General features: G+C 38.7%; 2 protein-coding genes across 2 annotated transcripts in view; both read right to left on the bottom strand.

Annotated features, from left to right (window-relative positions):
- Window positions 1–16,255, bottom strand: part of vopp1 (VOPP1 WW domain binding protein) — a 539,003-nt gene extending 522,748 nt beyond the window's left edge. The window contains exon 1 of the mRNA XM_039753501.1: window positions 15,744–16,255. Coding sequence (XP_039609435.1) covers window positions 15,744–15,794 — 51 coding nt within the window. The 5' untranslated portion in view covers window positions 15,795–16,255. The remainder of the gene's footprint in view (window positions 1–15,743) is intronic.
- Window positions 16,256–82,540: 66,285 nt separating this feature from the next.
- blvra (biliverdin reductase A) lies at window positions 82,541–143,301 on the bottom strand. The gene is given in 8 exon segments (XM_039753498.1): window positions 82,541–84,504; window positions 84,506–84,542; window positions 84,771–84,939; window positions 86,206–86,313; window positions 91,232–91,329; window positions 108,917–109,036; window positions 114,582–114,721; window positions 143,155–143,301. Coding segments are annotated over 8 exon segments (1,041 nt in total). The 5' UTR covers window positions 143,287–143,301; the 3' UTR covers window positions 82,541–84,267.
- Window positions 143,302–144,179: the final 878 nt, after the last annotated feature.

Below are 144,179 nucleotides of genomic sequence, written 5' to 3'. Positions count from 1 at the left end.
CACCTCATCTGTTAAACATAATGGTGGGGGTGTTATGGCTTAGACATGTATGGCTGCCACAGGTACTGGCACACTTCTCTTCATTGATGATGGGACTGCTGACGACAGTTTCACAATGAATTCTGCGGTATATAGATTCTACCTGCTCAAGTGCCAGTAAATCCCTCCAATTCATTGGATGGTGGTTCATCCAACAAGAAGATAATGATCTCAAATATACTGCTAAAGTAACACAGGCGTTTTACAAAGCTAGGAAATGAAACACTCTTGAATGGCCAAGCCAGTCACCTGATTTAAATCCAGTTGAGCATGTCTTCCATATGCTAAAGAGAAAAATTAAGTGGATAAGCCCTCAAAACAAACAGAAGCTGAAGATGGCTGAACATCACCAGAAAAGATTCTCAACATTTTCTGATGTCTATGAATCACAGATTTCAAGCAGTCATTGCAGCAAAGGATGTGCAACAAAGTACTAAATACAGTATGACTGCTTTAATATACAGTACCTGCCATTGCTATATCCCAAACATTATAGTGCCCTAAAATTGGAAAAACTAACATCAAAAATTCTTCTGCACCAGTGCTAAAATTTGAAATACAGTGTCTTGCAAAAGTATTCAGCCCCCTTGAACTTTTCCACATTTTGTCACATTACAGCCACAAACATGAATCAATTTTATTGGAATTCCACGTGAAAGACCAATACAAAGTGGTGTACACGTGAGAAGTGGAACGAAAATCATACATGATTACAAACATTTTTTACAAAAAAATAACTGAAAAGTGGGGTGTGCGTAATTATTCAGCCCCCTGAGTCAATACTTTGTAGAACCACCTTTTGCTGCAATTACAGCTGCCAGTCTTTTAGGGTATGTCTCTTCTACCAGCTTTGCACATCTAGAGACTGAAATCCTTGCCCATTCTTCTTTGCAAAACAGCTCCAGCTCAGTCAGATTAGATGGACAGCGTTTGTGAACAGCATTTTTCAGATCTTGCCACAGATTCTCGATTGGATTTAGATCTGGACTTTGACTTGGGCCATTCTAACACATGGATATATTTTGCTTTAAACCATTCCATTGTTGCCCTGGCTTTATGTTTAGGGTCGTTGTCCTGCTGGAAGGTGAACCTCTGCCCCAGTCTCAAGTTTTCTTCCAAGATTGCCCTTTATTTGGCTCCATCCATCTTCCCATCAACTCGGACCAGCTTCCCTGTCCCTGCTGAAGAGAAGCACCCCCAGAGCATGATGCTGCCACCACCATATTTGACAGTGGGGATGGTGTGTTCAGAGTGATGTGCAGTGTTAGTTTTCCGCCACACATAGCGTTTTGCATTTTGGCCAAAAAGTGGTCTCATCTGACCAGAGCACCTTCTTCCACATGTTTGCTGTGTCCCCCACATGGCTTGTGGCAAATTACAAACGGGACTTCTTATGGTTTTCTGTTAACAATGGCTTTCTTCTTGCCACTCTTCCATAAAGGTCAACTTTGTGCAGTGCACGACTAATAGTTGTCCTATGGACAGATTCCCCCACCTGAGCTGTAGATCTCTGGAGCTCGTCCAGAGTCACCATGGGCCTCTTGGCTGCATTTCTGATCAGCGCTCTCCTTGTTCGGCCTGTGAGTTTAGGTGGACGGCCTTGTCTTGCTAGGGTTTACAGTTGTGCCATACTCCTTCCATTTCTGAATGATCGCTTGAACAGTGCTCCGTGGGATGTTCAAGGCTTTGGAAATCTTTTTGTAGCCTAAGCCTGCTTTAAATGTCTCAATAACTTTATCCCTGACCTGTCTGGTGTGTTCTTTGGACTTCATGGTGTTGATGCTCCCAGTATTCTCTTAGACAACCTCTGAGGCCGTCACAGAGCAGCTGTATTTGTACTGACATTAGATTACACACAGGTGCACTCTATTTAGTCATTAGCACTCATCAGGCAATGTCTATGGGCAGCTGACTGCACTCAGACCAAAGGGGGCTGAATAATTACGCACACCCCACTTTGCAGTTATTTATTTATAAAAAATGTTTGGAATCATGTATGATTTTCGTTCCACTTCTCAAGTGTACACCACTTTGTATTGGTCTTTCATGTGGAATTCCAATGAAATTGATTCATGTTTGTGGCTATAATGTGACAAAATGTGGAAAAGTGTAAGGGGGCCGAATACTTTTGCAAGCCACTGTAGACAGAATTAAATGTAAATTAGCAATATTTATGCCATATTTATGCAAGTATCTTATACTGATTAGACTTCTAAAATTATAGCACAGGTAATTCTAATTGACCTGTATGGTAGACACCAGCAGCAGTTTTCAAATTTTGTAATTTACATACTGGGACTACAAATTAGGTCTATTTTTTTGTTTGTTACTGACATTTACATGGAAGGTACAATTAAGTTATTTTCAAATAAGTGAAAGCATATTAGCTGTTTACATTGGAATAATAAGCAGTTCCTTCATAAATGGGAAATTAGTTACTTTTGTTACTGAACTTTGCACTTTAAAGCTATGAATGGACAGGACAACCATAAGCATCCTTTGAGAATCAAACACAACTCCTCTAAGTCTGACTACTTAGCCTTCACATTTTAATCTTGATTCATGAGTTTCTTATAGTGTACACATTCCCTTCAGGATTTGCTCTGCAATGTGGACAGAGGGACCTCAACATTCCCAGTGCAAGGCATGAGCAAATGTTAGATGGGGCTTCAAGCTATCACAGAGCAAATTCATGCTGATGCACACATACACACACTCAAACTGGCTCACACTTGGGCAGCACAAAGTCAGGAATTAATCTTACATACACATCTTTGAAAGAAGGAAGATAAACCAGAGTACTCCGATTCAACACCAGGACTCTGGAGCTATGAGGAAACAATGCTTATTACTCCAGTATGAGTATGCCCATCATGTAATAATAAAGAGATTGCATTTGAAGATTGAAGATTTTTAATTTTCTATTTAGATGACACAACTTTAAAATACCTGTCTTGAATTTACAGAAAACCAATTCATATGAATTTGACAAATTTCAGTAGCCACTACCCAGTGCCCACTCTTATTCAATAATACATACTCTGTATACTTATGATTATTATGCACTCATTTATAAAGATGTACATCAGCATGAACCTGTACTTGAGGAAAAGTAATGATGATTATTGAGGCTTTCAATACACCCTTAGCTGAAGTTTTTGTAAAAATGTCAATTTGCAACATGTCAAATTTCAATTACTGCATGTCTGCTAGATTACCATAGTACAAAAAAATATTCTTTCACTAATTATAATGAATGCAGAAAAAATATTTTAAATAAATGTCAGATACAGAGATGTGCATTGCTGTCAGTTTAATTCTCGCTAGTTAGCAGTGGCAATCAGAGTGGCATGTATTTAACACATCTTCTTCGTTAATACTTTTGACATACTTAGGTTTGCAACCATGAGGGATCAGGAAGAACTGTTACTGAAACTTCTTTTCTCAAAATTGGTATTTTTTATTGCTTCTCCTATGACAACATTTTGTTCAGCAGGCACCACCGTTTGGTTGACTGTAGCTAAGATACAAGGTCAGGTTGTCAGGGACATGACACCAAATCGCTACAAATTGCATCATTAATAGGCTGGTATTTAAACCCACGTCACACAATTCACCTTATCCAAGTTTGTGGATATTCTCATAAAAGACTAGCACTTTGATTTTTTTGTGTTTCTTTTGCATTTTAAGCTTGTTTTTTTCCCTAACTTTGAATTATGGTATCCCCCTACAACTACACATTTTGATAGTGTCGACCTCCTGGTTTTTACCTTTTCTTTGAATTTCTGAAAAAGATTAATTTCCTGGTCTAAGATTATAATTGTGTCTGGAGAACAAACTAGAACAATAACAAAAACATTATACAAATAGCAGGATGGTTCAGGCTATGGTGTTAACCAAACCAGCTGCTTTTTACCGAATTCACACCTGAACATGCCATACAGCAAGTGTGTGGGGCATCAGAAAAGAAGCACTCAGGCTACCAATATGAAGAAGTTCATATTCATGTGTTATATAAATCTGCCAAATGTATGGCCCATTCCTTATAGTGTACACACTAAAAGTTTACCAGATTTAGACTGTGAAGTCACAGTGACTTTTCAGATGTTGCGCGTATTCATGTTTGTCCGAAATGACCTTTAAATGGCTGAATCAGATCAAAAATTGCAAGGTCACAAGGCTCCTAATCTATGGCTTATATTTTGAAAATTCAAGGTTTTTTTGCTGAATTCAAAGTTGCAAATAACAATTTCTCAATTTTTACTAATATGCTAATTGACTTTTAAATCAAGCCATATTCTTGAGGATTACTAGGTAAAACATGACTGTGGATCCTCAGAACAAACTAGTAGCAGGACACCTGTACTATTTTCCTCTTTCAGATCAGTTTTCATATTTTCTTTTATTAAGGTTTGCACTTGTTTGTAATGCTATGTTTATTGCGTTATTTAAGGTTTTTTCCCAAATCATGACAGGCAAAGTCATATCTTACCGCAGACAGAGTCTCTTTCTAAACAATGGAATTAAGGTGAATTGTGTAATCTGAATTTAAAGACTGATGTGTTAATGATGCAACAATGACGACTTCCTGGGACAAGTCCCTTGCAACCTGAATTCACGTTTTAGCAATGGTCAATTTAAAATGGTAGCACTTGCTAAACAAGACACTTTGCAGGAGAATAATAAAAATAAAATGGCAAATAATATCAAAATTGGGAAAGCTAATTTCAAAGAGGAAAATAATGATATTTCATGGGTCTTCATGGTCCCAAACCTAAGGAAAAGTCAAAAATGAGTATTAAAAAAATTCACTAAACTTTACTAAATTTATAAAAACTAGAAATCAAAACATGGAGATCTTGGCAATAGGGAATTGAAGCACTGTTTGTTACAGATAAACCCAGGAGCAGTGCTGGATGTGTGTCACTGAGCTGTGTAGAAATCTTAGGCTTTCCAAGAAAATTATTTTTATAGGTAGATATCTGGGCAGTAAGTGATTATTTGTTCATAAATAACACTATGTAACATAAGAATAAACAGAATCAAATATTGATACAATAACAAGTAACAGGAATGTGTGTGTTTTAAAAAATATATGTAACTTGTGCAATCTTAAAGTAAATATTTTGTGTGGCCTTCCTTAGAAGGCAAAACTAAAGCAATCTGTTTAGGCAAACTGCTGTACATTTTTTTTAAGTACTGTAGCTGTGAGTTAAACTCTTACATGCTTCCTGCAGAATTTGTCATAATGCTCCTTTTAGGGTTACTGCTTTTTATTCATCTCCTTAACCAAGTGATCACACAAAATTTTAGATGTGTTTAAGTCAAGGCTGTAAGGTGGCCATAGTGTTCCATCTGCAGACATCCACTCCAAGTAGGTTTTAATTATGTGTAAATTGTATTTGGGGTCATTATCATGCTAAAAGTTGTTGTTTTATCCAATTGAATAACCATCCCTAAGGTATAGGATGATGAATAAAATATATTTATATTACTCAGTTATCATCATTCCATCAATTTTGACTAGATCCCCTACACTGCTGGCTGAAAAGGAACCTTCCCATCACACCACGATAGAGCTGCTTTATTGGAGTCTACAGAGAGTCATCAATCTACTGTTCAACAACTATCATTCTACTCTAAGTGGACATCTTTGTCAATTAAAAATTTCTTATTTGGACTCACCACTCAAAATGACTTTTTGCCACTAATTGCTTTATGTATTATAGTTTTGTGTATAAGTAATCTCTTTTATTTGTTGCCATTCCACAATTAGGGGTTCTTATTTGCAACAGCACTTACAAAAGCATCTCTATTAGGATGTCTCTGCACAGTTTAAATGTGTATTTCACCATGTACAATGTCTGTCGCCCAATGGTTGATGCGGGAAATATTCTAACCCAGTGACTGGCTTGACCCCATCAATGCTTGTTTGCTTTGTCTGTGTGTATTGGTGGTAGCTTCTGTTTGAATAAATACTCTGACTGTTCATGTTTTGATTGTAAAAAAGTTGGTTTTCTTGAAGCCTTTGGGCTCAGCGTCTTCTCTTGGGAAGACAGAAGTGGAGTCTTGCACTAATGGATCCTCAATAAGCACATGATGTTCCTCTACCATTAGAGCCAGATGAGGCTCCTGCAGGGTCCCCTGCCCTTGTCCATCCCAGACATGTGCTGGTGAACATGTCTCTCTCAGGTGACACAGAGTGTTTCCTATTCTGTTTCAAATGCACAGCAACATTGATGCCCTGGGACAAGCAAGGCCCCCTTTTTGACTGGGGAGGCCCTACAGGTTATGCAAAATCTTCATCCAAAAAGGCTTAAAGATTATGACTTCCTGAAGGAACAGATCCTCCTCCATACAGCTATGAGCTGCTTGGCCACGGGACTTTAGGTTTTAGCTCTGGCAAACTGATCTGGATCAGCCTATAAGTGTTTCACGGAGACACCTTCGAGCACATTGTGGAAAAGCCTGCTATTGATGCAGTCTTGTCAGGTATAAATTTCCGGCGACACCAAGGCAGCTCCAAGTTTGCAACCTCATTGCATAACATGTCTGTCATTCTAACCTGGCCACTGGCATGTTTGTTTGCTGTGTCGTGTGTATTTAAGTGGTTGCCCCTGTTTGAATAAATGCCCTGACTGCTCCTATTTTGATTGGAATAAAGTTGGTTTTCTTGAAGCCTTTGGGATCAACATCTTCTCTCAGGTGCAAGACAGTGACTCACACAACACAAAAAGCAATCCACTTTTTTGGTTTTCCACTGTGTTTTCATTTTCTTCAGTTTTCCCTAGTTTCTTGAAGACAGCCTGGTCATTTGCTGTGCTATTTCTGATATAAAGCTTTCATTCATTCATGTATGTCAAAGTGTTTTTGCCTAGCCATTTCCAAGGCTCTCCATAAGGCAGTCCGGATATGCGGTTACATCTACTTTACCTATTTATTTGTTAAATTGCACTATTGGTACACACGGTTTGGCTACTCACTGCCGTATTAATTTGTATAAGATGTGCCGATGGTGTAGGAAATACATGGAATGGATTGTGTATCAAACAAGCAAATAAACACTATCCAGACAATTAGCACTTAAAATAATTTTCTCTGGTGGTGTGTCACTTTTTCATAGTACTGTACATATCTGGGGTGCATCAACAGCTGTAGGTACCAGACAAAACCGAGCTGAGATGGTTCATTCAGACTTAGTAAAGCATCTCCATACTCTCAAATTTAAAAGGCAAAAAAAACAGGTTACTCTCTGGCACTCCTCAATGGCACTAGGGCAAAGAGTTTTCTTGAGCTAAATACTTATCAGCAAGTTGGTACTGAAGTTTAAGTTCAAGAAAACAGGGGATGGTAACTGGAGCATTTAGTTACCACAGGTGGCCCTTTACTCACAATAATTTCATTGCAGCATTCTTCACAAGATTCAATTAGATAAGCTGCAAAAATATAGAACATTAACAAGGAAATAACATTAATTCATTTTCATTATTTGTTCATTCAAACACAGAGTTATGGGGGCCCGCAGTCTATCTAGGTTGAACAAACATATACACCAAGAGCGGCGTTTGGGGGTGGCAAGTGCGGAGGCCGCCCAGGCCCCAGACCTAAAGGGGCCCCGCTTTTAAGGTCCGTGTGTCCCGTTCGAACAAATGTGTCAAGTTATATTCTCCAGTATATATATATTTGAGATGCATCTAAGAGGAACCCTTTCAAAATCCCTGTTCAAGGTCAAATACCATTCCATAGTCCGAATATTAATGAACAAAACATGTATCGCTAATGATAACTGGCTGACATGACATCAACATGAGTTGACTATGACATATCAAGAATCAAAGTATACTTGCAATTTGGGTACTTTTCTAGAAGAGGCCCTGCTAATTTCCACATAACACTGTATCACATTTCGCACTGTTGTGGTACTATCATAAATTATGCATTGCACTTTTTTAATAGATTATATCGTTATATTTTGATAAAGTTTGTGTGTTATCATGCAAATATTTAGCTGAATACTGTAATGAGAAAATCCAGTGTATGTTAACATTATTTTTACAGTCCACCCATACCAGTAACAGCATTTGACATAAATGGTCCCACGTGGGATTGGTCAGCACTAGGCCCTGCACATCCCTAAGGCTGCCTCTGCCATACACAATTACAAAATGACATATTTTAGACCGGAAAATATACATAAATATCACATCTTTGGCTAGAGTGAGAAAGCCAAAATAGTTACAGGTACTTTGTAGAACACACAAATCCCACAAATGCAGTACCTGGGCCACACCTTGAACCTAAGCTCAGAATCCCTGAGGCAGTACAAACTAATGAGTTGCCATGTCAAACAAAGAAGAAAAAAGTGAGGCTGAAAAATAAAAACTTCAGGATGACTTAAACTTGGAGAAAAAAGCTAATGAGTTACCATGTCACAAAAGGAAGCAAAAAGTGAGCAGACATAGTACAGACGTGGCAGTGGTTTAGCTAGTGGTGCTAATTTCTTATATCTTATTTTGCCCATCTTCAGCACATAAGAGAGACTGCTATGGGTGGGCTGTAGTATTCACTAATTTTGCATGCATGTACACTATATACTATTACTCACACAGCAATTATATACTTAAGTCACAAATATAAATAGCAAGTTTTCATTTGAGGAAAAATGAATAAACCTAAGCAAAAGCTTATGTTGATCCAATATTATTTGGTCGTGGCATCATGGGCTTACTTATTTAAACATACATCCTGTTTTTCTTACACATTTTAAACTTAACTTTAAATTATAGAATACTCTATATATATAATTCACTAAGGCAAGACACCCATGGAAAGCACGCCAGAAGGGGCGTGGATTCACTAAGCCGCTGACAAGTAAGACACCTATGGCACACGCAACTCCAAGACCATTGGATACAACGACAATTCATAGAGCCATGCCCACCAACTTGGATGCGGCGACACAGAAAAAATGGCGTCATTTATATTCGTCTGTCGCAGAGGCCACATGCACCTCCGAGCCACGTTGACTGTTCACAGAGGTATGTTTCTCCCGGAGGTGAATCGCCATATGCAGCGTGTAAAACGGTTTGCGAGGGGTATCCCATGGGATCCTTAAAACAATCCTTTACAACTGAGGTTAAAACACAATAAAGTAAGCAGTCTTTAAAAACCGAGTTTTTGGTTACGACGCACGACCGAGTGCACCATAGCAAACTGTTTTATACGCTACGTACAGCAATTCGATCTGCGACAAACATGCATCTTCTTCACTCACGGACAATTATATGTTGCTCTCTCCAGAGTTCCACCTTTTCATTCACTTTCTGTTGTATCCTCAAACCCTCCCTTTTTAGACAACTGTGTCTTCACTATTGTGTTGTATTTTGTTCTCTCCAGAATTCATTCTTTTCATTCACTTACTGTTGTATTCTCACACCAACCCGTTTTAGACAACTGTGTCTTTCCAGAAGTGTTTAGCATTCAATAAATAATTATGCATGAGATTCGCCGTGTGTCTACCCAGCGCAGAGAGGCGTGGGTAAGCCGTTGAACCCCATTCGGGCTGCAAACCGTGGAATTCCCACTAAGTGCGACTCATACGCTCCCATTGATTACGTCCCTACCATTTATACACACCCCCCTCCCCCTCGCTACTACTGTGGTCGGGTGTCTTGTTGGATTATATATAGAAAAGCATCCAAAACCGCACAGAGCAATGAAAAGTCTACGTGAGTCATAGGTGCATCTGGACTGTGCAAAGACGACAACAACTCAAGTGACGAGTTGGAGGTGGCCACATGAGCAGGCAGTGCATACTGAACAAGAAATCAGCAGACTAGCATGACAGAGGGAGCAGAATGGACGTCCTTCTCCTCTCCTCCCTTTCCACCCTCCGCGCCTGAGCGTCGTGCACCCCCATCCCTCCGTCTGGCAGGAGAAGATGACGGTCCGCCAGTTTTCAGTCACGGATGATTGTGTGTTGGTTCGTTCCGTGCATTGTTACAATGTTGCTTTTCTTGCTGATTTATTACATTACCGATTTTTCAAATTTTAATTTTCTTCCTGTGCTTAAAAATCATTAAAAAACCGGCCTTATTATGCGGCATATGGTACGCCGCGGGTTGGCTAGTACCAAATAAACTGCTATAATGCCATTATCAGAGCTGATGATCAACAAAATAAAATCAAATAATTAAATTCAGGTGTTTGTGTAATTTTAATAACATACAGACACTGGCCTAAAATTTTCAATCCCAAGAAATGGTTCTAATGCAGTGTTAATAATGCTCAAATTCAAATTCTTGCATCTGCAGCAGCTGGTTATGCAGCACACTAACTATGCACTTAATAAATGTAATAGTAATAATTGTCTAGGCAGCAGTGAAGATCAATTTTCAGCACAACACTGTGGTCTGTATATTTAATAAACTCATACTGTATAAAATATTCTCCTTATTAAATATAATTTTACATATATTTTATTTCTAACTATTATTACTACTATTTTATTACTTTTCTTACTTTACCTTCTTAAATTGCATTCTTCTTTTTTGTTTTCTTTATTGTGTTGTGTTATTCTGTGAAAGGTTCTGTTGGACTCTGCCAGTAGAAACACTAAAAAAGTTCTTTGGTTCCATGTATTTCTACGTATAGGGAGACGTTGATCAGTTTTTTACACTATAACAACGTTATCTTAATGTTACAAAAAGCATTACCCACACCCTGGGATTTAAAAATACCACAACATTGAAATCAAAATACGCTGAAGCACCACACCCACCAACCTGCTCGACCTTGAGACTTTTGAATTACAACCTTCCTGCCACTAAGCTTCTCTGAGCACTTTGAAAACATCTGGAAAAAATAATAACAAGAGCACTGAGAGCACCACAATTAATACTGAAGGACAGAGAGAGAGAGTGTGTCCTAACTGCTACAACGACATTCACTATACAAATATTCATTAGGGGTTTCCTGGCAAAGCTAATGTGGAATGTGTTGAATGATTGTTGTTATGAGATCATTGAGATCATTTATGTTAGGTAGAATGCCTAGAGGTGGCTGGGTGGTCTCGTGGCCTGGAGCCCCTGCAGATTTTCTTTTTCTTTTTCCTCCAGCCGTCTGGAGTTTTTTTTTTTTTCTGTCCTCCCTAGCTATCGGACCTTACTTTTATTCTATGTTAATTAGTATTGCCTAATTTTATTTTTTATATCTTGTCTTTTTTTCTCTTTCTTCATCCTATAAAGCAATTTGAGCTACATCATTTGTATGAAAATGTGCTATATAAATAAATGTTGTTGTTGTTGTGGTTGTCTTGCTGCCTTTGTGACTTTAAAGCAATACTATACACAGAATAATTTTTTCACAGTGCAATTCTCAGCATTGTATTCAGTCTATTTTTGGAGTTAACAGTTCCTGTTGAATACAAGTTACATCTATAATAACACATCAAACATCATCACTCTCAGAATAAAACCTCATTTTTACATAAACTTACACCTGAAAAATCAGAAACTAATTAAATGAATGTGATTGATAAAAATATTTATTAACATGAGCCTAATAAAACTCTATATACAGTAAACTGGTTTTTCAAAGAAAAATACATTAAGAATATGCATAATACATGCATATTTCAAAGGTATAATTCTGAAACATGTTATAAAAACATTTTATAAATATTTATATTTTGTTTAATAAAATGCAAGAAATTCTCACTCATCTTAAATATTACCATGCTCTATATCCCACGGCAATTTGAAATTTCACATCAAAATGCAGAATTAGGGGAGTCTATTTTCAAGAAGACGTCAGTACCAGCTTGGCTGCAACAGTGCCCAAGGAGAAATGACTCAATTTTACTTAAAAAGAGCAGAGTAGTCTAGGAGGATAATGATTGGGAGTGAAAAAGGAATAACAAAGACCAAAAGGAAGAGAGTAAAAAGCAGGAAAACAGTCTTAATTTTTCTTCAAATTTAATCAGTTGAAATGCAACGAATGACCTAAAATGGTGAAAAGGTAAGCAGTAAACTCCCAGATGTTTAAATTGAAAGTTTATGTTAGCAAAAACTGAAACAAGAAAATTTCAGAACATTACAAATTGGCCTTCTTCAGGGAAAAACTATTAGGGTACAACCTGCACACGTTTTGCGGCAATTGAAGTAAATTAATCCTTGCAAGTTGAAGCAAAAAATTGGCATAGGTGTCACAACTTCTGTTGATTACTTAAAAATCCTCTGTGTGTTTTAAAGAGTTGGGGCAGACTGTTGTTACTACACCCACTGAACTACCACTTGGACAATGTTCCAGTGATAATGGCAAGAAAATGGCAATTAACAAATGAAATGAGACAAAATATTATTACCCTTAGGAGTGTAGGTTTTTCATTTAGAGTAACTGTAAAAAAATCAGAGTGTCAGTGAATATGGTGTCCTACACATGTAGCTCTGCCACATAAATTTCTTTTTCTTTTTTTTCTTTTGTCACTCTATTGTGTTATTACCAATATGAACCCTGCCTCTGTCTGAGCAAGTACAGAAAACAGTGTGAGACCTAAAATGGGCATATTGGGCACGTGTCAATAGGAAGGACCTTTGTGAGATATGGGTTTGTTGCAGCGATTTCCGGGAAGGTGCCATAGTAACGGGCGCAGATGTACTGTTAAAAAAGAGCGCGAAAAAGCAGAAAAAGAAGAGAAAAAACACAGCCCGAGCTTTATGGTAGAGGTGACAGATGTGAGCTATTCAAAGCCAGAAAAGAGATTATCTCAGTGGAGCGCTGAAGTCCTACACAGTTTGGAGGTGGCCACCTCAAAGAGATCCCAGTATAGAGAATGAAGTTGACAGGACAGTTAAGAGGATCGAGACTGAGTGAGTAATGTTTTATTCAGGGATAGCATATCTGAAGACTTGGAAACGTTATAGGATATTTTATTTTATGAAGAGACAAAACTGTGTAGACTTTGTAGGATATTTTGGGTTTATGATTTTACGTTTTATTTGTATACAGTATGTGTTGGGAAAAGGGGTATGCAGTTACAGAATGTGAACATTGTTGTTGAGTTTATGTGATTTGTATATAGCTAAGTTCTTACATTTTGATTCTCCACCCTGTTTCTCTGGGTCATTTCTATTATAAATTGATTTTACTATTTAATGTAATACGTCAGTGCCGCAGGAAGGGGTCTGAAGGAAATTTGGGGTTGCCCTGCAATTCAATTCTAACACATCACTAAAAATGTGGTGAATCATAGCAGCTACAATTGCTATACACATTCCAAAGGTATTTGGAAACTTAACCTTAACCTTGGAACTGTACTATCATAATATTGGATTAAGTAAATTCAGCAAATGTGTAAATAGTTGCCTATTGAACAAATCAGTATATTAGTTAAGCATTAAAATGATGATCAAATGATTTCTGTCTGCTTCCTGCAATAATATTTGCTTGGATAAGTCTTGTTGAAACAGAAAACAAACTGTACATTAAAAATTTCGGAATTTTGGTCTATTTGTGTACTTTTACATTACAGTAAATGTGCAATTCTTTTTTTGTTGCAATCAATTAATCATGGTAGTTAATTCCCTTATTGTTAATATTCTGATACCTTACCTATTTATTATTTGATTTTAAACCTGTGATACTGCTTTTATAAAAACTTTCTGTAACCCACTTCATCCAGTTTATGGTCATGGAGGGCAAAACCTAATCCAGCAGCTCTGGGCACAAGGCAGGATATACCCTTTGAAACAGCACCAGTCCATCACACAGCTCACTCATGCACACACCTACACTTACAGTGTTAATTTAGGAGAGCGCAAGTCTTTAAAGAGGTGAACTAAAATCCAGATTACAGAGAGGAAGACCGGCAAAGACACAACGAGGCATTGTCCACATTGACAATGAATAGTTGAATCAACGACGTTGGATCCTTAAGGCTGCAATACTCTTAGACATGTTAACAACCTTCACTACAGTATATTTCAAGATCAACCTTAGAAGTTCATTCTTTGCCACCTTGCTGGACACAGTCAGTAATTGAAGCATGCACAAAAATTGATAGTCATGTGAACTTCATCAAGACTAAGCAATATGTTGAAGAGCTTGAGGCTGCCTGGTGAGAAAGGCACTATATATTGTTGCAAAATCTGATCACAACATTCATCCATCCATTTTTTTAAGTTTTTTCCACACATCATGTAAAACAATCATCTGCTTCAGCAGCATTCATATTGCGCAAAAACTAAAGGCCTTTGCATATAGTTTTTACATTAACCAGTAGAATGCAAATGACAAAACCTTTAATTCTTAGTACTAGCAGATACTCTTTGCCGTCCACCACTGATAATCTGGCATATTCTGTCAGTTATTACAGTATATCCAGTATTATTGCAAATTCCTATGTGTTAGTACTATGCACCTTATTCTGTATGTAAATCAGACATTTTTATGACCACATCATATTTGACTATGCACAAGGACACCCTTAGAGACGTAGGGCTATCTATATTCATTTCTTTCTCAGCTCAAAAGCATCAGGGTTTTTTGGTAATTAAAACATATAATCTAATTTCCCTAGATGATATTTAAATTAAATTAAAATTCAGGTGTAACTTAACTTAGCTGTCCTCTGTATAATTTTTATTTTTATTATACTTTAAAGTACTTTGTAAAAGTGTGGCATACTGCACTATTTGAAAGATGATATATATGACAAAAGCTTTGTTGATTGATATAAATATGCTGATCAGTTTGCAATGAATAAAATCAATGTGCTAAGAAACATATGATCCAAAAAATGGCTCTTTGTCATATGGCTTTGGTTCTGATCCATTTCTTGTTTACAAATGCATTTAAGCTTGCTTGAACTACACACCTAAAAATGTGCAGAATATTTTTGGATGTAATACCCTTTCCTAAAGCAGGCTTGAAAGATAGAGGAAAAAGTTTGTATTATTGATCTCCCACAGAACAAATGCAATTATTATCATAATTAATTCACAGAAAGAGGTTAATTAATTTTCCTCAGCTAAAACTTTGTGTTGTAGTTATTTTAAAGAACACATTCATTTTTATTGTGTGATTTTTTAAATTTCTTTTTTAAGAATAATAATACTAACAATCAATTGATTAATTATTCGCTTTACATACTTTGCAAGACTACATTTTTCAGCCTTCCCATGATTCAGTAAGTACAGTATGCTCATATTGAGCAGCTCACTATGAACACATCAATTATTGCTATCAGTTAAAATTCAAACACACAATTAATATCATGCACAATCTCTCCAACTGAGATTAAAACTAACAGAAAGATAAATACTGACGGTGTAGCAACCCAAACATTTTAATAACGACCAAGGCATGACATAAAGATGAGTGAAAGAATATGTGCATAGCAGCATGTTCGAGTCCGTATTATACTGAAAAGTAGTCATTTACAGCTTCATCATCCACATTCTGGCAAACACCACTTTGTAGCGCTTGTGAAATTAGGATTTATTCATAATGTATCATTAGGCAAAGAATATCAACAGACCGACAAAATGTAATAATGATGTACTTAAATGTCTTTTATAACCTTTCTGCTCTCAAAGTCGTTCGTGATCCTCTGCTGATATAAGTGCCTTTATTTCCTAACTCCGCTTTTCATACAATAATAAAACAATATAGGTTCATTTCTTCTTCTGAACGAGCTAACTTACCTCTAAAATAATCCAAATAATGACAATTACTCCAAACTGATGATTCTTCATGTCTTTCCGATAAATTATCTCCAGTACAAAATTGAGACAGAAGCTGCCCGATGTTAATCTTTAAAATTGTCTTACTTTCATCTCGTACAAAACAGGTCGCAGACTTGAAAGGGTCACAAAATAATACAATAAATACAATCCAGGATCCCTGCGCTCCGGTTACAGTCTTGTACGCTAGCCCTTTATTGCCACGCTCTCGATGCCGCTGTTTTAATTTTTATTGTTCGTTTTGGCTAGGCAGTCTCTTGGCACTTACTTTAACCGTTAAAGCACGGCATCACATTCGGGAAATGCAAAAGCTTCACTTCTGGAAATCATTTAAATAATTATGAAAAGTGTGTTCCCCAGAAAGAAGAAAGACGTGGTAGTCACTATTCCTCGCCCTTGTCTGGAAATAATCTCCAAAGATGGAAAACAGCAGTGAGATCAGACAGACAGAGCGAGAGCGAGACTGAGAGCTGACTGAGCGCAAGGCACATCAGCGCAGCCAGAGTAAAGTAGCGAGCGCAAGAGCGTCCCTTAGGATAAACCAGAAGGGGCGGGGGAAAGGGGACGGGAGGGGTGAGATTAATGTTTAGTGCGCGTCTCTGGGGTGCACCTGAGGTGACGTTACTCAGTTGGTGTCCTTCACGGATAACTGAAGGAAAGAAGCGTTTATTACATTATGCATGTCCACCTTGAGGCATTTAAATTGTTGTGGTTACGTCGGCTTTAAGGGCGTAACCTCCAAGTGAGGACGAGGCTCTCGCGCTTTTTTTTTCTTGTCTTTTCAGAAGCCCTGCTACTTTTTAATGAACGGTAAACAACTAAGGAGAGTGAAGCGTACCTTAATACGGTCAAACATTGAAGTCTCGCCTTCCCATGCGAGGATTGAGCAGAAAGTCACGCCCACTGCTCCTGCTTAAATATTCAAAGAGCCGAGAACCTACGACTGGGAACACTTGAACCGGCGCTGCTCGAACCTAACCGAAATCCCGTTGTCTCCAAAATGAGTCCCCACTTTGACGATCATGTATTTTTTCTGCCACATGGAAGACAACGCTGAAGTGAGTGGCGAAGTTGTTAAGTGGACCCACGAATTTGAAAATTAAAACTATTAAATAAAAATGATTACAAATACAAAGTTACGCCGATGGCTCCGGTGAATTTAAAGATGGGATGTGTTAAAAAGTGCAGTCCTGCTTAGACCCTCCAATTTACATTTTAGAAGCTTGTGTCAAAATTGAAAATAAGATCGGATATTATTTCTTTTACCGCACACTCCAAAACTTCAAAAACCGGTAATAGAACTGAAGGTTGGAATAACTTTTAGCACCACAATTCAATTTGAAATCTAATTTCGTTTCTCGGTTTGACCTTCAGGCAAACTGTGCTCAACAGGTAGGTGTGCTCAAGCTGTGTTACTGTGGGGGTTGTGAGATAATTTGTTTCATGTACAGTAATACTTTGGATTACCACGTCTGACCTTCTAATGTTTTTTTAACCAGGTTTTTATTATAAGTGTTATTATTTGAGTTTCTTTTTTAGAGTTAGATAGAACTTAATATTTCCCAATGGCAAAATTTGACTTTTTACAGGAGTTCAATGAAGTTTTCTTCTTTCTCTTCATCTTTTCCCACAGACCCTAAGACCCTGCGATCAACGCCCATGGCACTCTGTTATTCAACAGCAGAGTATTGCACACCAGTGTGTGTTAGGTCAACGCATGCCAACAAAGTTGACCCTGAGCTAAATAGTGCATGCCGAATCATCATCTGTACATTGCGATCAACGTGCCTTCCTGCTTTATACAGACTTGCTGGGATCGCACCTCCCCATAAACGACAAGAAAGTACATTTGTTCAAGAGTAGAAAGATTCATGCAACTGATGGACTCCAGACACCCACTTTACCATCACCAGGAGGTAAATCGCCAACTACCTTCTCATCAGAGTTTTGCCACAGTGGAACCCCTTAATCCAAAGCAGTCCACAAAACATAGGCCTGAGATGTGGCAAGAGACTGACTGTAGCCCTCCCAATGAAGCTCTTCCTACACCTCAAGAGCATCTACCCAATGGAACATCCCTCTCTAGGAAAGACTGGGTCGTGCTTAACTGAGCTAGGTCAAAGGTGGGAAAAACAAGGGACAACCTATTTAGATAGGGCCTCACAACAAGCGCTGAATGTCCCTGTGGTGAGCCCACCCAAACAATGGACCACATTCTCCATGACTGTTCCCGAGACCCTACATGCACCAATGAAGATCTTAAGAACTCTATTGACGCCACTCTTACCTGGATATGGCAGTGGCGTGATAAGATATGATGATGATCTTTTCTCACTTATAAGTGGGGACGATGTGCCTGATGAGTCTTCTCCATACAGCACAGTCCTGCACTTACCCCCAGTAAGACCCCTTTCTTTCAGATCTTCGTTTACTGTATCTGTCCACCTAACCTTTAGCCTCCTTCACTTTCTCTTCCTGTGTACTTCCATTTCCATCACTCTTTTGCCCACGTATTCGTGGTCTCTCTTCATCACACGTCCATACCACTTCAGCCTATTTTCCTGTCCTTTCTTACTTTCTTTTCTGCCACTTTTGTTGCACCTCTGATTATTTCATTTCATACTGCCCTTCTCTGTAATTACACAGATCCATCTTAACATTCTCTTTTCTATATTTTCACTTATAGAAAAGCGATATTTAAGCTTATCCACTCTTTACAATGGCTCTCCCTTTCTCCATTCTTCCAACTTTCATATAATGACAAACAACAAGCCCTTTTCAAATATACACCAGAATAACTGAAAAGGTAAAAATAAACGAGAAAGACAATTTTTGACTTGGCAGTCACAGTGAGGTATTATGTAGACATATAGCTGTTGGTATAAAGGAGCCCCAGCAGCACTTCTTGACGCATTTTTGCTGAATAATGTGTTGCCTGAAAGTACTCTATGTCAGACAGAGGATGTGCAGCATTGTTCATAATGTCAGTTTTGTTTTCATTTTCTCCTTCACTTCTACCTGCATGGGGTTCCGAAGTGCGTCTCATAACTGAGCCTGTCCTTTTAATCAGCTTGTTGATTTGGTGGGCCTCTCCTGAAGTGATATTGATCACCATGATGAACACCACAGTGTAGAAATTTGCACTGGTCATCACAGAGCTGTAGAAGATGTTAAGGAGGTCACGTCTCACATTAAAGGAATACACTCTCCTAAGAAAAAATCTCTGTTCTGCCTTTTCTTTTATAGTTCCTCAGTGTTATGCAACCAGTCCAACCTGTCATTGATGTGAATACCACCATCACCAATGCACCACCTCTGCACCCAATCCACGAATCTATAATAACTCTGTAAGAGAGGTGCAAAGATTTTTTATTAAGTTTAACATGCCATGGCAAGGGCAGATTCTTTCTTTTAACACTACTGATAGTTTGAAGGACTCTTTTGTCAGACCACTGAGAATTGTAAGAACAATAGCAAATGTCAAAAAGGTGAGACAGGCTGCAGCGGGGAGTGAAGTTCAGCATTCAGCCCAAGGTCAGTAGGCAGTATTATACATTTCAAGCTGGACGGTTTGTCAAGTTCTTCATCAGTATTTGTCAAGTTGTAATTAAATGTTTAAATAGAGAAGGTTTGTACCTTATAATACACAAATTTGTGGTAGACACAGATTTTGCTGTATTCAGGAGAGTGAGTGAGCAGTGACATTCAGTACACGAGATTCCATTTTTGTTTTGGCCTTGTTTGGAAAATAATCAAGACAATAATATTTCTGCCAACGCCCCTCTCTGTGAGTGTTTATTTCAAAGTGTAGAGGAAGATCAAATGGAGACACCTATAGGTGAGTAGCACTGTTAATTAGCATACACCATCACTTGTATAAAATGCTAATAGTGTATGCAGTTTTAGAAATAGTTTAGCTACATGACTGAAACTTTTGTATTCCATTTATTAAATTGTTAAACAAAAACAGAGATACACTGAACAATTTGCAAATGCATTCTGATGAATTGATTGAAATGGTGGAGATCGTGTGAAAAATATTCTTTAAGAAAATAACCTTGTGTAAGAGGTTATTTTTTGCCTACTTTATTTCTTGTGCAGCACCAGGAATCAAGTGACTTAGTTATGTGACCATTCAAAAATCATTAAATCCAATACAATATGCCTCAAAAATCTATTCACTGTTTTGAAGGTTAATTATTGTTTTATTAGCAATATGTGTTTATATACTGTTCAAGTATAATTTTCACTTTCACTTTCTAATTAAGAAGGCAGGTCCAGTTATAGGATGTACTGTCAACCCACTGCAGGTAGTAGCAGAGGAGAATATGAAGATAAAACTGATGGTCATTATGAATAATGCTGTATATCCTCTCTATGCTGTATAAATTATGCAACAGAATTGTCAAGAAATGCTACTTGGGCTCCTTCATGCCTACTGCAATTCACCTTTATAATGCCTCACAGTGACTGCTCTCTGACTATTAGTGAAAGCAGAAGTTTTTCTTTTTTCTTAAATTCTGGTGTGTGTTTGAGGGGTGTTCTTTTTTGTTATAATATTTCTTGAGCTTCTATAAAATATTGTCCTATCTCTATGAATGTCTATCACTAATATTGTGATTGTTCTGTTTAAAATACAAATGAAACAAGTTTTTTAATTAAACAACCTTCACTTTAAGTGGCACCCAACATGACACTATTCTAATAAAAGGGATTTATGATCAGTCCTCTGATTCTAATTTTTCCCCGTGAAAGGACGGATGGATGGATAGATAGATAGATGTGTATGTGCCCTGCAAGGGATACATGTGCCATAGTAGACTGGTTAATGCCAAATATGCAGTGCCATCAAGAGCCTGAAATAGAATAAACAGGTTAAGAAAAGTATTCCTTGAATAGATTTAGTGTGCCATTATCACACCTAGTCCACATTCATGGTCATGGGCTGGAAACTTTCCTAACCTTAGTATGTATGCAGGTTGGGCATACATCCATATGCAGTTATGCAGCCCCAGTTTACTTTTCATTTAACTCTGCCCTCATGTCTTTGGGGTCAAGAGTAACTATGACACAACCACGTAATAAAACATATCATACCTCAAACATAGGACATTTTAAAATAATAGTTGCATTTACAAAGCATGTCAAAATTATAGTAGTATTATATAATACTAGCAGGAGTACCTGGCGTTGCCCGGGAATCTATAATCAGTGAATTTCCCAAATGAAAGAAACAGAACATAGAAATAGAACAGTTTTCTGATTCACATTTTATTGTAAGTTCCTCTCCACTCTGGATTCTTTCTGCTGTGGCATTTCAGACGCCTTTAAAATAGACTTTCTTGTGGCATCTGAAGTGGACCTTCCAATTCTACATGTTTTTTTCGGTGGCATGGGTATATTAGCGAAAAGCAGGACAATTATAATGTGTTACATGGTATTACGTATGGAATAAGCACCACAGTAAGATTAATTTACGTTATTTACAATATGTCGTAAGGCAAACAAATAGCACCAGTCAGTCAGAAAGAGCAACACTGAAATCGTACTGTCACTCGGAAAGGGAGCAAATAGCACCACAAATACGGAAAGCCAGTGAGAAAGAGTAGCACTGAAACCGTACTGGGAAAAATGGCGGGGAGGGGTGCTCTGTTTGTAAGGAGTGTCTGTGTTGAACCATGATGCCATCTAACGGACGTTGTTTAGGGTAACTACAGAGAGAAGTGACATACAACCGGTGCTGTGTTTGGGGAAAATGGTGGGGGAAGGATTCTGTCTTTTTAAGGCGAGTCTCTGTTCAAACGTGCTTGCATAGAACAGAAGTTGGCAAATGAAATACAACACTATCTGTGTGTTTGGGAGTGTGACATGCGGAAACGCGGGTCTGTCAGCCGGTCACGTGCACTGCGTCGTTCACGTTTTACATCCATGCAGCAGTTCCCCTTCACCCGATCAAAGCAGTCAGCCTTCTCATACTTGGACACTTCCTCCATCTCTTGGCAATTTATAGAAACATGAGTAAAGAGCGACGCACAGAGACCAAAGCTGCCACTAGATGGCGCTGCGGTGAACTTCTGTTGCAACATGTGGCCATCTTGTCAATGATGAGTACGGGGACGTGTGCTGAACATTGTGTCAGTGAAAAGGTGCCCTGTGGTTCACCACGAACATTTTTCCCAACCAAACATACCCCATGACCTTCTCCTAGTCACAAAGGAGCCCCATCCCCAGTTTAGTGCCGATCGGACACCCGGTGCAGATTTGTAAGGCAGACAAACAAACATACATACACACATTGACTCTGCTTTATATATTATTATTAGATAAAAATCATTATGTCAGATCTTTCAAAAGTGATGTAGTAGTGCTAACCAGTGTGCCAACGTGCCACCTGCCAAATCCCTCAAAGTACATTATTTCTTATTTCTTTCTATTAGGTGGCATGTGTAGCCCCCCCTTAGCATTATGTTTACAACTAAAAATAACAGACAAAAGTGTTGAATTTTTTTCAACAACAAAAAACGTTATGTGCAACAAAAAGATGTAAACACCAAAAATTAAACATAATCATAGTAAGAAAGGCATGTCTAGTGTCCACTGCTGTGCTGATGAAAATTTGGCATACGTGCTTCGTATATGTTTTGAAACAGTCACACACATAGGCACTGTTCAATCAGATGTTGAAATATTGTTTTATAATATTCCAGATATATCCAGAGCTTGCTTTGCACAGCATGTAGAACTTGATACCGAATCATGCCCTTTTGGAAGTGATGTACTATATCCACAAAAGCCTACCCTTGAAACCCATGAGACTTTCATCAATATTTATGTCACAATCAGGAACATACACCTTCTGTATATTTTTGATGATTGCCTGATACACATCCCATTGTTTGTACAGTTTCAGTGCTGAGAAGTTGCTTCATCATAGTCATTGTCATTAGTAAAATGAAGGAATTTCACAATGTGTGAAAAATGTCAATTACTCATAACATCTCCAAAAATGGGTATCTGCAACAACCAGTTTATGGACCAGTAGCATCTCTATACTGGTTTACTGACTATGCCCTGCAGCATCAGGAGACTGAAAAACACTACATATCATCTGTAGCAACTTTGCAACAAGCTAATGGCACTGTGAGTTTTCTGACATTGCTTGAAAAATAATAAATAGTCCAGATAATCATGATCAATGGACATCAATGACTGGGCTAACCTGCAAATAGATGAGTAGGTGCAGGATTATAGGCAGTAGTATGAAACTGATACAAAACATGAACATCACTGAAATTTGGCAGGATCTGAATCTACTGACCAGTTGTCAGTTTCTCTGTCTGTGTCAAAATCTGATGAACAGATCACATCATCATCACTATTTCTTGATTCAAGCAATGGATCAGTTACATTTTGTTCTAAACTGGCTTTATAGCTTTATGTTTGTGTTGTTGGTTGAAGTATACACCCAACTCAGGAATATTGATGAGTTTCAATACAGTGGCAGAAAGTATAGAAATATTGGTGATTGTTTTTTCATCCACTAGATGGCAGCAGTATACTGTCCCAAGAGTTATTTGAGCTCAGCTCTATAAAGAGGATCATTACATGATACCCTGAGTCTGACTCTGGCTTAACAGTAATTACATAGAATTCCAAGCCCAAGTTGTGCATGGGGCTAACACTATGGAAGTTAATCGAGGTTAATTAGAATATACAGTTCATATTTTACTTCTTCATTTCATGTGTCATAAGTTCAAGTTCTTGATTTTATTTTTCAATAAATTTAGGATTTAAAATATTCTGCTTCAGGTATCTCTTGTTATTTATCACTAGCTGTGTTACCCTTGTGAGATGGGTTGAAATATAAGTACAGTAGAGTCTCACTTATCCGACATAAACGGGCTGGCAGAATGTCGGATAAGCGAAAATGTCGGATAATGGGAGGTGTTAAGAAAAAGCCTATTAAACGTCAAACTGTTATAATTTTACAAATTACGAACCAAATACAGTGGAACCCCGGTTCATGAACGTCTCTAAACACGTACAAATCGGGTTATGACCAAAAAGTTTGCCAAACTTTTGCATCTGTTCACGACCACACACTAGGTATACGAATGAGCCAGTTTCCCTTTCAGTTTGTGTGCGCCGATGATTTCCGCACGTGTTCAGTCTTTCCCTGTGCATTCCCTGTGCAGCAAGAGAGAAAGAGTGTGCGAGAGAGACACAGACAGACAGACACACACAAACAAGAGAGAAAGAGAGTCGTACGCACATGCGCGTGACAGACACAGGCGTATGCACACACACACACTCGTGAGAGACACAGGCAGGCGCACGCACGCACACACACACACACACGCACGAGAGAGACACAGGCAGGCACACGCACAAACACATGCGCGAGAGAGACAGAGGTAGGTGCACGCACACACGCGCGAGAGAGACAGAGGCAGGTGCACACACACACACACGAGAGAGACACAGGCACACACATGCCAGAAAGGGCTGATCACATAATCCACTGTAATCATGTTTTATAACAAAACAGAAAAATTTAACTGAAAAAATGAACTTAGCAACAACAAATAGACTACACTCACACTCGTAACTTGCAGTTCTTGTTGCTGATTAATGCGTTTTTTTTTTGTTTTTTTTTTTGTGGTGGGACGTCGGATAATACAGAATGGATAGGCAAAGGGTTGGATAAGCAAGACTCTACTGTAATCAATATACACCTCAGTGCTAACATATGCAGTGCACCGCGCAATGCATGTCTCTGTTATATACCATTTGGTTGAGGATTCATAAACGTAGTGTCAATATTTGTGATGTGCCATCTGTTGGAATGAAAAATGCAGTGCATTTTATTGCTAAAAATGTTTGTGATGCATCATCGTTTGGAATGACAGAGAAATAGCACACAGATGGACACACAGACAGACATTTATCCTTTTATTAATGTAGATGGTTACTGTCAATTTCATATTGTTGCTTGGAGTAGTTAAAAGGATGCTGCAAGGCATTTCTTATTTTATAGAGGAAAGACAATAAAGGTTTGCTAAATCTTGCTATCATGAGAATTCATGAAACTCAGGACAATTTATGTTTGCTATAGTCAAAATGTTTATGTATGTTTTTCCTCATTCTGGGTCTCTTGCTTTAAAAAAAATCCCAGGGAAATTCTTTTTTCCTAGTTTGTAGTATGTGTATGTAATTACCAGCTGTGAATTTGTTTTCTTTGGTTTCGTAAGTGAAGTAGGTGCCATCCATCAAAACTGTATGTGCTCAATTTACCTTTATACAACCGCAAATTGGACAAAAATGACTCTACAGACAGGTAAATAAAGAACAGAAGTAGCATTATTTATATTTTAGCATGTGCTCAAACAGCAACCGTCAAAATTAATAATATTTCAGATCTATATCTTAGAAGTTGAAAATCTCTGTGAAAATAACACAAAGGGCTTTTAGTATTATTTCCAATACTTCTTGTTGCTCTAGACTACTGTAGCCCATGGGGAAATGTTCAAATTAAAAAGACACAGCTTCTTAGTACCTTGTGACTATGAACTCGATTAAGTGAGTTTGAAAATGGATGGGGAGTGGAAGAATTCTTAGGCACAGGGGTGAAACCTTATAGTTCCCAAATTCTGAATTTGAATTTCAGCCAAGTCATTGTCTGTGTAGACCCCTTCCAAAGGTGTGCAGGGTCAGTTATTTACCATACCTAATGTAGTATTATGTGATTGAGTGTAGATATATGTGCACAAGTGTGCCCAGTGATGAACTGTTATTCCTTTCAGGATTGATTCCTGCTTTGTGCCCAATACTTCCGGGATAGACTCCAGCCCTCTGTGAACCTGAACTGAATTAACAACTTTAATAATTAATACAGGGTGAGCAGATGAATGAATTATTAATATTATAAATTTTTTTTTGCTCTTTCAGAAAGCTTAGAGTGATTGCATACACTTTGTAGTAAAAACACAACACTATGAACCTTTTTTAAATTGTGTCATATGTGCAATGATTTTGCTGGTATTTTTTTAATTTTCCTGGGATTTAGAAACATGCTTCTGTTACTTTCAGTTTTGTTGTGGAAGTGTTGACATTTTGTAGCATTATATTTTTATTGTTCCCAATCCACCATTTTGTTTTTCACTGGCACCACTATTTTGTGGCTTCGTTGCCATGATGTGGTGACCTCTTTCTAGCAGGTTTAATCTCCTGTAGTGCCACTAATTCAACAGTATAAAAGTTGGTGTTGCAAATTTGTCATTACCAAACATAGTGGGTAAATGCCAAAATGAATAACAGGTTTTATTTTCTAGCTTATGACTTCACCAACCTCATTTTTTAATTTTAGCTTTTAGTTCTTTTAAAAAGTGGTGCACATGGCTCTGAAGCCTCCAGTCCTATTTTAAATGTATAATCACGGAAGGACGGGACCAGGTGATCTGCAGTTAATTGTAAATAATTGTAATCGTAGGGATGAAATACTGTGATCAAAGGAGAAGGAAAGAAGAATTTTTGTTTTTGGTGAGCTTTAATTTACTGGGAGAAGGAATGAGAGTGAGGGTGAGGCAGCAAGGACCTGCAAGGATTACGTCAGAGAGGTTGTGAGGTGGGATGTGGACATCCTCGCTGGAAATACAACAAGTAAAACATGAGGTGTGTTTAATCACCAGAGCCAGTGTTGATGATGGGAGCGACTGCTGGGCATACACTTTGTCTGCAAAGTATCGCAAGGTGAAGTGGCGACTAATCTGCTGAATTATGGCTGACAAGAGTGCCAGAGTGGAAGGCGAGGCAGCACTGACTATCACAGTGAAGAGAGCAAGCTATTGCTAATGATGTGTGCAATAAGGGTCATTATATGGGTTGCCTCTTCAGATGTTGGCATTTCTGGGTGTAATAGTGTTTCTGTTCTCCTGCGTTTGTTTAGTTAGTTTTAAAAAGAGATTCATTTTATAGAAGACTTTTAATTTGTGGCTTTGTCTTTTTAAACTGATTGAAAAATTACACTGGTTTATTGGACTGTTTAATTTATTGACTGCACATTTGCACAATAATACTTTGTACACCTTTTGCACCTTTATTTGAAAGACCTATTTTAGGTCTGTCACTTGCCATTGTGTCCATCCTCAGTTTAACAAATTACTAGGGGTCAACCACTCATCTGAGTTTAGGGTTCGCCCTGGCATGGTGATTCCTGACACAGTGATGAATAATGTACAAGTTTGTCTCGTGGTTAGGAGTTAATACCAGATCTTCTGTGTTCCAGGTTATGAATTTCAGCCTGATGTTTTGGTTTCTTTTTTGCATCCATCTCCTGGTTCTTTCCATTATTAAACTGTCTCCTCTTCAGAACAATATGACTATGATCTGTAACATGCAATTCCTCCAAGAGCCCATTACACAACTATAGAAAGACTCATGATGTTGGGAATTTACTACAAAGTGCATTAAGCCGTAAGAGTAAAAACCAAATTAGAATACAAAGCCCAAGAATATGAACTGTAAATCTGATGTTTCCTTTTCAACTCGATTAACCCTACTTTTGTTTATGTTTATTGCATTTTGTTTGCTAATTCACACATGTATCCTTCTGAACTAAAGCATGCCCATAGAAAGACATCTGTGATACTAGGAGCCCTGGAATCAATGGATGGAAAGATTTTGTCATCATATTGACGGCACAGCACTGACTTATACTGTAGAATGCCCAGGAGACGTTTGGCAGCCAGTTGGACTTGTTCCCCAGGACTGTGACTATGACTGTCCTGAGTTTTTGTTTTCCTCACTTATGTTATCAACTAGCCATAGTTCAACATTATATTAGTATACTGATATTGTTAGAATTCATGTTTTGTTAATATGTTTGGAATTACTTTGTCTTACTGTGTGTTTAAACAAATCTATGTCTTTGTGTGTAGGCATTATACAGTATAATTAGTAATTTGTAAAGTTTTTGGAATCACATTTACCGGTGAACTTGTTACAATATTCACAGCTTGCATTCCATTAAGAATGCTATATATAAATGAATCTGATTTGGTGCCAAGTTGAATTAATGAGGTAAAAGGATGTCAGTCATGATACTGTGTTTCAAACCTGCTGTACCTGAATGTAATCTTTGCAATGACTTGCACAGACCATTTGGTGAGCAGTAGGTCAAAAGAGAAGAAAGCAATTTATGGGACATCATTTATTACATTATACTACTGAAAGCAGATTAATGCCCATTTTTATTTTTGTGTTTTTAATTATGTAGGACATGTGGATGTAATTTCAGGGGGCCATTATAATATACTGTATATTGGTATTGCAAAAAATGCCAAATGGTAAATTATCAGAAAAGGCATTGCATCTCCACTACTGTACATAGACTTTATTTTCCTAAAATATCAACATGAAAGAGTAAAAAAAAGAAGGCCCATGTAGTTTCATGAAATACCAAATGGGAGTTAACAGCAAGAGTTCACATCCACATCACATCAAAGATTTTTCTCTTAATAAAATGTCTATTATGGGTCAAATATTTAGGAAGCCACTAGAACTGATAATTTCCAACATAAGTGATAATTCTTTTGTGTGAAATTGACTTTCATAAAGCGAAAGTATAATTATACTGACCCAAAATCCTGAAGTATACGTAAAATTATTTTGTTATGGAAAATAGTTTATAAGTATACAATATTTTATATTAATTATCTAAAATAATTTATGTGTGTATTAAATTAACCCACAAACAAAAATAATAGTGCTGTTTTGCATTCTAAATATTATCGTTTGGATTTGATAGCAAAATCTTCCTTTTTGGATGATATATTTTGACAGACTACAATGACTTCTTCTAAGTTAATAGGGACGTCTTTCTTAGCAGAATCAAAGATCAGAGAACTGTTCCTGCCCACACAGATATGTAATGTTCGGCACTATTCTTTGGGCATCTTTAGGAAGAATTAAATCTTCTCAGCTTTGTCAGTAGACTCAACCCAACTGAGCTTGTTCCCAGAATTGGCCGCTGTCTTTTCAGAGCGAGCAGATAGTCATGCATAGTGACACATTTCCAAAGATGTCTGACGTTTTACAATGCTTTATTTGGTTGCAGTGTGCTTGAGTTTATGGCAAAAAATGCTGTGTGCTATGGAAAATGTCTAATCTATAAATCTCTGGGAAAGGGCAAGGATTTGAGTCACTGTAGAAAACCCAGAATCATTGACTGTATGACACTCAATGCACACCATTTCTGATTTTTTATTTTTACTATCTTTAGCTAGTACGTACATTATTAGACTTCCAAGCACAATACAAAAGGAAAGAATCTGACCACTTACTATTAATCACAATAATAATATTTTTCTGTATCTAATCTACTTTTTTGTGGTTTATATTTTTAATACAGATGACAGCCTTATAAATTACATATTCATATATACCTTTACACCATTCTAGTATTGATCTATGAGATTCATTAGTTCCACACCAGAAAATATGAAACATTTTTAAAAAACTAATTTCTGAAAGGCATATTTGCTTAAACTACACACTAACATGCAGGGGTTACACTTAATGTGGAAAAACCTGGCCCAATGTCTAAACAATCTATTGTGTCATTTTCCATTCTATCAGATCTTTCAGGAAAAAATTGTCAACTACTCAAATTGCATTGGCAGTTGAAATATGAGTTATTTTTATTCATGGATGTTGTTTGGCAAAAAAATAAATAAATAATGGTTAACCAAAAATGTTCAATTTAAATTGTTACAGGTAATTCAATTGAAGCAAATTACTTTATTTAGAGTGAAAACAAACATGGTGTCACGCTAAAACAGATATTGATTTAGAAATTGTTTTTAAATGTAATTCAGTTCCAAGTCAATTAATTTTTATATAGTTTAGAAAGACCAAAGGAGACCTTGAGAGTGCGGGGCACCCATGGGCAAATCTTATATAATTAAAAATAGTTTAGGCCAAAATAAAGCACAACAAGCAAAAATCAAATCTTTTCAGACAGGAGACCTATACAGACTGTCTAAGATGGCAGTTCTTCCAATCATATGGCTTCTGGGCAGAAAGAAGCGGATCCAGGTGGGCCAACACCAAAAGTGACATCATTGGAGGAAAGCTTTCAGTCTTCCTGTCTGCAGAGGGAGGAAAAGAAAGAACATTATCACACTCCATCCCCAGGATTGGTGGAGAAGTACCATCACCTGAGCCATTAGACTGTCTTCCTTGCACACGCGTGTGACAATAGTTATATGCTGAGATGAGTCCTCCCTTGTATTACTATTGAGCAGAGTAGAATTGAGCTGATTGTCTTCAGACGCCTTCTGGAATTTAAATAAAAGATTAACACCTTGACCCACATAAGAATTTGCACATAGTATATTTTTTTTAGTCGTGAATCTGGCAGACTAAGCTTTGGAATGGATGGAACTCCTGATGCCTGGGCTTTTCCTATAGTAGAATAAAGATCAAGCCAGTGCATCTCTAATGGCTTTAGTAGCTACAATTTAATTTTGTAAAGTTGGTAACACAAAACCTTATTCATAACAACTAGTTGTCTTTTTGTTTTTTTTTTTAGGAAACCAACTGAGAGCTGACATCATTTATTAATTGTACTGTGGTTTTGTACGGGGTGATCTGAAGTCCCAGTAGTTCAATTAAATTTAATTCAGTTAATTTTTATATACAGTAGCACTCTTCACTGAGTGCAGGTACAGGGCATTGTGACAAGATTACCAGCATATACAAATTCAGACTTCACAAATTACTAATTGAATATTTCATGCACATAAAAACAGATTTGTTTAAACAGGAAACAAAGTGTTCAGAAGCAATTTAAGATAAATAAAGTCAAACAATATCTGTCCATTGACTAATTGTTGTACTATAGCCAGTTGGCAATGGAAGAGAGTGCTTTATCCACAAATTATTAAGAACATCTTACTATTCCTTATTTTCTTTATATATGTCAGTCTCTTTATTTTTTTAACTGAATAAAGTTGCTGTCAGGCTGTTGTATATTTCAAAACCACAAAGGATATTTGCACATTCTTGAAGAAGTTGTTCACCATTTATTTAGCACAAAATGAAATATAGAAGAACTCCTGTATAACGTCAGTAAGCTGGTGGGATACGAATCTGTATATATTTCCAAGGTTTAGCCATACTGTACTGTCTTCTGCACTTTTGACCAAATGGTTTTGCTGTCATATCGTTGCAATATATGAACCCCAAGGAAATCTTGATCTCTAGATTTCCAGCACCTGAAATCAATTTACCATTTTTTCTGTGAGGTATGTGGGCATTCTCCTTACCATAAGAGAAGAAAGTTGACTTTCACATCTCATAGTACCATGCTTCTGTCTTTAAGGAATATAAATTAACATTGTTATGTGCTGCTCCTTAGAAAAAGTAATGTTTTTACTCTACATATCACAATTACCTTCACTGCACCTCTGTCACTCTCTTGCATTTCTTATATTGATTATAATGTAATCAGGTTGAATCTGGTTCTGAAGACAAACTTCTTGGTCTAGCATTGCTGAGAATAGGTGAAGTCGTGTGTGTCATATAATATTTTAGGCCCTTCATAGTAAATATATTTGTTAACCAAGTGATTCCTTCTTGTTTGGTTTACTGAGTTGGATATGATTTCAGTACCTCTTGCATAGCTTCTCCCTTGTTTATTCTTCCACCAACTATCCAAGATGTCTTCATTTGCATGATCATGAAAAACTAGAGGTAAAATGAATTTGTCTCAAGCAGAATTAACATTTGTAATGCTTTATAACCAGGTTTTTTTTTAATCGTTTACAGTACTTACAGCCCTACATTTAATTTAATAGATGGCAATAAGGATCTTAACTGAAATTAAGAAGTATGACTATACTGTGTAACTCCATATCTTAACTGACTTCACTTGTGTCCAATTAAGTTTAGATCCAATTTCATAATCATCTTTCTCAGATACAGTGTAGAAATGGTTTAATTCTTCCTTATGTTACAGAACGTTTTAGCATTTACACCCACCATAGAATGTACATGGCAGTCTTAAGATGTAGACCTCCTAAAATCCTGAGAATAAATAAAATCTGTAGTGCACCCAAATTTCAGAATGATCTACCTACAAATACTATAGTAGTCCCACCAGTTTTTCAGTATTTAAATTGAGTTTTTTATTTTAGCATAGCTCTTGTTAGAATTTAATTTTAGGTTTTCTCATTTGCTTTCTTATCTTTCTTTTTAAATCTAGTAATTGTTTCTATTTTGTCATTACTACAAAATGTCTTTTCCATTTTCTTTTACTACTCATTGTATATGGTGACATTTAGTCTGCCTTCTAGTGGATGCATTGTCACATATGATAGACCTGATTTTAGATGTCTGATATCCAAATTAATTTGTTGGCTGATCTGTTTCAGGTTGTAGCTGACTTGGGACAGTACACATTTGGAGTTAAAACCACCCTGTATGCACCGTATATACTGTGTGTTAATGTACTGTGTATCTATACATACGTATAAAAGGCAAAACCCTCACTGACTTATCACTAGTTCTCCCAGTTTCCATATAGGTGGGAAGCTGAAATTTCGCATGCTCATTCCTTGCAATGTACCTACAAAAGTTAGGTATGTTTCATGTCCTATTGCAACATCCATGTTGGGGGGGGGGAATGGGTGTGCCCCCTAAACTGTATACAGTATATAGATAGGGGAAACCACCCCTCGCTATTTCTGTGACTTCCAGTATACGTAAGAAGCCCAAATTTCCCATGCATATCCTTTACGCTGTGCCCCATAATGAACTTTCAAAAATAACTTCTTCTTTTTGGCAGTTCTCACCATTATGCCATAAGGAACGGCGGTTTCATTCCTTATTTCCATTAACAGAGGATTTATTGCACGGCAGAGATGCACAAGGGCCGCACCCTGTCCCCCTTCTTTTTCCGCACAGCCACTGTCTGCGCACTTACCACGTGGTTGGCTCCCTGCCTATATACATTAACGACATCCCACTCTCATGTGTCTCCACACTCACTTCCTTACTTTCCTCAGCTGTTCGTCGTGCTCACTACTCCCTTCTTCTTTACTCCACTGCTTCAAGCCTGTTATTGTTCGCCTTGCTTCATGTCTTCCTGCTGGTGACTCTTGCCTTTTCATTTAGTTTCTTCACACTCTTAATCCTTCGGGCATGCCCCCACATACTGTACTTTTGAAGGTCAGCGCAACAATTATGTTACTACGAAACTTACAACCACCAAAACTTTGTTACGGCACCAGACTTCAGATCAAATCTCAGCACAAGAACCTTATTGAGACCACTGTCTACACAGAAACTGGCTCAGGGGATTCATTTATTTATTCCTCACACCCCTCTCATACCCTCAGATCTCCCATTCCAATTCCAACGACTTCAATTTCCAGTAAGGGTCTGCTTCACTATGACAATAACTAAGTCACAGGACCGGACTCTAAAAAAGGTCGGCATTGACTTGGCGCAAGATTGCTTCTCACATGGCCAACTGTACGTTACATGATCAAGAGTATGCTCAGCAGACAGCTTGGTTATTTTACAGCCCGAGGGCAGAACTGCAAATGTCGTTTACAAAGAGATCCTTACATCCTAAAAATGTGAATTTCTCATACACAACATTTACAATCATAAATTAAAACTCTTTACAATTTCACTGTCAATGTTAAAATAAGTCTACGACAAGTACATTGACAATCATTTTCGTTATTTTTAAAATGTTTTCTTTTTCATAACTTCTTTAACACACTACTTCTCCGCTGCCAAGTGTGAGTATTTTGCTAGTATAATATATTGAAGACAAAAATACTGAACACACCCATTTAATTAAAAAAATCAAAGGTTCAAACAAAAATCAGTCCTACAGTACTCACAAGCTACCACATTAATAAAGCTTAACATGCTCTTCAAATAGCTAAGAAGCAATTCACAAGGGCTCTCCCTCTCTATGATCCTTGGCAGGTCAAAACACAATCTCCATAGTCAGGCACTCCACTTATATTCCTCAGTTCCTAAAGAGGAGGCACTTTTAGCACCCAGAGGGTGTAGGCTAGGCATTGTCCCCTGCTGACAGGTCCATGCTGTCGAAAAAATAGGGATACAGTTTTTGGTAGTGCCCCCCCTTTGTTCGGTAGTAGGTTTGTTCAGCTTACCTGAGACCTGAGGGTCTTTCAGTGTGAATGTATGACTATTGTTTATGTTTCAGTTTATGTTCCACATCTTTTTTACAAAGGATATTTGTAATTTAAATATAGCTCAATGGATGTGGAAGTGTGCTTAATAAGAATGAATTATATTGAAATAAAATTGAATTCAACATGATTACTATATTGTTTTGTAGCAGTTTTTCTGGTGTGTCACCCAGGCCATTGGTCATCCTTTGCTATTCCACATTTTCGTTTGCCTTCAGTTATCTCATCTTTTTTTTCTACTCAGAATACAGGTTCTATTGCTTCTTGGTTTGCCTTCCCTACTCATTCTGGGCCATTGCTCTACCAGTTGATATCACATCCCGAGTTTCCCATCTGTCTGGCTGTCCACATTCTAATGCTGGCAGTTTTTTTTAAACTTTGTTTTATATGCCACTTGTCTCAAATTCAAAGAGAATATAAAGTTAATGCTGGCCAATTTTGTCCTGCTATGACGAATTCTCAACCCTGTATGGTTTCATATATTTTTCCCATTAGTGCACGTAAGCTCATACAGTAACTTAATGCTAAATTTTTCTTGAACTTTCTTAATTTAATTAGCATTTGTTCCTAAAATAAGGTTATTCAGCTTTCTTAATTCTGTTTCATCTTATAGCACTTGACTGCAATAGGCACATTCCTGTTAGGATGAAACTTTCTTCAGTTATAAAGATTGGGTCAACTTATTAATGATTTTTTCTTTTTTGCAAAATGAAAGCTTGTTTTATTCTATTCATATTTAAAATTGCCTATTCTAAATTTAGGAATGGGCAGATGCCTAGACAAGAAGTTTTGATTGCAATGAGGAAACCAATCTTACCCAGGAGTCCAGTCCAATGCAACGGAGGCTCATGTACACAGCCACACTCACTTATTCCACCTGTTTTATCACATCTTTGTAAGTGGAAAGAAAAACAAACCCCAGTCTTACACAAATCCGATCCCATTCCTCTGTGAGGCACTAGTCTAACCACTGTGTCACCCTGTGTAATTATGATCTCTATATTTCAGCTGTAACAAACTGGGAAAAAACTGGTGTGTTTTCAAAGAGCCTTTGGCCAGTTCCTTAACATATCATGCTTATCTGAAAATGGTTTTTAAGTGAAACTGCAGTCTACAATCAAGGATGTAGAATATGATTGTTGGATACATTTTTAAATACAGACATACAGACTTGTACTGTGCAATGTGGAAATAATAGCCCTAGTGTCAAGATGTAAAAACAGAATTTTTTAAATATGATTCCCCACTTTTGATGTACTTTTTTGCTGTAATTGGATTTGTAACACTTCTGATATTTTTGCTGTTTCAGGTGGAATTACAAGCATGAATGATTAAATGCCTTCAGACTTACAAAATAATTCAGTGCATTGGTAGACAATTATATCTAAAAATATTTTTTGTCAATAATTATATTTCATATACTCTGGTAAATTTTGCAATTTGTATTTTCTGTAGAAAATCTATTGCAAGTTATCTACTGGATTTTTTGAAACATTAAGGTTTGCAGTCTGTGATAGCATCTGTTCCACTGACAGTTCCGTGAATCATACAGTATCAGTTGCTTTATTGTACTGAAGCTATTTGTCGGAATGCCAGATATTTACCGGAAATTTGCAATGGCTTACTGAACCATGTGTTTCCGGTAGATGGTGGACAACTAACACCTTCAGATTGTCATTTTTCTTTACATGTGAGTTGCAGTGCACTTTTAAAGAGTGAGATACAAATTTTAACTTAGTGCTGCACTACTTTACAGGTTGGGCTTCTGCTTCTGCCCTTGTTTACATTTTAAGAGTGTTGCTATGATAAGTGTGATCATAAACAATGTCATCCGTGTGCGCCTGAGGTTCACCTTCTGGGCCCATCAAAGGTAAGCCCTACCACTCCAGGACATGAGGGGGCACTGTCACTGACGATATATTCTCTTCTTTCTCACACAGCCCTAAGAAACTGCCCAATGAGGGCAACTGACTCCACCCCTTCCTATAAAGCAGAGATTAACTAAGGATGGGTTGTCTCATTCTAGAGAGAGCCAACTGCTGCACGAAGCTGAGTTTATTTGTTTTACTGCTCTTTAATTTGCTGTTATTTTACATGCCATTAAGCGCCTGTGTATTTAGGGAATATTGTATATATTAAAAGCGGTGACTCAGTTGGTGCCCCAACATTTTGTTTTGTGGACTGTGTGCTCCCTCGTTCAAGAACAACAAGTACATTTCTCATTCAACCCTTAATTCGATAGTTTGAGCGGCCAAAATAGAATTCACATTTCTCAGCAACTAGAGTATCTCCTGAGAAATTCTCTGATGCCCCAAACCAGCCAAGCTACTTAATCCCTTCATTGTGTCCTTCATTTGTTCTAGTGTCCTCCCATTAAGCTGTGCATTATATAGTCTTGGCTGAATGTGTCAAATGCATCCTTATGAGATGCTGAAACCACTTCAGTCCAGGCATCAAGTTCCTCACCATATCAAAGAGAATAATAGCTTTAACACAACATAGGTAGGCAGTCAGTGCATCTCCCATATGATGCCTTAGTGATCCTGAAGTTAATTTTAGTAATTACTGTATATACTCACATATAAGTCAGGTCTTGAAACCCTAACAATCGATCTTAAAATCAGACCCCGACTTGTACACTCATTCAAAAATGCAACACTTAATTTTTTTTTACATCTTCTTGCCTCTTCCAATCTCGTATCAGTTTCTCAGATGTGTCAAATTTTGTTGCAGCAGCACAGTTATCAATTTCTTTCACTACTTCAACGACGTTTAATTTAAAACCAGCTTCATATTTTCTTCTGATCAAACATTCCATCATAAATAAAGGATGATCTTACGATAAAGGTGTATAAGGGTGTGAGATACAAAAAACACAAATCAATGCAAACATTTCTTCGGAATAGTTTGGGTATTACTGTGTGGTCATGTAGGTACAATAGAGAGAGAGAGACGTTAGGAGCACGTGCTGATATAGCTCATTGATGCACCCACATAGAAAAAAAAGGCAGTGTGCTCCGTGGTTACTCTCTCAGGTGGGCGTTAGCATATCATAATCCCTTGTACCAATAGCGTGAGTCTTCCACATTTGACTTATATGACCGACATTATAAAATACCAGAAATTATACTGTAAAATCAAGTCCCAACTTATCTGCAGGAGAACTTATCCATGAGTATATACTGTACCTTAAATATGGTCAGTGAATTTGAAAAAGTATCAAAAGTCTCCAAAATATTTAAACGCTGTGGCCAGCTGCACTGACAACTGAGTTTTATGCCTGTTTGTTTCTATTTACACATACTCTTGTCAATTTCAAGGAGATTATTAAAGAAAAAATGAACTAAACCTGCCAGCATAATATTTTGAAATACAGAAGCAAATGAATTGCATGTGAAACGTTTCCTGGTGAAATATAGTACTTACTATAAAAGGCTCTATTTAATGTAAAGATAGTCTATTTATGTTGGTAATAATACAATAATAATCACCGGTAATAATGATTGAGAATCACACAGTTTTAATGATTCTGTGCTTTTTAGACTTATTTGCTACTAGCAAAATACCCACACTTTGCAGCGGCGAAGTACTTGCCTTAAAATTTTTATTGAAAAGAAAATTAAACCTTTTTAAACTGAGGGAGAATATACCAATAATTATTTGTTAAGGATCTCTTTGTATACCACATTGTCATTTTGGCCCTCCGGTTGTAATATGACCAAGCTGTGCGCTGAGCTTACTCTTGAGCATGCAACGTACAGTTGGCCATGTGAAAAGTAATCTTGTTTCAAATTTCACAGCTTGGATTGCTGTCATAATCGTTTTGAGTTTCATGGCTTGTTTCAATTACGACAGTATTTGCAGGACTTGTGTTGAAGTGACATTTGGCATCTGTCAAGCGTTGTAAGCATACAACCAGTTTCATCGATAACTTCACATCCAGCTTTTGAGAGTTTAAACATTCATAAACATCAAAGTGTCCACTACTGAAATCGTCACCTGTGAATCTTAAGAAGCATTGGCGGTTGTCGAAAAGTGTAAAATATTTGGCCATTTCGGTACACTTGAAAGTGACAACCGAACAATTCAGCGGCAGCCATCAACTCACATGCAGAACCATAGGTGAAGGGCTTAGGTATTTCACTCTTATAGTGCTCCTGTGTAGTATAATTATCTCCTGTACCGTCATCAGTCCACACCTTGAACCTGTCCAAGTCATTCAATACATAAGACACAATGTTCCTCCAGATATCAAGAGTGAGCCTGATATGGCCGTGCAATATGTAACAAAGAGAATGGAAAAGGCAGGTGCCATCTCCAGGCATGGAAACCACTCGGTAAGTGACAGTTCTTTGATTGATAGTGATCACCTCGATAGACATGTTAATAGGGGTATGGTTGGAACAATAAAGGAAAAGGGTACATGAACAATGTAAAGTAAGTCTAAAATACCTACACAATAACTATACAGTAATCCCTCCTCGATCACGGGGGTTACGTTCCAGAACCCCCCGCGATAGGTGAAAATCCGCGAAGTAGAAACCATATGTTTGTTTGGTTATTTTTATATATTTTAAGCCCTTATAGACTCTCCCACACTGTTAACATTATTAGAGCCCCCTAGACATGAAGTAACACCCTTTAGTCAAAAGTTTAAACTGTGCTTCATGACAAGACAGAGATGACAGTTCTTTCTCACAATTAAAAGAATGCAAACATATCTTCCTTTTCAAAGAATGCGTGTCAGGAGTAGAGAATGTCAGAGAGAAAGAGAGAGAGCAAGCGAGAGAAAAGCAAACAATCAAAAAAATCAATACGTGCTTTTGGGCTTTTAAGTATGCCGAAGCACCGCGATAAAGCGGCATTTTTTAGAGGAGCGTCCGTATCCTCTAGGCAAACAGCCTCTGTGCAAACAGCCTCTCTGCCCACACCCCCTCCGTCAGGAGAAGAGAGAAAGAGAGAGACAGAGAAAAGCAAACAATCAAGCACCGCGCGGGAAGCATATCATATATCATTGAGGAGTTTTATTTAATACGTAATACATGCTCTGACTGGGTAGCTTCTAAGCCATCCGCCAATAGCGTCCCTTGTATGAAATCAACTGGGCAAACAAACTGAGGAAGCATGTACCATAAATTAAAAGACCCATTGTCCACAGAAATCCGCGAACCTGCGAAAAATCCATGATATATATTTAGATATGCTTACATTTGAAATCCGCGATGGAGTGAAGCCACAAAAGTCGAAGCGCGATATTGAGAGGGATCACTGTGATCGTAATAAACAAACAATAAAACAGCGGAGAAGCCGTGGATTAAATAAAAAGGCTGTAGTTATCAGCAGGGAGACGTGAAACCCGTGGCGAAGCAAGGAAAGGAATGTAGAGACCGGAGTGACGGATGGCCTTATATAGGCAGGCAGCCAACAACGTGGGAGGCGTTGGGAAGGGAGACCCAACGCCATCTCACACGGTGACCAAGCTGCAGGCTATGGACATATATATGTACGTAAGTAGGATTCAGTTAGCGTTGGGAACCCGCGTACCAAATTTCTTGAAGATGAGCCCATAAGTAACAAAGATCGTTGGAAAGTTCAATATGGCGGCTGACAGTGGCATCATACCACTGAAATAAGTACGTACATTGGTTTCGGTTAGCGCTACATTGGTTTCAGTTAGCACAGGGAAGCCGCCTACCAAATTTCGTGAAGATGGGGCCATAAATAAGAAAGTTCAACATGGCGGATTTTGTCGACCGTTATGACCGTTACGCGTTGAATTTCGAAATGAAACCTGCTTAACTTTTGTAAGTAAGCTGTAAGGAATGAGCCTGCCAAATTTCAGCCTTCTACCTACACGGGAAGTTGGAGAATTAGTGACGTTGGAAAGTTCAATATGGCGGGCGACAGTGGTGTCATACCACCGAAATAAGTATGTACATTGGTTTCGGTTAGCGCAGGGAAGCCGCCTACCAAATTTCATGAAGATGGGGCCATAAATAAGAAAGTTCAACATGGCGGACGTTGTGAACCGTTATGACCATTACGCGTAGAATTTCTAAATGAAACTTGCTTCACTTTTGTAAGTAAGCTGTAAGGAATAAGCCTGCCAAATTTCAGCCATCTACCTATACGGGAAGTTGGGGAATTAGTGACGTTGGAAAGTTCAATATGGCAGCCAACAGTGGCGTCATACCACCGAAATAAGTACGTACATCAGTTTCAGTTAGCGCAGGGAAGCCGCCTACCAAATTTCGTGAAGATGGGGTTCATAAATAAGAAAGTTCAACATGGCGGACTTAGTCGACCGTTATGACCGTTACATGTAGAATCTGAAATTAAACCTGCTTAACTTTTGTACAGTAAGTAAGCTGAAAGGAATAAGCCTGCCAAATTTCAGCCTTCTACCTACACGGGAAGTTGGAGAATTAGTGATGAGTCAGTGAGTCAGTCAGTCAGTCAGTGAAGGCTTTGCCTTTTATTAGTATAGATTAAAAAATATAAATATGATTGGCTCCTTCCCTCTAACCATTGCTGGAATAGACTCAGCTTTCCTGCCACCAGCTCATTGGTTACAAGACAGAAACCAACAGTATATGGGATGTCAGTCCATCATGGTCAGACTCCTGTATTCAATCATTTAGGGTAATTTAGAGCTGCTGATTAATTCAACAATCTTAAGATGAATATTGCTGTACGTAGAAAAAAAACCTCATGTACAATAGTGGAACGTATCCATGCCAGGAACTAAATAGAGATCTCTAACCATTGTACCACGATGTACTGTTCTAACTAATCTCAATATTTAGACCTCTGTGTGTTCTTTTCAGTCACTTATTCTGATAATTCCTTTGCTTCAGATTTTTAGACCTCTGACTAACATTTATGAACTACAAATTGTATATTGCCCATTGTTTTTTTAATCACTTTCTATTGTTTTGACTCACATTTTTTCCATACTGCAGATATCACATGGTGTTTCAGAAAGTGTTCTTTGTCATATTAATTTAGTTCAATGTTCTCTACTGCTTAATTCTGGGAAGGAAATTCAATTCCTAGTCAAGGTCTTTTGAACAAAAGCACCATATAAAGTGAATTTCAGAAATTGTACTGTGATGTTTTCTTTCCATCTGTGGTACTTTCTGTGTTACAGGCAAGATGAATTCTGCTTCTATTAAGGCCAGTATGTGCAAATCATTTTCTTCCATCAGCTACATCTCAGTACAGTGCTTGGTAAGGTGAAAATGGTTAGATGCTCATGTGAATATTATTTTGTAAAAGCCTGTTTTTCCATAACTATGTACTTATTCAATACAGATCCTTTACCAAACTGATGCATATGGCATTCTTTGCTTTGATAAAAAGAACAGAAAAGTGTTGTGCTGTTCATACATATGGGGACACTGTAATATGCATGAAAAAATACAATCATGGAAAAATACAATCTTTTCTTTTTCTGTTTTTATTGTAGTTTTCTGTATTAGCAGATCCAAAATCCTGGGTTCAGATCTCATTATCTGTGTGATGCTTGCACATTATCCGAGCCCCAGCATTGTATTTCACCTGGAAACTCAAGTTTTCCACTTCTTTGGCATTCAGATTAGGTGGATTGTTGGCCCCTGTACGTGCAAAAGTGTAGGGTTGTGTTTGTGCTAATGGGCCTTCCCTGGGCCCACTTCCTGATTTGCACTTAGTGCCGCCAGAATAGGCTCTGTCCCCACACATCCTTGAATTGAATTAAATAGGTTTGGAAATGTGAGTGAAATCATGTGATGTGTACTATAGTTTTATAATATTACTAGACTGTTTTCAAACAGTATTGGCCATGCTCAAAGTTGCACCTTTCTAGTTGTATTTATTATTATAGTGTTAGGTAGATAGAGTTAAATTTTTCCAGATAGGAGCTTCTGTATAAATCACAGTCAGTGCATTCACTTGGAGATTATACCACTTTGGTGTGACATGAGATGCTGAATGAGACCAACCTTGAGTGGAACAGCATACTGCACAGACAGGTTATATTTGAATAAGTCAAATGGTCAGGAGGAGGGGGAAAGTAAACATGGAGCTTCAAGAAGGTGTCCTGCATATTTTGATTTCATCAGGAATTCTGTATTTCATGTTTTAATATCTTTTCTATGTTTTTTATGTGATCAAACTCTCTTCACCCTAAATGGCATTATGTCCAATCCCTTTGGATCAAAAAGTGAACCTTAAAACAGGAAAATAAACAAACAATACATGAAAATGAGCCAATCAGTTAAAACTCTGAAATTGGAGTTCCTGCTTTTGAGTTTTAAAATCATTTTAGTTAGCATTCTATATTGTCAAATGTTTTCTCTTGCTAGAAGCAATACTGTATGTCAGTCCTCTTCCAATCCGCTATATCCTAACACACAGTCACGGAGGACTGCTGGAGCCAATCCCAGCCAACACAGGGCACAAGGCAGGAACAAATCCCTGGGCAGGGTGCCAGCCCACCGCAGGGCACACACACACACACACACACACTAGGGACAATTTAGGATTGCCAGTGCACATAACCTGCATGTCTTTGGACTGTGAGAGGAAAACAGAGCACCAGGAGGAAACCCACGCAGACATGGGGAGAACATGCAAACTCCATGCAAGAAGGACCCAGGACGCAAACCCAGGTCTCCTTACTGCAAGGCAGCAGCTCTACCACTGCGCCACCATGCGCCCCTTGTTTTTCACAGATTCTAGCACTTTGTCGTTTTAACATTCTTTTTGATCTTCATGGCTAATACTCCACAGTACTGAGATCAGTCTACTTACCCTTCTTGTACTTTACTGTAGTCACAAGTGTTCACTTAAGTGTTCAACAACTTTATGAATAAAATGTGCCAAATGTGAAAATTAACAACTTGCAGTATGTGAATTAAAGTGTCACTTCAGACTCATTAAAACATCTGAGCGCTCTGCGAGTTTAAAAATATAACTATTCATTTTAAACATTCTTTGCATCATTTTTGATTTTTCTTTCCATGATGGAAGATTTTGCCAATCTTCAGTCCAAGCTAAAGCATTAGAAGAATTATTGCCATTATGTTAAAGAAGCCCATTTTCTTAAGATGTGTTTTGGTTATATTTCAATTATTTCAACAAACTAAGGATTCTTCATTTTACTTCTTTTTACACACGCGTGCACCTTGGGGACAGTTTAAATGCTCTGGTGGTGGTAATTCTTCACCAATCCACAAAGTGACACTGTTTACTAATGCTTCATCTCTTCCTCCTTCTACAGATTGGATGATTGACATCCCTACCACTGCTGACATCACTTCAGAAATCACTCTGGAGACTCACGTTTGTCCTTCCTGACGCATTGTTTCAATTATACAGGGTTTTGCCTGTGGGTGCCCCAAATGTTTATGCTTGTTGTGCTTTTTCATTACAATAATTATACATACTAGCTATGGCCACAATGGAAGGTGACATATTGGATGTTATTTTAGCATGTGCAAATATTTCTCTGTACCCTGTACATGTGACAATAATGACCCTATAAAACTATGATAAACCTGTGAAAACAGCTTGTCAGTTTAACCTTACATTTTAGAATTTACAGTGTTGTTATGTCAGCAATAAGGCCATACTATTGGAGTACTTGATGCAAAAGTGCAATGTTCCATTATTTTTTGATTAGTACAACATATTGAAGTAAGGTTCCAGAAGCAATGTTTCTCAAAATAAAATGTATATAATTAATAAGGGCAAAAAATCTGAAGTTGCTCTACCTATGAATTGAAATTACTTAACATTTGATGTATTTTTAATCCGATCAAAATACACTTAGTGACAGCATCCCTCTCCATAAGCCCCCATTTAGTCTTTCTGGGGAGCATGCGAGTTGAGTTTCTGATGAGCTGCCCTTTTGTGTTCTTTGGGTGGGGGTAGGGGTGTATATCGAAGGAGTGACAGTTCATAGGAGTGACATAACAAAGAAGTGAAACCTCAGATATAAATTTCAAAGGAGTGACAACCATCCAACCAATCGTCCAAGTGGTAGGTGAGGCGACAACGATTTTTTTAGCGATGTTACTTTCAGTTGTGTGTGGTACGTGAGGTGACAACGATTTTTTTGGCAAGCATACTTTCAGTTGTGTGCAGTAGGTGAATGTTACTCCTTTAATACGGTATTTATATCACTCCTATGAAGTGTCACTCCTTTGAATGGGTGCGCAGGGGTAGCTGTTGGAAGGAGGATCTCAAGTTCTACTGGGGTTCTGCCTGACTCAGACATGCTTCCTAGAGGCAATATTTTGGCAGTGGAGGTGCTCCAAGATCTGAAGTAAAAAAAGAGTTAATCTCATCTTGGGGACTCAAAGTTGGGAGAGGAGAAAGATAAAGCTTGTCTGGGAAGAAGTGGAAGGAAAAGAGAAATAAAGAAAGTAATGGAGAATTACTAGTTGATTGTAAAACTTTAATACAGAAGAAGCCTTTACTATAATGTACAAAGAAGAACAAAAAGCTTATTTGAGTCTGGGACTGTGTCTGGCACATGGTGTTATGAGGGAATTTTTTTTTTAATTTTTTATTAGCTTTTATTTAAGTGTAAAAATTAAAAATTCAATGTATGTAGGGGTTTTTGATTATGGAGATTTCAAATGTCTAAGTATTATGACAGAAATGTATTTTTGGTTATTGTATCAGATTTTTGGCTACAAACTTTGGCACATATTTTTGATTACATCTTATTCTTCTGAATTTCCTCCAGTAAAATGCTGTCTCTTTCACTGAATCAGTAGAGGCATAGTTGTACTTAGGGTTACAGTATATATAATGTACATATGCATTATATATGCAAACAATAACCCCAATATACACATATACATTTAATTACACATATAATTAATCATATAATTATATATACATATAAATATTTTTATAAGAGAGTGAGAGACAGCAGCCTGTAAGAGGCATCATGTACCTCAAACCCCAGCCACAACTGATCTAGTTTTAGCACAAATAAACTTTTTATTAGGCACAGTACAATTTACACAGATCATAGCACTCCAAATGATGCTGTCAGTACATATGTAGCCAGCAATGCATATTATTTTCCCTCTCCTGCTATACTGGCAAGTGTTGTCCCCTCCAATCCCAAACCTCCTGACTCTGACTGCCATAGCTTATGGGGAAAGAGTTTTTTTCAAGTAATACCTGGGAAGCACTTTCAGGTCTGGGGGAACTTTCATGTGATAGGTGTATCTCTTCCCAGTAGTTCCATCCAGTAACACCCACAAACCACAACAGGGCTGGCACCCAGCATAAAAGGGGAACACATAGTGTCAGGAGGTGGTCTCCTTCTGTTCTTCCATTATATTGGCCTTGTAAATTGGAAGGCAACTATCAACCATCCTGCCTTTCCACTCAGGTAGTTCATCACTACATCAATCAGGAGGAATACAGTACTTTTCAATGAGCTGTAAAGGTACCACGAATTTTTTTCACATCACATACAGTATATACATTGATAAATTTGTTGGTACCCCTCTATTAAAAAAGAGATTAACTCTGAAATAACTTGAAACTGACAAACATAATTGGTGCCCATCTGCAAGGCATGCAGATATTTATGGGACAACTGCTTTTCAATTAATCACTTTTCAGGAAGTATACAGTACTTTTTCATTGAGCTACAGGAGAACACTCTGCTATGAAAAAGTATTTACCCCTTTTTCATTACCTCTAGTGTTTCTACATTTTAACACTGAACATTTTGTGATCTTTACCCAAAATATAATCTTAGAAAAAAGAACTGGAGAGAGCAATAAATATATTTATGTTCCAATTTACTTTATTTCTCTCTATTATAAAAAAAAATCTTGGGAGGGAGATGACACGTGATCTTCTCGGAAGACACTTTGACGTCATGCGAGACAAGGCAGTGAGATAAAATGACAGCTGCTGTACAGGCTTTTAAATGATCAACGCATAGTGAGGCAAGCAGAGCACGCAGCTTGCCAGCATCAGCAGCAGCAGATGATCCGACTACACCACATCTCCTTAGCGTGCACTCAGCCAGCCACCTACCACCCCCACCCCAACTCGAGCAGCAGAGACGCGAAGTGGCAAAAGGACAGCTGCTTTACAGGCTTTTAAATGATCCAGCTACATCTCCTTAGTGTGCGTTAAGCCCCCTTCACAATGTGAGCAGCGTTATACATCCCGAAAGAAAGATTTAACCAAGGCCGGGGCAGGAAATAAAGGACAAAGAGTAGATGACAAAGTAGAATGTCGTAAAGAATTCAAAAATGTTGTCCCAATATACATGCACAGCAGATTAGAAATAATGGAAGTACGAAAATGCCAAAGTCTCAAAAAAAGGATAGGAAAGATCGCATTAGCGTAATCAAACGGAAATTATTACTCAGTGAAATAACGGAACAGCGAAAAGAGATCGAATGTATTGTTCAGATTTAAACTTTAAGCCGGAGACTTGTTGATTGTCTAATTTGTGTTGCCAGCAAGAATTAAAAGATTCCAAAAACATGGTTGCGGTATGAAGTCCCGTGAGACGGAGACTTTTAAAATGAGATTCTTTAAAGTCATGCCCTACTTACAACTATTTTCAAATAAGACCACGGTCATCTAACTTCAGTCATGTGAATGCTTTTGTCAGACAGAATTCTTGCGCTCTCAGCTCTTATAATTTTTATCAGGACAATAATTTTATACAAAGCGAAGAAGAAAGAGCATGGACAAAGATTCGAGAAAGTCGTTTTATTTATTAGAGAGAAAAAAACGATATTCACTCACAGACAGATATACATTGTGTTGTCACAATGAAAGTCCAAACAGGGAAGCAAAATCCAATGCAATCTTGAAGAAAAGTTAATTCCAAATATTGTTTTTACAAAAGTTGTAAAATAAAAGTGAAAATAATGCATATGTAACAATTCCCATGAAAATAACATCCATCTATTATCCAACCCACTATATCCTAACTACAGGGTCACGGGGGTCCGCTGGAGCCAATCCCAGCCAACACAGGGTGCAAGGCAGGAAACAAACCCCGGGCAGGATACCAGCCCACTGCAGATGAAAATAACAATCTCTTTAAATTATATATCCAGTAAATCAAACCGGGGGTGGGCGAGCGAAGCCCTAATAAAAAAAGGTTTCCAGCTCTAAATGGTGCTGTGTGAAAAGGTATCTCCCCCAGCTAATGGTTTAATCAAATCCAGTTGATTAAACACAAACACTTTATTACACCGTTGTAATAAGAGAGAAGGTGCCAGCAAAATGGTTCAACAAACATGTAATATCATGATCAGATAATGTTCATGAATAGGTTGTGATGTGTCAGGCCCCGTCTTGCACCCCAAAACATGAGGCTCAGTACTTTAGCAAAACCAGCTTTTATTCAGCTTGAAACAAGAACAGCACAGTTATTTATTGTAGCGGGATCTACCACACTCCTATACACAGACACATCAGTCAGGCAGGGTCGTGCCCAGTTTAGTGGCCAAGTAATACTGTTCCCTACATATATAATGTTCCTTGCATCACCCATTAATGGCAGGTGCTTATAGTGTGACAACAATCTTTTTGGATTTGCTTTCGCAATGAGCTGCTACAGTGCTGGGAGCCTGCCCCGGTAACTGATACACTGTCTTTCAAAGATGTGGCAATTGCGCTTCAGGACACTCTTTGTCATGTCATCCCATTTGGGGGAGTCCAAAAAAGGTTTAGAAACCTTACAAGGTCATAAAAAAGCTGCTGATATCTATTGATCTGCAAATGGCTACAGAGCCATTTCTAAGACTCTGTGACTTCATTAAATCACAGTGAGGACCATAAGCTCCTGATGGAAAACATTTGAAACAAACCTAAATCTTTCCAGCACTAGTCAGTCTGCCAAAATTCCTTCATTGGAAAAAGTGTAAACCATCCAGGAAGTCATAAAGGACCTTAAAAGCACAATAAAGAGCACTTTAGGTCAGGTTTTTCTTGTCTCATTAAAGGTCAGTATTTATGATCTCTCAATCTGAAGAACACTGGGCAAAATGGGCTTCACTGGACGGCAGCAAGACAGAAAACACTTCTAACCAAGAAAAATACTTATCTCTCATTTGCCAAGAAGCACCTGAATGGTTCACAATTCTTTTGGGAGAATGGTATATGCACAAATGTGAAAAAAGACATGCAGTAATTGCCATAATTAAAGGAACCATGAATTCTGTATTTGAAAACTTATTAAGGATAATGTTTAGTCATCTGTCTGTGAGCTGAAACTGAAGTATAGCTGAGACATTCAGCAAGACAATAGTTCAATACACAAAGGCTAGTCCACATCAGACTGATGAAAAGAAGCAAAATTAAAATTTACTTCTGTTCTTTGACTAGTTTAGACCAAAACTCAATACAGATACAGGATGTAAAACAAGTGTTCAAGGTCAAAAGCTACCCATGGTTCTGAATTAAAGCAATTCTGTAGTGGAGACTGGGCTAAAATTCTACCACAACAATGTTAAGGGCTGATATGTAATTACTGAAAACATTTGGTTGTTGTCATTATAGTAGTTATTTGCTGTAATGTGGCCTTTTATTTATTCATTTATTTAGATACATTTTGTTTATTTGATTTTAATACCTTAAAGCTGAATTATCAAGCTTTATTTTCATTTCATTTTCATGTTTTTGCCCAAAGATTTACATTTTTTTCTTTAAAATTTTAATTGCGTCCACAAGTTCATTTTTCTTTCTCAGTATTCATTCAGTTAATGAGCTGGTAAGGTGCACGTCATGGTTGCTAAGGACTCATGGAGGCTCGGTAATAAATTGGAGAAGAGCAGCAGGAATCCTTTTGTCCAAGATTTCAGATTCCTCAGTGTGGATTCTGAGCAGCAAATTATTTAAAGTGCCTTTTTGAGTGGTGAAAGATCATCTTTCAGTCACAGAGAATTTCGGAGTTATGACTCTCCCTTATTCTGAGCTTCATCTTCATGAGGCATTGGTTGAGAAATTTCAAACTGAGTGAACCATCTAATTATTCCCACTCATTTTTAAGCTAAATTCAGTCATGGGATTTGCCAGATTTTATGTTTTATATGTCTAGCATGGGATACTACTGGCAGATGAATCACCAACTTCAAACTGGGAGCAAACAATTTATTATTTTAGATTATTGCAACATTGTATTCTCTACTATGTGTTATTTCCTATAATTATGGGAATTCAAGTCTTTCAATATACTTAATGTACAGTAAATATACTTAATATAAGTTTTTAATGTACTTTTTTAATTCAGTACTTTTATAGTATTGTGTGTAGATGAATGAAATCCATGGTGAACAGAAGCAGTAACTATGATATTAATTATTCATATATGAATACTTAAAAGAAAAACATTTCACTAAGTACGAACCTTAAAAGGGTCCTTTAAAAAATGAAAGCATTTTAAAGAAACCTCAATGTAGTTAAATGTTTAGGAGGGAATATATTAGTTTATGAGGTATTCCTAGCTGTTTTAGTTCCTACAATTAATAATAAAAATTAAATCTAGTGCCTGAAGCTCATGAAAATGTCAAGGTAAAGATTAACTCTGCTCAGTTAATAGCAAGGGCACTGGCGTTCAATTATATATTTTTGATGGGTTTTGACAAAAGTAATGCCACTTCTTTTTCTTTTCTTACTGATTTAGAAGAGTAGACTTAACAATGATATTGAATACTTCCTCACTCTCTTTGCTGAATGAGGATTTGCTGTGCTAATTTAAAAAAAATTAAACTCTCGTAAACATTAATGCATGAAAGAATATTACAACTGCCATGTTTTATGTCCCATTTAATAAATCTGTTGTTGTTATTATGTTTTTGGCAGACAACTTTATCCAGAATACCTTCCAAGATTGGGATATATTACAGTTGTTTATTGGGGGTTAAGTGACGGTGGGGTTGAACTGACAACCTTTAGGCTTATCAAGTACCCCAGCCACACTGCCTAAGGTTTTTACAAGAATATAGTCTGGTCAAACCACATGAATAAAATCAAACAAAAATTTGTGGTTATTGCAAACAAAGTAATATGTTTTTCAGAAATACAATTGTTTGAATTCTTGTATCTCCTGGTAGATTAACTGGGCAAGTTTAAGATAGAAACAAACAAGCAGAATTTCCCAAGGTATTGTTTATACATGTAATATTTTGTTCTAATTACTTCCAGACAATTATCTTCTTAACCCACTTGGTCCATTATAGTGTCATGGGGAATGGGTGGTATATTCTGGTAGCATCAGTGTGTAGATAATAAGCTCAGTGTTTCAACTGTTGTCACACTTCTTGCCCATTGGGAAATGTTGTTGCCCAATTGCCATCTGCCAATGAATCCGTGTTGTGTAAGGAGACCAAATACTGTACCAGCATGTGAAAACGTTCATATAATGATACAGCTATTGTTCATTTCATTTAACCCCACAAACACCCAGCATCTACTGTAATTCTAAATAAGTAAGGATATACAGTAGTATTTATTGCCCTAGTTACATTGTTCTCAATTACAAAAATGGTCAAGTATAGTGTTGTGACTGTCTGTAAAAAAATGAGCCAGACTTCTTAAACAGACAGAGAGAGAGAGAGAGCAACAGTAACAGAATAAACACACCCCTATATGTCATGACATAATTTAAATTATGGCCCAGAATTTAAATTAAAAAGAAGCTAAACAGAACTGTAGTCACTCATCCAGAAAGCACAATACCAACAACTGTCACATTCAAATGTGATGTCATAAATGACATGACAAAAAGAACACAATGTCATGCATGCACAACTGTGGATCACTTTATCAGTTCGAATTAGGTATGCAATACCATCCTGGGATGAGAGGGGACGTTGTCACTAACAGTCTTGTCTCTTTCCTCCACACCTCCAAGAAGATGAATCTTGGGGGTGAATGACTCTGCCCCCCTCTTTCCGAGATGCCCCACCCCTTTTAGTCCAAACCATATAATGGTGGCCATTCCCAGAATATGACATTTCAGTCTCGACCCAAACCTACTGCAGGATAGAGCTCTATAGACAGATGCTTAGCAAAGAGCCATCAGTGGCTATGACTGATGGGGTAGCCGGGTTAGCACCCCAACTTTTCTTTAGACTTTGTCCCTCATACCATAACAAAGGAAACTGTAAATACCAACATAAAAAAATACATTTTAAGAAGGCAAAACAAAAGAATAAGGCACACCAGCATTATTTTAATTAGCTGAAGTGCCTGATGTACGCTTTAAAAATGTATGATCACATTGATGAAGTATACTGTATAAAGTCATTGCACTTTGATCTTGATTTTGTTATACTGTATATAGTCGGCAAATTTGTGTGCTATTTATTGGGATACCTTATTTATACAATAATGTAGAAAATATTTTGGACAGTGTTTATGAGTTTTAAAAGTCATACTACCTGTCAAGACATAGGGAAAGAAAATTAAGTTTTATTTCTGTGTTTAAATGATTTGTATCCTATGTGAAACTCACAAGGGTCAGGTGAAACATTGGTTCTTCTTCTAGCTTCTTCCAGGTCTTTAGTGCAAACCCAGTAGTGTGACAGTCAGGAGAGGGACAGTAATCCACTTTATAATTGCGTCATCTGATCTGAGGCCATATATTTCTGGCACTCAGATGAACAGGCAAACCTAGAAAGTTAAAGTGGGTTGTGAGAATTTTCTGGCTCTGTTAAAGACACATTCAATTCTCAGTCCAGGGACACAGAGTTTAAATGGACTGTATTTAAGACCTTAGCAGCTGAGATAGTTTTTGGTGTATGTCATGATGGCAAAACTAGGTGGACATGAATGATAAAACTGTCAGACAAAAGAAAGAGGCTTTGTATGCCATACTAGCAAAAGAATATCCAGATGTGACTGAGAGCCACAAGTACAATGTTGTTAAACATATTTTATGTTGACACTGCCCAGGTTTGGCTAATAGGTGCAGCCTTTTAAGCTTCAAAACAGTTTAAAACTGCCAAAGCATTTAGAGAAACATGCAGAATGAGCAAAACAGCTGAGGTTTGTTTTGCATGCAATTTTGCTAGTGCAAAACGCAATAAAAATATTTGGTCTGGGGGGGTCCAACAGAAAGAGCAAAGAAAGAATACATTTTTTTTAATGCCTGTTTTATGAGCGTTATTGATTTAAAGCTAATTATTTTTATTTTTTTATCATATTTTCCCAAAATAATATATACAGTACTTTTAATTTACATATTCATAAATTTATGTGTAATTTTCTGTTGTTTTTGAGGAGAAATTGTCTTGCAGATGGTAGATGTGCAGAATTGCTCATAATGTCACTCAGGTTTGTTTTAATTCTCTCCTTTGCTACAGCCTCCAGGGGGTCCAGAGTGCATGCTATAACTGAACCTGCCCTTTTAATTAGCTTGTTCTTGTATGTCCAACCTGTCATTAATGTGGACCCCCAAGTACCTTGAATGGTAAATGGACATAGAAACTGTTTGGTGTGGCGAAAGTCAATAATTATTTCCTTGGTTTTGCTGATGTTAAGAAGCAGACAATTCTGTTTGTACCAAAACATCAAATTCTCCACTGGACTCCTATACTGTGTCTCATCCCCTTTATCAAAACACCCCATCAATGCAGAATTATCTGAGAATTTCTGCAAGAGAAATGATCTGCTGTTATATTTGTAGTTGGAGGTGTACAGAGTAAAGAGAAGAGGGGACAGGACTGTTCCTTGTGGTGCTTCACTGCTGCTCACATCTGTATCAGAAACACAGTCATTGAGTCTCACAAACTGAAGTCTGCCTGACAGATAGTCCTTTATTCATTATTTTATCACGAAATAATTTTATCACGAAACCTGTATCATAATATTGTGGATTGTGTGTTTCATATTAAGCTTGGTAATGTTATATATGGGTTACAGGTAGGCACCTTGCTTTAGCAATAATAATAACAATAATACATTTTATTTATATAGCACATAGTATAAACAATGTAATCTCCAGGTGCATTACATTTATATAGCAGAAACAAAACATACTAAAATAAGAATTGTATGCTAATTTCAGAAAACAAAACCAATAAATAGCCATCTAAAACCAACTAAAGCACATTGAAAGTTACAGTATAAGTATTCGATCCTCATTTAAAAACAGCCCGTGATGGTGAAGCCTGAGTAAAGGTACAATTCAAGATTTGGGAGCTACAAGTACCTCGGGGTTCACATAAACAACAAACTGGACTTCTCTAAATACACAGTGGCACCATTGAAGGGGAGCCAGTGCAGACTATACTTGCTAAGGAGACTTGGTTCTTTTGATGTGTGAAGCAAGCTGTTGGAAATGTTCTACCAGCTCAAAAGAAGCACAATTCCTGAACAAACTTATCAGGAAAGCCTGCTCCATCACAAGGTGAACCCAGGACACATTGGAAGTTGTTTTGGAAAAGAGGATTGTTGTAAAATTGGATGCCATCATGAAAAATGCCCTCCAGGAGACACTTTGTTAGAGCATGTTGAGCCACAGGCTCATTCCATCATAGTGTGCTAAGCTAAGAGGTGCCTCTGGGGGTCTTTATTGCCACTGCTATCAGGCAATGCAGTATTTCCTCCTGACATGCTCTTTAAATTAATTTTAAAATAACTGCACAATATATATTTATTTACTGATTGATTGATTGATCAATTCGGTGTATTATTTGTCCTGTGAGTCTGTATCCTTTTTTCACGTCTCTTCTGTTCTATGCATCTGAATTTCCCCATGGGATTCATCAAGTTTATCTAATTGAACCTAATGTCAATTATTTTTGCACTTTTTAGAACAGAGACATATTATCCAAGTTCAATTCTAAAACTTTAACTATGTCATCATCATATCAAGTCACTCTTTTGGATCTCCTTGGCCATCCCATCAAACAGCAGGTAGTGTAGACACAAGGGCATTAGTGGTTCTGTTTCTGCTTAGCATGTTCTGTTTTACTTTTAGTGATAAGTTATTGCCCAACAAAATTTTTAAAATTAGCCTCTATGTAAATGTTTTATTTTTAATTGACTGTTTAATGAAAAAGTAGTTCCAATTAAGCTTTTGAGTAAAGAGCATGTTTCTATGTAGATCAAACAATAATAATTAAAGGCTGCTGATATAATATTCATAAAGCAGAGCTACTGCATTGTTTAGCATTATTAATTACATAATTGTGACATTATTTTGAGGGCTTTCTTGTGGAAAATAATTGCTGGAAAAAGTTCAACATCACAGATTTTGGCCTAGATAAAAGGTCATGATTCCTAATGGGTTAAAATCATTCCAGTTTAATTTTAACTTATCGCATCGCATAACCCTTTTTATCGGCCAGAAAACATTGGTTTTATAAGGATATGTCACCATCATATTGCAAAGTTCACAATAGCATTAAACTAATTATATTCTTAAAACTGAATTTGTGGTTTTTCTTTATATGTCAAAACTTTCCGGTAATACAGGATAAGGTTACTAACTGTTCAAGAATTTTGATGTCCTTCCTAAATATGAAGACACAAATGCTAAATGCCCAAGACAAACCTAAAAAGTATTCATCACACAACAAAATCCCATACGGACAGTCTCCCAGAATTAAGAAATATATCAGAGGCACAAATTGGTATTTGAGTGACAGAAAAATACAAAAATGTAAGAGAATTGGTTTGAGAAAGAAAGAATATTTGGAGGAGATGAAAAATTTATGACACAGACGTTTTCCAAGAAAATTATATTTTTAGGAGGAAAATCTAAGTACAAAGGCAATTTTGAACAATTTGTACCAAGGCACAAGGTTGAGAAGATGTGAAAACTGATTGCAGCATTTTATATTATCCTTAAAGCCTTGTATACAGGAATAGAACATTCTAATTTATTCCTATAATCCTATGAAAACATCATTGGAAATTATTTTAAAAGGTTGTGAATAATTTGCCTTCAATGTAGAGCAAGTTTAATAAGAAACGCACAGAGCCAAGGACTGAGGTATTCTATCACTCTTTACATACTTTCTTGAAAGTTGAAGATTGCAGGGCAGTTTCAATCAAAGACAAGTACTTGTTACAGTACTTTTTAGACAAGTGGAAGAAATAAAATAATTTTGCCTCTGTGACTACTAGCTATAAGTGACAAAAGTCATGTAACCTTTCTAATAAATAAACAGAGAAAAGCCAAGCAAAATGACACCTTTTATTGGCTAACTAAAAAGATAGTTAGGCAATAAAAGGTGTCATTTTGCTTGGCTTTTCTCTACATTCATAAAGGCTAACACGGTACAACACCCTAGTACTAATAAATAAACACAAATTCAGTAACATAGAATTGTGCACAGATCAGGTAATTTGAACACAACCAAAGCATTAAAGTAGAAGGAGAACTGGGCTCACCCTGAGAAAGTTCAAAGGTGAAACAACAAAGAGTTAGGGCTCCAACCAGGAGATCCCTGCATAATACTGTTTCCTAAAGAAAATAAGTTGCATTAATAAATGTACTGTATGTATGTTTGGCGCCCTCTAACGGAACAGTTGGCCACTACATCAGTCACTTTTCAAGTTCTGATGGTCAAATAACACACTGCTGTTGATGACTCCAGTTTTATCTCGTCAGGCAGGGAGGGCAGAGTTTGAGGTAGAAAACAGGTTGCCCTTCATCCAGGCCTTGTTCTTCCACTTTAAAGAGGGTACTGGCAGGGGCATAAGCACACTTTCTACGTCTCCATAATATCCATTTAGGATAGCCTGTGTAAGAGTTTCACCATTCCTGCATGTATGACAGTGTGCTTTGTTTGTTTTTTTTATAGATATTTGTATATATAAATTAAAACAAGTGGGAAATCAAGGTTTGGTCTGTAGATGAGTACAACATTGGCTCAAACACAGGAAGTAAACAGGGTGAGAGGAACTTTTTCAGAATTAGGTGATGCTAAACATGGTGTCCCTCAGGAACACCACTGAGGGGATCTCTGCTCTTTTTAAACACATATAAAAGATCTGGAAAAGAATATAAATAACAAACTGGTTAAGTCTGTAGATAATACCAAACTAGGTGGAAGAACAGATATGTCATGATAGTGGTATGTGGCATTGGATGTTTTAGAAAATAAATAAATAAAGAAGCTCTCAGTCTTCAGGGCAAGTGGGTGCACATCGTAGCATGGTCATGCAGCTCTGGGGTGTTCATGGATTGATTGACTGATCATGCCTTCACATGCAGATACATGTAGTTTGGTTATTTGCCTCATTAGCACTCTGGGGTTTCTAATCAGAGCCAGGGCATCTCAGTATCTAGAAGCGTAAAAAGATGGCCTGAGCAAGGCCCAGGAGATCAAAAAAGAGAGAAGTGTGAAGGTTAATGGGAGGAAAAAAGGGAAAAGAGGCTGGATCGCAGCTTAGCTGGTGTGGCAGAGAGGGAGCAAGTGGTTGGATATGGCTTCCGGTGGAGCAGTTGGATGATAGGATCGCCCCTACTGAATCCATCAGGAGCTGGAGTGACCAGCCCTTCCAAGTGGGCTCCACCAAACACTGGGAATGGTGTTGGGAGACAGGAGCAGAGGTTCGTGGAGTCCCTGCAAATGCCGAGGGTTGGTGGCAAAGACACAGGCCAGGCTGTGAGCGCCCCAATGGTGATTGAAATACATGGCCAGGGTGCAAACAAATGCAATGAATGACTACACATGTTGGAGTGCAGCTGTTGTTGTTGAGCAAGCCATGAGAGTGAGCAGCAGAGACACAATAATATAAAGAAGCACTGCAGTTTCTGGCAGTTTTTAAAGGACAGATCTTACCAGTGATTTTCTGAGTATTTTATATATAGATGGAGCACTGCACTATTTGAAACACTGTTTTTTGTTTTAATAAAGGCCTTCTTGCACTTTGCACCTACTCTTGACTGCATGTGTCCTCATTGCACAGCTCATGGCATGCCTCTTGACGGTTCTGGGTTCAAGGATGGTATGACAGCCACAGCAACCCAGATTATCACAGGATAATATGCTGAGAATCTGTTTTATTGTTCCCGAGGGACTTGGACAGTATACAGGCTTGGGCAGATTTGTGACAATGTAATGTAAGTTAGTGTAAAGTATTACATGTAAGAAGTAGAAATGTTAAATTTGAATACACAATTAAAAGTTTGAAACTGCTCCATGGGACAAGGGCCTAGGTGTCATAGTAGATACGCCATTACCTACATGAAGACAATGTACAGAAATGATAAAGAAGACTAAAAGGATGTTAGGTTATATTGTATAGCACAATGTGTGGAGTGCTAGTGAGGCTTTATCTGTGTGCTGTGTACAATTTTGGGCCTCACATTACAAAAAGACATACAAACTCTAGAGAAAGTTTAAAGAGGAGCAACTGGGCTGATTTCAAAAGTCCAGGGTATGAGTTATGTGGAAAGATTGAAGGAATGGAACCTTATCAGTTTAAGAAAAACAGAGATTAAGAGGTGACATCAAAGTGTTTAAAATTATAAAAGGAAATAATACAGTGAGTCCCAGCAGTTACTTTAAAATACATTTTCCAACAAAGAACACTGGGACATGGTTGGAAATTTGTTAAGGACAAATTTAACATAGATGTTAGAAAGTTTTGCTTTTTATGCAAAGAACAATAGATCCTTGAAATGAATCGCCAAGTAGTTTGGTGGAGAGTATTACTTTAGGGACCTTCAAATCTCAATTTGATATTACTTTGGACAAACTAGGAGAATAGGATGGACAAGCTTGTTGGGAAAAAATACTTTTTTCATCAAAATTGTTCTATTTTTTTTTATTCATGTTCAGTAAGTGCAATTTAAATATTAAAAGTAAATCTGTTTATTTTAGATTGTCATTTGGCGGTAAATGTAATTTGTAACTAGGGAGACAAGTAGTAGCAGTTCTAAAAAAGCTAAATGTGTTAAATCTGAAGACAATAGTGGCTAGCAGAATCTTTTAGAAGATATAAACTGCTACAAATGTAAATGTTCATCAACTGGTCGGTGCTTGTGTAGATTTTCAGAAGAATTTATGTTCCTGACCCAGTGTGAGTGAGAGTGAGCATGTGCTTGAGTATGCAATATGACAAATGAGTGCCAACAGCTTTGTGCTGATTGCCGTGAGGGCGTGCTTTTAAAATAGTTACATGCATATGATGAATTGAATGCTATTCAGGTCACAATTTTAAAACCTCCTGGAGAAAAGAAACACCAGTATGGTGGTCTATGAAAACTGCAGAAACCTCAAAGCCAGTCCAGAGCCTATTTCTTCTGGGGGGAATCAGAAACAGCAGTATTTAAGATATGTTTCAAAGAGACCACCCCACTCAAGACAGGCAAGATGACAGAAGTAGTTCTACTGCACCTCATTATGTCATTGATTCATTCAGGAGTTGTAGGAAGTCCACAAATATGTTCCAGGAGGAAAATTGAGACTCTGACAGAGAAGGTTTTTAAGGCGCACCAAAGAGTGCAATCTTTTGTATAAGAAATAGCCTGGAAATGAACACATCCGCTATAACTAAATTTATCAGTGGTATCCTATGTTTTGGTTCGGGTTTGAATCTGACTTTTAGTCATAAAATAGACACCATGAATATGTAAAGATGCACTTTGATAATATTATTTATTCACTGTAGCAGAAAGGAAGTTGAAAAATTACAGAATGCTGAATTCTGGCTTTGCTCACTATTTCCCTTGCTCTCGCAATTTACTGTCCATAGGACCACTTGCTCAATTGCCATGGTTGACTAACAATTTCTGGTTTATAGCTCTTTTCCGGCAGCACTGGAAGAAGGTAGCTAATAACAATTTGTCTAGTCCAAACTATTATGCACTTCTGCTTGCTGGAAGGCAACCTCTTTTCTGCCTCAAACTCTAACCTTCCGCCCTGGCTAGATAAAACCAGTCATCATCAATAGCGTATTCATATTAATGTGCCTATTTTGTGAAGCTAAATTAATGTACTAATTTTTTATTTTATGTATTCATATTTTTTATTTAATATGTCCTGTTTTTGATATTAACTTCATGAACTCATATTGTGTTGACTGAACACACTGAATAGTTTATTATTTTAATGAAAGCGATTTTGGTGTTTAAGCTTTTTCCTTCATGTTCACCAGTAAATAATCCTTATATATAAGTTTGATAGTATCCGTATGTATGGTGTTCGCGTAAGTACCCCGTATGTATGACAATGTATGGTGTTCGTTTCAATACCTTGACTAAATACAGGTTAGAACCATGCAATGGGACTCTGCCTCTGTAGTTAGAACATAACGTGGCAAATGCGGACGCAGTATTGCATGATTGGCTAAGAATGTTCGAATGCTTCAGTGACGCTGCTGGACGGCCAAGTATAGTAAGTGGTGTTGGTTCGAGCAGATAAAAGTAAGTTCTGTGTTTTAAAATGTGTTATTGAATCAAGCTGATGTATATGAGCCGGAAGGGAATTCCCGAGTTAAGGAGCACTATGAGAGACGCTCGAGCTCCCATAGAACAGAGTCTGACGTGTGAAAGTACAGCTGCAGATGGGGATCTGAGTGAGCGAGAGGAGTGTCAGTCTGTAGAACAGGGGTGCCCCACTTTTTCAGCTTGCGAGCTACTTTTAAAATGACCAGTATATATATACTGAGTATACTTTATACATAAAATGTATGTTGTCGTACCTTGCATAACTGAATAACCTTTAGAGCACAATAACAATTCAAAATATTTATGGTCACTACAGTATTTGGATTTAATAATCATCATGTGGGAAAAGGCTGACTCGCATAAATAAGTACAGCCGAATAATGCCGTCAAGGAGCTTTTGAATTCAGCTGAGTGAAAAATGACAGGTGTCCGATATTATCTGTGATTTTAGTTCCCTCTCCTTTCTCTTTCTCAGATTGCTTTTTGGAAGGACATCAGTTTCTTAGTTTTTATGAACAGTTTGAAAGTGCCTTTCCACATTTTCCTTCTTAGAAATAGCAATGATAGATTGACAGATCAGACAAATGCACTTCGACTGTGTCATTGTGTGAGAAAAAAAATCTTCTTCCAATTCCACATCCAGCCCATACCCTCCCCAAACATTTTTTTTAAATCCATTCTTTAGTCAATATAAATTGGAAGGCTTAAGTAGATCACAGCCGGAGTTTTGCAGTAACTCGTGCGTTTGACCGTGCGTGCGGGATGACCAGTGTGTTAGAAGAGATCTCAGACTGGCCGTCCTGTATGTCAATCAAGTGCCAAATGTCATAGGGAGGATATATGATAGACTAACGTTTAAATTTTTTTTTTAATTGCAACTTGATCTACCTGCACTACCTTTGCGATCTACCAGTCGATCGTGATCGACGCATTGGGCACCCCTGCTGTAGGAGATCAGTGAGGTTGTGGAGAGCTTTAAATATTAAAAGTGGTATTTTGTATTATATTCTGTAGTTAACAGGGAGCCAGTGAAGCTGAGAGAGAATAGGTGTGATATGTTCAGTGGATTTAGAACAGCAGGTTATTATCCTGGCAGCAGAATTTTGAAGAAGTTGTAAGCGATGGATACGTTTTTGTGGGATGCCAGATAGAATAGCATTACAGTAGTCTATACGTGAGGTGGCTCGGGCATTAACCAATACTTCAGTACTGAGTTGTGTAAGAACAGGACGAAGTCTAGAAATGTTTCGGAGATGGAAGAAGGCAGTCCGAGAAATGTTACTTTTATGGGAGGAATTATTTAATAATAATAATTATTATTATTTAATAATCGCTTTTATTAGTATGTAAATGGATATACATAATTACATTTAAATGATTCACAAAAATCAGTTGTATGTAAACGATACTGTTTTAAACGTTATTGGTTTTTCATCGGAAAACCCAGTTCCCACGTCTACGTGTGTTAGTTTAAATGGCGCTTTTACCACTCACAATAAGGCTGACGCGTTGATGTATCGTGTCAACTGGGCAACACAGTAAATGCGGCGTCTATCTATATATGTCTATGATTTGTTTGCATTCCGACGTAGTGTAAATAAAGTAAATTCATCCCACTGTGGTGCGTATTCCGTATGTAATACCATGTAACACATTATAATTCTCCTGCTTTACGCGAATATACCCATGCCACCGAAAAAAAGACATACAATTCCACGGTTCACTTCAGATGCCAGAGAAAAGTCTATTTTAAGGGCGTCTCAAACGCCACAGCAGACAGAATCCAAAGTAGAGGAACTTACAATAAAATGTGAATCAGAAAACTGTTTGTTCTATTTCTATGTTCTGTTTCTTTCATTTGGGAAATTCACCAGCCCGGTAGGCCTACTCCTGCTAGTATACTTTAAGTGTAAGTAGGGTCCATTTTTTAAGATCTTTAAGTAACAAATCAAACATCAAATTTTGCATAAAAAAACAAATTTGTGTATTGTGTTATCATATATCCTGTGATATACACTTAACACAAAAAGTACTAGTATAGCCTCTTATGAAGAAAAGTCAAAACCTGCTATGTAACTGTTATCTGTAACCACTTACCTGCTTCACTGTACTTATTGTACCCCATGTAGTCAACCTTATTGACCTCTAATGCCAGGCTGCTTGCTGACCACGACTGTCTTTAATTTTCATTATTTTTTTTAAACCTAGTTTACCACTAATAGAGGACTTCACAAACTATCTTTTGTGTGTTTAAGTGACTGCAGCTAGTGAAGAAATGGACAACTGTAGCCTCTCAAGCAGTGCTAGTAATCAATAACCAGGCCAAGAGATTGAGTTTAAGTGTTATGTTTCAGTCAGCATTTCTCCCCTGGATAAGATTCAATGTGTGTTTTGTCTAATTTTGTATCATTTATTAGTATTAATGTCTCTTTTGTCTATTATGTATATTATTCTTTGTGTTTATTTGATTATGTCCCATGTGTTTTGTGGGGATCTTCAAGGCCCTTTTTTGTATTTGGTCAGGAGTTTGGCAGTACCCTTTAGGGACTCCTGAGTCACGACATAAAGCTTTAAATAAAAATATATTTATTTACATAATAGTCAATAGCAACAAATATAAGCAATACAAGGAATTATACAGCCTTGGTAGGTTCATGCAGTTTTCTTGCAGTCATCAATCAGTCCCAGATGGCAGTTCCCAGATGGCTCAGTTCCTTGTAGTTAAAGATTATATATCCTTAGTCAAAAAGTGAAAAGAAAGGTGTCTTTCCAGAGACAGAGCTCCTTGGAAAGTGATCAACAGCCAAGCAGACACCAAGTTCCATTTAAATACCTGTGGCTCTTCTTAAAATGTCAGAAAGGCAACAAAACGCCAACTGAAGTAAAACTGGACTGAAACTACACTAAAAACTGAACGGTTAACTGAATTATTTTTGAAAAGCAATTGTAGTAAAAGGAAACCAGCTCTATTCCCTCTTCTCTCCCAAAACACAGAAACATTATCACATAAGCTCAAGGTCAGTTCCCATGGAAATGAAATGAATGCACGCATAGGGAGCCACTTAAAGACCCAATGAGCAGCATAATATATCGTGCCAGGGGACAAAGGCGGGGTACTAACCTAGACAAAAACAATGCCGCTGTAGTTTTACACGGATTCCCTAACTGCGCGCTACCACTCCCGCATTCCTTTTCTCCCTCTGGTCCACTTCTGATGACATCATGGCTCCCAGCATTCCATCCATCAGTTTCCGGTCCCACCCCCATAAATGGTCCCCCTCATCATATGTACCTTGTCTGTTGTAATGCTGAAAAGCCATATCACTGACCTTGATAATTATTTTTTGCAAATTGTACAGTATATGGGACTGGAAAACCCCCAAACCTTTATGCTCTGTTGTCTCTTTTATTACAATGTTCACAAAGCTACAAACAGACTGGCTACATTCTAAAGTCCTGTTTTGCCTTTCAGTTTTCCCATAGTACACTTCACTCTTGTTCAGTTTGACATTTCTTTCAGGCCTCATCTGATTACCTGAAATCTGTCAATTGAAACGATTAAAGTATCTTCATATATATGTAATCAAGGACAGTAGTAAAATCATGATGTTGCAACACTGTGCCATGTCAATTGATTCTTCTCCAGTATACAAACTGAAAAAATCTCAAAAAAAATGAATCACAATGTAGATTACTGCTCCTTAATACATGTAGTTTACTGGTAATTTACCAGGATAAGGACATGTGTAAAAAAATTAATGTCATCATCTGGCTTACATATAATCTGAAGGTGTTTAGTTGCAGCATTGTACTCAAGACTATGATGAATACCATTCTTCAGTTCCCTTTTCTGTAAATATCTTTCACATTTTAACATTGGTGTTTCAGTTTTATTGATCTAACATTGGAGACAGAATAACTAATACAGATTTCTTGTGTATAGTATGATCGTCAATTTGACCAGCTGCTCATAATTAGATTTTTGCTTTGAAACCACATCAAAAAAACGTAATTTATAAAGACAACAAAAAAGCAGAATGTCAAAAAAACTAACTTTTATCTATTTTCATATCAGCCTTTCATTTACAATAGGTTTTTCTGTTTACTTTATCTGAGAAATAACAGAAAATGGCCATGGCTAACTGGATGTAACTCATAGTCTTCCATTTGAAGATACCAGAATATCTGGTGCAATCTATCTGTTGTCTGCTCTGTGCTATAGTCCTTATATCACCATCCATAGATACAGATGCAACATCTGATTATTATAACATTTTAGATTGTTCTTTAGACCTGGCATTTGCAAAGTCAAGAGGGATCAGAATGACCTTAAGATGCTAACTATGGTATTTATTGATGTTAGAATGTAACAGTCCAAATGTATTTTGGGTCTTTGCTGCCCAGGTCATTCCTGGATGCCACCCTTTTAGATTATTATATACTACCTAGACATGAGCTTGAGGTCAAGAAGTTGTAACTGCTTAGCATACATTTTGTCAATTGTGTTTATTTGTGTGAGTTAGGAATTGATTATTTTAATATCATTTTATTACCTACAAACCTGCTCTGAATAAGTGGGGTTTGGAAGATGGGTGGATAGATTGCTTTATTATGGCTTGATGTGACTAAGTGGTACGTTCCTTCATTTCTTGATCTCAGACTAGTCTATAACGTATGCTATTAATTCGGGGAAAGAGAGTTCTTGCTCCACAGCTGATCTATTAGCATTGTAAAAAGTATACATTGAACTCTCAAAAGAGGCTTCCATTACAGACATGATTATGTTAGAACTGGGTAGGTAGCTTAACTTAGTCGATAATTTAGTAAGTAATGCATTTCAGTTTGTTTAGTGTTATTTCACTTCCCAATAACAAAGTACTTTATTCCAAAATAATTTCAAAAACCTTCTTTGGTGTTTCTTTAAGGTACACAAAGCAAACATTTTTAGACTTTTAAAAGATGGTAGTGAAGGGATAAAATAATATTCTTTACAAATCGATTCAGATCCTGAGTTCAGTGGAGCAAATTACAGCTAAAAACAATGCATTTTGCAACAAGGTCAAACTATTATGCTTAGCCTTGATGAGATCGCTAAATGTCAGGAAACTGTGTAAAGGTAACATCATTAGAGAACACTTCCTAAACATTGTAAATGAGCTGAATGCAAAGGTGGAGTTGGCTGGGTGCCTTGGATCCAGTTTTCATTGAATAGCTAATATTTATCATATATTACTTGCATGCTAAAGCTAGACAATTATTTAGATATCTGCCCCAATAAAATTTTTTGAAAATTGCTCTTGTGCTCTTCTGCTTGAGTTTTGAAATGCATATCCTCAGTGATAATATGGTACATGTTAATGAATAATAATCTTTGTATGTCCTGGAAGGTGACATAAAGCAGACAGATGGCGTGTAATGAACTCCCTTGCTGATTGCCTGGCAACAATCACGTAGCCAATTGCTAAAAATCACAAGGGATTTAAAAGCAGGCAATTTTCTCTCTTCTACTGACCACCCGCATGTTACCAAAGAATTTCTTTAAAAATCAATTGAATTCTAGAGAGTCTGTTTTAAGTAAAGCCATTTATTCTCTTTTAACATTCAAGCACTGTCATTCAGAGCTCGCTTAACAGCCATCTAAATTGCACTCATTATTAATACACATCCGTTACACTTTCCAGCCCATGTACGGTGGTTATTGAACATCAGACTGTGTTTTTTTTTATTATAATTATAATTAATATTTAAATGTACAGAATTTCCTGGAGATTGATTTTTAGTGTGTTATGTCACAGTCAAATGCTGTTTCTCAGTTTTGGTCTTGCTCTAGCTTATGTAATGACAGTGGTCAGTTATTTCAGGGCTTTGTATCCTGTCATTGTCACCTAAGTCTATTGCTTAAGAAGTAGGTGAAATAACAGATATGCTGAGAAGATGGATATCAGCTCTGAGTCACGAAAGTAATTCTCTAATACAGTGGTCACCAACCTTTTTGACACCAAGGACTGCTTTACTAGAAGCAAATTTTTTCACGGACCAGTGTTTGTGTTGTGGGCGAGGTTGCCGGGCTGGGGTTTGTGGGGTCATTATGGGCGGGTTCGTAGGGCAGTTTTATACACAATTTACATTACATTTCTATTATTATTAAGTTATAATTTAGTAATAGAAATTATACAGCTTATCATAAAGCAGATTTAGTGAGAGCCCTGAGCTTGTTTTCCTGCAACCAGACAATTCCATCTGGGGAAGATGGAAGACAGTGACACGTGAAGTGTGTTGCTCCATAATCTCATTTTGGTTCCTGTCACTGCAGAAAACGCTGCCTCACAAAGATAGGATGTTGGAAATGGAAGCAGCTTCAATAGCTTCTTTCACGTTATTTTAATTTTCTCCCGTCTACACGTTATGCTGACGAGAATTTTTCTCAGCATTTCCATGCAATGATACACTTTCAGGGTGCGAATGATACCCAAATCCAATGGCTGAAGCACTGCCTTGCAATTGGTTGGGAGGAATTCAATACGAACATTATCTAAATGCGGATGCATGTTGTGGGCAGCACAATTATCAATCAGAAGTCAAATCACCCTTTTCTTCTTTTTCATATTGTGAGGTTTCTGAACTGTTTTGAGATTCCCCACCCAATGGGAACGACATGCTGAAGTGTGTCCTGAAGTACAATTGCCGCGTCTGTGTAATATTGTTTGTCCGTTACCGTGGCAAGGCAACAGCAGGCTCACAGCGTGTTGTCCCATTGACAGAGGTTCCAAGAGAGTTTAATAACCTCAAATTTTCTTGAAAGAGTGCTGCATTAATAGGAATGTTTCTTGAACAAGCATCACTGAACCACATAAAAATGGCTTTTTCTGCGTCTTCAGATGCAGCAGTTCGCATATGTTGGCAACCCGAGATTTTTCTTATTTTTTGCATATAACAAAGACATATGCATTGTATTTGTCATTCCAACAGGTTGCACATCACACACATTAACACTCATCGTTTTTTCATGTCTGCCGTTTCTATAGGAGGGAGAGAATGAGTTAAATTCCAATGGATGTTTTTCAAATGTTGATGAGCAATAAGCAAAATGCATCAGTGAAAACCATAGAAAACAAAAACAGCAAAAAAAAACAACAAAAAACAGTACGAGGAAAATTTCACAAAAGAAAAACAAATTTACAATGTTTCTGTTTGGGGATTGTTGTGCAAATGTGTGCAAATGTGCACAACTGAGCTGAGACCACAGAACTAACTGCTCTGTGGATGATTCATTCAAGCATTTCAAGGTCACTTTGTTGTAATGAAAGTACCTGCTGGTGAATGTACTTCATAGTAACGAGATTTCTTGACATCACATTCCGGCAAGTTCTAGGTACTATTATCACTTACTATTACTTTAAAATGGTAGCACCCATAACAAAACAAAAATGGCACTGCAGCCTACACTAAAATATTTTAACTTTCTTAAAATGTCTTTAAATGAAAAACAAACCTAATTTTCTGAATCCTTGGCTACTAAAGACCTTAAATAAATGCAATACTTTATTATTTTTCATTCAGGAAAACACACAAAACATAAATGAAAACTGCTAATCATAACACCAGGGATCACTTCTGAGAATAAGGATGGATCTAATTTGTTGCAGGGACACCTGGCTAGAGCTTTGTCTAAGTCTCTGATGTCCTAGGAGTGCTGGGCCTAACTCTAGCATCTCCACCTGTGTCCTATCCTGCCATCATGGAACTGTGTGCTGCCCTCTCTCAGTCAATAGATCTTCAGACATGTCTTTAATATTAATCCTAATCCTCTATGCAGGAATCAGTTGGGAAAAATATCAGTCCCTGATGTTTGTCCAGACTGGCCCACTACAGTGGACTGGGCACCACTCATCCTCACACACTCTTTATGACATATACAGTACATTACATTAGATTCTGTATTGATTTCTAAGTAAACATTTGCTCAGTGATGTAAAGATACTGGATATGTAGATGCTGTACTATCCCTCTGACTCTTCTAAATCCAAGTGGTGATACTCCTGCAGCTGCTTTGTTTTATGATGATACTCCAAAGGGATAATCCCAAACATCCCCAAAAACACTTTGCACAAACTCATGACTTTTGATATTTTGAATTTACTAGGGGGCTCCCTTCACTCGCCAACCCCCATGTTTGGTTTTCCAGATGCACACTTTTAAGATTTTGTTTTCTTTGAATTGTTGCTATTTCATTAGTTTCACTTTTAGAAAGCACATGAACTCCTGTTATTATGGTACCATCCTTCTTTTGAAGGATACAAATAGACCCTTTTGTTATTTAAGTCAGTGTCTCCACCTGTAGTCTTTTTACTTATTGTAGGTTCTAATCGAGCACTTTTTTGTTTTACGGTTGATATTCTTGTTATTCATATTATCATAATTGATATCAATTTTTGCTTCAAACTTACATTTGTAGAGTTTCATTATCATAAAACAATAACATTAGTAAATCTACTGAATCCTGACTCATCTACTTGGACCAGTAGTCATCAAGGTTTTAAGTACTAATGTGACCAGAGGTGGATCTACAATGAAACTAATGAAGATTATATTCCAGGGCCCCTAATCCACATTGCTTAAAAATTTTTGGTGTCTATTGTATTAGACAGGGTTTTTACAACCCTTAAATGAAGTGATTACATTTAAAAAAAAATTGTGGTGATCTGTCATGATCTTTTGTGAAGGGAGACCGGTAACAGTTCAAGCTTCAGGGACCCAGAATTGTATGTCTACCAGTGGGTGTAACTCTGTCCAAAATTGGCTGTAAGTGTTAGACCTTGCTGCAGCTAATAGTATGTCACATAAATTGGCCAATTACGCAGAGGTCACACAACAGACAGTACACAATAAAGAGTCCAAAACAGAACTGAGCAAACAGGATGAGTCTGGTCTATAAATATGGCCAAAATGGGAAGAAGTAGAGTCAGGGGATCCAGAACAGGAAGTGATGTTGTCAGTAAATGGGTTCTGGATAGTGATGTCATCAGTGGCTGGACTAGAGGTGGCATCACTGAGGGGCTCGGTCTTCAGCTGGTCTGCAGAAGGACAGGAGGAGAAAGCATCAGTTGACAGCGCCAACCTCTGGTCTGATTGAGAAGCAACACTATTTGAGCCCATAAACCGTCTGCCACGTGCACGTATGTGACAATGCAGAGTCATGTAAAACGTCAGTAGCCCTGTTTTAGCTACATCAGGACAGCACTAGGAATCCTCAGCTCCTACAATCAAACACCTCTAACCACAGATGACATACAAGGATTTAACTTATTAGCTGGGGTCCTGGGGTGAGAAAAAGGAGAATCCAGAAGGCAATTGCTTGGGGATTTTAGTTGGAAAGCCTCATGTTTGTGATGGGTTTCCAATAAAAGGTAAACAATATAAATCTTATCGGGAGCTTCCCAGAGTCACTTTTAAGAGTATAAAAACAGTAGTTAGAGCTGTTAATCCTGTGCCCTTGATTAACTGATTCACAGGAAGTGTTATCGTCTATGTATAAAATCAGAACAATTGGCAGTTTGGTCTGAAGCTCTCCGACTATACGGGAACATAATGGCTACATCTAAACTACCACATTCTCATGTAAAAACAGAGACATTAGTCTCCATTTTCAACTTTCTTCCACACTACTCCTGAAAATGAAGACATCTAAAAGCACTCTTCAGAGCCAAATATTTCTGAAAGAAAAAAAAAATTACCAGATATGGGTTGCAGTGTAAATGGGTGAAAATGTTCTGATTTCTTCATGCTTATTATGTATCCTGTTCCTGATTGGTTCTTATTCATTATAAAGTCTCATTCCCTGACTGGTCACCCTTCACGGAAGAAAACCACATTCCAACATAGCGGACTCAGCGGAGTTGCTTTCCATGGAACTTATTGTGTTGATTTTCTGTGTGCATCTGCATTGCATTTTGTACAATCTGAATGCTGTGTACTGTACACACAAAAAATAATTTTCCAGTTGCTACAGTTTTGTGTTTAATCCTGTGGCCTGTGATGTTCCAATTTCTTCAAGGATTTTTTGTTAATGCATACAGCCCAGTGTAGGCGATTTGTGTCACATGTGCTTTTTAGTGTGGGCAGATATACTGTACTTTAGCAACCAATGTGAAAATGCTACCATTGGAGAAGATCATTGATGTTTATAAAATGAGAGCAGAGTAGTGTGGTAGTGTGGACAAAGCCTACATCAAGGACAGGAGACATCTGCAGTGTTCCCAGAGAAATAGTTCAGTCTTATCACTTTGGGAAGTGTTATAAGGACATGTCCAAATAATCTGATGTCTATCATCCTACAGTCAAATGGATTATTTAGAAAAAGGATGTATCAACAAATCCACTCAAATATTAGCCTATGTAATGCTCTGAAAAAATCATAAAGAACCCAAAACCTTCCATCTGAGATCTATAAGCCTTTGTCAATGTGGTAAATGTTATAGTCTGTGACTCTGCCTTGAGAGAAAGACAAAACAAGTATATTGTTCATGGAATGATAGCCCCTTCTGTCCAGAAGCAACACAGCAGCAGAACAACTTAGGCCTGTATAACAAGGTTTCTCATCTAAGATGGATGGAATCCTTTTTGGGAACAAAAAGAACTGGATGGAGGCAGATTTCTGTTCCAAATACAAGCTGTATTCTCTGCAGCTGCTAGCACATGGTCAGGCCAAAATAAAACAATAACAATCTTACCTCCTCTCACATATCCTCCCAGATCTTGAATGCCTAACTTTATAAACACTACTTTCTAACACATTACAACTTAACAGAAAAATGAACATTGCAAATCTAATTGTAGGTATATTCCTATTCTCATTCTAATATAATGAACATTTACTACTCTAATTTAATGCTTAAGTGACAACATAACTTTACACCTGTAAAGTTACCTCTTAAGTAAACCACAAGACTTCTGAAGTTATCTTCTCTGGTCCTTATGCATAATATTCTGTTTGGCAAAAAAGAAAAAAAATAATCAAAAGATGCTCTAATCATCCATTAAACAGAGCCACAGGACATAGATGTCTCACAATCATTGTCTCCACCATGACTTCCTCTTGAAAGCATAGCATTCGAGATGATAAAAAAGCCTGTCCAAAATTCTATAATGCCCGCAAACATGTAATTGCATGGTGAAAAAGAAAAGGTTTTGAAATGGTCAAGTTAATGTTTTGACCTCAGTCCCATTGACATAAAAAGTTATATATTTTTTATATGTCACTTACCCTATTTAGTTTGTAGTGAAGGCTGGTGGAAAAAGATTTGATCTCAAGTTTTCATACAGAACAGAGAACACATTTTCTGATATAATAGGGGGTCATTGACAACTGGACAACAGCAAACAATATCAAAAAGTCAAAGGAAAAATATAACATTACTTGGGTCACATAATCCATGTCAATCCGTGCTCACAACATCCCAAACACATATTTTTACTAAAATATTGCTAAATAACCCATCTCTGGGAAACAAAAATGGAATACTCTGAGATGTGCCTGAGCTTTTGAATTGTAGACCCTACTCCTGTCGTTAAATTTTTATTCATGTCTACAACTGGAGTGGATAGATAGATAGATAGATAGATAGATAGATAGATAGATAGATAGATAGATAGATAGATAGAAGTTTATTTGTCCTTAGGGGTAAATTTAAAGTTTACATTAGCTTGAGAGAAAAATAATTATATAAATAATATATTGATAATAACATAAACAACAACCCCTAAATACAAATAAGAATAAGAAACTGGAGAACTGCTGCCATCTGTAACGGGGCTACAGGTGGCAGTAAGATGGCCAGACCTGTCCAGATGTTCATATGAAGGTGTTAAGATCTGAATTAAATGGGTCCAGCTTGTTGTGTCTGAAAAAGGAACATGCCACTAGACATTGGATCAGAATTCTTAATCATTCTATTATCGACTTTAAAAGTAAACATCAGCAGGATGATGCAACGGCTCCTAGGCAGTAATGTGGACATATTCAGTCAGTTTTTCAAATTCTGGATCACAATTGACCTTCTTTTTGTTGAAGCACATCAGATATGCAAAAGGCATATTCTCTTTTTAATAATGTTCTTTTCTTTATTAATCTGTAGTTTTACATCAAATCAGGTCAAATTTTATTTGTCACATACAAATTATACTTACAGTACAATACGTGGTAAAATGCTTTGCTGCACAACCCCAGTGACTATACCCTTAAGAAAAATATGAAAGAACAATAATTCATGAGTTTATACATTTTCAAAAACCCTTATCTATACTAATAAAAGGCAAAGCCCTCACTCACTCACTCACTCACTCACTCACTCACTGACTCATCACTAATTCTCCAACTTCCCGTGTAGGTAGAAGGCTGAAATTTGGCAGGCTCATTCCTTACAGCTTACTTACAAAAGTTGGGCAGGTTTCATTTTGAAATTCTACGCCTAATGGTCATAACTGGAAGGTATTTTTCTCCATTAACTGTAATGGAGTTGAGCTGGAATGACGTGGGGGGGCGGAGTTTCGTGTGACATCATCACGCCTCCCCGTAATCCGTGAACTGATTGTCAGCGCAGTGCGTAGAAAACCAGGAAGACCTCCAAAAGCGCTTAAGAAAACATGCATTATATAATTGAGAAGGCAGCGAAACAATAAGAAGCGAGCGAGTGACATATACAACCATATTCATGACTGCTGCTACCTCGGAAGAAAGCAAGGTGTAAACCTAAACTTTAAATTAAGTTCATAGACAGGCTACGCTGGCGTTTCACATGCCCACAGGTAATGCGGGATACAAGTTTAATGAGAGGGCGCGGGATATAAGCGAGAGTTTTGATCACTTTGTAACTAAGTTAAAATTGTAGGTGAAGGGGTGTGCTTATGCAAATTCGAGACTGTGTTTGTGGGGATTGACAGTTAAAGGCGGGTGGGGGAGTCACGTCATCATCTCCCCTCCCATTTACCTCATTTCGCTCTGAGCTGAGCTCGCGCTAACGCCGTCTTCGAAGCAACCGTCAGACTGCCACCAAATACTCACAGAAAAATCCACAAGTTAATACACACGCTGTCTCTATAGAGTTTCTCCACACTGAATCCTCCAGGCACTACTTACAAAAGGTTACATTGACAATCGTGTTACGTTATTTTTAAAATCTTTCCTTTTCTTAGCACAAGCACAGCTGAGAAGCTTGATGCATGTGCTCCATAAGCGTTAAAAATAATGCATTTAATCACACTTTGCATTACAAGCAAAGGGAGCTTTTGTCAATGCATGATTTCCTGGTACACGATTACATTGATCAGCATCCGATTCATTTTACCCTCGCACCACCTTAGTTTGAGAAGAAGTATGAAAAATATGAGGTTAACACAGAAAAACAGATCACCAATTCAAGCTTTATGAATAATCGATTAAGCCATCAATAATTGTTTTGGTAAAGCCATCCTCCTTCCATTTTATAATTTTTCCGCCACTAGCCATGATTAAATGAGCGGTAAATAAAGTAAGAGCAAAGCGAGGGTGACTTATTTAGGCAGGCATATATATGACAGCAACACTCATGACAATGTCAATCATGTTACGTTATTATTAAAATGTTTCCTTTTCTTTTTCATTACTTCTTTAACACACTACTTCTCTGCTGCGAGGGGCGGGTATTTTGATATATATATAATATATGAATGACCTCCAAAAGGCTGAGACTTTTGATATCATGAGCGTGTCTGCAAAACTGGGTCTCCTGCCCTGCAAAAGTCGAGCAGCCAGCGCGTGCATAGCTGTGCCGGCCTTTGAGGCGCTGACTGCGCTTCTGCCTTAAGTCAAAGTGAGCACTTTTAATTTTTCATCCTCCCCTGCGCTATAGCCCAGACAAGTGCAAACACGGGACCCCTTTTCTACACCACAGCAAAATAATATTAAGGCGATTCACACTTTCTTTTGCATATATCGATTATGAGGTCCTCACCGGATTATGAAGACACGCACAGTGGAGGACTGACAGTGCCATCACAGCCGATTAATGGCGGGGCGTCTCACCAGTCTACACAAGACCCACCGCGACTGTTCCCAAAAGGCGATCATAACGTCAGCGAACACATCTCTCTATACTATATAAAAGAAAAAGGCAACTTTCCTTTCTTTACACCTTTTTTCCTTTTATCCCAAACCAAAGCCTTTCTCTCTTAACACTGCAGAGGACACAAAACTAATTTTCTTTAAATGCGGTAAGGCACATTACCAGAGGCACAAATTTGAGCGTTCACATAGAAAATGTAATTTCTATACCACAGCCGTCGTGTAGCGCCTTTCAAAAGGGATCTACTACCGAGAGATGATCCATATATATTTTAGCTGCTGTTAGTTACTTACCTGTTGTGTTACACAGTCTTTAAAATGTAGTTTACCTGAAACCACTCCAGTAGTGCTCAATGTACCTGTACTTCTTATATATATATATATATATATATACACACACACACCCCTATCTACATTATATATATATATATATATATACACACACATACATACGTACATACATACATACATACATACATACATACATACACATATATATAATTTGTGTGTGTGTATGTATGTATGTGTGTGTATATATGATGTAGATAGGTATGTATATATATATATATATATATATATGTGTATATGTAGATATGTATATAGATATGTAGATATGAAGAAATGTATGTGTATATATATGTGTATATATATATATATATATATGTATGTATGTATGTATGTGTGTGTGTGTGTGTGTGTGTGTGTGTGTATATATATGACAGCAGCAATCCAAGCTGTGAGAAAACACTAAAAAGAGGCGTGTCAGGCGTGTGGTACATTTTCTGATGCAGCTAGACGAAAAAACTTTGTGGCGCTGCGCCAAATACACAAAACAATTACTTTGACAATCATGTTACATTATTTTTAAAATGTTTCCTTTTCTTTTTCATAACTTCTTTAACACACTACTTCTCCGCTGCCAAGCGCGGGTATATATATATATATATATATACAGATAGATAGAGATATATATATATAGATAGATATGAGAACAACATATATATATATATATATATATATATATATATATATATATATATATATATATAGATAGATAGATAGATAGATAGATATGAGAACAACACTCATATCAATGACAGAACAATTACATTAACAATCATGTTACGTTATTTTTAAAATTTTTCCTTTTTTTTTCGTACCTTCTTTAACACACTACTTCTCCGCTGCGAAGCGCGGGTATTCTGCTAGTTAGAATTATAAATATGTGGTAAATAATAAATAATAAGTATATCAATAACTTATTAACTTAATTTAAAAGAGTTAACAGTATGTCATCGTATACTGTGGGACTATGGGAAACGTCTCTCAATGCAGGCGTCTTGTTAATATCGTGAGATGGGGAGATAGGTTTTTAGTTCAAAAGCTTTGGCATGACTGAGCACATTCCGTTTGCGTTCACAAGAGTTTTTTCAGTAAGTGGTTTATTTAACAATATTTGGGACGTTGCGAACATTGCCTGGATGATTGGACATGTAGATTATGCAAAACAAGTAACATGGGAGTTTTTCATGGACTTTTTCATATCATTGGCTGCTGTCCAACATTGGCCACCATGGACCCCTTTTATATCAGAAACAATGCTAGTTAGCCAATAAAAGGAGTCATTTTGATTATCTTCTCATTGCATCGATATTGGCTAACACGACACAACACCCTGCTACTCCATACATTGTACTATGAACCCAATGATATTATGATTTTTATATATTTGTGTCCTTGGAGTTGTGATGTGTTTCTAGCCAGTACTAATTTTTCCACCATCCTTTTTGGCTTTGTGCTGCTGTATCTTTCTTTTTCATTCATGCATGATTAATACAGAAAGGCCATGCTGCTGATAACATAAAGGCTACTGATTTCAACTACTGGGGCTGAAATTATCCCTTACCATTTAAGTTGAGATAAGCTCAGCATGTTCATTTAGTGTCTTGGTGTTTATAAAAATTGACTTCCTCTAAGCTATTTTTGCCATTGGGGAAAGGACACAATTGCACACTTAATGAATGTGGCAGATGCCAGATATTATGATAAATTATGACAAGTGATGGGCCTTTTCAAAATTACTTAATTTATTCTAAGAGGCCTGTCAAAATTCTCTCAAACCATCATTTTCTTAGAGCCTGCTCAGCTTTGCCAATGTTTGAGCGCCCTCTACTGTCCAGTCATCCACACTGTATTACAAATTATTTAAACATAGAGGGCAGGTTTGAAAATGCAATTAGTGACAAGAACAGATGATTTGGTTTGGTCACTTTCTAGGCAGAGTTTAAATATTCTGTTCTTGTTTGCACTTGTTTTATCTGGTATTCTGGTTTTCACCAGTATCCAAAAGCCTGCAGGGTAGGATAGATAGATAGATAGATAGATAGATAGATAGATAGATAGATAGATAGATAGATAGATGACACTTACTTTGTCCCAAGGGTAAACGTATTTTTTTATTGAATGACAAGGAAACATAAACAGCTAATAAACAGGTTACTCTCCCCTTCCCCTATGGCGATAACAAATACTAACACACAACAATAAACACCTAGTGGTAAACACTCATGACAAAGTCCTTAACACAGTCCCAATGCAGCAGTAATTGAAGCAGTGCTATGGAGAAAGGCACTGGGTGGTAGTGAAGAATTACCAGACAGTTGGTAAACTTCAGCAGATGTAGTAAGGGTGACAGCAAGAAGGGTGTTTGGCGTGACATCTGGACAGAGGAAGGAGGAAAAGGAAACCTGGTGGTGGAATGGGTAAGTACAGGAGAGTATACAGAGGAAGAGGATAGCAAAGAAGAAATGGGAAAGTCAGAGAGATGCAGAAAGTAGACAAGAGTACAAGGAGAAAAGGCGCAAGGTGAAGAGAGAGGTGGCGAAGGCTAAAGAAAAGGCGTATGATGAGTTGTATGACAGTTTGGACACTAAGGAGGGAGAAAAGGACCTGTACCGATTGGCTAGACAGAGGGACCAAGCTGGGAAAGATGTGCGGCAGGCTAGGGTAATAAAGGATAAAGATGGAAACATACTCACAAGCGAGGAAAGTGTGTTGAGCAGATGGAAAGAGTACTCTGAGAGGCTGATGAATGAAGAGAATGAGAGAAGAGGTTGGATGATGTGGAGATAGTGAATCAGGAAGTGCAATGGATTAGCAAGGAGGAAGTAAGGACAGCTATGAAGAGGATGAAAAATGGAAAGGCCGTTGGTCCAGATGACATACCTGTGGAAGCATGGAGGTGTTTAGGAGAGACCGCTGTGGCGTTTTTAACCAGATTGTTTAACAGAATCTTGGAACGCGAGAGGATGCCTGAGGAGAGGAGAAGAAGTGTACTGGTGCTGATATTTAAGAATAAGGGGGATGTGCAGGAATGTAGTAACTACAGGGGAATTAAATTGATGAGCCACAGCATGAAGTTATGGGAAAGAGTAGTGGAAGCTTGGTTAAGAATTGAGGAGATGATTAGTGAGCAGCAGTATGGTTTCATGCCAAGAAAGAGCACCACAGAGGCAATGTTTACCCTGAGAATGTTAATGGAGAAGTTTAGAGAAGGAGTTGCATTGGGTCTTTGTGGACCTGGAGAAAGCATCAGGAGGAGCTGTGGTATTGTATGAGGAAGTCGGGAGTGGCAGAGAAGTACGTAACAGTTGTACAGGATATGTTCGAGGGAAGTGTGACAGTGGTGAGGTCTGCGGTCGGAGTGATGGATGCATTCAAGTTGGAGGTGGGATTACATCAGGGATCGGCTCTGAGCCCTTTCTTATTTGCAATGGTGATGGACTGGATGACAGACGAGATTAGACAGGAGTCCCCATGGACTATGATGTTTGCTGATGACATTGTGATCTGTAGTGATAGTCGGGAACAGGCTGAGGAGACTCTAGAGAGGTGGAGATATGTTCTAGAGAGGAGAGGAATGAAGGTCAGTAGGAACAAGACAGAATACATGTGTGTAAATGATAGGGAGGTCAGTGGAATGCTTAGGATGCAGGGAGTAGAGTTGTCGAAGGTGGTTGAGTTTAAATACTTGGGATCAACAGTACAGTAATGGGGATTGTGGAAGAGAGGTGAAAAAGAGAGTGCAGGCGGGGTGCAATGGGTGGAGAAGAGTGTCAGGAGTGATTTGTGACAGACAGGTATCAGAAAGAGTGAAAGGGAAGGTCTGCAGGACGGTAGTGAGACCAGCTATTTTATAGGGGTTGGAGACGGTGGCACTGACCAGAAAGCAGGAGACGGAGCTGGAGGTAGCAGAGTTAAAGATGCTAAAATTTGCTCTGGGTGTGACGAGGATGAACAGGATTAGAAATGAGGACATTAGAGGGTCAGCTCAGGTTGGACAGTTGGGAGACAAAGTCAGATAGGCGAGATTGCGTTGATTTGGACATGTGCGGAGGACAGATGCTGAGTATATTGGGAGAAGGATGCTAAGGATAGAGCTGCCAGGGAAGAGGAAAAGAGGAAGGCCAAAGAGAAGGTTTATGGATGTGGTGAGAAAGGACATGCAGGTGATGGGTGTAACAGAACAAGATGCAAAGGACAGAAAGATATGGAACAAGATGATCCGCTGTGGCGACACCTAACAGGAGCAGCCGAAAGAAGAAGAAGAGAATCTTCATTGAAATAAGTTTCACTTTTGCATTTTCTTTTCTTTAATTTTGCTTTTTGATTTATTGTACAGTATAACATTTTGAATGCACCACTTGGGTGCTCTTTCCCGTGATGAAGTTGTGCCACATTATGTAATCAGCATAACATTATTCAGGCAGGCATGGAGAGAAAATCCACGCATTTTCATGTGTGTAGTAGTCAATTCTTTTTGGTTTATGAATTCTTTGCTAGACATTTTTCATTATGTTTTGGCTTAATCTGTGTCTTTGATTTCAATCCCCTGCTTTGCTTTTGATCTGATTATTACCTGTTCCTAAAATGCAGCCACCTTTTCATCTGGAGGTAGTTCACTCATCCCATCAGCAGCTTGTGTGAACTTTTATAACACCAATTCACTTCTCCTGCTGCTTGAACTGATACCAGGTAAGTTAAATGATCTTTGTAACCATAAATGACAATTTATCTAATGCAAGAGGAAAAGAGCTCCCTGGGCATGGCTCTGTATGCATAGAGGGAATAAAAAGTACTCTGTATTTACATAACACTGAACAACAACCTCATGGTTGCATTATCTGAAGTTTACAATGATTATATTTTTCACTTGTACTATAATTTGCTAGACAACAGCCACAATGACTTGGTATTTTGTAATGACAATTTTACACAATTTTATTCAACTTGTCCTTTCTGTTTGTAATAATAATAATACATTTAATGTATATAGCGCCTTTCCCATTCTCAAGGTACTTCACAGAGTTTAAAAAAGAACGGCAGGGTATACAGTATATAGCATTGTATTAAACCAGATAAATAAATAAAGAAGAGTAAGATAGTAAATTAAGATAAAAAAATCTAAAAGACAACATAATTTATGCTTTAGCACACACACAGGTTACATGAGCATTTTGACATAGAGGTAGACTGAGAGAAGGGGAATGAAGTCAAGTAGAGCTAAAAGTCTTCCTGAACAGATGAGTTTTGAATTGTTTTTTAAAAGAATACATGGAGTCAGCTGATCTGATTAATTTCGGTAGGTCATTCCAGAGTCTGGGAGGCCCTGTCACCCATGGAGTGTAGATTAGTGTGGGGCACAACAAGATTGCCAGAATCAGAGGACCTTAGTGGGCGGACAGGGACATAGTGATGGAGAAGGTCACTGATGTAGTTTGGCACAAGGTCGTTTAAGGCTTTGTAGGTTATTAGTAGGATTTTATACTCAATTCTGTAAGACATAGGGAGCCAGTGAAGGTGGAGCAGCATGGGTGTGATGTGCTCGCTGCTGCTGGTTCGAGTAAGGACTCTTGCAGCCGAGTTTTGAATAAGCTGGAGCTGTGATATAAGATTAGAAGGGGCACCTGCCAGTAGGGAATTACAATAATCTATGCGGGATGTGATAAAAGCATGGACAAGTTTCTCAGCGTTAGAAAAGGAGAGGAAGAAGCAAACACGGGATGTTATGGAAGTGAAAGTGGGAAAGTTTGTTAAATGTGATTTATGTGGGTGGAATAAGAAAGGGAGGAATCAAAAATGACACCAAGATTCTTTGCAGTAGAGGCAGGTCTGATGAGATCACCGCCAAGATGGACTGGGAAAGAGCTCATTTTACTAAGTTGCACTTTAGTCCCAATTTGCAGGAGTTCAGTTTTGTTGCAATTTAATTTTAAAGAGTTCTGCTACATCCAGGTTTTAATTTCACTGAGGCAAGTTGTGAACTGAGAAAGCTCTAATGACGTTCCACTTTTAACATTTAAACAGAGCTGAGTATCGTCTGCATAAAAATGATAACCCAGTCCAAAGCTATGAATAATATGGCCAAGGGGAAGCATATAAATACAGAAAAGCAGAGGACCGAGGACAGAGCCCTGAGGAACTCCTTGTGTGACTGGCGCTGAGCTGGATCTGCTGTTGCAGAGACTAACAAACTCTTCCCTATTAGACACATAGACAATTTTTACCCACTTTTACCAAACTAATCTCCTTCAAACTTTGCATGCATGCAGATCTCCAGGGACAATGCAACATTTCATCAGTTTTGACCTGGGATCTGAACGTTAATTATGTCAGATTTAAATTTCTCATTTCCTAATAGTGAGAGGTCAAGTAAAATGACACCTTTTATTGGCTAACTAAAAAAGATTACAATATACAAGCTGTCGAGGCAACTCAGGCCCCTTCTTCAGGCAAGATGTAATAAAGAAACTGGAGTTCCCTGTGTTTATATACACACCAGGACAGATACAACATTGGGAAACCTTTAAGTGAGACATCTTAAATGTAAAACATGAATAGACCTCTTCAAGCTAAGATTCATTAAGCAAGAGAGGAGAACAATGTATAATCAAGATCTTTGGGTAAGATAACTGTACAACAAAGTCTTCTGAAGTTTATAATGAGTTTTTCAATACAATGTGGGTCTGTAGAGAGGTTTTCTGTGTCAGTCTGAGAGATGCAAACAATCCTCATATCTGGCCATAAAACTCTTGTCTCTATTCAAACCAGGTTGTAATGTGTTTAACTTGCCATTAAGCACTGTGATTTTAAAGTCCTTCTCACAGTGTCCATGGCTGTTGAAGTGGGCTACTACAGGAACATCTGTGTTGCCATGCTTGATGTGGAGCCTGTGTAAGTTCATCTCTGGTGGAGTGTTTGTCCAGTTTCTCCTACATAGAGTGCAGTGTCAGGACATTTCATACAGAGAATGAGCTCATTTCCTAGTATTATACTTTTATTGATTACACATAAATACTGTATATAGTGCTTTTAACTAATACACAAACATATGAAAAATTAGCAGTGTTGGATATTCGATCAAACAGATGAAATTTCAAGACCAATGTTGACAAATCAATAAAAAAAATCATTTGGATTAATTGATATGGAAGTTTTGTAAAATTACTTCAATATGACAGTTAAGCAGCATTGGTTAAGCATTTGGCGTGTTGACCGGTCAATCAAATGGTTGAAGGTTCAAGGCCAATGTATACAAACTAATTTTTTTTATATAATTTTACAAATTTTTCATCATTTATATCATTGTCGGGGAACCGGTGCACCACGGAATTTTGTAGGGGCGCCGCAAAAACTTTTATAAAATATTTTAAATTGCTAGTGTTTTTGAACTTTTGGTTGATTAAAAAGATAATGTTTAAAAAAATATTTTATGTTGGAAAAACAGATAATGGAACACTTACGGAAATGAAGTCTAAGAAACGTGAGAGACTTCAAATGATCGACAAGGAATGCACGTCTCTCTTTTGAAAATTGATCCTTGCATCAATCTAATATGTGCTGAAAAACAATCTCAACATTCACATTAATTAAATTTAAGATTTATCCTTTGATTCCTTTATTAATTAATGTCTTTCAAACTTGTAAAATTAACTGTTTTTATTGGCAATTGTCCATAGATTGTGTCGTCACGACTTTATTTATGGGCAGTCCCTCAGGTGCGCCTCGAAAGAAAATATTTGGACTTAGTGCTTTGCAACTCGAAAAAGGTTCGAGTTTCACTTTCACTGATTTATATACAAATTTGGTGAAATACTCTTTTCACTGATTTGACAATATTGGCGTAGTGGATAAAGTGTTGGGCTTTTCTAAGAAAGACTGAAGGTTCGATACTCCAATAGACAAATGCACATTTCCAGTACTTCAGACATGTAAGCTTTCACTGTGGTTAGGATTTACTGAAATGAGAACTGAACATGAAGGAATGTTACGTTTCACTTCAAGATCGTAGGTTCGAGTCCACTTTGTCGCTAAGGTCACTTCTCTCAAACCCAAGTCAAGGTTTTTGTAACAATCCGAGGACTAAAATAAAGATTTTTAAGTGACACGATTTTATTCAAAAATGCAATAAAAAGTAAAAAGTAGTTTTTTGTTGGTCATATGTGACTAAAATTCCTGAAATAATTAAAAAAAAATAACTGTTACAGTTTGAATATTTCTTCAATTATAACCATTATCCTACATATTTTATTCAACTTGTAAATGATGTGTAATTTTTTTCTATAATTAAACTGGTTAGAAATTTCACTTTAACAAATCTATGCATTTTAATTAAATTAAATCAATTCTTTAATGGGCACTCCATGATTTTACTTTTTGTCACATACTGTATCACCAACAAAATCTTAGTACAAGAAAAAAAAAAGTTTGACTTTTTGGTACATTTTTGAATAAAAGAAAATCTTTTTTATATATTTTCATAAAATGTTAAAAATGTATACTTTATGCAATCTACTAATGCATTATTATTTTTGAATATGACTCTGATGAAGTAAATGAACAAAAGTTAAAAATGGTTCCACTTTCAAAACAGATAACTAATTCCTCAAATGTAGCTGAATATTACGCTGTACAAACATTTTCAAACCTTTGCTTTATTTTGGTGAAGCAGAAGAAGAGTCCAATCATAGAATACAGCTTATACAGTTTATTTTCTATATAGCAATCTTAACACAAATAGTATAGTGCCAGATGTTCTGGCAAATGAGGAATCAAAACTTCAGCATGATGCAAGTATGTTAGGACAGGCAAAAAGTTCTAATTTGTTATTATTATATCGCCTTCTTCAGAATCAGTATGACTGAGACATGCACATCATGATCACTATATAAATTTGAAGTGGTATCAGAACATGGACTGATCTGTACATATAACGGTACAAAACTACAGTCTCAGACTTAGCAACCAGTAATCTAAATTTCCAAAAACAGGACCAGAACAGGAGTGGGGTTTTAATATTAAACAGACTCCTCATTTGAATTTGGCAAATACAAAATATTTGATTTGACACAAAACTAATTTTCTACAGCTTATTTTTTTTCATCACATGGTCACAGAGTCTACAGAAACTTTCCTTTATTTAAAATTATAAGCAGTTTCGTTGTTCTTGCAATTTTATATAAGAGTTTTCAAGTTAAATTACCTTAATCTGCTCTGTCAAGGATTCCGCACACCTGCTATGCCTTGGCCACCATTAAATAAAGCTGTTTTTTTTGTTTAGTAAGATTTTTTGTAGTAAAAGTAGTAATACTGTTGTGTATGATGTACTCTAAAATGTTCAACCAACATGTAACACTGCCACTCTTCAGAAATCTGAAAGACGGTTTTTAAGTTGTATTTATGAAATATGTATTCACCTCTCAACTTAGCATAGCTAAAGTACGTAAGAGGAGTAGTGTCTGTGAATGCAAGGTATCACACTTCAGTCATGACGTGCTCTCAGATTCCTCAAGACGTCTGCTGTTTATCTTTAGTGCAAAATGTGCTTTGTGATCTCATCTAATGACATTTATTCCCCCTCACTATTGTTGCTACTAATGATATCTCAGTTATTTTTTCTTCATTAACTGTCCGAGAAGATCAGTTCTATTGGTGAAGCTGGGGAAGTCTAGTGACTGCAGCAAAGAGCCATGTATGATCTTAAGTGAGAGTCCTGGGCAAAGCCCATTCATTTTCTGAGCCTAAACCTTAAACAAACGATTCTCAAGGGTGTTGAAAGCATTAGGCCTTAATTAAATGAATGAAATCCAGTCAAAAGGAGTGTCTACTCACACTTACAGTCACACAAACACACAGCATATGAGTGGTGAAGGAGCAGCGCCAGCCACCACACAAAGCATTTCCCAAAGGCAATGTGAACGCCTTCATTTAGGTTGGCACAGGGCAGGACCAGGTCCACCAGAAGGCAGATTCAGAACCGATTCGAAAGCACTGTGTGGTTGAACAATTAAAATATTGCGCATTTCTTGGAAGAAGGATGCTAATAATAATTAATTGCTTACATTTAAAGAAATCTTATGTATTTGCAATTCCCTTTCATAAAAGATACCTTAATTAATATATATTAATAATCTTAATAGATTACACTTCCGTGCAATCCTCCCCATAACATTTAATATGTAACTCTCATTTCTCTTATATAGTGTTTCACATATTCTGTTTAATTGCCTTCCATTCTGATTAAAGTGCAACAATTACACAGAATTACATTACTTATGGCCTTATAAACTTAGCTACTTGCCCTTAAAACGTGGTTAACTTCTTATTTATGACACACACCTATTGTGCTTACACAGGACGCCAGTATAACAAGCATTTGTACACCTTTTCCTAGATGACTAGCTATGCTGATGTTTGTAATCAGATATGACTACCAGTTGTCTTTTCGCACAGTTGTTGGATCTTTTCTGCCAGCTCTAAGCAGTGTAGGATTCGTCTCTTCTCTTCTTGCAATGCTTCTTGGCAGACTTGACCTTGCAGCTTCTGGCTGAAGATGATGAAGTCCTGCATAAAAACACCAACAGCCTCACGGGGGGCATCAGGTAAGCATGTCATAGTGCCCGAGGTAAAATGGAAGTTTATGTTTTTGCATCTGCCTTAACCCTGGACCTCTCTCCTCAATCCAAGTAAGTGGCCTAAAAATTAAAAAAATGAATTATTATAATAAATCTGAAAAATTCTTAATTTATTGTAGATTCAGTTTTCCCTACATTTGCCAACAGAATTCAACATATTGCATTTGGAATGATACAGATGGCAATCAAGCTTAAATGTTCATGCTCATTGCAGGTTTGAAGTTGTGGAGAGTCCGAACTACTACTTGACAAAAACATACAAAATATAATTATTAAGCCAAAACTCACAAGTTTTCTGTGGTATGAAAGCTTGCATTTAACTTAATATAATTCTTGTCTTTTTCTTCTACTAGGTGTGCTGATGTTAAGGTCAGCTCTCCGAAAAGATCCACAAGCCATGTCAACCTTGCTATTCCACTGAAGGAGATGAATCCAAAAGATGGAGGAAGAGGGCCACCTGCAGTAACAGAGGAGAACAGGCTCACAACTTTATCAGACACATAGATTTAAGGTTGATGAGAAAATGTTATTGTGACAAGCAAAAAACAGCACATATTACAACTGTCTACTTAAGCAACTTTTAAAAACTGAAATGTTTACAAGACAAACTGGGATTTTACATTGAAAGAAAAATTTTTCCTGTTGTTTTATTGGGTCATTATATTGTAATTTTAGATAATGAAAAGCAAATATACAATGCAAGAGATCCTCATAAAAAATTAAGTAATGTTGCGATTTTCTCAGGGTTTTGGTCAGAGCTGTGGAGTTGGTAAACAATAGCTTTGCGTCTGCCTCCTCCATTTCTTGTAACATTGAATCTGACTTCTGTATATGTAATGAGACCATATATTCACTATTTTCATTGAAAGCATATAACATACAAGACAAAACACATTTCATCACGGCCAGGACCCTAACCTGTCAAAGTCTGGACTTAAAGGCAGTGCTGTTGTCGCTTTTTATATTATTTATAGTATTAAAGAAGTTGCAAACATTGAGTAACAAACATAGGACAAAAATAGGACAATTAAAAAATTAAAAAGAAGATATATTTTTATCAAAAGGCTAAAATAAGAAATAGTTCAATTGAATAAGTGTATGTAAAACTCAACATTTTAACACATTACAATTTCAATTTTGTCTGAGTCAGAGTTCATTTTTTCTGACTTCACCACTAGCAACTCAACAATTGCTTCTGACTAACACTAAATCCACAGGCCTGTGTTTTTTTGGGGGGGAAATTTGTAGGGAAATCTATAGTATGTAGAGGTAAACCCACATAGACACTGGGCAGTAGGGCAGCGGTAGTAATCATTATTCCACCATACTGGCACAAGTGCTATAACTGACTGGTATGTAGCAAGCAAATTTTTTTCTTTGCTGTTTTTAACGAATCATTGAAATTCAGATATATTTTTACATAAACAGTTAGAATCACATAAATGTGTTTATTGGTCTTGTTCACCTGGTCTACTGTACGTCATTAGATGAATGAATCAAAGCCTCTCTCAACTCCGCTGAGTGTAACACATGAGCAGAATGGTAGTCCAATTCAGGGTACGCTCGGTCACATGTACTCACTCAGTTTAGAACCATCAACTTACCAGCATGTTTTTGACTTGGGATGGCTTAGAGGGAGGGAAACTGACAAAGGAATTAAGAATACACATATAGGAAAATGACAAACATTGAGTGACATTAAGTGATTTTCTTTAAAACTAACCTGTAAAATGTAATGTTCCATTTATGAGCTCCTTGCCTTGAATATCCTTCTTTAGCTGTTTATAATCTGCTGTCAATAGCTCTATGTGCTCTACATGCAGAACCTTCCCTGTGAAAAAAAACAGCACCAACACATGAATAGAACTTCCATTTTCATGTCAGGAACTATACTATTAAGGGCCTTTGACTACAACATACATACAATCTTACTATGTAAGTGTTTACGTAATTGTGTGTATCAATGTTTTTGTTTTTTTAATTTATTGTTTTAAGCTTTTGGCCTTTGATTATTGAATTACATTTTGGAGATGTTTGCCCTGGTGTGCCTTTTTAGGCCAACCCTTTTTGTCTGTTTTGACTTTTTTTTTGTGTAGAACTTGTCTCATACCTAGCCAGAGGTTTTAAGGTTTCTCTGCCCTGAAGGGTATGTATGGGTGTTTTGTACATTTTGGGGCATTTAAAGAAGTACAGTATATCGAACTTTGAAGTTAGATCCCATTTTGGGCCCGTGTAGGCCAAAGCCTTTCTGTCGAGTTTGTTGTCAGGCTGCCTGGGTTGAGACCAATCTCGAGACAGGCCTGATTGGTAGGTTTTTTTTTTAACTTTCATGCCCTTCTAGTTTTTTCATAAGAGTACTTACATCTTGTCTTTTTTGGAATTAGCTCAGCTGCTCAATATATTTGCCTGTATATAATTTAGTTTGGCGACATTTTGGCTTAAGAATTAGAATAGAATGTACAAAAATGTGGAGCTATCATAATATAAAAAACAATACTTATGATACTTACTTTTATTACGAATGAAATAAAAGCAGTGCCAAAGCTCAAGAATATAAGGAAAGGCAAAATCAGAAGAAGCAAATTTATTTTATTGGAAAAAGAAGCCAAGAATATTTTAGAAAACATTTGAAAAGGAAGATGAAACTGGGGCAATGCTGGCATAGAACTAGGAGTAATAGTAAAAGGAAAATAGTAAAAGGATAGATTGGAATTTTAAGATATAAGACAGGAATCGTAGTCAGTAAACTGTAAAGGAAAAATTAATAATATGAAAAAGAGAGAAGAATAACAAACAGACTAAACCAATTAGCAGGCAGAGAAAAGTTAACAGTCAGGGAATGAGCTAAAGGGAAGAAGAGTTGAATAGTTGTGTTATTATAGAAACAATGTAAAATGTATTAAAATTGCATTTATTTATTCAGCCGATGCTAACAAAAAAAATCATAGGCACATAAAAACAAGCTTAGAGTCACTAAAAATTAAAACAAAGGTAGCTTTATCAGTATTATTGTATAAATACACATCAAGTCAACAAGTTATGCTTTTTTAGGTATTCTAAGGGCTCGTTTATACTTCACGATCAGAACGCATGCACACACACATCACGGCTGCCACGCGTTCCCAGCATTCATTTAACACATCCTCTGAGTAGGTCCTCAGAAATTAACATGACACTTGCACGAGTTGCAGTACCAGCAAAAAGTTGGGGGGTGCAATGTGATCAAAGTTGGAATGTGACTTTGGAGTCACTGTTTACTGTCTACATGCGACACTTTCATGATGAAATGCATTAAAGTATGTATGTTACATTTTACAGGTAAATCATTAATTTCATTTAAATAATGAATACTGTTAATAATTACACACATGAGGGTAACACAGTGGCAGAGCAGTAGCGCTGCTGTCTCGCAGGGAGTCACATTGCTGCTGTTCCCTGCCTAAGGTTTACGTGTTTTCCTGCTGGGTTTCCACAGTCTGCTCCAGTTTTTCTTCCAAAGATATGTAGATTTGGTGACACTGAAATGACAGCAGTGTGTGTGTCTGTTTGTAATTCACTTTGCGATGAGCTGGGGCCCCATCTAGAGATTGTTTCTGCCTCGTGCCCAATGCTAGCTGGAATGGGCACATCCCTGGATTGATGGATTTAATCATTAAACATCCTTTTCAGAGATATTGCAGCAAGGTGTCATCAGAATTTAATGGGTGTTTCAGGTAATTCAAAACAGAGCGAAGCCGAATCTGTTCTCACCGTGATAGTATCTCGCACTGCCACCTGGTGGACACTTCCAGATTTATGTAAAGTGCATGCACAAGTATAAAAACTACAACACTTGCATAGCAGTAGTGTCCGCTGGAGCATGCGTCACGTGAAGTATAAATCTGGCCTTAAAATTTGCAGAAAAAAAATTAAACCCCTAAGTATAAACAATTAACAAGAAACCACATCATCCTATGTTCTAATACTAGAACTGCAACTAACAACACGAAGAATGCATGAAAAATATGCATTATGTTAATGATTAAAATACCTGGAAGTCATCAAACAGACCTGGAAAAACTACGTTAAGGGCTGATATGAAAAAAGGGAAAGCATACCTTGGGTGATTTTAAAAAGTAGAAAAAAAGAAAAGGGCAATGACTGTGTCTAACAGGCCAGTGCATAAACATTCATCTGAGTACATGCAACTTAATTCACTAGGTTTTAGTTCCTGAATGGTAATAACGTAACAAAACTCTAGCCAAGCCTGGAGTTAAAATTTCTAAACTTAATTGTTTATGCAAAAATTTCTTTAAACCATCGTCTTAATGCAAGAATATATCGATTTATACTTCCAGAGAATGTAACACCAAAAGCAAAACAAAGGTCTCTTCTTCATGTTTTCTTTTCCTAACATTAGTTTACCTCACTAAACATTTCATTTTCTATTTTTAAGCGCCGATAACATTCTCCTTATGGGAGGTATTTTCTGCAAAAAAGGAAATTAAAATTAAAATGCAATCTCTCTTTTGCAATTTCATTTTCAAAGTTTACGTGCAAGGGTGCTGCAAAAATTTTAACTAAAATGATAATAACACCATTTGCAATTTCATTTTCAAAGTCTATGTGTAAGAATGCTGCAAAAAATAAAAATAAAATGAAATAATCCCATTTGCAATTTCATTTTCAGCCTGAACAACAATGAAGCTGCTAAAATGATAAGTAAGACCTATTTTCCACTTTGTATTTTCATTTTCAAGTACTCAACATGCAAATAGCGTGGGTCAATGGGCGGGGGCTTTACACTTGGATTTCCCACAATTCTTCATAGCTGTGGCCACTTCGATCATCAAAATACTTCCCATTTTGACTGTGTTTAGTTCACGTGATTTTGATCTTTTCACTTCTGTACTATGAGCTACACAGTGAAACCGTCTCACAAAATGTAAAGACCATGTATAATTGTAGTTCCAAAATAATTAAGGTACCACTTCATTTAAATATTTAACTTGGCAAAATCTAGCCTTTATAACATCATAATTTACATGTGTTTACACTGAAGTGGAAATGGCACATTTTGTGTTTTTTTTTTTTTGTAGTATCATATAATTTACCCCTCTACGGTTTTCATCACCTCGTCCTCCGTCCCATTCCTCTGTAGTTAAATAGATAGATAGATAGATAGATAGATAGATACTTTATTAATCCCAAGGGTAAATTCACATAATCCAGCATTATGATGACTTGAGTGGAAAGAAAGTGTCATCTCCTCTGACCTACAGCAGGAGTTTGCCAAAAATTCTACAGTTTTAATGATATAACATTTTATTTGCCTTTTTAATTGCTTCTGTACATAGTTTAGTCAATGAAGATGTTGTGCCAACATATACCCCGAAATCCTTTTCAGAGGTTACTCCTTGAATGAAAGCTAACTAGCTATTTTCCTAACTGTACCCTTGTGATTTTTTTTCTCATTAGTAAATTTTAAATGCACTTTCTCACCTGCTTATGAATACACAAAATAGCATCAAATACTTTGTATTTGAGAGGCACTAGAGGGGAATGTTTTCATTCTCTGGTAGGACTTTTCTTTCTCCTGGTTTTGTCATAAACAGAATCAAGTGTTTTTGCATTACAACAATTCATCACTTATCTTATTCTTCGGCTAACTTCAAACCTTGCTTGACCATTATCAGCTTTACTCTGCCATACATTTTCTAGCAATTTGTTTTTCTTTTTTAGAGAATATGCTCCCAATACGTAACCCCTGCTGCTTTATTCACAGTAAGTCCAAATCCAGATACTGAATCATTCTCCCAGCTTAGTTCTTCATTAAACCAGCTCCACTTTTCACTTTTTCTCTTTTCTACAAATTTTGTGTGACTCAACATAAGAAGAGTTTATTAAATTTCGACCACTGGCTTAGTTCTGGCTGAAAATAAATCTGTGAATGATCATTGCTAAGTCTGGCACTGCCTTAAAAATAACTTCTGTGCTACATAGAAGGGAAGAAGAAAAGCTTTCACTGCAATAGAAATAATATAAGAAATGACAACACTGGATTGTAGAATTTAACTTTGTAAACTTTATTATACCGTACATAAAGCCGGTGAGTGCCTCCCAATTACAGGATTTTAGTGAGGAGGGCAAGCCAAAAGTATTATTACTATTAGTAGTAGTATTATTATAGTAGCAGTATTGTCATGTACTCAGAGTGCAGTGAACGTCTTGCTCACTAGAGGCCGCGCTCTCTGCTTTGACGAAGGAAAGTATTTAGTTTTAAATTCAAGTCGTAGTTCATGTTGTGTTTGAAGGAATATTATGGGGAAAACTAAATAAATACATAAGTAACAAAAAACATATTCTATGACATATTGATTTATTTAGGATTACAATTCATGATTTTTTCTTTGTTTATTTTCAAATTTCACAGTACTTTTATTTATTTGTTATGTACTTATGTATTTCATTTTGCCTGAAATATTTTTCCATAATTTCTGACCTCATGTTTGTCCAGACTCCCATTTTTAGATTTACTTAGAGTGCTAGCTCTATGTACAGTGCAAATTGCCCAAAAAAATCAATTTAATTAATTAATTTTGTTGTATTTATTTGCTCTGGTTTGATCAGTTTGAAAAGAAAGCATCACTTAAAAAACAGTTAAATCCTATCCCTACCCACCTCCAAATAAATAGTAATGTGTACACGTGACTCTGAAAGTGCCACTTCTTGAAACATTAGGATTAATCCTGATCATGTAGTTGTCTTACTTTTCTCATCAGCAAGGTCCCAAAGATCACGGGCAGCAGCCAAGGTCAACGCCATGGGGTATTCCACACATACGTGCTTTCCAGCTTCTAAAAACTTTCTGCCCAGTCAAAAAAAAAAGACAAAATGGAGAAAGGTATTAAAAGCTGAACTGCTATGAAACAAGATGAAGCCCCCCTTCCCCTCTTTAGTGAAAGAACTCATTGATGAAGCCTGCAATCTCAAAGTCAAACTGGAAAGTTGCAGACTGTTTTTATCAGAAAAGAAGGCATCTTGAGAAAATGGTAATAAATTACCTACAGAATACAAAATGCATATGAGGTGCAACACATTCATCCATCCATCCATCCATCCATTATCCAACCAGCTATATCCTAACACAAAGTTACTGGGTTCTGCTGGAGCCAATCCCAGCCAACACAGGACACATGGCAGGAACAAACTCCGGGGAGGGTGCCAGCCCACCGCAGGGTATAAACCAATTTCTATGAAAACAAATAATTCAATGAAAACTGATTTTGAATTTAACACTTAATTAAAGTACTACCTTGTATCGTCCATAAAACTTGATGTTTTGAAGTTTTCTCTAAATTATGTAAAGGTTAAACAATTCTTATTAACATTCAAGAACATAACCAAATTTGTTCAATAAGGACACACACATATAAAAGTTTTATTTGATGTCTGGTTGGTGCAAAATGATTTAAGCAGTACTTTGGATTGCTTGCTCATTTATTTTCAACTAGCTGCTGCTGAAGACAGATAAAGGAATACATTTAAAAATATATTATATTCCTTGCCCTATGTATGCTGTCAGCGCCTTGCCTCATTATCCTTGTGTGTCTTAACCTCTCTTGGCTGGCGCTCTCTTGCTCTCTCTTTCGAGTGCATTCCCATAAAGCCTGCTTCTCAGACTCTGTCTTTTCAGGGTGCCTTGCTCACTTTCTGTTTTTTGATAGTGACTCTCCTACACCTCTTCTTGTGTCTCACACTCACATTTCCTCTTTCGATCGTGTCACCTAAGCCACACTGTCTAATCAGATTCCTAGGAGGAACTGGACACACACACAAACCTTAGCATTTTATTATAAAATATAGTAGACTAGCTGTACTTTCCATCTAAGATGGGTTCAAATCTAAGTAATTAATGTAGACCTCAATGTATTCAACGTTATTCAACGCAAAAGACGGCTCATCAAAAACATTAGCACTTTTTCACAAATCAGATACCAAATAGAATATAACATAGACACAGCAACTGGACAGACATTCAAATACACAGACACTTGTCCTTTTATTAACGTGGATGTTATTATTTGACAAATTACAGTTTACTTTTTAGTTTTCTCCTACATCCCAAAAACATACATTTAAGGTTTATTCATGACATTCTACTGGCCCTATATTAGTGGGTGTGAGTGTGTGTGGCAGTGTGCCCTGCGATGGCCTGGTGCTCCATCCAGTGTTCGTGCCTGTTTTAAACTCAAGATTCCCAGAAAAAGCTTAGTCCCTGGAAAGCCTACAATGGGAAACAGCAGATTAACTAAGGGAAGGATGGAAATTTTCCTTTCCTGGTTATCCAGTCTCTCTCTGTTTTTCCATCTGTACAATGAAGACAATTTAATCATCCCTCTACAAGTGTGTAGATGCTGATAAGTCCAATACGTGCATGGAAGGCTATTCACCTGTGGTGGACTGGCACCCTTGTTTCCTACTTAGCACCCTGTGTTGGCTGAGATTGGCTCCAGCAGACCCCATGACCCTGTAGTTAGGATATAGTGGGTTGGATAATTGAGGAGGGATTGCGTTGGCTCAAGTTTTCCTGGCATATCTGCGCAGCTCTGCTGTAGTGATCATGTAGATTTAGAAGATCTTGGAACACAGTTGGACAGCTGAATCCAATTTACCATGACTAGAGCTGCATACTTCAAAGGTACTATGGTTGACGTTGAAGGCCTTTGATAAAAATTTCAAATGGTCCTGATATCATCCATCCATCCATCCATTATCCAACCCGCTATATCCTAACTACAGGGTCAAGGGGTCTGCTGGAGTCAATCCCAGCCAACACAGGGCGCAAGGTAGGAAACAAACCCTGGGCAGGGCACAAGCCCACCGCAGGTCCTTATATCATTTCTTCTGATATTGACAGAAATACCTGACATGTTGAAGCTCATCATAACGGAGTCTTTTAGGGAGGCAATGGCCATCAGAGCTGGAAATGCATCAGAATGATGTAAATGCTGGGAAAATCTGAGCACATGAGGAATTCTGTGTCTGCGACTCTATCTTGCCATTTGATGCCAAGGAGTCTTCTGAGGTAGGGTGTGTGGAAATGGTGGAGTTTCTTTGCAGGACACTGGCAGACCATCCAGATCCAACAGGCTTAGAGAAGCATACAAATAACTATGGCCCTGTACTCCTTCAACTTAGTTTCTAAGCTGAAGCCTCTTCTGTAACACACATTACTGTGTAGCAGGCTAAAGGCCATGCTTACTTTTGTTATTCTGGTGTTCACTTCGTCATCAATGATAATCTACAGTGTACTGTTATGATATGTGAACCTGTCCACTAAACTCACTTTGTAGCCATTGATAGTGATGTTTGGTTCCCAGTGGTTGGTGATGCTTTACTTCAGACTTTCTGATTAGACTAAAGTTTTTTTCAGGTGTCAGAGAACTTGCCAAAGCTGCACTGCTTGTCATATTCAGAGGAATCAATAAGGTGAACAAGAAGACCCTGGTCCTTGACTGTATGAGTTGCAAACTTGGTTTTTACTTGAAGCCAACTGAGGGTTCAATATACTGTATTATTTGGTAAGCATTAAGTAATATGCAAAATTTCCACAGTAAATCTTTAGCGACATTATAAATACTGTTTTTGAAATGTTTTATTTATTTTTGCATGTACTGTAATTTAAATTAAGTGTTTTACTTCACAATAAATATAAAATGAAGTTATATTATAATCATTTTGCACATGTGATCCAGAGTATTTCCTTTTTGTGTCAGGATGCTATACACATAATGTAAATTTCTCACTTTCATCAACATTTATACAGTTGATTATCATGTATTTTCTCTCATACTCGATTTGGAGTTTGCCTGGATATTGGTATATTTTGCAGCATAATATCAATTAAAGCTGCTTTGAAAAGATTATGTTTGCATAAGTTAAAATCAGTGGCATTTTTGGCATGAACGTCTGGTGGTGCCAGATCAGAATTTTGCTTTTCATGTGCAGACGCCTCTACCCAGCTAATATTATCCGTCCTTCTTTTGCCAATGACTAGTGAGACATGAAAGATCATGCATTGTTCACATTGCAAAAAAATCAGTCAAAAAACAGGCTGCTAGTGCCTGGTCTGTCTTGACTGCCATCAAATCATTGTGATACCCAATTCTTTAATCTGTTTTTGTCTTCAGTGTAATTTAAAATTTAACCAAATGATCACCTTGTCACTTCAGCTGCTCAGCCTTTCATGAGCCACTGAACAGGCAGACACTACTTTTACAGTGTACTGAATCTACCTCATTTATGGTGTTTGTCCATCCAGTCAGACAGGTTTGTATCTTGTGCGCTGGGTTTAAATCTCACTGTACAAGATTCCCTGTTGCAGATGGACCTTTGTGTTTATCCACATAATAAATTTCCCTTACTTCCATGATTTCCCTTCTTCTGGATATAAAGGGAATTGTGGCCCACTACAGTTTCCCAATCTATTCCAGAGTTTTTTCCGTAATACTAACTGGAGGTGAAATAGGGTAGTATCTCTAAAAGACATGGGGGCGATTTCTTCCTCAACCATCTGTGATCTCCTCCTCCTCCATGAAAGTTTTAAGAACATACATTGCACAGACTCGTGAGCACAAAGTAATAAGCTAACAGCAAATTCACTGGCAGTAGCACTCAGTTACATAATGTATTTCAGCCCATCAGAAATGCCTTGAAGTAATTAGTCAAAACAGTACCTTCTAGTGGGACATGTCATGGTGTTCTAGTTAGTGCTACTGCCTCATAGCTTCAGAATACCAGGTTTGAAACTGCAGCCCTTTCACAATCTCTCTGGATTTGGCACATTGGCTCAGTGCTTGCATGCTTTTTGTTTTTTTTGTTACACTTTTTGTCCTTGCACATCCTTAACACATGAATTTTAAGTTGACTACCAACTGTGAATTAGCTGGGCGACTGTGTGCTGTAATGGTTTGGCAACCTGATGCCTGCCTAGCATTTGATGCTGCTAGTACACACCCTGAATTTGCAAAAGCAAGTAAACAGAAAAACATGATTAGATATATTTTGTAATTTGTCAGATATTAACACATTTATAAAATAAAAACACAAGAAACAGAATATGGATAATTAATTACCCAATGTATTTTATTTAACTCTTCCCCATATTAGTCTTTAAACATAATCTAATTTTCCCATGTTCCATGGTTGAAATTTGATGAGCATCATATCATGACAAAAAGTAGAAAATCTATATTTCTGCTGCTGAGACCTCGTTTCTGAGAGATTTTGGCTTCAAAAGAACAAAAACAAGACATACAGTAGATTCTAGGAGCTACAAAAGATACAACATATGAGGTAATCCCTGTCTTCAAGGATGAAATGTGGCTTCCAAATTGCACATTGAACACTCATAAGACCAATAAATTCTCACAACAATTGGCAAAAACTGAGTGGTAGTTAACTAATCAGAAGACCCAAATCAGTTGAATATTCATGACCCCAAATTAATCATTTCTTTGTCATCATGTCAACCCATACTTCAGAGTTCTGCTCCTTATGCTGGAGTTTTTCTTAGAGATTTTTACAAAAACATTTTTTCAAACGTTATATATTAGAACATTAAAACAATTGTGACAAGAACAGGTCATTCAGGCCAACATTGTCTAAAATAACATCAAGCCAAGATTTAAAGGTCCTTAAAGTCCTACACTCCATCACACTACTTGGTAATTTATCCCATGTGCCTACGTTATTTAACATTTGTGCAAAATTAGCCTTTAACAAGTTTCCAACCGTGTCCTACTGTTCTTGCTGCAGAATTTATTTTAAAGTAACAGCTGTGATCCACAGTACTAATCCCTTTCATTATTTTAAACATTTTGATCTTGTAACCTTTAAAGTGTTTGCTTAAAATGAAAAGGTTCAACTCCTTCAATCTCCCCTCATTGTTCATACCTTTCAGTCCCAGTATCAGCCTAGTCACTCTTCTCTGCACTTTGCTAGCACTGCTATGTGTTGTTTGTAATATGGAAGCCAAAACAGTACACAGTGCTCCAGGTGAGGCCTCACTACGGTGTTATATAACTTAAGCATAACCACCTTTGACTTGTTCCCCACACATTGTGATATATAACATCTTATTTGCCTTCTTGATCGCTTCTGTATACTATAGGGATGTAGGCAGTGATGAGTCCACTATGACTCCTAGGTTCTTCTTTTATGGGGTACTTTCTTGTTTAAGACTTCCCCTTGTATATGCAAATGTAATGTATTACTTTCTATGTGTAATACTTTAGATTTACTTACATTAAATTTCATCTGCCATAAACCTGCCCAAGCCTGTGTACTATCCAAGTCCCTTTGTTACATTTTAGGTCCCTCTACAATACACCTAGTTTACAGCTGAAGGGCCTGGACAAAAGTAATTCCACACCAGACCAGGGGGTGGCAGAGTGCACTAACTCTTTTTCTTGCTTTCCTGCAGACTGTTCACAGGAAATTCCGCCATCTTACTTCCATACCATCAGTTCCGTATTGAATTCAAATCTATGTACATCAGTGGCAAAGCTTATACCCTTCTGCAGCCAGGAACCAATATACGGATGGCTGCCCCAAATCTTTTTTCAACTTTTGTATGTACTTATTTTGACTGTATATACAGTGCATGCGGAAAGTATTCACAGCGCATCATTTTTTGCACATTTTGTTATGTTACAGCCTTATTCCAAAATGGATTAAATTAATTTTTTTCCTCAGAATTCTACACACAACACCCCATAATGACAACGTGAAAAAAGTTTACTTGAGGTTTTAGCAAATTTATTGAAAATAAAAAAATTAAGAAAGCACATGTACATAAGTATTCACAGCCTTTGCCATGAAGCTCCAAATTGAGCTCAGGTGCATCCCCTTTCACCTCCATCATCTGTAAGTGGAAGAAGTTCGAAACCACCAGGACTCTTCCTAGAGCTGGCTGGCCATCTAAACTGAGCAATCGGGGGAGAAGGGCCTTAGTCAGGGAGGTGACCAAGAACTCAATGGTCACTCTGTCAGAGCTCCAGAGGTCCTCTGTGGAGAGAGAAGAACCTTCCAGAAGGACAACCATCTCTGCAGCAATCCATCAATCAGGCCTGTATGGTAGAGTGGCCAGACGGAAGCCACTGCTTAGTAAAAAAACACATGGAAACCCGCCTGGAGTTTGCCAAAAGGCACCTGAAGGACTCTCAGACCATGAGAAACAAAATTCTCTGGTCTGATGAGACAAAGATTGAACTATTTGGTGTGAATGCCAGGCGTCACATTTGGGGGAAACCTGGCGCCATCCCTACAGTGAAGCATGGTGGTGGCAGCATCATGCTGTGGGGATGTTTTTCAGCAGCAGAAACTGGGAGACTAGTCAGGATAAAGGGAAAGATGACTGCAGCAATGTACAGATACATCCTGGATGAAAACCTGCTCCAGAGCACTTTTGACCTCAGACTGGAGTGACAGTTCATCTTTCAGCAGAACAACGACTCTAAGCACACAGCCAAGATATCAAAGGAGTGGCTTCAGGACAACTCTGTGAATGTCCTTGAGTGGCCCAGCCAGAGCCCAGACTTGAATCCGATTGAACATCTCTGGAGAGATCTTAAAATGGCTGTGCACCGACGCTTCCCATCCAACCTGATGGAGCTTGAGAGGTGCTGCAAAGAGGAATGGGCGAAACTAGCCAAGGATAGGTGTGCCAAGCTTGTGGCATCATATTCAAAAAGACTTGAGGCTGTAATTGCTGCCAAAGGTGCATCGACAAAGTATTGAGCAAAGGCTGTGAATACTTATGTACATGTGATTTCTCAGTTTTTTTATTTTTAATAAATTTTCAAAAACCTCAAGTAAACTTTTTTCACGTTGTCATTATGGGGTGTTGTGTGTAGAATACTGAGGAAAAAAATGAATTTAATCAATTTTGGAATAAGGCTGTAACATGACAAAATGTAGAAAAAGTGATGCGCTGTGAATACTTTCCGGATGCACTTTATATATACATATACACTGGCGCCTAGAATAACGCCACTTTCGGTAACTAGGATGACATTACTTCCGGTGCCACCGCCTTAATTGACATCACTTCCTGTTCCAGTGCATAGATTGGCATCAGAAGATGTCACTTCCGGTCCCCCTACATCACTTCTGGTCTGACTATTTAAAACCACCATCTTTGCAATCCACGAGCAGTTCTATTTTGGACTCAGTCTTGTGAACATCTGTGTTCCTTTCAAAGCCTTTTACAGCCAGGGATATTATATGGGTGGCTGCCCCAACCTTTGTAAGTGTGTCGAGTCTGATCTTTTTACTAAACAACAACAAAACATCTGGTGTCCATGCCCAGACATAATGTCATTTGGGATCAATAAGAGGGAGGGAATGTCAGATGAAGAAAGGCAACAAGAAGCACAAAGAAAGAGATGTAAGGACTAGAGTGTCCGATTAACAAAGGCAAAAAGTACCACAAAGAAAGAGGCATATAAAGGGCTAGAATGTCTGATGAACTATGGCAACAAGACGCACTGTGATCAAAACAGACATACGTACCATTGTAAAACTGGTGTTTCACTATGCTAGTCCGTATACATTACAACACCAAACAGTCCACAGGTGTTGCAGATGTTACCTGGATGGTTTGATCGGGACAAATAACTTGTGCCCATGCCCTGAATGTTTTCAAAATCTCTGAAAGCTAATTTCATTAGACAATGTATCAAAACACCCATTAATAAATTTCACGTTACTCATGTCGCATAATCCATATGTGAAGTTATCCACTCGTATGCTTACAATGTCTCAAACACATGCATTTTTACTAAGATATTGACAACATAAGTCATTTTACAGCTTACCACTAAATAATTTCAAAGTATTCCAGTTGAGGATATGAATATAATAAATGTAATCACTGGAGGCAGATCTTCAATTCAAATGCTGGTTTGGATCTGAGTGTGTTCCAATTTAGTTCACAAGAAGGTTTTCCTCAAGTGATTTATATAACAATATTTTAAAATGGTGGTTTGGCTCAGCTGACATCCTCCCCTTCTTTGTCATCAGCATCAATTTCTACATCTGTGGAGTGATACTTATGATTCATTTTTATAAGCAATTAGAACTTGTAGCCTTTTATTTATTAGTTATTTATAGGCTACCTTTTTCAGTGAAATGATTACCTAAATATACAGTAAATATGCATTATTTGGATAAGTTAAAAAAAATTGTTCTTTGTTTAAATGGAATAAGTACCTTAAGCTGTTGGTAGGGAAGTGATTTATTAATTTGTTTAAACAAAAATAATGAACCACAACAATCCTTCATTCAGACCCAGTCCCAGACTTACTGGCACACTTCAAAGGTTCACAGACAAAAGTGCGATAGACATATGAGCGCCGACAAAACCGCTAACTGGTTTTCAACAAATGCGTGCCAACAAAATCACCACGACAAAATCGCGAGAGAGGCCAAGAGAGTGGGACGCGTACATACGCATTATGTACTGTGGAGGATGGCCGGCTGTTTATCCCGGCCAATACAATACAATATAATACAGTTTATTTTTGTATAGCCCAAAATCACACAGGAAGTGCCGCAATGGGCTTTAACAGGCCCTGCCTTTTGACAGCCCCCCAGCCTTGACTCTCTGAGAAGACAAGGAAAAACTCCCAATAAAACCTTGTAGGGAAAAATGGAAGAAACCTCGGGAAAGGCAGTTCAAAGAGAGACCCCTTTCCAGGTAGGTTGGGCGTGCAGTGGGTGTCAAAAGTAGGGGGTCAATACAATACAATATACACAACAGAACAATTCCTTAAGACAGCATAATAATAAAAATTTTAGAAGTACGGTTTAACAGTAGATGATATGACATAATTAGGTTTGGATATTTTTAGAGTCCTGGAGACCTCATCCATCTAGCTGCATCTCCATTTGGCCATGCCACGGCTGAAACATTGCTCCGATGAAAGGACCCCTCTTTCCCATGATTCCTGTGATCCTCCATCAGGGATGACTTTACCATAGGCAGGCAAACAACTTGGCAGGTGGGCGTGGCACCAATGGCCACATTTGGGTACCGAGAAAAGAAACAGAATAGGTGAGGGTTAGTATTCAAATATAATTATCATGTTACTTATGTTATAGTGCTAATGACTAACAACAGAGATGCAGTATGTACAGTTAATCAGCAGCTCTAGTCAGGATATGCTAAACTGAAGTAGTGAGTCTTCAGCCGGGATTTAAAGGCTGAGACCGAGGGGCATCTCTTATGGAAGCAGGAAGACCATTCCACAGTTTAGGGGCCCTGTAACTAAAAGCTCGACCTCCCACTGTTATTTTATTAATCCTTGGAATCCTAAGCAGACCGGCATCTTGAGATCTTAATGCGCTCAGGTTTGTAAGTCATGATAAGTTCAGACAAGTAAGCGGACCTTGGCCATTTAATGCTTTATATGTTAAAAGGAGGATTTTGAAATCTGCCCTAAACTTAACTGGGAGCCAGTGTAAAGATTTAAGAACTGGGGTTATGTGTTCATATTTTCTTGTTCTTGTAATAATTCTTGCAGCGCATTTTGGATTAACTGGAGGCTGTATAGAGAACAGTTTGAACAGCCAGTGAACACCGCATTGCAGTAGTCAATCCTACTAGAGATAAATGCATGAATTAATTTCTCACAATCCTGTTTATTTAGAAAGCCTTAATTTCCTAATATTTTTAAGATGGAAAAACATGTTTTGGACGACTTTGTAATATGCGCTTTAAATGACATGCTAGAGTCAAAGATAACTCCTAGATTGCGGGCTGATTCAGTAAAATTAATTGGGATTCCAACTGAGTTAAATGACGACAAAATATTGCTGTGATCAGCGTCATTCCCTCCAACAATTAACATCTCTGTTTTATCTGTATTTAAAGACAAGTAGTTCTCATTCATCCATTCCTTTAATTCACTAACACAACTAATTAAAGACAACATCGGAGAAACTTCATTTGATTTAAATGAAAGGTATAACTGGGTGTCATCTGCATACGAGTGAAAATTAACATTATGTTTCCTAATGAGAGATCCCAGTGGAAGCATGTAAAGTGAAAACAGTAAAGGTCCCAGTACTGAGCCCTGCGGACACCATATTGAACTTCTGTGTATAATGATGGAGTACTGTCAGCACATTTCTGTACATACTGGAATCGATTTGATAAATAAGAACTGAACCAAGCGAGCACGGGCCTGTAAGCCCAACATCGTTTTCTAGCCTGTGCAGTAAAATAGAATGGTCAATGGTGTCAAATGCTGCACTTAAGTCCAACAACATAATTACAGTGGAATTTCCTTCATCAGAGGATATCAGAATGTCATTTACAACCCGTGTTAGTGCCGTTTCTGTACTATGACCAGTGCGAAAGCCAGACTGGAATTTCTCAAATAAATTGTAATGCGTAAGGTGTGACTGAAGCTGACTGGCGACTACTTTTCTAGTATTTTAGAGAGAAATGGTAAATTTGAAATAGGCCTATAGTTATTTAGTATGTGTGGGTCTAGGTCTGACTTTTTAAGTAAAGGTTTAATGACTGACACTTTTAGTGCATCAGGTACTGTGCCATGCAATAATGAACTATTGATAATGTTTAGAATGGTGCTGCAAGAACATCCATTGCACTTTTACTAGTTTTGTTGGCACTGGATCTAGGGAACAAGTAGTGGGCTTCATTTTAGTAATTAAAGTTAAGACTTCCTGCTCAGTTACAGGATTAAAATTATTAAAGTGCTGAATGCAATGTGAGCAGGGTCTGCTAAGCTAGTATTTGGTTTGTACTGTGATGCTGAGATCTGGGATCTTATATTTTTAATTTTCTCATTGAAGAAGTTCATAAAGTCTGTACTGCTAATATCTGTTGGTATTTTGCACTGTTGATCTGAATTCCCATTTGTTAATTTAGCCACTGCTCTAAAAAGTACCCTAGGATTTTTATTATTGCTATCTATTAATGTAGAATAGTATTCTGAGCGAGCTTTAAAGAGGGCCTTTTTATATTTATTAACACTCTCTGTCCATGCAATTTGAAAGACATGTAGCTTTGTTGTTCTCCATCTGCGCTCCAGTTTTCGACACTCTAATTTAAGAGCTCGAGTGTTTTCATTAAACCAGGGAGAGTTTCTATGTGCTTTGATTACTTTTGTTTTAGGGGAGCCACTGTGTCCAGAGCATCTCTCAAGGTCACATTATAATGTGATGTTAGCTGATCTAAATTGTTTTCCACGTTTACATTTGATGTTAACTGATCTAAATGGTTTTCCACAATTACACTCGACTTACTCAAGGTATCTATAAATTTTGAAGCAGAATTACAATCTAGATGTCGCACTGTCTTTGTTTTAATCTGCGAGTGCTGGCATGGGCAGAACTAAATCAAACGTAATTAAGAAGTGATCGGAAATAACTACATTTAATGGAGTAATATTTAAATTTTGAATTTCAACTTTGTAAGTTATAATTAAATCTAATGTATGGTTATGATTATGAGTTGGACCTTTGACAATCTGACAAAATCCTACTGAATTTAACAAATAAGTAAAACATTTGCTAAAAGTGTCAGTTTCCACATCAATGTGTACATTAAAATCCCCATCAGAACTACGTGATCATAATTTATAGCCAAATCAGACAGAAGGTTGCTAAATTCAGTCATGAACAATGAATATGGCCCTGGTGGTCTGTAGACTAGCACTATAATTGTGTTGGAATCTGTTTTAATATTTAAAATGAATGCCTCAAAGGATGTAAAGTTGCCTAAATTTTTAGGAGTGATTTGCATTTTGTTACAATGAATTATTCCAAGGCCTCCTCCTCGACCAGAATCTCTAGACTTATGAAGGAACGAGTATCCATCTGGTGACGCCTCAGCTAGGGGAACAGTGTCACATTTACTAAGCCAGGTTTCAGTAAGAAGACACAGATCAGATTTTGTACTTAATATATATCATTTACCAAAACAGCTTTAGTGCCAAGAGAGCGAATGTTCAATAAACAGCATTTAAAACTGCATGGTTCTTTCTGAACTGCTGATATATTTTTGTTTTAATTTGAATTAAATTTCTATTACAGATGCCCCTGGTGGAGTGTCTGGTTTTATCCCTTGGTCTAATTATACACCTTATATTTTGGTTATCAATTAATTTATGGTTTGTTTCAAGACTAAATTTACTGGATGCCCCACAACAGGGATTATGGGTAACAGCTTCAGGAAAATAACAGGTGGGATAAACAACAGCCTGTGATTTAAGATCACATGACTGCGGCCTGGATGGTGCTCTAATCAGTCAACCAGGCAGTTTTGCTGCCATATTTTGGGATAATACATAAGATCCCTCCAGTTAGGATGAAGACCATCTCTTCTGAAAAATCCAGGCCTTTCCCAAAAATCATCCCAATTGTTCACAAATGCTATGCTTTTATTTGCACACCAGGTTTCTAGCCAGCAGTGAAAGGAATGCAATCTGCTATAAATCACATCCCTCTATACAATCTTGGTAAGGGACCAGATACAATTAAATTCCGACATTTTGTTTTAGCTTTGGTGCATAGAGAGATGAAGTTCGCTTTAATACCTCAGATTGCTGTAAATAAATATCATTAGTGCCGACATGCAGCAATAAGGTAGATACTTCATCGCCGGCAACACGGTCCAATGCGGCCTTTATGCCAGAAATCTTGGCCCCTGCAAGGCACTTAACATTAACTGCTGGTTTAACATAGTTTGGAATTCTAACATTCCGCACTATGGAATCGCCAATTATGAGCACTTTATTATTCTCAGTTTCCACAGGCGCTGGAGAGCTGAGAACCTGTTCTGGGTCCGAATTGGTGACCTGGGTGCTGGGGGACTAAATTTTGGATTCTTAGACCCCCGTCTTACTGTTACCCACTCGCCCTGTGGCTGAATTGGTGCTGCTGATTTCGGCCTCGCACTGACTACAGTGGGACCTGGAGAGACTGAAGCGAATCAGATGTAGCCGAATTGTCTAAACAAACCGAGTCGATCCAATTTTCGGTTTGCCTAATCGCTATCAGATTCCTAACGCGGTCCTCCAATTCGCGTATTTTCCCGACCAACTCTAAATTAACTAAACATTTTTGGCAGGTGAAGCTATCTGCACTGTCGGCCGGAAAACCTGAGCTGTACATACTGCAGGACACACAACATATAAACGGTGCCCTCGATGGGCAGAGAGCAGATAGAACTTACATTAAATGTTGAAGTCATCTTTGCCGTTTTTATAGGTGCTTCTGCGCTTTCCGTGTTGAGCTGAATCACCGCCGCTTTAAGTTTCCACCACCCGCTAAGCGATCGACTTTAATTTCTCACTGCCGGTTATTTCTACTGGTCAGCTGCCGGCTTTATCTCAGGTGAACTTGCTCGGTGCTTTCAAAGGGCTACGTGCCTGTGGGAGACGCCGCCGCTCTCTGCTTCCGCTCGCTGATCCGCTCTCTGCTTCCGCCGCTGATCCGCTCTCTGCTTCCGCTCGCTGATCCGCTCTCTCCGATCCCAAGCCGCCAGGTGGAGCACTCCTTGCAGCATGGAGGTCCCCAGAAGACCAGCAGGGCATCATGGACAATGGAGTTTTATGCACCGCCCTGCTGGATGCCATGGGGGCCACGAGAGGGAGCTGCAGGGAGGACTGAAGAGTTCTTTGTGCCCTATGACCCGGAAGTTTGTCATAGGAAGAGCGACGGGCTTCCGGGGTGAGAAAAGAATGGTTTACCCTGACCCGGAAGGAATAAGGACTTATGGACTGTTGGATTGGGAACACTTCCGGGTCGGGGAATATAAAAGGACTGTGGGAACTCCCAGGCAATGAGCCGAGTTGGGAGGCAGGGTGGCTAAGCGTCTGGGAGTGGAGGATTGGTTTATTGTATTTGTGATTATCATTGAGAATTGTGGAGAAGAGCGTGCTTTGTGCACAATTATTATTATAATAAATAATTATTGGATTTTTATCTGGTGTCTGACGTATAGTCTGAGGGTACAAGGGTGCGAGAAGCATCCTATTCTGTTACAGTACACATTATGTGCTAGGTTATAACTGTTATAACTGCTGATGGCATGCCACGAACAAATAACTAAGTCGAGGGTTGGCATCGTATACAAAGTGGAATTACCAGCAGTCAGGCAGCCAGCAAGTCTAAATACGCTCAACTATCAAGACATCTTGCTGCAATTCTTCCTACATATGCAGGGTGTGATCTTAAGGACTATCTGTGTGCCGTGCTGATGGCATGCCGCGTCTCATAATATTGACTTCTAAAATAAACATTATTATATATGCTTTAAACTAGTAATTCATATTTAATGAAACTTTCGCGATTTTGTCAGCGCGATTTTGTCGGCGCTCATATGTCTATCGCACAAATGTCGGGTCACACACTTCAACTAAAATTACTGTAAAACTGATAATAAAAATAACTTAAAAACATTACTTTCTGCTCTATCCCCTTAAGCCAACACTGGATATCAGATGGGCACATAGAGCTCTGCTCTGTAACGATGTGCCCATGAAACAAAACAGGTAATTTCTTGACAATGTACAATACAATACAATACAATTTTTATTTATAGAGCACAATTTAAGAACAACCGAGGTTGACCAAAGTGCTTTACAACACTATTAATAAATACACAGTAAAACAGACACAAATTATAAAACATGATATCACACAAACTGTAAACACAGGCGAAGTTCCTAAGGCCAAAAACACAGAACAATAGTTCAAGAGATGTTGAACGCCAAGGAAAATAGATACGTTTTAAGAGTGGACTTAAAAACAGACAAGGTTGGAGCAGTTCTGATGTGAAACGGGAGATCGTTCCATAACTTTTTTACCAACAACAGAAAAGGCACGGTCACCTCTGGTTTTTAGTCTTGACCTAGGCACTTGCAACAAATTAAAATTAATAGATCTGAGTGATCTTGGTGGAATGTAAGGCTGTAACAAATCAGTTAAGTACTGTGGGGCCAGACTATGTAAAGATTTAAAAACAAACATTAGGATTTTGTAATCAATTCTATATTTAACTGGCAGCCAATGAAGTGAAATTAAAACCGGCGTAATATTCTCGTATTTGCACTTTCCTGTGAGAAGCCGGGCTGCTGCATTTTGGACTAACTGCAATAGTAGAAAATAAAATATTTGGCTTATAGCTGTTTTGTGTTATTAACTCTGAGAAATATTTACACTTTGCTGCCTTAGCAGCTCGCTGAAAGGCAGAAAGAGAATCCCGTAGGATTTCATATGAAACTTGTAATTTGTCTTTTTTCCACTTTCGTTCTGCCTTTCTACAAGCCTGTCTAAGGGAACGAGTGGTATCATTATGCCAAAGTACTGAATTTTGCCTACGTTTTTTCACCCTTAGTGGTGCGATAGAATTTAAGATATTTGAACAGTTATTATTAAAATTACTAAGATGTTCATTTGCATCCAAGCAAATAAGAGGTAACCATAAGAGGTAAACTAGAAGAAAGATGGCTCAGTGCTGGGTGTTTGCATAGAATGCTATGGTGTGCAACATTACACTGGAAAAGCCATTAAATGTGCTCTAAAGGAATGTACATGAGTTTACAAAGCAAAAACTATTTTTTCTGAAACTGTAACAATGTGGTTACAATTTAGTCAGGTGTTATTTGTGGGGTGAGGCATTGCACCAGCTGGTTCTGCAGCCTTCTGTATCTTACTGTCTACTCCAGCTGCTTGCTGCTTTGCCTCCCTTTCTGTATGGAGTCTCATGTTCTCTCTCTGCTCAGGTGGGTATCCTCCAGAAATCCCATTTTATGGAAACTTTGAATTTAACCAGTTTGAGGGTGTGTGTGATTGCACCCTGTGATAGGCTGGAGTTTGTGCTTTCAGTTTTTCCTGCCAGTGTATGTTCTGCCAAACATACATTTTCTCCAGGAACACAGAGGTCTAAAAAATTCATAGAATTTTTATTCTTTTATTTCATTCACTATCACAACCTGAAACAGAAATTTAAGCATTAAGGCATTTGTCTTCATCACTGCTAAGAAAGATTTTTTTACTTTGCACTTTAAAGCATCCTGACAGTGACTAACATACTGTATTCCTTAAGTGAATCCATTGTCACCACGTGTACGTTTGTATCCTGTATCTAACCCTCTCCCCAGTCTTCTTTTATTATTGCTGGGACAGACTTTATTCACTATGATTAAAAACAGGAGACAGTAAATATAAATATGGATGGATGGATAGATCAAAATGTCTTTCACAGTGATAGTCACGGCAGTCAGTGAAGCACTACACATCCTACCCCTTTAATGCCTTCTGTTAGACATAAATGCATCTGAAGTCTCTAGGTCACAGAAACATAAAGTGTTTCACCCAATTGTGGGAGTAATGGTGGTACAGCTGCTATTGTTTCTGGTTCCAAGTGTGCAGACTTATTTTGTGTGCAATGTACATTTTCTGTACACGTTCAAGTAAGGTTCTTGCAGGTACAACTGTTTACTGTCACAATTTCAACATCCAGTCAGGTTGACTAGTTTCTGTTAATCTTGTATGAGGAAGTGTCTTTGCAAATATGAACTTATAAATAAGTTTAAAAAGGGATGGATAGATGAGTGTAAGAATGTGTTGTGTTGAAGTGACATACTATCCATGATCTGTTCCTAGCCAAGGCTGCTAAAATAGATTACAGCTCCCGGAATACTGAATTGGAAAGGCAAATTTCTAGAATGGATAAAATCATCAAGGAATCTTGAAATAATTTAAAAACACACCTGTCATATTATTCTTCTAGGCGCTAAGTTTGAAGGATATAAATTAACTCTTGGGAACAGGCCAGCTCAGACTAGGACTAGGAACAGGAAATTGCAGTTGGCTCAGTTAATCACCTTGAAGAAAACAGAGTTAAGGTGCATAGTAATAATGACTCAGAAGAATGTTTTCAAGTTGTTAAGTAAGATAAGTTACCTCCAGGCAAGTAAGGAACTATTTAGTGGTTAGGTTCATTTGACAATAGGGCTTTCACTTATTTATTTTTTTATTTTAAATGTATTTTTCAATTTATCTAATTGTATTAATTTTTTCTCTGTTTTCACTATTTTGTAAATGCCAAAAATAAATAGTCACTGGTGGTCTTTTTACACCCTGCACCAGGTTGGTGCCATTTCCATGGATTGTTCTTGGCTTGCATCTTAGGCTTTTTTTTGGGATGGGCTCTAACTTGTGTGACCCTGTCCTGGATAAGTGGGTTAAGAAAATGGATGGATGGTCTGCATTCATTTTCTGGCCCTTACATTCATACAGTATTTAAGGCAGACTGGCACAAAGGGGCAATGCTACAGTATAATCCAAATATCTGCCTTTACCCTATTTGTCTCATACTTATATATTGTATGCTCATTGAAATGTAATGCTACCTGATGCAGTCTTCATGGTAGCTGTTTTCTGTACAGATGATTGCTGCATGAATATCTTCTCTTGCCAGAGCGTCATCAAGAGATATCTGCTTCAGTCCTTGCTGATCTTCTAGAGTTCTCCTGCACAGAAATGGAAACATGATAATTCAAAAATGCCTGCTCACAGTCTTGTGCAAGTCTGATTAGATATAAAGCGTTGCTCTGTCTAATAGGTGGGGCTGCTTCAGTGTCTGTTCTAATAACTTTCTGCCCATTCACACCCCTGAAATGCTGCTCACTAGAGTGCTGCTGCCTCAACTCTCTTCTGCTTGTGCTTAACCAAAAGTTAATCCTTTGAAAAATGTTTGCCTATGGCCACATCAAGAATTGCTATATGTAAACCAAAGGATATTTTCCATGTCAGATCTCATACATGCTGTATTGATTGCACAAGATAAGTCAGTCAGTTGTTTTCTAACCCACATGGAGGAATGCTGAAGCCTATACCAGCTAGCACAGGACCTCATATACCCAATACAAACACACACACCAAGCACACACTAGGGCCAAAACAGCTAACCTGAACGTCTTTCGACTGTGGGAGAAACCCAGAAGAAACCCACGCAGATATGGGGAGAATATGCAAGCTCCACACAGGGAGGACCTGGGACATGAATCCTGGTCACCTTACTATTAGGCAGCAGCGCTACCAATACATCATCATGCTGTCCTCTGATTTCAACAGTATGAGACCATCTATACACATTTTTAAAACATGTTGTTCTGCAGAATAATATCTAACACAGAGTTCATTTTTTTATTAATGTCTAACTTTAAAATAAAGCAAGGAACCTTTATGGACCACTCCTTGCTTGGGAGCATTTAAAACTTCGAGGATCAGGTAAGACCTTTTGTTTAGAGAAAAAGTGACAACAGTTTCATTGATAAGGCCAGTTTATGACGTGAATCTACATTTGTACATTTCTTTGAAATGGTAGAAAATGTTGACAATAAAAAAAAAGGACTTGACTTGGGCAGTGCCTGAGCTTTTTCATTGGTGAGTGACCTTGGAAGTGTCCATTAGGTGTGTGTGTGTGTGTATGTGTGTATCAGGGGTTGCAGTAAGAGGGAAGCTTACAAAGGCATTCTCTCTTTGCCATTTGTCACTCCTGAAGAGAAGTAGATCCAATGATGACCAGAAGAGAGCTGACCAGAAAGAAATGAGTGCAACTACAAGTTCATGTGCCACCTGAAACTACACATCTAGCATTATCAGGATGTATGGTTTGGTTTGCAAAGCCACATTCTATTTGCTTTATATGGCACCAGTAATAAAAAAAAGTATTATCTACAATACATAATTAACAACGTAACTTCTTTTCCTGCCTGTTCATTTTACTCTGCCAAGTTGGTTGGGGTCATAGGTGTAGAAGGGAAGGGGGAAGTTCTGAACTACAGTACCGGACAGTATGATAAAAGCATGGAACTTAAGACATTCTGGTAAAGTCTACATAATAAAGAGTACAAAGGAGACACTGCAACAACATATCAATTACTTTTTTATTATTTTGTGTTATTAGCGGCATCCAGGGCAAATCTTGAAGGCTTTCTTAGCAAAGGCTGTAAAGAGCAGAGGTGTAAAGAACGCACAGAAAGAGCTTAATGAGTACTTCACATCTGTAATGTAGAGACAACAGCCCAAGCCCTTCTTTTCACATGTTGTTTGTGACTTTTCATGCTTATCTGGCTCTGTTAAGTCGCAGCCGTAATTATGCAGAGGTCATGGGACAGGAGAAATAATGGAGAACTGCTGCAACATGAGGGACATCACAGTCCTCCAAAATTCTTCTAGCATCAGGTGCCTTCTAGCGATTAGGGATTACTGGATCTGGCATTTCCTTACTGGCCTCACTCTGTCTACCTGAAGTGGCTATGGGCAACCCTTCTAACTGTGAGGTGGCCTGACATATAGTGTCAGGGGGTGTACAACAACAACAACATTTATTTATATAGCACGTTTTCATACAAATGCGTAGCTCAAAGTGTTTTACAAGATGAATAATGAAAAGTTTATAAAAAAATAAAAACATAAACATAAGATTAGGCAATACTATAATAAAGTATAAAGATCACTGGGAGGACAGAAAAACAAAAAAAAACTCCAGATGACTGGAGAAAAAAACTAAATCTGCTGGGCTTCTGAGGTCATGAGACCACTCAGCCCCTACTGGGCATTCTACCCAACATAAATAATCTAAATCAGTCCTCATAGTTTTCAGACTTCAGGTGGGAGAATTAGACGATGATGGTCATGTGGACCTCTAGCCTTCAATCCATCAATCTAGGGACTTCATGGTGCCTTGATCAGGTGGTGATGGCGCAGATCACCACCACAGAAAACCGGTAAAAGAACAGCAGAGAAAGTAGGATTAGTACGGATTGTGAAGGCATGATAAAAACGATAATTCAATGCATGTATAGATTATCAGGGTAACACTAAAATGAAACTATGAGAAAGCCATATTAAAATAATGGATTTTTAGCAGTTTTTTAAAGTGCTCCACTGTAGTAGCCTGGTAGACTTCTATCGGTAAGCCATTCCAGATTTTAGGTGCATAACAGCAGAAGGCTGCCTCACCACTTCTTTTAAGTTTAGCTCTTGGAATTATAAGCAGACACTCATTTGAAGATCTAAGGTTATGGTTAGGAGTGTAAGGTGAAAGACATTCTGAAATATAGGGTGTAGACTTGACTACATATCATACTTCCCTCCTGGCTACTTCTGTCCTCTTCCTATTGCATTTCTAGGGCACACAACTTGATTTCCCCACTAGAATACTGTCTAGAGCCAGTCCTGGGGTGTGCCCAGATTATTTGTGTACTTCTCTCTTCTTACGGGTGGAGTGGTGGCTCTGAGGCTAGGGATTTGGTCTGGTAATCAGTTCGAATCCCATAAACGCCAAAGGAGACTCTACTCTGTTGGGCCCTTGAGCAAGGCCCTTAACCTGCAATTGCTCCGTCCTGGGTATGATGTTAATCTTCATCCAGACCTGCATGTAGACCCCCCAACCTGCAGGGAAAACCGGGGGGTTGGTGGCAGAATTGGCACTCCAGCCACCATAAAAAAAACTCACACTGTTCCATTTTGATCTGAACTAGTGTGGTGCTGAGGTGTCACCCATTGCGTGGCTGCACTCAGGTCCTAATCTGGGATCCTGAGCTGGTTTATCATGTGGTGGGTGCAGCAATGAGCTGTATCAGAACGTGCTCCTAACCTCTCTCTCTCTCTCTCTCAGGAGTAGGGATAAAAGATCTGGAATTAATGGTGACCTTAGGACCCTTAAAGTTTACCCACACATCCAGACCTCTGGGGCTTTAACAGGTGTGGTGTGCCTGCTGCAGCATCTGTCACTCTGTAGTTCATGTTCTTTATCCTGCTTTATCCTTCAATGAAACCCAACACGACACCAGAAAAACCTAATAAGTGTGACCAAAATTATTAAAAATATTTTATTTATCTAAGCTGAAAACAAAATATAATTAGAAAGGATTAAATGAATATAATACAATATGTAATAAGCTAACTTATCTAACATATACAGTAGCCTCTTTAGTAAAGCAGAGTGTTGCAAAGGCAAATTTAAAAATATTTAGATGGGATTATTTCTGCTCCTGTACAATATCATTTTCTGAAATGACTTAATTTATGATTATTTACCCTGTCTTGAATTGAGTGAGATTTTTGATTTTCTTGTGAGATCACACTAAATATGTTAACAAGATGCGCCTGTGTTCATTTCAAATCTGCCTGTGCCCAGTTGTATGACAGCACAATAAATATCACTGGCTTTCAGAACTAAAACAGCAAATCAGATCAAGCATGCTGTCATGAAGGCCAGAGAGCTGCCCATGAAATTTCAAGATGAAGCTTTTAGGAAAACAAAACCTGGTAATAAAAAACTGGCAAAGCTTTGAAACTTATTTGGGGCACCAGAAACGTCATTGTAACAAATTTGAAAAAATGTCCAAATCTAGACACTGCTAAAATCAGGTTATCTTGCCAAATGGACTGACCAGACAAGAAGGTTAATAGAGAAGTGACTAAGAGGCCAGCTATACCACTGCTCATCACTGGATGAAGTGGGAGAAACTGTCCAAACATCAACGATTTCTTCAGTGCTTCCTAGATTCTGTCTCTGTGGGAGAATGGCTAGAATGAAGTCACCTCTGAGGATTAATTAAGGTACACCTGAAGTTTGTTAAAAACGAAGCGAAGCAAAATCTCAAACCTTTTGTCAGAAAATTTTGGGGTCTCATGAAACTTGACAAACAACAGAAGACCATTCCGTCCATCGCATTTATTTGTTTAGCTAATAGCCAAGCAGTCCCAATATACCACATCAGGGTCACTTGGGAGCTGGAACCTAACTCGGCAAGCATAGGGCATAAAGTAGGACCAATCGCAGCACAGGGCGACAGTTAATCACAGAGTAAACACACACCATAGTCAATTTATCATCATCAATCCTCCAAACATATATGTCTTTGTTCTGTTAGAAGAAACCCACACAGAATTTGGAGAAAATGGATACTACATACAGGGAAGACCTGGAACGTGATGGTTTCCTTACTGCGAGGGAGCAACGCTACCACAGTGCCACTTTGCCGCTCCATCTCAGTTTCTCATCTAGATACTTCTTAAAGGTTACCAAGGTTTATGTTTCAACTACAGGTTTTGGTAACTGGTTCCAGTGCTTTCCTCGCTTCAGTCCTAAATGCATTTCTCTTTAATTTTTGTTTCCTTGAGAATGTGAATCATAATTTAGTTGAAAGACCTTCACTGGATTTACTTTCTCAATGCCTGTCTTTGAGAATTTTTGACCTGTGCATCCACACTGTCTCCTTTGCTCAAGACTAAACAGGTTTCATTGCCTGAGTCTGTCAGAGTACAGCATGTCCCTAAAGTCCTAGATGCTCTCCTCAGCAAAGCTTCAGGTGTTGCTCTTTCTTATAGTGTGGTGACCAGAATTGCAGTCTCACTATTGCATTATATAGTCTGAGCATAATGCCTCTCATTATACTGTATGTTCAAAGCTCCTTGAGCTCCTTAGCCCAAAATTAAAGTGCTTTGTTTGGAGGAAAATAAATGCAGCTGAATCCTTTACTTGCTATGAAACATGGTGGTGCTCTTCGGACTGATTTTCAGCAGGAAGAACTAGCAAATGTGTTCCCTTCAAGGACAACATGGATAGGGCCAATGCCAGCAAATCCTTGAGAAGAACCTGTTTCAGTCAGCCAGATATCTGCACTTAGGGAATACATTATTATTTTAAGCAGGACAATGGCCCAAAGTGCACATCTAAGCCTGCTGAAGAATGAACTGAAAAGGGCATGAGCCAACTAGAATGCAAACTGAATTCAAATTCATTTTGGAGAAACAAATGTTCTTGAATAAAAAATATTCATTGATACATAAATATGTTGAATATATAGTGTTAGTGAAATTAGGGGGTGTACCAGGAACAAAATCTGAAAAAATATAAGGAGGTCAATGCTTTCTGAAAACACTGCCTTGAGAATAAATCCTTAAGCAATTCCTTTAATTTTTTCTTCTTAAGGTTGTGCTCTATATAACTCATTTATCATCACTTGCAGAGTAAAGAATAAATAAACAGAATATTCTAACCTGGAAACAAAGCCTTTAGGGATCATTTTCTCAGAGGCAGTGGACAGAAGTGGATTGACAAGATCTCGTATTCTCACGCGTCCAGCTATTCCAACCCCAATGACAACTGTGCCAAACATATTGTTCGTCTGAAAGGATATCTGGAACAATAAATACAATGGTTATAATAGCAAACACTCTGCAAAGAACACTTTTAACTGAACTGACCTAGAATAAATCACTAAGTTGATTATCAGAAATCAGTAACTAGCCCCATATACTTGACAACACCCCAGAACACATTTTGCACACCTTAAGTATAATGCACTAATAAGCCATTTGTCACAGTTGTTTCATGGTCTAGCCATTCTTTAATAATAATAATTCAACAGAGGATTGGGGCATACAGTATACAGTATATGGGGAGGCATGAATCGGCCCTTGTTTGGTTGCCAGCCATTTGCTTAGCACTTTCACACTTAAATCCACGTTGAATCATTCTAAACCAATTAAGGGTCTCCAATTAAATCAACATTTTTTTTATATATTAAAACAAGACAAAATGATTAAATCAAAAATAAGTAAGCATAGCTGAAGACCCTTATTCTGTTGGTCACTTTTACAGTAAATTTCCCAGATTTTCTCCAGTTTAAACCTTGTAATTATTATACACTAAATGTAGAATAGTATCCAGCGCTGAATGTATCGGTTCACCTCTAGGATCTTTTTTATGAAATTAAGAAATATTGCCAGTTCAATGTTAAACTAAAATATTAAATGCATTTCCAATTCAGAGTCACTGAATCTAAACAAATTACTTAATAACACAAAAATTCTTTGTGTTGAGCTCTACATAAAAATGTCAAACTTTTATGCTTCCTTCTCTAGCCATTTGCTACTTAAAGGAGTAGCTACTCAATGTGGAAATCACAATATTTAATCTTGCCTACACAGTGCCCTCCATAATGTTTGGGACAAAGACACATTTCTCCTTGATTTGCTCCTCTGTTCCACAGTAAAAAAATACAAATCAAATAATTCAGATATGGATAAAGTGCACATTGCCGACTTTAAATTAAGGGTATTTGGATTAATTTTGGTCACGCCATGTAGAAATGACAACTGTTTTAATACAATAAAGGGCAGCATAATGCTTGGAACACAGCAATGGTAAGTAAAATGGTATTTTAAAGCAGCCATATTTAGTATTTTATTTCATATCACTTGCACATAATGACTGCTTGAAGTCTGCGATTCACAGACATTACCAGGTGCTGAGTATCTTCTCCAGTAATGCTCTGCCAAGCTTCTAATACAACCATCTTCAGCTCTGGCTTGCTTCTGGGAGCTTGTCTCCTTAAGTTTTGTCTTCAGCATATGGAGGCATCCACAATTGAATTTAAATTGGGTGACTAGCTCAGCCATTCAAATATTTTCCATTTTCCAACTCCTGTGTCCCTTTAGCGTTATGTTTCAGATTATTTTGTTTTAGGATGTTGAGTTTGGAGGGTTTCACTAGAACTTGAGCAGATAAGATGTTTCTATACACCTCAGCACCATCAGCAGTTACATCATCAATGGAGAGAAGTGTGCCAGTACCTGTGGCAGTCATACATGCCCAAGCAAATAACATCCCCATCACCATGTTTACAGTCAAATTGGTAAACTTTGGATCTTGGGAAGTTCCTTTTTGTCTCCACACTTTGCTCTTGCCATCACTCGGACACAGGTTCATCTTTGTGTTGTCTGCCCACAAGACCTTTTTCCAGAATTTCACAGGCTCTTTTAAGTATAAACTGTTTTTGGTGGCCAACTAATGGACTGTATCTTGCAGTGTGGCCTCCGGATTTCTGTTCATGATGGCTTTTGCAGATAGTCATCTCCATGACACACACATACACACACACACACCTATCTGCCTCCTGAAGTCTTTTTCCTAAACAGTCAGACAGGAGTTTGGGTTTTTTCATTACCATAGTGAGGATTCTTCTGTCTTCAGCAGTGGAGGTCTTCCATGGCCTATCTGTCCCTTTGTGATTACAGAGCTGACCAGTGCGTGTTTTTTTCTTAATGTTATTTCTGACACTTGATTTAGCTAATCCTAAAGTTTTACTGACGTCTCAAATAGTTATACTCTTATTTTAAAGCCTCATAATGGAATCTTTGACTTTCATGGGCACAGCTCTTGACCTCATCTTGAACAAATGGAAATTGCAGACTCCAAAGGGCAGAAGCAAGCCGAGATTTCTTACGCCTGCACTAATGAAGCAATGAGTAATCATAAGCACTTGTAATGCCAATTCTCCTAAACATTATGGTGTCCTAAAAGTGTTGTAATGGCTGCATGCTGTGACTGAACATGTATGCAAAAATCTGCAATGTGTACCCTTAGTCACATCTGAATTTTTTGGTTTGTAAATTTAAACTGTGGGGCAAAGGGGTAAATATGGAAAAACGTGTCTTTTTCCCAAACATTATGGAGGGCACTGTATATCACCAAACGTGTGGGTAGTCTGGCAATGGTTTTCACATTTAAAGCCAAACACACCACAAAGACAAAAAAAAAAAACTCAAACAGAATAAATAGCAGAAAACTGCACAAAAACTATTCTAACACACTTTGACACTGACATGAATTATTAAAATCTAAAGAAATTAAAAAGACTACAATCCAGGCTCACTTCCCATATCCATGAGGGTTTTCTCTTTTATTTTTCCTGCAGAAAAGCAAATGCCCTATCACTTCATTCCAATACAAAGCCTTACACTTTCCTTACTTTGAATGCTTGTTCACCAGTCTGATATGCTATTTGGATGACTGACAAAATAAAAAAAAAATACTAAACTGCCAAGCCAGTTCTGTGATGCACTAGATAATACATCAAATTTAAAACCCCAAGGCTACTGTTTCAGTTCTTACCTCTGATTCACTGAGCGGCCCTGAGAAGGCCACCTAACTAGACTATTGTCTATCCATTAAAATATGCTTTAATAACTGCACTATACTTTTAAATATGAGACGATTTTTTAATATAGAATGATGCTGTTATAAATAATAGATGCTTTTTAGTTGGTGTGAAGTAGTCACTTCATATTTTATAGTAAGCAGACGTATACCTGAGGCACCTCACCATTCACCTGTCTCATCTCTCTGAGGAAGTCATATAGCCACATTACATTCTAGTGACCTAGTATCTGAATGTATTAAAAATACTTATTTTCACAGACTACAGGATATTTGGATAGCCAGAAAAAGTTTAACATGAGAAAGATATTGCCTACCTATAACACAGAAGGTAGAAATTAAGCAACTTCACAAACTCCTTCAACATTTTGGTAGAGAATTGAGCACAATGTTCAATGGTACTCTATCCAGGGTTGGTTCTTGTCTTGTACCTGATGCTGGAAGGATGGGCTCTTGTACCCCACAACACTACCAACTGAATTAAATGGATGTACAGAATAGCTAAAGGAGTGCTAACACCTGTTTGTTTTCTGCTGCCTCACCCCTCGGCACTCTTCATGGCACTGCTCCATGCACAGCGGTGTTCAGGGCAAACCAGAGCTCGGGGAGCCATTTATCCCAATCCTGATGCCGTTCGCCCACACAGGAAGCTATCATGTTCTTCAGGGTCCGGTTCACACGCTCTGTCATGTTGGCCTGGGGATGGTAAGCTGTTGTCAGGCTTTTCTTCACTCCCCAGGCTGTATAAAGTTCCTTTAACACAGAGCTCGTGAACTGCGGACCCTGGTCTGAAATGATGTTCTTCGGCACCCCCCAGCAGGCGAAGATTTCGTTCTTCAGGGAGGAGCATATTTTGTTGGTCTTGGCGTCTGTTAACGCAAACAGCTCCACCCACTTCACCACCATCAGGACGGTTTTCCTCGAGCTGGTAACAGGAAATGGCCCCATCAGGTTGACTCCCAAAGTCTCCCCCGGTCCATCAGTGATTATCGATTGTAAAAATCCTGCCGGCTTACCAGGTGGGTTTTTGAGTTGCTGGCAAACGTCTTTTCAGACAGACGGCCACCACACCACCCCCAGGATCTTCAGTAAAGTTTTTGTCCTTCCAAGGTGACCACCTAAAGGACTGTCGTGATAATAACTCAGGAAATCGGGGATGAGCTCTTCCGGGACCACTAGTTGGTGTTGTAGACCCCAAGGCAGGATGGATTGGTCCTGTACAGAACCCCTGGAGGTCCACGAAGTGTACCTGGTCGGTGTGCTGTTGCTCCAGTCCCTTCCTGATGTTCTGGCAGAATGGACTGGTGGCTTGTATTTGAGCCAGGTTAAGAAGGCTTCTTGGCAGAGGGAGGACCATCTTCTTTGCCTCTGCCAAACGCACCATCCCCGGTGGCTCCAACGCCCTGGACAGAGCATCCGACACGATACTGCCACAGCCCTTCCGATAGGTCACCTTGAAAGTAAAGTTCTGGAGACGGAGTACCCACCTGGTTAGACGGGAGGAGGTCTTCGGGTGATTAAATACCCAGGTCAGAGCGTGATGGTCTGTGTACACTTCAAACTCAACCTCCTCCAGATAATGTCTCCATTTTTCCACAGCCCACACAATGGCCAAACATTCTTTTTCAGCCGTCAAATAATTCAGCTCAGCGCCGTGCAATGCTCAAGAGGCATACACTATGACATGTTCAGCCTGGTGGATTTTCTGAGTGAGCACGGCGCCAAGCCCCAGGTTGCTGGCATCAGTTTGTACCTGGAAGGTGAGCTGTGGATCTGGCTCAGAGTTCAAGGGAGCCGCTATATTGGCCATCCTGGGGATGAACTTATGATACCAGCCCACTAACCCAAGGAAACGTTGTAAAGATTTCAAATCCGTGGGCATGGGGTAGTCCCGGATGGCTAAGGTCTTCTCGGGGTCTACAGCAACCCCCTCCGATGAAAGAATGTGCCCGAGAAAGCGGATGTGGGGTTGAATGAAGGTACACTTCTTCGTGTTCAGCGTGAGGTGCGCTTGATGAAATCGGTGGAAGATGGTATCCAAGTCCTGGAGATGTTCTTTGATAGAAGGGGAGTAAACAATGATGTCATCGATATACATAAAGCAGATCTTGCCTATCAACCCCCTCAGTACTTGTTCCTTGAGCCGCTGGAAGGTGGCCCCAGCATTTTTAAGCCCAAAAGGCATAACTTTAAACTGGAACAAATTAATTACAAATTACAAATTAAAAGATCTTTTATAGATACATATTACCAAAAATGATTATTCATTTATTTTCTAAACTTGCTTTTCACCATTATGCCATCATACTTAGCACACTCACACTGGGTCACCAATTAGCCAATGCCCCTTTGGCATAATGGAGGAAGCAAGAATCCCCCCAACAACCCATGCACAAACAAGAAGAGAATGTGTACACTCTACTGTACATAGACAGTACCCAGGCTGGGTATTAAATATACGTTCCTGCAGTAATGAAGCAATAGCTATAACTATTACACCATACCACACTTGATGAACATACTTGCTTCCAAATCCTGGTTTATAATATTGTTTCATTTTTGACTGCATCTGATATGCTCCCCACAACCCTAAACTGGCTTAAGCAAATATGATGACAAGAATAAATATTCATAATATAATGCCTCTTCAGGACCCCTATTAACATAGGAATTTTTGGGAGTACTAGTCGGACCATCTAAAAACCAGTTACAAACATAATATGTTATATTAAATTATATTATATTATAATAGCACGTCTGCTTCAAGCACCACACAAAGACAAAATGTTGTTTTTTATTTCCTTCCAGAAAGCAGAGGAATGCAGTTTGCCAGGTCACGTCTAACACAAACAAGGAACGAGCAAAACCGCCTTGTCTGGGTCCTGGAATATATCCATCCATCCATTTTCTAACCCGCTGAATCCGAATACAGGGTCACGGGGGTCTGCTGGAGCCAATCCCAGCCAACACAGGGCACAAGGCAGGAACCAATCCTGGGCAGGGTGCCAACCCACCGCAGGACACACACAAACACACCCACACACCAAGCACACACTAGGGCCAATTTAGAATCGCCAATCCACCTAACCTGCATGTCTTTGGATCGTGGGAGGAAACTGGAGCGCCCGGAGGAAACCCACGCAGACACGGGGAGAACATGCAAACTCCACGCAGGAAGCGAACCCGGGTCTCCTAACTGCGAGGCAGCAGCGCTACCACTGCGCCACCGTGCCGCCCCTGGAATATAGTTACCATGTAATGCAGTAAAAGAGAAAAAATATCAAAGATAAAAAACTGAACTGGCATGGCATCCTAAATTTTTATTATTCCTAAAGAATAAATGTCCATGAGTTATACTGTACTACTTTACACTGAGTTTATTAGGTACATCACCTGAACTTAGGTAATGCTGGTTTGATTCTGTGTCGAATAAGTAATTGCTCATGGAGTCCCGAATGAAGAACATTACCTGCTCTGTGAGGGAGCATCAGTTATGGCACTACAGCCATGTAGTGTGATCCCCCGAGGGTGATCTGGCTTAGTGGCTGGACCAAGCCAAGGGGGACTCTCATGTAACACCTGGCTGCGGCAGATAGATGGTCATTTCCGGAGTGTGGGACTGGACCACATGATTGCCTGGGGAGTTGCCAACCGGGATCCTGAGCTGTTTTGTTGTGTGGTGGGTACAGCAACGCGCTGTATCAGTGCACGTTCCCCAACCTGACCCCACCTTTACATAAATGTTACATTAAAACACATTATACACGACGTTGTAAGACAAACTGGCATTACTCATTTTACTATAATTGAGCACCCAAGAACTTTGCTAAAAACCAAACTGCTATTCCAGCAAGAGTGTCAGTTTTATCTCCAGACCATATCTGATAAAATGATAACTCATCAAGTGACACCCTAGAAATGTCTTTTTCTGGCACCAGTCAAACATTTGGCTTGAACAAAGAACCATAACTTAACAAGTGGCAACCATGATGGACAAACCAATTGTCAACCAAAAAGCTTATGTACACCTAAGAAACCAATGGCAAAAGGTCTACTGCTTACCTTTAAAAGCCATTGCACATACACCAGATCTGCTCTCTCTATGAAGCTCACTGCCCAGCCTGGCTGTGATTTCTGCTGTCTGTAGTAGGAACGCCATTATCTATTGGGTGCAGCAACGGCTGGAGTGATCCCTTTTACTCCAAAGGGCAATATGGTGCTGGACTGGAAGGGTGGAAGAATTTTCTGTGTTGGAGTTGGACAAAGGCCCCACAAGTAAAAACCTTGCTAAGAAAAAGCAAGTGTATGAGCATGAGAGATACCTCATGTAAAAGACATGTATTCATCTTACTAAAGATAGGAGATGACTGTTCATCAGCTGCCCAGAAGATGTAAATTTTATTCTAGCCAAAAGAGGCTACTACATGTAAAAACCTTGTAGAAAAAACACCAGTACTAGCCACAAGCTTAAGATGTGACCAAAGTGAAGAAGAAGAGCTCCTGAAGAAAAAAATAATATTTTAATGCACCGGAGAAATTAGACCCAGAAGGAACAAAGTATTGCCTAAACCAGCTATTGTATTAGGATATTGGTATCACTGTAACTGCAAAGTAATAAACTTTGTAAAGGATAAAGTCATTCATAAGTTTCTTCCTAAATACAGTGTGAAAGATCAGAGCAGTATCTCACACGCACACACAGAAACTGTATGTGGTAATGGTAACAGCATAGAGTAGCTGTGAGCAAACAGTGCAGGCACTAGATAACTAGATAAAGAACTGATGCGTCTTCACCGCATGAACTACAAGATCAGAATTCATAAGTTATGTGACTTTTCGTATAAGGAGAAGAAAAGTTCAATTAAGGTATTGTTATTTTATATTGTGTTGTCTGTTATTGTGCTTCATATCTCTCTCTCTTTCTCTCTCTCTCTCTCTCTCTCTCTCTCTATATATATATATATATATACAGTATATATATATATATATATATACAGTATATATATATATATATATATACGCACACAAATTCAACTGGACACACATTTAACTAGGACAATGTACAAGTAAGATTTAAGGCCAGTTCTAAAAGTACCAGAGAGCTGGCTGAATCTTGGCTATCAAACGAAAACACCATTAACAGACATTTGGACATGAACTCAGGATATGCAAACTTAAGAAGAAGAACATCCTCATAATAAATAAAACTTTACGACCAACACCCTCCTAACCCCACCTCATTATCCCTCTTCCTCCCCAGACCCCCACCTACCTAATATTGCTATTTATTGCCTTTGATTCTTGTATGTCTAAGCATTACCCTCTTATGAAGGCCCCTGGCAGGGGCTGAAAGCACAGGAAAAAAAAACAACTTTATGATATATTATTCATTTTTTTCCCTTTTTGGATCTCCAGCTGCAAATATGCAAACCGTATCACAGACCTTCGCTTCCATATATATATATATCTAGAACTCTAGAACATGCTACGTAGAGTTGTCTGTGTGAAAAGCATGGATTTTTCTAAACTGATGCCTGCAACTTGCAGTGATTGCCCTTGAGCCTTATTAATTGACATAGCAAAAGCGAAATGAACAGGAAAGTGTAGCCTTTTGAAATCAAATGGTAAATCATGCAGAATCAGCAGTATTCTTGGTATGAAAACATCTTCACGTCTTGTGCAACCTGTTATGATAGCCGCTTCAATAATATTTGGATAGAGAGTGTTGACACAAAGGTAAGTCCTATTACACAGTTTTGAAGGATCAAGATTGCGAAGTAGCATGATAGGTGCTCCAATTTTAAGGCACAAATTGTGTGTGGGAAGTCCTGCTGGTTCCAAAGAATTCAGAAACTCTGTTGGAAACAACACAGCTTGAGTAGGGTCTATGACACTGTCGATAGATTTGTAATTTTTAGGGCTGCCTGGAATGATCTGCTGGATGTGTCACTGTCATTCTTGGGAGCTAAAACAGCTCTTTGAGATAGCCATTTATGTGTTTAATAATTCACTTGAATATTGGGGAAAACTTTTTCTTGTAGCTTCTGAATACTTGGAATAATATTGCAAAAGGATCTTTGAAATTCAATCAGCCCGGTGTTACTATTTATAGGAACCTTCCTATCTCCTAGTATCAGCAATTGTTTAGAGAACGATTCAGCAAAGGTGTCAAGACACAAATGAACTCTCATGTTTGTTGTGAGTGTAATGTTTCTGACGTATTTCCAGATGTGCGATGGTTTAAGACATGCATTCAGGTCATCAGCAGGTGTTGATCTTGGAATAACAGGAAGTGTAAATAGAACTAAAATAGACTTTTTTCTTGCATCGGAAGTGGACCTTCCAATTCTACATCTTTTTTTTGGTGGCATGGGTATATTAGCGAAAAGCAGGACAATTATAATGTGTGAAATGGTATAACGTACGGAATAAGCACCACAGTGAGATGAATTTACCTTATTTACAATACGTCGGAAAGCGAACAAATAGCACCAGTCAGTCAGAAAGACCAACAGTGAAATCGCACTGTGAGTCGGAAAGCGAGTAAATAGCACCACAAATACGGAAAACAGTCAGGCGCACTGGATTGTTCACGTTTTACATCCATACAGCAGTTCCACTTCACACAGCAGTCTGCCTTCTCATACTTGGGCACTTCCGCCATCTCTTGGCAATTTAAAGAAACATGGGTAAAGAGCGACGCACAGGGACCAAACGTGCCACTAGATGGTGTCGACGTTAACGTCTGTTGCAACGTGCGGCCATCTTGTCGATGATAAGTACGTAGAGTGTGCCAAACATTGTGTTGGTGAAAAGGTGCTCTGCACTTCACCATGAACATTTTTCCCAACCAAACATACCCCATGACCTCCTCCTGGTCACAAAGGAGCCCCATCCCCAGCTTGGTGTCAATCGGAAGATTGTGAAGATTTGTATGGAAGACAAACAAACATACATACATCGACTCTGCTTTATATATTAGATATAATATATATATAGTAATGGATGGCCGGGGATCTTGCCCGGATGGGACTTCCTCTTGAGGAGAAGAACGGAGGAATGGACATGTCAACAAAAGTACCTCCCTCGGGGCATGAGAGGGAAGCCCCCTGGTTTATCTCACAGCCTCTGGCAGGGGGTGCCTGGACAGCTCCAGAGCCTTGGCATACAGCATTTCCGCCACACCCAGAAGTGCTGCCGGATGTTAATTAGGAAGCACCCGGAGCACTTCCGGGTGCAGTATAAAGGAGGCCGCCTCACTCCACTCAGGGAGCCAGAGTTGGGTGGAAGAAGACAGAGCTTGCGAGTGAGGAGTGGAGGTGGCAGAAGAGTCATAGAAAGGACTGAGCATTGTGGCTGGATGGTGCACTGTGTGTTGTGCTCAAAGAATAAAACGTGTGTGTTTTGGGACATTTGGTGTCCATGTCTGTCTGTGTGTGGGTTCAAGTTCACTATATATATATATATATATATATATATATATATATATACACAGTATATATATATAGTGACAGATAGGAGGCGCTATCACTCCCTTGAACCCTTGTCCAAGACGCCAGACACCAGATAAAAGTCCAAACTACAGGACTGCTTCGAACAGACAGACTGGGACATATTTGAACACCAAGAGCTGGAAACATTTACAGGAAGTGTACTGGACTATATCAAGTTCTGCATCGGGAATGTGACTGTGGACAAAAACATTTGGGTTTTCCCAAACCAGAAACACTGGATGACCAGCCAGGTCCGTAAACTACTCAGGGACCGCGGACACTGCTTTCAAGTCAGGTGACAGAGCTCTATACAGGGCTGCCCGAGCCGCTCTGAAAAGCGGAATTAAGAAAGCCAAGATGGACCATAAAAGGAGCACTGAGTCCCACCTGTCCAGCCACAATACACGGGAGGTCTGGGAGATCTGAGTGCGTCGCTAGCAGAGGAGCTAAACTGCTTCTTTGCTTGCTTTGAACCATCACAACAGCAGCACTCACCTGCTCTAGCCCTGCTCCCACCCTCACAGGGTCCCTGCACTGCTCCACTCACTGTAAAGGAGCACGATGTCAGAAGGGTACTCCTGGCAGTGAACCCCAAGAAGGCTGCTGGACCAGATGAAGTGCCTGGTAGGGTGCTCAGAGCGTGTGCCCACCAGCTCATCTTTACCTTTACCAAAATCTTTAACCTCTCACTAGCCCAGGCAGTCGTTCCATCCTGCCTAAAATCAGCCACAATCATTCCAGTGCCGAAGAAGTCTCCCATCACCAGCCTAAATGATTATCGCCCTGTGGCCCTCACTCCAGTAATCATGAAGTGCTTCGAAAGACTGGTTCTGCAGCACATCAAGGACTATCTCCCCCAAGACTTTGATCCCTACCAATTCGCATATCGCACAAACAGATCCACAGAAGACGCCATTACTGTAGCTCTCCACTCTGTGCTGAGCTACATCCGGATGCTGTTTGCGGATTACAGCTCAGCTTTTAATACAATCATTCCTGACATTCTCATTACCAAACTGGTCACTCTTGGCCTCCCCCCTCTCACATATGTCTGGATAAAAGACTTTCTTACCAACCGGCTCCAGACTGTGAGACTCGGACCCCACCAATCCTCCATTCGCACACTGAACACCGGCACCCCGCAAGGCTGTGTGCTGAGCCCCCTTCTGTACTGTCTCTACACCCATGACTGCAGTCTGGCCCACAACAACAACCTCATCGTAAAGTTTGCTGGTGATACCACAGGGAGATGAGGCAGCTTACAGAGAGGAGGTCCTGAAGTTGGCAGCCTGGTGTTCAAAAAACGATCTGGCTCTGAACACCAGAAAAACCAAGGAGATCATTGTCGACTTCAGGAGGCACAGCACCGACCTAGCCCCCCTTTACATCAACGTTGAGTGTGTGGAGAGGGTCCACACCTTCCGGTTTCTTGGCGTCCTTATCTCCGCTGACATCTCCTGGACAGACAACATCACAGCAGTCATCAAAAAGACTCAGCAGCGGTTACACTTCCTGAGGGTCCTCAGAAAGCACAACCTAGATTCCAACCTGCTACTGACCTTCTACCGCTTGTCCATGGAGAGCCTGCTTATGTATTATATCACAGTATGGTACGGCAGCTGCACCATGGCAGACAGGGAGAGGCTTCAGAGAGTAGTAAAGGCAGCACAGAAGATCATCAGCTGCCCTCTCCTCTCCTTGATGGACATTTACACATCCCGCTGCTTCAGCAGAGCAAAAAACATCATCAAGGACAGCTCCCGCCCTGGCTCTGATCTGTTTCTCCTGCTGCCCTCAGGGAGGCGCTACAGGTGCATCACAACAAAGACAAACAGACTCAAGAACAGTTTTTTCCCAAAAGCCATAACCATTCTAAAACTCACACATGCACTGACTACACACTGTATTGTGCAATATTTAAATTATGTGCAATAACCCAATAGTGCAATAGTTATTTATTCTTTCCAGTATTTAAATAATGTGCAATAACTCGGTTTAGTTATTATTCTTTCCATTTCTATATAACGTCGCAGAACTTTTTTTGCAACTTTTTGCACCATTTGTTTATTAGTTTATTTACTCGTTGTGTACTACATATATGTCTGCAATGAAGGAGCTGCTTTTAATCTCATTGTACATGTGTATAGTGACAATAAAAGGCATTCAATTCAATTAAAAAAAAGTAGACTAGTTTTATTCTGTACAGTGCACAAAGCACCCTCTCCTACACAATACTCATTAAATAATTCCAAACTACACAATAAACAATTCCTCCACTCCCAGATGCTTTGCCACCCTTCCACCCAGCTCAGCTCGTTGTCTGGTAGTTCCCAGAGTCCTTTTATAGTCCCTGACCCGGAAGTGTTTCCCATCCTTCAGTCCATGATTCCTTATCACTTTCGGGTCAGATAAAAAGTCCTTTTCTTCACCCTGGAAGTACGTCATCTCTCCTGTCGCTGTGACTAAGACACACTTCCGAGTTATAGGGCACAAACGACTCTCTGGGCCTCCCTGCAGCATCCTCTGTTGGCCCCTGTGGTATCCAGCAGGGCTGTAGAGGAAAACAACATTGTTCCCTGCTGGTATCCGGGGCACCTCCATGCTACAGGGAGAGCTCCATCCGGCAGCCTGGGGGTATTGGCCAGGATGAACAGCCGGCCATGGACCACTATATATATATATATATATATTTATTCAATGTAGGTTTTTGCCGATTTATGAATTGTATAGATCTCTTCACATTTCTAAGATCTCGACTGGCCAGGCAAAACAGAGATCCTTGAGTAGGCAGAAGTTAAAATCCTCACAAACTCTATATTAATTTAGTGTCTCTATGAGGGCATGTAACTAATTTCTTTATTATTAAATACTGACATTGCCAAAGGTAACACTGAAAATTAACTAACTGATTGATTAACATAAATCAGACAATTATTTTTCTCATACTATACATATCTCCTACAACGTGATTGCATTATATTGTACAGTATATATCAACTGGAGGAGAATTTCTAATATCGGTTAGTGTTCAGCTGAGAATTATAATGAACAAACTAAGTGACCTTAATGAGTCTGAACATGATATGATTGCTTCTTACTGCTGCACCACCCAAGCGGTTATGTCAATGTTGTACCCTAACCTGATTTCTTCTTCTTTGGTTATATTCCTGAATAAAAGCGCACTTGTTTTGTTACACACTTGTACCTTTTGTTAAAGTGTTTATTTGATATTTGGACTTTATTCTTCACACATTATACACTTTACATCAAAAGCCCTCACTGACTCACTGACTCATCACTAATTCTCCAACTTCCCGTGTAGGTAGAAGGCTGAAATTTGGCAGGCTCCTTCCTTACAGCTTACTTACAAAAGTTGGGCAAGTTTCATTTCGAAATTCTACGCGTAATGGTCATAACTGGAACCTATTTTTTCGTCCATATACTATAATAGACTTCTGCTTGATGCCCGTGGGAGGCGAAGTTAAGCCTCCCACGTAATTTAGTGCCTGCCCATATAAGGCTGTCCGTCAGCGGCAATCCAATAGAAACACTGCCGCTAAATATTCACGGGTGAAGGACTGTGCTTATGCAGAGGAAGATAAGATGGTCAGGGTGGTGTTTGGCACAAACTCGGTGAAACTGCGATAGAAACTTTTAAGTGCCGGGTCTTAGCTAACATTAAATACAGCCGTGGACATCGCACGAGATGGCACCGGCACAGCTGGGAACCTTCGATGCATGAACACTGAGCGGCTCACGTCAAATGACGCAGTGCACAGACAAAAAGCAACAGTTCCAAAGAGTGCTGAACAAAAACCGAATTACACAATTGAGAAGGCAGCAAAAAAATGTGAAGCGTGTGATACATACAAGCATATTCATAACTGCAGCTACTGCGGAAACAAAGCACACGGTGGAAAAAGTCAATGTCCCGCTAAAGGAAGACAGTGTAAAAAAAAACCCATGCATGCAGTGTGTCACGTCTCAGATAAAGAGGAAGACGAGCTGTTTATTAATGCAGTAAGAAACGAATCGATGAATGAAACCTCTTATCTTTACAACGATTGACAAACACGGAATGTAACTTGAACACATCCTACAAATACGAACCTGATTGAAAGAAATAATGATAATTACATCCTTGATGACAGCAACACTCATAACACTCACAAAACAATTACTGTATATTGACAATCATGTTACGTTATTTTTAAAATATTCCCTTTTCTTTTTCATAACTTCTTTAACACACTACTTCTCCGCTGCAAAGCGCGTATATACTGTATATACCCCGATTTACATACTCTCAAATAGACAAACCACACGCTGTGGCGCAATGGTAGAGGCTTCGCCTCTAGCGGCGACGTCCGAGGTTCGATTCCCAAGAGGGGGTGCACTGAGTATGTACGCGCTTCCCGATTCATTTTACCCTCGCATCCCCTTGGTTTGAGACGTATGAAAAAACATGCGGTTAACGCAGAAAGACAGATCACCAATTGAAGCTTTATGAATAATGGATACTTTATTCGCCATCAATGATTGTTTTGGTAAAGCTATACTCAGTGTATTCATTAGATGAACGGTAAAAAAGTAAGAGCGAGGGGAGGGTGACATTGAGGCACACAGGCGAAACCACAATAGCATACGGGCTTGATGCATCGGTGTGCGTCAACTCGATCTGAATTGCGCGATCACATTCGAAAAAATATATCTTTTCAAGTTCTATTTAGTCGACACAAATATCTTTGGTTGGAATGTAAGGCGAATTTACTATTTACATTTGTATGGTGAAGAAAAATTTATGCAATGATGCCTACATTTAACTTACATTCCTACCAAAGATATTTCTGTCGACTAAATAAAAATTCCTTCTATTTAAAATTTAAATAGAACTTGAACAGATACGATAGTTCATAATATCCACGCAGACTTGCACGTAAGAGCAGGAGTCATCCATTTTAACAAGCAGCGTATTGCACTGATACGAAATAGCCTGCCCATTTAATTATTTAGGAATGGATAAAAAAATTAAGACTTTGTACAAATAATGTTTTTCATTTTTCTTCCTTGATGGATTCTGGCACCCCCAGCAACAGTTGCTCGCACCCAAAGAGTGTATATATATATATATATATACAGTATATATATATATATATATATATATATATATATATATATATATATATATATATATATACAGTAATCCTCGCTATATCGCGCTTTGACTTTCATGGTTTCGCTCTATCTGATTTTATATGAAAGCATAACTAAATATATAACGCGGATTTTTCGCTGCTTCGCGGGTTCTGCGGACAATGTGTCTTTTTACTTCCTGTACATGCTTCCTCAGTTGGTTTGCCCAGTTGATTTCATACAAGGGACGCTATTGGCAGATGACTGAGAAGCTAACCAATCAGAGCACGCAGTTAAGTTCTCCTGACTGAGAAGCTAACCAATCAGAGCACGCAGTTAAGTTCCTGCTTGCTGAATGCAGTGTTAACCAGGAAGTATCGTCTCGCTCATTCAGCATCAACGTGTTTCGCTGTGTAAAGAGTTGTGCTCTTTTGTGTTTATCTTTGTGCATAGTCAAGCCCTTCATTATGGCTCCAAACGATCTGCTACTGCTTCAGGGGCCGTGCCCAAGCGCAAACGGAAGATGTTAACGATTGCCGAAAAGGTAAACATTTTGGATTTGTTGAAGGCTACGATTCTTTTTATTTAAAAAGTAGGAAAGGAATATAAGATCTACGGCCGCAGTGTCCTTTTAACCAGGGTGCAAAACAAGTTGTAAGTGGATGTAATAAGGCAGTAGTCTGGATGGAATCTGCTTTAGGGATTTGGATTGAAGACTGCCAGAAGAAGAACAACGGCAGTGCTACACAATCGCCAGAAGTGGCTCCTTTAAGGGCTGTAACGCTCTCCTTTGTTGTGCAGTAAAATAAAACTCATTGTTATCGGACAAGTCATCGTGTCATTGTTGGTGAGTAACCATAATTAATTTTCTACTTACAGTACTTAGTACATGTACGTACGTTTAGTGTCACTGTACACACATTTACTGTATACTATTTTTGTTGCATTGTACGTATTTATTGCTGGTGGCATGTCTAGCGTAATGGCTGTAACATGTGATATCGAGAGACACGCAATATCTTTAAAATAATATTTAGGTTTTACTGTATATAAACAGTGTGTTTATATACATAATTTCAATGAATCTTACCTAATATCTAAGAGAATACAAAGGGATTGTGCTGTATAACTCTGCGGGGAATATTTATAAACAGTGTGGGAGAGTTTGTAAGGGCTTAAAATGTATAAAAATAACCATAGAAACATATGGTTTCTACTTCGCGGATTTTCACCTATCGCGGGGGGGTCTGGAACGCAACGAGGAGGGATTACTGTATATATATATATATATATATGTGTGTGTGTGTGTGTGTGTGTGTGTGTATGTATACTGTATATGTAGATATGTATGTATATGTATATATATGTTTATATATGAGTGTGTGTATGTATATATATGTATTTGTGTGTATATATGTGTGTGTATGTATGTATGTGTGTATGGATATGTATGTGTGTATATGTAGATATGTATGGATATATATATATGTTTATATGTGTGTATATATATATATATATATATAAATACTGTATATATGACAGCAACACTCATCACTCACAACAGTGACAATACAATTACATTGACAATCATGTTACGTTATTTTCAAAATGTTTCCTTTTCTTTTTCATTACTTTTTTAACACACTACTTCTCCGCTGCGAAGCGCGGGTATTTTGCTAGTTAGTACTATAACATCTCCTCCTTGAACCGTCACCTTATCGTGGTGGAGGGGTTTGCGTGTCCCAATGATCCTAGGAGCTATGTTGTCCGGGGCTTTATGCCCCTGGTAGGGCCACCCAAGGCAAACTGGTCCTAGGTGAGGGATGAGACAAAGAGCGGTTCAATAAACCTCCAATGAAAATAAAACTTGGACAACGCTTTCCCTTGCCGGACGGGTCACCGGGCCCCCTCTGGAGCCAGGCCTGGAGGTGGGGCTCGATGGCAAGCGCCTGGTGGCCGGGCCTGCACCCATGGGGCTCGGCCGGGCACAGCCCGAAGAGGTAACGTGGGTCCTCCTCCCCATGGGCTCACCACCTATGGGAGGAGCCAAGGAGGTTGGGTGCAGTGTGAGTTGGGTGGTGGCGAGGCGGGACCTTGGCGGTCTGATCCTCAGCTACAGAAACTGGCTCTTGGGACGTGGAATGTCACTCTCTGAAGGGGAAGGAGCCTGAGCTAGTGCGCGAGGTCGAGAGGTTCCGGCTAGATATAGTCGGACTCACCTCGACGCACAGCTTGGACTCTGGAACCAATCTCCTTGAGAGGGGCTGGACTCTCTACCACTCTGGAGTTGCCCCCGGTGAGAGGCCGAGCAGGTGTGGGCATACTTATTGCCCCCACTGGAGCCTGTGCATTGGGGTTTACCCCGTGGACAGAGGGTGGCCTCCCTCCGCCTTCGGGTGGGGAAGGGTCCTGACTGTTGTTTGTGCGTATCGCGCAACAGCAGTTTGGAGTATCCACCCTTTTGGAGTCTCTGAGGGGTTGCTAGAGGGCATACCTTCTGGGATTCCCTCGCTTTGCTGGGAGACTTCAATGCTCACGGGCAATGACAGTGAGACCTGGAAGGGCGTGATTGGGAGGAATGGCCCCGATCTGAACCCGAGCGGTGTTTTGTTATTGGACTTCTGTGCTCGCCACGGATTGTCCATAACGCGAACACCATGTTCAAGCATAAGGGTGTTCATATGTGCACTTGGCACCAGGACACCCTAGGCCTCAGGTCGATGATCGACTTTGTGGTCGTGTCGCCGGACTTGCGCCATATGTCTTGGACACTCGGGTGAAGAGAGGGGCGGAGCTGTCAACTGATCACCACCTGGTGGTGAGTTGGCCGATGGTGGGGAAGATGCCGGTCAGACCTGGTAGGCCCAAACGTGTTGTGAGGGTCTGCTGGGAACGGCTGGCAGAGTCCCCTGTCAGAAGTAGCTTCAACTCCCACCTCCGCAGAACTTCAACCACGCCCCGAGGGAGGTGGGGACATTGAGTCCAATGGGCCATGTTCCGTGCCTCTATTGTTGAGGCGGCTGACGGAGCTGTGGCCGCAAGGTGGTCGGTGCCTGTCGTGGCGGCAATCCCGAACCCGTTGGTGGACACCGGCGTGAGGGATGCCGTCAAGCTGAAGAAGGAGTCCTATAGGACTTTTTGTCCTGTGGGTCTCTGGAGGCAGCTGATAGGTACCGCAGGCCAAGCGGAACGCTGCTTCGTTGTTGCTGAGGCAAAACTCGGGCATGGGAGGAGTTTGAGAGGCCATGGAGAACACTTTGGACGGCTTCGAGGAGATTCTGGTCCACCGTCCGGCGTCTCAGGAGAGGGAAGCAGTGCAGTGTCAACACCGTATATAGGGGGGATGGTGCGCTGCTGACCTCACTGACGCTGTGGGTCGGTGGGAGGAGTACTTCAAGACCTCCTCAATCCCACTAACATGCCTTCCATGAGGAAGCAGAGCCTGGGGACTCTGAGGTGGGCTCTCCCATCTCTGGGACTGAAGTCACCGAGGTGGTCAAAAACTCCTTGGTGGCAGGGCCCGGGGTGGATGAGATACCGGAGTTCCTTAAGGCTCTGGATGTTGTAGGACTGTCTTGGTTGACACGCCTCTGCAACATCGCATGGACATCGGGACAGTGCCTCTGGATTGGCAGACCGGGGTGGTGGTCCCCTCTTTAAAAAGGGGGACCGGAGGGTGTGTTCCAACTATAGAGGGATCACACTCCTCAGCCTCCCTGGAAAAGTCTATTCGGGGTTCTGGAGAGGAGGGTCCGTCGGATAGTCGAACCTCGGATTCAGGAGGAACAGTGTGGTTTTCGCCCTGGTCGGAACAGTGGACCAGCTCTTCACCCTTAGCAGAGTCTGGAGGGTGCATGGGAGTTTGCCCGACCGGTCTACATGTGTTTTGTGGACTTGGAAAAGGCATTCGACCGTGTCCCTCGGGAATCCTGTGGGGGTGCTCGGGAGTATGGGGTACCGGACCCCTGATAAGAGCTGTTCGGTCTCTGTACAACCGTGTCAGAGCTTGGTCCGCATTGCCGCAGTAAGTCGAGCCCGCTTCCAGTGAGAGTTGGACTCCGCCAGGGCTGCCCTTTGTCACCGATTCTGTTCATAACTTTTATGGACAGAATTTCTAGGCGCAGCCAGGGTGTTGAAGGGGTCCGTTTGGTGGACTCAGGATTGGGTCACTGCTTTTGCAGATGATGTTGTCCTGTTTGCTTCATCAGGCCGTGATCTTCAGCTCTCTGGATCGGTTCGCAGCTGAGTGTGAAGCGTCTGGGATGAGAATCAGCACCTCCAAATCCGAGAGCATGGTCCTCAGCCGGAAAAGGGGGGAGTGCCCTCTCAGGGTTGGGGGAGAGATCCTGCCCCAAGTGGAGGAGTTCAAGTATCTCGGGTCTTGTTCACGAGTGAGGGAAGAATGGAGCGTGAGATCGACAGGCGGATCGGTGCGGCATCCGCAGTGATGCGGCTCTGCATCGGTCTGTCGTGGTGAAAAAGGAGCTGAGCCGTAAGGCAAAGCTCTCAATTTACCAGTCGATCTACCTTCCTACCCTCACCTATGGTCATGAGCTATGGGTAGTGACCGAAAGAACGAGATCGCGAATACAAGCGGCTGAAATGAGTTTCCTCCGCAGGGTGTCTGGGCTTTCCCTTAAAGATAGGGTGAGAAGCTCAGTCATCCGGGAGGGGCTCAGAGTAGAGCCGCTGCTCCTCCGCATCGAGAGGAGTCAGATGAGGTGGCTCGGGCATCTGATCAGGATGCCTCCTGGACGCCTCCCTGGTGAGGTGTTCCGGGCACGTCCAACCGGGAGGAGGCCCCGGGGAAGACCCAGGGACTATGTCTCCCGGCTGGCCTGGGAACGCCTCGGGATTCTCCCGGAAGAGCTGGAAGAAGCGGCCGGGAGAGGGAAGTCTGGGCCTCTCTGCTTAAGCTGCTGCCCCCGCAACCCGACCTCGGATAAGTGGAAGAGAATGGATGGATGGATGGATACTATAACATGAAAAAAGTTTCTGTTTTAGGTATATGTCCCACATTTCCTGTTGTAGACATGGAACATACTAAATTCTAAATGTTCTAAATAACAATATAATATTTACCCTATATAATTCCAGGTACCTCACACACAGATAAAGAGCTGGGAGAACTTTTTCCCCCGAGTTGAGCTGCATTGATGGGGTGAATTGGACAACAGGCTGCTTGCGCTGATCAACACATTTGCAAAACATAAGAAGCTAATGGAGAGGTGCGAAGGAATTTAAGGTGGCCCGGGATAAGGAGTTTTTTCATAGGTTTCAGGGATTCTAGTGTTAATGGACAGACTGATATGAGCAGAAAATTAGGAGTTGTTCCATCCCCGATATGCTAGGTGGCAGTGGTCCTCATATGGTAACCCAGTTAGGACACAAGCAGAGGTGTTTGGGAATTGTAGTCCAGAAGTGCAGCCTTGTCAGGGTCCCTGTGGACCGATAGAGGGTGCTATCAGGGAAGGACCTCTCTATTTTGTTATGGCCCGTAAGTGCTTCCAGAGAGACACAGCATAGCACTGGAAGCATTCCCGGGTCCAACATAAAAGGGAGCCCTCTGTGTTACATGGTTGAGTCAAAGTCAAGAGGCAGCAGGCAACACTCAGCGAAAGTGGAGAAGGAGGAAGATTTGTGTGATTTATTGTATACTTGTGGCTTATTTGGAGAGGTGACTGAAAAGTGCCACATTGTGAATAAAATATCCTTTATTTTATTCATATAGTGTGTGCTGTATTGCTGTGTCTGTGGTTTGGGGCTCTCCTGTGGTCACATTGGGAGGCATCTTAATTATACCCAGGGCTTGAAACTGGTACATTGTGCTCTGACCTTGTAGTGCACATATCAGTGCACTCGAAACTCCGCTCTCTGGAGAGACTTTTTATATTTTATAACGCATCGCAAAAAGTAAATAGAAGATGACACAGGGTGAGTGCCAGCAGTTATTTAATTCCACTTTAAGCACTAACTTTACCATTCGTTACTGAAGACATCACATGGCTCAGGGATGACTGCAAGATTCCAGCAACGCTGAACAGCACCGTTTGCCAAATACCTTACCGTTGATAAAACTTGAAATGGATCAGGGATTGCATGATTTCAGTATGATGGTCTCTGTAATATAGACTCTAATACAGCACACAACTCTAAGAGAACAGTTCTAGGTAGTAGCTAAAAAATCATTGTGATCCTTGAAAACGTACTTCTTATACAGCCTGCCATGTTGCTGTTCAACCATGCAAAGGTTTTGTATTGTGATGGCTTGCACAGTACTACACAACACAGTCACTCAGGAACATGGCCAAATTTATATGGTGATTAGGACATAAATATTCTAAAAAGGTATTTTTTTAAGTGGTACATGGTTACTGGACAGAGGTGACGAGGCGTGGCTAAAAGCATGACACATGACATTTAAATGGTTTTATAAATCTGTTTTTTTTGTGTGTACGCCGTTTTTGTTTTTTGAGCATACACAAAATTTTTGTAATTTAGAATCTAAACAAAGTCTTTTTTGAGGCATATCACTCCATTTTTTCCAATTATGTGTCACAACAACAGCAGGACTGTAAAATGAGTTACTTGAAATATACTAAGTTATTTAATACAGAGAATAATCATGCTTTTGCACATTATTTTTGGATAAAGTAGGTTAGAAAAGGCATGGACAGTAATAATGGAATACAAATGGCCATCTAAAACTTATTCTATTTCAGGGTTACAAGAAGCCTCAGGGCATAATGACATGCATACCCTCAAACACTCCAGGTAAATTTATGGTCCCCATGACTGAATGGTGAGTTTGTAAAACTTAGTTAGAAAACAAACATATGATACCTAATATTACCCACTTTTCAGCCCTTGAATGTGTTGGCGTCTCACATCTGGGAAGTACAGTTTGTTTCTATTGATGCCAGAAAATGCTTATTTGTAAAATAACATAACATTTTCAGAACTGCTTAAAATACTTCAAAGTCACAGGGAGACAAGAACGTATCTTGAATTCTGTGCAGCAATAACTGCAACTAAACGTTTCCAGTAACTATTGATCATTCCTGCACACCGGCTTGGAGGAATGTTAGCCTATTCCTCCGTACAGAACAGCTTCAACTCTGGGATGTTGGTGAGTTTCCTCACATTAACTGCTCGCTTCAGGTCCTTCCACAACATTTCTATTGGATTTAGGTCAGGACTTTGACTTGGTCATTCCAAAACATTTAACTTTATTCTTCTTTAACCATTCTTTGGTAGAACGACTTGTGTGCTTAGGGTCGTTGTCTTGCTGCATGACCCACCTTCTCTTGAGATTCACTTCATGGACAGATGTCCTGACATTTTCCTTTAGAATTCCTGATATAATTCAGAATTCATCCATCAATGAAGGCAAGCCGTCCTGGCCCAGATGCAGCAAAACAGGCCCAAACCATGATATTACCACCACCATGTTTCACAGATGGGATAAGGTTCTTACTCTGGAATGCAGTGTTTTCCTTTCTCCAACCATAACGCTTTTCATTTAAACCAAAAAGTTCTATTTTGGTCTCATCCGTCCACAAAGCATTCTTCCAATAGCCTTCTGGTTTGTCCACGTGATCTTTAGCAAACTGCAGACGAGCAGCAATGTTTTTTTTGGAGAGCAGTGGCTTTCTCCTTGCAGCCCTGCCATACACACCATTGTTGTTCAGTGTTCTTCTGATGGTGGACTCATGAACATGAACATTAGCTAATGTAAGTGTGGCCTTCAGTTGCTTAGAAGTTACCCTGGGGTCCTTTGTGACCTCACTGACTATTACACGCTTTGCTCTTGGAGTGATCTTTGTTGGTCGACCCCTCTTGAAGAGGGTAACAATGGTCTTGAAATTCCTCCATTTGTATACAATCTGTCTGTCTGTGGATTGGTGGAGTCCAAACTCTTTGGAGATGGTTTTGTAACCATTTCCAGATTGATGAGCATCAACAACTCTTTTTCTGAGGTCCTCAGAAATCTCCTTTGTTCATGCCATGATACACTTCCACAAACATGTGTTGTGAAGAGCAGACTTTGATAGTTTCCTGTTCTTTAAATAACACAGGGTGCCCACTCACACCTGATTGTCATCCCATTGATTGAAAACACCTGACTCTAATTCCACCTTCAAACTCACTGCTAATCCTAGAGGTTCACATACTTTTGTCACTCACAAATAAGTAATATTTGATCATTTTCCTCAATAAATAAATGACCAAGTATAATATTTTTGTCTCATTTGTTTAACTGGTTTCTCTTTATCTACTTTTAGGACTTGAGTGAAAATCTGATGATGTTTTAGGTCATATTTATGCAGAAATGTAGAAAATTCTAAAGGGTTCATAAACTTTCAAGCACATGCCTAAAGTGTTTCTACTGATATGACAACGCAGTTGTAATGGACTACAATCTTTGTCATTCTTTAACATGTGACTCCCTGTTTTTACATAACAGGACATTATATAGTGGCTGCTGATGAGTCATTGAAAAAGTTAAAACAAATCCCTCAGTTAACACACTGCAGACGGTGCAATTTCCATTATAGTGAGTTCAGTCAGTGCCTAATCTAATGTTATGCCCAAAGTTAATCAGTGGTATCTAGTTTATGTTAGGAAAAACATTACAGAATAACAACTCACAGTTTTAAGACAGTGACAATGGAATCTGTCAGTGGAAAAAAAACGAAATAAACGGACATGTTCAATCAGTAATAAACTGTTTTTAGAGTGCCAAAGTATAACAAGATTTTCAAAGCAACACATTAAGGTGCATCAACAATTCCAAATTGAACTGATGAAAAAGAACTAATCTCAAATAAGAAAATGAGAAACAAACTAAAATTAGTAAGATCAATGATCAAATTATTCAATATTAACATACTGTATGTAAAATCCACCATTTTGCTTGATATTTTGAGCCATGCTTCTCCAGTGGCATACTGTTATGAGTGAAGAATCACAGATTACAAATTACCAAAATACTGTACAGATGATCAAGAAGTATAGTATTATTTTCACAAATAGATGCCCTTATAAAAATATTTAACATATATATTTATCATTTAATAGTGAAATGAAAGATTGTTACAAATGACCTCCATTTCTAAACCTACCCACTAGGATAAGTGTCAGTGGGTCTGTGTACCTGTGTGTCTGACTGATTTCTATGTCCCTGTCATTCCAACAGATGGTGCATTACAGACATTAACACTGCTTTTACGAATCCCATACCAAATAGCATGTAACAGAGACATATGCATTGCACTTGTCATTTTAATAGATGGTGGAGCATCACAAACTTTGTAGTAATGCATACTACACTGCAAACATTAGTCTACGCTGTTTACTTCAGTTTCAACCCAGTTTAGATGGTTAGCACAGCTAGTTTATACAGAACTGCCTGTAATGGCAGCAAAAGGTGCAACGTAAGAACGAGCCGTGGATGAGACAAGCATTTGTGGAGTCATTGAGCTGATCACATCAGGCGGACCAACTCTGTTTTTATAAATGTAGAATTTTTTTTTTAGAAGTTTTCACCAGGGACAACTGAAAATGTAACCTAAAACTATCTCTGCTTTTGCTTCAATGCTATGTTTTGTGTTTACATTTTTCCCCAAATATTTTGCATTAATGTACAAAAACTAAACACTAAAAGAATGTATTTTGACAGAAAAGACGTAGCAGCAATTTACAGTGTTTTCATGTTGTCCAAATAACCGATATCTTCTTCTACTAACACAGTACTGAACTGCAATTTCTTTATTTTTAAAAGATTTTGTCCATCACAATAAAATACAAAGATATCCCCCCTTTTAAAAAGAAGTCATATTAATTTTACATCTGTAAATTTAGTTTTATTTTCACATTGAAGTAGAATTACAGGAAAAAAATAAACACAAAAAATAAACTGCAAAAAATAATGCTATGCAGCACACTCAAGTGATTTCAGTCAGTGTCCAACCTGCTGTATCTGAACTCTGCCAGCATAGGGCACAAGGCGGGAACAAACCCCAGGCAGGGCACCAGCCCAACGCAGGGCACACACACACACACCAATGCACAATTTAGGATCGCCAATGCACCTAAATGGCATGTCTTTGGACTGTGGGAGGAAACCCACGCAGACACGGAGAGAACATGCAAACTCCACGCAGGGAGGACCTGGGAAGCGAACCCAGGACTCCTAACTGCAAGGCAGCAGCGCTACCCACTGCGCCACCGTACCGCCCTTAAGTGATTTCATCTTCTTTACCAGGGAGTAGTATACCGCTTGTGGAGCACAAGCTTACACAACAACACACAATTGCATTCAAATGTACTTTTGCTTTTATTTTTAATTCTACGCATGTCTTTGTTTGTTCCAGCAATGTAGTCCTATTAATTCTGCAAGACTTTTGGTACAAAGGGCAATCGAAAAAACAATATCCCCTTGGAAATAAACACAGTGTACCAAATGCCAGAAAGAAATGATCATGAACATTCGCCCATTTTGTCAAGCCTTTCTCTAATATAGAAAAGGAAAACAGAAGCTCTGCCAAAGGCACTGCATGCTAGTCCAAATCTAATTCATCTCAGAAGGCCCATCCACATCAGTGCTATCTACTGGATTGGATAAAATAAACATGAATTTATTTAGAAATGTGTTTGATTGTATTTGATCATCAACGTAATGCTCATTTACGTGTAGCAGGACAGGTAAAAACATCCCTGGCATCTAAACTTGGCAATGATTACCCAGATTGGCACACATGTGGAACACGAGTACAGTACACAGTGTGACTTTAAGTAACATCAATACCTGTCTGACATGTTTCATCTTTAAAAGCTAAGAGCTCAAGCCTTGGATTGAACTCAAGGTTCACTAAAGCCTTTCTTTCAGAGGCAAGAATATGAACGCCAAATTTTGTGAACTTCAAAGCTGTGTTTGCCTATTACTGTATTTCCATCAGCTTTAAAAAATTTGAGCTTTAAAAGTTCAAACCTGAATAGCCGCAATTCATTCAAAACATTACCCTACTACATATAAATACTAAAAAAATGCAGGCTGTCAAAAAAACAATTCATTGGAATTGGTCCGTATGTTCTCAGGTTACAGAATCCAGAACATACTGTATTACCACCACCTAGAGGCCCTTTCTTGTGTAAAATGGACTTTTCATTGTAATGCCAGGTTGGCAAACATGTTAATAAGAAAGCTTTTCAAAGCAACAACCAGGAAAAAACCTGCACAGGGGTAACTGCCCCACAAGAACTGCCATAGGTATGCTGCAGTTAAAAAAAATGAAGTCAATTGTTTTCATGGAAAAAATACTTCCTACATATAAGAAATAGGAAGAAAGAAAAAAAGTAGAATAAATGGAGGTGTAAGTCTAACGTCTAAAGTCACATTTGCACTAAAGAGGCAGGGCTACTCCCTTCTTATTTTGCTTTTGTTATCATACAAGTTAAACGTTTCAATAATCAGCACATACTGTACAGGTATAATTACATTTGAAATGTGTGCTCCTGGCACCATAATGCCCTTCTACTCTATTACACTTGCATAACGAGACAAATACAGCCAGCATTCTCATTTCAAAAGAGTGTATTAAACGTAAGACAGATCTGGTCAGTTATTAGCCACTGCTCTACTGCCACGTCGTTTGCCTGCCTATGGAAAAGTCGTCTCTGATACAGGAGCACTGGAATCATCGGGTACAAGGGTCTCTTCATCAGACTGGGTGGCCCACCACTGACTCAGCTGTGGAACAGCCAGTAGTGGAGTGGTGGCAGCTTGTTGGCAATCTGAATTCTCATATGTGATATAAATGTGGAATAAAAATGAAATATCCCCCCGTTCCCCCAAGGGTTAACATATGGCCGGCCTGTCATATGCCGGACTGCACTCTGTGCTTGAAGTGCAAACTGCTTTGTTAAGAACTTCTGTTTTTGTGTTAAAATAGCTGTATGACTTGTTAGCCAAAAAAAACGGGGCCTGTTATAAAGCCCATTGTGGCACTCCTTGTATTATTTTGGGCTATACAAAAAGAATTTGTTGTTGTTGTTGTTAACCCAATATTGTCTCTCACTTGTCTGTTCACATTAATACAACAGCGATGCTTCTAATCCATGCACAAACTGCAGAACATTTCACAGTCACTTAATATACCAACATCGCCAGGACTAGCAAGACACTTCACTGAAACAGCGCACGTTTACAAAACAGAGGCAAATTCCTACGACAGTTATAATCACTGCGATAGATAAGGTTATACGATGGCACCATCCCCACTGAATGCTGCGCACCCTTGTAAATATCCGAGAAAATCAGAACTCAAAGATGAATCGGCCGACGTCTTCATCCATCAGCCCCTTCTGACCGTACGACTGCGCAGTTCAAGTTCGCAGCACAGGCGCTGAACACAAACCAGCAGGTGCACACTACGGACATGACCAGTTTATATTGACCTTGTCATACGAGGTACTGATTTGTACTAAATTTTAAAAGATACCGTCGTGGAGAAAAGATGATTTATTTATATATGACATGCTCCGTACTGTTTAAAACAAAGTTCCTTACCAGTACAAAAAATCGCGGAATTACTGGGTAACTTACATGTACATAATAAAACGAAAACTAAATAACGAACCGATTAAGTGGGTATACTTTAGGCGAGATGGCGATTATTATAGTTCTGTGACTGTTGTTAATGGTGTTTGTGAATCGTAAAGAGGAGCACCGCAACACAAAAACGATGCATATAAACCTGTCTTGGCTTGTCACTTACCTGTCACTGCCAAAATTAAGACTCGCTCTGACGTCCTAGCTTCAGCTGCTGAGCGGAAAAAAAGCGAATGTTTAAGCTACACCTAAGTCACTTTGGATTTATGATATCTGCAACACTGCTGCAGCTTATATACTGTAGTTACAATTCTTTACAACTATCTCGTTATAAGAGATCTGTATTGTTAAACAATTAACCTAATCGAGGCTAATACTTTACCCACATACCTGCCCTCGGCTTAGAGCAAACAGCACGGCTGCTTTCTTCCGAGATGATGTGTGTATCGCAACTAAAGTGTTAACGAACTGTTCCAAATAGATATTGCTGCAGACCGGAGTAAAATGGGCGTGACAAATCATTTTCGACTTCAGCCAATCATGTATTACATTTGTGTACGTCCGGCACTTATCAGCCAATCGCAAATTTAAACGTCGCGGTCAATCAACTTTTTATTAATACAAATCGCCAATCGGTGTTATTTGTCATTCACGTTCCACTTTAGCCAATTGCCTTATGGATATGTAAAAGAAAGGTGGGAGTCATTTCTAAAGATGGACGGTTAAGATAAAGTGACTGTAAGAGACGGGGTGTACATTCGTAAAGTACATCTGCGACAGTAGTCTACTTGTGCCAGCATCTTACAGTATAGCACTCTGCCGAGTGAATTATTAAGACTGCATTGTATTTTTACCACCGTCGTTTATGATTAGCAGTTTTGAAAAATGATGATCATAAAAGTTTGGATATGACATATTTATTGGCACTAAACAACGTCTGACGAAAGTTTCAATGAACATATGAATACAAACTTGTGTCCGCCTAATTTTAATGGATTGACGTTGACTAAAGTGTGGGCTCTACTTGATTAAATCAGTCAGATTAAAACAAATATTTAACTGTTGTTTACTGGAATGTCCAAATGAAATAGTCGCCTACATTTAACAGGTCACACTAAAGACGGTCAATAAACGTATTACAATTTTAAACGTTGAATAAACTGTCAGAGTTAAATCTTTACTTCTACAATACACAACCCTAAAAATGCGTTTTATTACTTTCATGACTGTTTATCAACGTGTATTTATTGATGTATTCCTAATATTCCATTGTCCCTCCTTCTGCCTGCAGATCAGCCTCTGTTCTTTGTTTGCTGGTGTCTGTCAGATATTCTGCGGTATTCAAGTCAGTTCCCAACATACCAGCAGATCTAGTGAGTTTGTTGTCTGTGGATCTCATATTCAAGTTTGGTTTT

This window comes from Polypterus senegalus, chromosome 5 (genome assembly GCF_016835505.1).
Source record: "Polypterus senegalus isolate Bchr_013 chromosome 5, ASM1683550v1, whole genome shotgun sequence".
Lineage (NCBI taxonomy): Eukaryota > Metazoa > Chordata > Cladistia > Polypteriformes > Polypteridae > Polypterus > Polypterus senegalus.
This window is presented reverse-complemented; position numbering and strand designations above follow the sequence as displayed.